We start from the raw sequence: 134,432 nt of genomic DNA, 5'->3' as shown, positions 1-134,432 counted from the left end.
CAAGGGTGTGTGCAGGTCGTATATGCACACATGTGTATACATATACAAACATACAAAAGGTTATGTATACTAACCATTATTGGTATTGACATATACATGCGTGATACTTACGTATATATGTATGTGAACATATATACATATATGTGCAAGCATATGTGTATAGGTTATTCTTCATGTGCCAATCATTGATTACTCCTAGTTTTAGGAAACTATTTTTTCTTTCACGCTTCCTTAGCGCATGCAGGTTATCATCTACAGCTATTTATTATTCATATATAATTATCGAGCATTATTTGTGAACTACACTAATTAAAACATTATTTTACTCATACTAAAAAATTATATTCATAGCTATAACATGATTAAACATTTTTCTATATTTAACAATATTTATGGTATAAACTAAAAGGTTAATTATAACTTACGACAAAATCAACTTAATTTGGAAATAAATTAAAATAGCTCCAATGAACTCCAAAATTTGTGAAATTTTTATGGGCGTGTATATCTTGAATTTAGATGAATTTAGTAGGAAGAATCGTCGAAATCAGAGTTTAAACGGAGGAGAAACGGCTTTATGAAGTTTTGCCAGAGAATTAATTCCAAAAAAAGAAAAAGAGGAGAATATTCTCTGGAAAAATGATCTTCAGATTTTATAAATAATTTTGGAATTTGGAAATATGTATAGTGCTTACATATGGATCCAGTCAATAGTAAATGTTGACTTGGTCATTGGTTGACCGGCTGGCTACTGTTTGATGGACTTGGTCCATGGGTCATGGACTTGGCATAGTGCACTGATTGTGTTGGACCAGGGCTGATGTGACAGAGCTGATCGGACCGAAGGGTGTGCCATGTTAGCAATTATGCTGACATGTCTACCACGTGGTCATCGGAGTGGGAGATGAGCACCGGAACAATGCATGTTCCTCGGCGGATCTTCGCAGGTTTTCTCGTTGGTGATGACGAAACGACGGCGAGGCTGGACTTGCTCTATGTGCCGGTGGCCTACAAGCTATGGTGAAGATGTTGGTGGGTCCCGTATCGATGGTGGATCACCGAAGCAGCGCTGCAGCGGTGGTGGCATGCCAAAGGTGGTCGCAGCGGCTGCTAGATATGGGCTCGCGGGGGTGAGGGCTCGGGAGCCAGATGTGTGCATTGCAGGGCACCTATGTGACTGAGTGAAGGCCTCAGGTGGGGGGGTCTGCTCAGCCGGAGCGGCATCACCAACAGCCGGCACTGAGAGAGAAAGGCGGCGAGAAGAGGGTCTCGACATGACACGTGCGTGTGTACTGGCCCAAGGGACGGAAAAGGAGACTTGGAGGAGGAGGAAGAAGTACTGGGGATGCTCACTGGGGTCTCAAACTGGGAGAAGCACGGCCTGAGGGGAGATCCGCGATGGCAGCGGCTGGAGAGGGGGAAACAGAGGAGGTCGGGAGGAAGAAGGAAATGGTGGAGGGAAAGTGCGGGGCTCGAGCTTAGCGCGCAAGGCATGGCAACAGGGTGGCATGGGCGCGACTGAGCTTGGCGTGACAATGGCAGTGAGGGGATAGAGAGGGATGGAGCGCGCGAGGAAGACGACGGCGTGGGGACATGGCTCGAGCGCGGGAGGGAGAGAGGGAAGTGAGGAGACGAGCTGGGCTCCTGTCAGACCGGAAGGAGGGAGGGAAGGATTCGGCCCGAAGTGGAAAAATGGAGAAAGGGAAAAGGAGGGAGGAGGGCTGAAGATTGGAGAATGGAGATGGGTTATGGCCCGATTAGAAAAGAAGGAAAAGAAAAAGAATGAGGGTGGAGATGGGGCAACTGGCGGGTTGTAAAAAGAGAGGGGGAAGAGTAGATTAAGCTCAAGAAGGTTTTGGAAATTAAGAATTGATATGAGAATTTCATATTAGAAGGAGAGAATCAAATTTGAATTAGATTCAAATTTGAACCGCAATATAAAAAATTTGATTAGATCCAAAAAATGATAAAATGCTATGCGATTTATTTTATGCATGTTTTAAGACAAATAAATTTAAAATTTGTAGTGGACTTGGGATACTTTTCCCTTAATTCAATCTGTCAATTTGAAATTTGTTGTAAATTTTTTAAAAATCAATTTTTTAGTGAATTTTATTGAATGCCCAAAACTTAGGGTGTTATACCTATCGTCCTTGAGATATTACACCGGGAGAGGATAAATCAGGTTTTTGGAAACCTCTCTGTGTGACTGCTTACGATTTATTTCCTCTATATCGTCTTATCGTCTTTAGCATCGACATCACAGCATCCTCAGCATGTTCTCCAAAGGGAGATCAATCTCCTCCTGTTGTTGCTTCCTCTCCAAAAGATTGCATTGTTACATACATGTCTAAAATATGCTCATATTATATGCTTATGCTAATTTATCTATTTGGGATCATGATTTATCGTTAGAATAAATTAAACAGAAAAGTGCAGATTTATCCAACAAAATAATCACCAATTATCATTTAGATAGCATAATTTCTATCACAAAGTTAGACGAAATGATTTTGCCCACTCTTCTTTGAACCTGTGATCTACTGGCAGGTCTTCATGAGACATCTTTCCTCCAGGCTTGCATTGGAATGCTAAAATTGGTTCACAACATTTCATATTTGCATGTGGTTGCGAAGGCCATCATATGCTTTTCAGTTGGTCACTACTGTAAAAAGGTCATTACTGTCAGTTTCAAACTAGCATCACTGCAGGTTTAAAAGCGATAGTGATTAGTCGGCACTGATACAACAGAGTATCACTCCCAATTTTGGAACCAGCAACAATACAACTGTCAATGCTGGTTCGATAATTGGTCTCCAATATGATGTTTTTGGGGCCGAAAAAATTGATTTTTTTTCACCCGACGAACCCTCGCGTTGTAAGTCACCCTAAAGTTAGAAGTCACGTGATTTTTCGTGCGAAATACACGCGTGTGTGATTTGTGGGAATCTCACCCATCGCGTGAAGCTTCTCTATCATCTCACCTCACAATTACAGCTAGTGGCTATAGAATAATTTATTCTTTTGATCTTCTTGCCAAAAATTTGGACGATTGTTTGGGCATTTAGATGACTTCAAATGAAAAAAAATCAACTACGAAGTTGTAGATCTCATTGGGAGCTACAATGTTCGTATATATATATTTTTTCATCTAACTCTATATGAATATATTATAAATTTTTTAATACCACACCACAAATATGCAAACCGACACATATTTTTATGAGTGCACTTTATATGTACAAACATGTTGTTATTTTTTAGGGTTTATATAACCTATATTTTTGTATCATTTCATGTTTATTACTCCTTTATTCATGTTGTTTAGGATGTTGAATTATTTATAAGCCAGATTTGAGTGCTTTAATTACTTTGAATAAAAAAGTTATCAATTACAAAGTTGTAGATCTCATCAAGAGCTACAATTTTTATATAAATTTATCTCCATCTAACTTCATATAAAAAAGTTATGAATTTTTAAAGACAGATTATCCACTATTATTAGTGCCGATTCATAATAAAAATCGATAGTGATACTCCATCCACTGTTACTGCTGGTTCATAATATGAGCCGGCAGTAAAAAAAAAAATCTATTTTTACTGCCGGTTCATATCAAGAACCAGTAGTAATAATATTAGTGTCGGTTCTTGACACAGAATTTTCACTCATTTCGTTCTTGGATGGACTTTTAGGACCGAACCGACTATGATAGGGGGCAAGAATGTTGTTTATGTAGTGGTGCTTGTGGCTTTTACTCCCTCTGTTCACATATATTTGACGTTTAAGCTTTTGGCTCTAGATTAAGAAACTGCTTCAAATGAGCATATTAGCCCTATTAATTGCACCATTTATGATTTGCAGTTAATATATTTTGCCTATTCGGTTCCTCTCAAACACACATGCATGCATGCAGTTAACCTGGCGCCAAACACATACTCCTATTTAACTTGGCATTTACTGTTGGTATAGACAAGGGCATAATAGAAAATGCTATAAAAAATTCACCTTGATATTGTAGAATATCATATATTCTCGAACAACATTAAAAATCTAAAACGTCATATATTTCCGAACGGAGGTAGTAAGTTTTAAGCTTGTACCGTTTGTTATATGTTTTGCAAGTAACGAACTATTTTCCATGACACTATAGTTGACAGAGAATCATTATTGGTGGATATTGAGTAGCTAAGGTTAACACGAGTTTCTAGTTTTTCACCCTACTTAACGAATAGGCACTGTGCTAGGTATGCATGGTACTGTGGCAGCTGTCGGTACAGTCCCAGGTGGCGGCCTGGCAGGCGGATACGCAGCTGCTGCGGATCGCCTGTTGGCTGGGGCTGGGCGTGCTGTGTGGGCTGGCAGGCGAGCAACGGCCCAGCAGCGCGTGGGTCCAGTGCTGGCGGCTCGTCGCACTAGCCCAAGGCGGCGCGGGCCGAGGCGGCTAATCGGCCACGCGGGCGAGGCAGGCCGGCCCAGGCGGAGCCGTGCGCGCGCAAGGGGCAGGAGGCGCTGGGCTGAGGTGTCGGCAGGCTGTGGGCCGCTCGGGTGAGCGGCAGTTCAATTGGCCCATGCGGGCGAACGGAGCAGGCCAGAGACGGTTTGGGAGATCGAGTCGGTTTCGACTGTTACCGTCCGGCGATATAACTAAAAGAAGACCGTGGACGTGAACAATGCCGATCGACAGAAGGAGAACGGTACCGAGCGCTTTAGAAGAAAGAGATTAGAGGAACTAATCTAGGGTTTCTAGGAGAAACTTTTTAGGGATACTTTGATGTGCATTTTGTGGACCTATTCATGCAATGAAGATAAAGAATCTGTAAGTTTTTCTCCATGTTCTTTGTGTTTATTGTTCGCGGTGATTTTCGGTGGATTTAATCGTTCATTGCAATTCGTGTTGTTTTGATCTTTCCAAGAGATCCGATTGACTTGATTTCTATTGGAATAGTTTCACATGATTGTGTAGTTTATACAGTAAAAATTTAAGGGCAATCTAACACAGATGCACAATTTACTCTTAATTGATTGGAAAAGTGCATGCGGACCTGAAGACCTGAATAATATTCCTACTGCTATTATATTTCAGTCATGCTCTTGCTCTATGTTGCTTGATCACAATGATCGCTTGCAGTAAGATTATTTAGCTTGTTTCTGCACGTGAATTCAGTATCACTAGCTTATGTCTTTCGAAAATAGAAGTTGGATAGTGTGAAAGCTAAGAATAGTTTATTGCATGCATGACAGGTGTAGGGAGTTTGGACTTGGACCAAACCAACCAGCAACGGAAATAGGGATTGGTTGGCTCATTGTACGCATTATCGTTGTCTCAGTGGCCTGATCAAAACAAATCAGGCCAGAAGTTGCTGAACCATCTCAAATGTCCTGGACTGCAACAGATATTAATCTGTATTCAATAGTGCCATTTGCTAATTTGTAATGCAAAGTATACAGGATAGGCTGATTTTATGTGTTCATGTGGTTCAGTAGTATTGACAGACATTAGAGACATCTGACATTTTTTCTTTCTTTTAATGTAGGATGGCTCTGTTTTCTAAATCAAATACTACCAGATTTAGGGTGCCTCCGCTCGAGGATCTATCTCAAGACCAGGATCCATATGCGGCTTTTTGCTCACTTTATAGAGTGGTTGCTGAATTTGGATTTGTTTCTACCATCTTTGCTGGAGTCTACATTCAACGAAATGGGATAATCCATCAAACGAGCACTGCAGCTGATGTCACAAAATTAGTAGTGTTGTTTGCAGGAGTTATTGCATTTGGAGTCAACATTGAATGTTTATATGATGATTCGATCTTTGCACCGAGATATAACAATTTAGTAGCGCTACCTCAACCGAGAAGACGGAGAAGGCATCGAGCACAAAGATAAGTGAATGTAGACTAAATGTATAAATGGAAATGGTTGAGAATATGTGGTAACAGCCGTGGAAAGAGTTGCAGGAGGATGTGATAATGAGAGTAGTTATTTATCAGTTATATTGTTAAAGCAGTTGTTGAAATATTTTATTTTATTTTATTGTATTTTAGGGTGATCTTCAGTTGGCACTCTTAAACTTTTGTTTGGCCGGATTATGTGTGGCTTAGTTCAGCCTCTCATTTCCTCTGTCTTGACTGAATGATTGTGATAGTGAATCTAGTATCGTGGCTTTGCTATACTTAGCGAGGGCTGTTCATTGCCTAAGTAGTCGGTGTGTTCTCAACTCAACTCTCAGGTTAAGTGTATGCAAGCAATACAATCGAGCTGCTGCAAGTCGCAGTGATGCTGGCTTTTGCATTGACAAGCTGTTATTTCAGCTGGTAGCGTAATGAGCTGCTTCAGTTGTTGCTTGCTGCTACAATTTCTCTGTTTAAAAGATGCACGTGTACGTTTAAGATTTAAACTCATGGTTAGGGATCGAATTCATACCCAAGATGAGACAAAAGATTGAGCAGTAACAAGCGCAGCGCAGCTGGTATTCAGTTTCTAGTTATTCCAATCCTAGCGACACAATAGTCAAAGTCAGATGATATTACAACGATACTCTTCTCGATCGGTCTCTTCTTTTCACCAAAAGCAACACCAAAAAGCACAAGCTAACTCGAGTGTATGTACCTTTTCTCCATGAACTCATGTCCGTATATAATCACCAATCAAAGCCGACACAAACCTCTTCCACTCTAGAGGTTCAGGAATGCAACATCTCAACAAAGCTAGATCTTAAGCAAAAAAGACACCGCAGTAAGCCTTTGAAACTCCCATTCACCTCAAGAGCTGTTGCAGGCGAACAGCATCACAGTCCCAACCACCTCGACAGCAGATCTGGCGACGCGCATCTCTGGTCCTGCAATGAATATATTATTTAAAATATGAACAAAGTTGGAATATAGAACGCAGGGGACATATTTTTTGTTACCTTTTCAGCTGCCTTGCTTTTGATATTGTCTGAGTTGGTAAAAATGAATACTTTTGCCCCTATGTTCAGAATGCTGCAGGTATGAGCACAATTCAAGATGCGATCTTCATAGAGTCGAACATCATTTTGGGCCCAGACCCAAGGTTCCATCTGCTCAAAAGCTGTGTTGCCAAGCCTCAACAAGTCTTCTATCACTAGCATTGGTGTTCTTGCTATGAGGGAGCCCTTACCACTTGCCACTGTCTCATCAAACTGCACTAGCTCCATGACTGTGGACAGGGAAACAAAGCATTAAACCATAAAAACCATAGCTGCTATGAGTGATAAACAAAAATGAGCCTTGACTCACCACATAGTGGAATAACAGCTTCAACATCAATCCTTTGGATAAGTTTGACCAGAACTCTTCTAGATTTTTCATGAGCCAAAACATCATGTGCCACAATCAGCATGACCCTCCCCTCAATTGTATTGATCCCTTCGATTCATGGTAGATAGGGCGATGATACCCGCAAAGAGAACAATCACACAAAACCTAAGGATTCCAGCTGAGTTTCTCTTCACGTATTTTAACACTGAAACAACCCCGCCTGCAGTTACTATCTTCCATGCTATTGGCTTTCGCCTCCCCATAGATCTGTTCCTTGACGCAGCTACCTTCCCACTTTTTAGTATGTCCCAAACCATCTTTATCTTTTGCATAGGTGCTGGTGACCTTGGAGCCTTACTCAAGACTGGATTAGCTGGAATTACTTGAGATACATGTTCCCCCTATCAGGCCAATTTCAATTAATAGCAATGAGGATGCATGAATGATCATAAATGATCATTGCTATTCAGACTTCAAGTGTACAACACAAGTTCTATGGGCGCTCCCACCCGCTCCCCTCCGCCGTCGCTCACCCCGAGCCCGGCGTCCACCCGATCGCCGCTATCGGACCAGCAACAACCCTCCGCTATCCCCGGGTCCCCGGGAGCTCCACCCCCCTCTCTCCGCTTGCTCGTCCCTACTACCCTTTCGCTGTCTCTTCCGGGAGAACTAAGGCTCAGCGCTGGCTTCACGACTCTCCGCTCTCGTCCTCCCCGGTCGCGCGCTCGTCTGCGGTACAGCCTGTTGTCATGCCGCCTGCTATCGCCGGCGTGCAGTCAACTGCTTCCAAAGGGAAGGCCATAGCCCTTGAAGTCCCTCCGCGCAGGGCACCCCCGTCGGGTCTCATGCTCGATGTCAGGCGTGCACAACCCTTGGCACCTCCTTGTCCAACTCGTGTCACTGCCTCGTTTGTTGACGACGATTGGACGAAGGTTGTCGGTCGTCGCCGTCGTCAGGCTGCGGCGGCTGCTCTGCCCACTGGAGAGCATGCGACCCCAAGCCTTCTCCGCCGCCTAAGCGTAGCTTGCCAGCAGTGTTGGACAGCCATTGTCTCAACTGTCTGTCCACGAAGCACTGAAGGGCGGACTGTCGTCTTCCTCCAAGGTGTTTCTGCTGTAGAAGCTTTCGCCACCACGCCAGGGCTTGCAAACGGCTCCGGTCCGCTTCTTCCTTCCAGAACCAGGGCTTTGTTCACAAGGTGCTGGAAGTCCAGGTAATCGTGAGTGCTTAACTGCTTCTAGAGTCCGTAGATGAGTCCGTCTAAGAAGCGCTCCTGCTTCTTCTCGTCTGTGTCCATGTCTTCAGGGGCATATCGGGACAGCTGGGTGAACCGACTCACATACTCATTCACTGTCACGGCTCCTTGCGTCAAATTACAGAACTCTTTCTTCATCATTGTTATTGTTCGCGTGGGCACATGGTGTCTACAGAAAGCGTCTCTGAACTCTCTCCATGCGATGGTTTCCGGGTTCCGTGGGCGTTGCAGTAGGTATCCTACTTTTTCTCATCCTACTTTTTTTGTGTGTGTGTTATACGTAAGGGGGTTGCAAAGAGGGGGAATAGAGCAATGCCAACACAAGACAAACATATAACAATGCAGCTAAAGAACTTGAGTGATATTTATGGCATTTCAAATTGAAATTACGAAAATTATCCAGTTGTGCCTAATATAGTTCTATGATGAACGTAAAAATTAAATAGAAAATAATTTTAAGTACCTTCAGGTTTTTAGATAATACTAAAAACTAGACATTTTCTGCCACAAAATCATTCTACCATATGTACAATATAGGAATATGTACAATAACCCAAACTCATTCTCATCAGTCCTCGTAATCGATTGATAACAAAACAAGTTTGCGGGTAGCCAAGGTAAAACATGAAGTTATGCTGCAATATGTACGTTATGCACAAACACCTTAACCATGCAAGGAGGGAGAGAGAGAGAGAGAGAGAGAGAGAGAGAGAGAGAGAGAGAGAGAGAGAGAGAGAGAGAGCGAGCTTCACAACATTCATTGCAATAAAAATGAGCGCAAAGGTTCGATCAGATTTGACCTGCTGATATGATGAAACAACAACATAAGAAAATACGAATAAATAATACTTGCCTTCCTGGATTTAGGAAAATCACTTTCAGTCAAAAGTAAGCAACAATATGGCAGACTTTTTCTTCATCGGCAAACCATTCATCATTCAACTTGATGATGTCCCTGCATCATGAATACAGAACACAAATGTATGACCGACGCCGGTGGTGTTACACCATGGGAGGCAGCGGTGGCGGCGAGTTCGCTGCGACTTCCTGTGGGAATAGACGGCCGGAGTTCGTGTGAGACAACGGTCAAGGTTGGGTGGTGGTGGCGGAGGTTGAGCACAAGTTGACGGGCCGGAGGCGATGGAGCACGGGCAGCAGCGAGGGAGGGGGTGGGGGCACGGGAGGACTCGTCGGAGGCCACGGAACACAGCCAGTGGGGGTGGTAGTGCGGAGCGTTGGGCGAGGTGGCGCAGCACGGGCGACAACGGCGAATCTGCGGGGCCTGGCGCGAGCACGGATCGCGGACTAGAGGGTGGGTGTCGGACGGGCTGGTACATTTCCCTTTCTACCCTCTACTAAACCCACCGTCGGACCCACTTCGACCGAACCGCGTGAATCTTAAAGCATTCGGACGGCTATGATAAGACTATGCCCCAGGGATTCCCGTTGGGGGCGAAAATCCCGTCACGAAGGAATTTTTATTCCCTTCAGCGCTCCAACGGTTTTCCTTCACGGTTTCTGTCACGAAGGGATTCTTAGGATCATTCCGTTCAAGACGGAATTATCTCTCATTTTCCTTCGCGATTCCTCTCGAAGGGAAGCTGTTGTAGATGAGAGAAAATAAAGGGAGTGAGAACGGAAAAAAAATGAAATGAAGGAAATATGATGGGAGATGATCTAAGCCTTGTGTCTACAACCCCTTGTGAGTTGCCTTTCCCCGGCTCAGGGTGCAAAATGATTTGGACGCTATGCCACGTGTCACATCCCCACTTGGCCACCCCAAGAATGTCAATTATTCGTTGCTAGGTAGGATCTACTAGTCTGATTAGCGCGTCTACGCCGCGCCTGTTTTTATTTTTCTGTATGGAGCACGACAAAAAGAAGACTAAAAAAAATTAGGTTCACAAATTTTGTATATTTCAATATTTATTTATAAAATTATTAATGTTAAACACATTTAATTAATTATAGAGAAAACAATAGTACTTTTATGCATGCATATAGTTTTAACATGTAGGTGAAAGTAATACTAACCTTAAAAAAATTTGTTTCATATTTTTTTTGAGTTTTAGATATTTTTCTTTGCATTTTAGATTTTTTTTCAGCTGATTTATTAATATAACTAATATTCATTTTGATATTTTCTAGAATTTCTAAAAAAGAAAATTACATATGTATGTATACGTATATGTATATGTATATACATATATATAAATATATGTATATACTTATATATATGTATATACATACGTATACATGCATATACATACCTAGTCCTACTGCTACAGTTGCAGAGGCCCTGAGATCTTGAGAATTCTTCCACACCGTTAGTAGATAGTATTGATTGGCTATTGCTCCTATTTCCCATGTTAGCATAATTTTTTTCGATCACATGGAGGATCTATGCGCGTACTTACACCACGCTAACTGACTAGAGTACATGCTAGTGCTCACACGCCTAAAGAGTCGCATATCATCGCCGACAGTCGTATTTTTATACCGGACACTCGCATGTGTAAATAAGTGACCACTGTTAATTGAACCCTCGTGGATAAACTTGAATCCCTACAAATCAATCACTGCACCAAGAGGTGCATCCCATTCTAAACTTGAAAATGAGCCTTTTTGGTGTTTTATGGCAATTTTAAAAATATTATCACCAAATGAACCAGCAGAGGAAATAGGGATTGTTTGGTTCACTGTACACATCACCGTTGCTCAGTGTCCTGGTTAAACAAATCAATATCCAGGGCTCAATTGGCAATAGATATTAATCTGCACCCAGGAGTGCCATTTGCCTATTTGTAATGCAAAGTATATATAGGATAAGCTGATTTGATCTATCCATGTGGTTTAGAATTACGTCTACACATTAGAGACATCTGTTTTTTTTAAAAAAATCTAAAAGTTGCACGTGCATGCTTTAGTCTTATGCCATGCACACGTATTTGCTCCTGAAAGTATATAAAATTGTTTTTGAGTTTGAACCAATTTACTTTTATGAAATTTGTTTGTAGAAAAACTGTTCACAAATTATTCTCTTTTTTATTGAAATGTAGTAGCTAGATCTAATATTGTATTTGAATGGTTCTAGTTGTTTACAAAATTTGTTGAACACTCAATCTGAATTGTCTTAATCTATTTCTTAAATTGCTCACGAATACATTTTAATTTGCTTATTATTTTTTACAAAATTACTTATATAACTATATTTAAGAGGTAGTCGAACATATGATTTTTTTTATCAAATATTTTCTCTATATTTTGTCACGTATTGAAGTTGGTCACAGATAAATGTTACATGTCCATATTTAAAAAGGTCTAAAATAGAATAAAATGATCATGTTCAGATATTGTTTTTACTAAAAATAAGTGTATATGTTATAAATCTAAAGTATGCACGTAAAATTTTTAGATGAGTTCAATTTTTATTTTTTTTTGTAATATAGGGGCTCTGTTTTGTAACTCAAATCCTACCAGATTTAGGATCTATCTCAAGAGCAGGATCCACATTCAGCGTTTCGCTCACTTGATAGAGTTGTTAATGAATTTGGATTTGTTTGTTCCATCATAGCTGGATTCTGCGTTCAACGAACGGGGATAATCCATGAAACGAGCACCGCAGCTGATTTTGCAAAAAACAGTAGTGTTTCTTGCAGGAGCTTGGACATTTGGCGCCAACATTGCATGCGTACACGATGGCTCGAACTTTGCACCAAGATATAACTATTTAGCACCGCCATCTCGATCGAGAAGGAGAAAGAAAAGGAAAAGTAAGATTTGGAGTACAAAGATAAGCGAGTGTGTCGACTAAATGTATAGACGGAAATGGTTGATTTATGAGTATTTGAGGATGCATGGTAATAGCCGCAGAAAAGTTGCAGGTAGTTGTGATAATTAGAGTAGTTTTTTAGCTATTGTATTGTCAAAGGTAATGTAAATCTCTGAATTTCCGTCATTTAAACACAAGAATTTTAGATTACAGGTGTAATGGGCGTTGATTTGTGGAAGGAGGGTAGCGAAGATCGTAGTCTAAATAGGTCATAGAGCATGGTTTAGGGTCCTTGCGTCCCGTGGTGGCTGTTGTAAGGAGACGGGAAGATAGCGGCCTGTGACAGGAGGGGTAGAGTGTGGTACTGTTTATGTACCTACAAGTGGAGGGTGAGAGAGATAAAAGATGCCATGTTTATTTTCTTTCTTAATTCTAAAGAATACAATACCTCTTATTTTATAGATAGAACTTAACTACCAAATAAATTACAATCTCTTTTTTAATTTAAATTCAAATTATTCTTTATGATGATGATTTGATCTCGACGACACGTGGCGATGGCGGCTAGCCTTAGGGCGCCTACACCTTTCAGTGAAGATCTAAGGAAGTCCTAGCCCTAGCCATCGCCGCCTCTTTGTTGGGTCGGCCGAACAGGCTATGGCCTGACTCATGACACCAGCCGATTTAACATTGTTACATTTTTGGGAGCTTTCTGAAGCTTTGTTTGGTCAGATCGCGGCCGGAGCATACGTCGCCACGGGCTGTCGGAGAGGAACAGGCGGCGAGGGAAGCTGACGGCCGTACAAGGACCTGAACTCAATCCTCGAGAGCTTCTAGTGAGGAGAAGAAAATGGCTGCTCCTCCCCAAATTTTCTGGGCCAAATAGAAGTTTCAGTGCAAGCCTCCTACAGCCCGCTCGCCCGCTCTCGCCGCACCGCTCGACGCGACGAGGACCCCATACCGGACTCTGACCTCCGCGAGATTGATCTCTTCTGCTCTTTCCAGGTCGTAATTTGATCTGCATGACTGCGTAGTCTGTGCAATACTCACAGGATGTTTGTGGGAATGCCTGTACAGTCTTGTCATGAGCTTGTTTTTTTAGGGCATCTTGTCATGGGCCTGTTGATTCCGTGACGGATGCCTCGCAGGTGCTTGTATAAATGCAGTAGTGTAATGAGCTGGATATTCTGACTTTCAGGGACTGTTCAAGCATGAAGGGAAGGAGAGGTACGGTGTTCTGTACCAGCAGTGGCAGAAGAATGTGGCCAATTTCAGCATTGACGGGCATTACCGGTGTGAATGATTCCTTACCTATCAGATCAGTCTTTTAAATTGAGTTGGTATAGGATATTGGTCGTGACTCCAGTTAAACATGTGTGTACAGCAGACTCATTGAGATCTGAGCTAAGGGCGCCGACTCGTGAGTATAACGAGATGAGGTAGACTGCTGCACATCATAACAATTGGTATCCAAACCTAAGGACGGGTCAACCCAAAACGTCTACAGGGTCACACGGTGTGTGTGACGGGGAGATTATTGGGACCCAATGAGTGACAGGAGAGATTGTTAGATTTAGTCTTACATCAAAAATTAATGATAAAAAAGCATGACATAAAAGATGAAGGGTAACTTACCTATTAGGCTAATCTTTTTGATATCGTGGCTTTGGTTGGGCGACCCATTGAGACGCGAGCTGGAAGCGCCAGCTCATAGTTATAGCGAGCTGTGTCAGGCTGCTGCGCACCATAACAGCGGGAGCTGTGGGACTGTGCCCAGAACTGCTGGGAGAGGATTTTGGCGCATGAGGGGAAGTCCGCTTTTAGTTGCACGCAATGCAGTAAACCAGACGCTTGTTGCTACATCATTGGGTGGGTGCTGCTACATTTTGATGTGGATTTTTTAATCCCAAGGGTGATCAAAATTGATGCGTGGTTTCCCGATGTTTATGTTTAGGACTTAGTGCGGAGTACTTGGATTTCACCCCACAGACTGGAGGAGGTCCTCCAGGTGTAATCCTCAATCGCTTAAATCAGGTGCAAGTAATTTTGTATGGATAATTGGCTATGTGCTTTTTATGCGTGTGATATTCTTTTTAAGTGAAACTTGAAATACTTTCCTGTTTCTATTAGTGTGGTTGCTTGTTCGTATCAATTTTAAGATGAAACAATACCCAAGACTCGACATGAAAGAATCAAAGAAATGAAACATGGATTTAATCTTCCTGTCATACTTGTATTTGGTACAGACTCCGAATTCTCCTGTTGCCGTGGGAAGTTCTGGAGGAAGAAAGACGAGCAAGAGGATCATTCTGGCCTGACGAGGAGTTACACAGAACAGTCCTGAGGTATAGGTTTCCTTGTATTGGCATGTGTGTGACTGTGCGTTAATGAATTTGCTTGTGTTCTATGGATCAAAATACTCCAACTGTTCTTTTGGGATCCGAATTTACAATTTCTGAAATTACCTATAAAACTGACTAAACTAATCCAACTTAATGCAACCAATGGCATGAAAAGCCGAAAAGAAAGTACCACGCCACTAAAACTTTGAATTTTGAATAAAGACTAGATACATTTGCTCTTGTTTTATGGATCGAAATACACCAACTATATAGTTTGGTTTTCCTAAGAATTAGTGTATATAGAGCACCATGCAGTAGACAATTTGTAGATTTTAAGGTTTTCATTTTGTAATTAATTTTCATTGCTGAGTTCCAGATTAGTTTAGCTGGAATGGGATATGCACCGCTGAACATTCTTGGCATAATACAGGTATGTCACTTGTTTCTTACATCACCATTTTTATTTCCATAAAAAAAAAAAACTCAGCTCATTTCTTGACAAATACTTTCAGTCCCAGAAGACTGCAGAACTACTTCTAGATCTGAAGGTGAACAGTAATCTCTGTAGCCCGCAAGTTGCAGCTGTTGATACTGCAACTGCTATATGTGAGGTAACTATAATCTGAACTAAACATGAAGTTTAGTTAATTTTGTTCCCTTTTATTTGTACCTAATTTTGGCCTGCTCTATCTGATCCTGTGGAGTCAAGTGCAGGTCCGAGAGGCTGCATATTGCTTAGGTGCTGACTGTGTGCCTCGTTATGTGGAAAGGAAGAACTTGCTAGAACTGGAAATTGACGATGCCTTCCAAACGAAGCAAAAGGTTAGCTCTTCCCCAATTTCTATGATTTCTGCTAAGCGTCACACTATCTTTACTGGCATATGGATGATTCGAAGCTCTTTTATATGTCTTAAAATTCATTCTGAGCTTGTTGCTTGGAAACAGTGCATACTAAACTTGTTGCTTGGAAAACAATGTTTTGTGCATTTCATTAACGAATATTTCTTGGCTTTCTTTCTGCAGAGCTTTGGGGAAATAGTTCAATCTGGTTGGTTGGGCAGCATGGAGTACAGAACACTAGAGCGGTTATGGGCTCAGTCGAAGGATGTTTGGCAAGCCTTGCTAAATGAATTGCCTGATGATAGTACATCGGATAGAGTCCCTGTTGCCGTAGGACATCCTGCCATTCACCTAGCTCTAATCTGCCGGTGTCTCAATTTATCAACAATTGAGTACATGTCATCTTTTCATCTGGACGATGGCAGCATCGGTGTGATTGATTTCCTGGATGGGCCAAAAGGAAGAGGTATCATTCGGAAAATAATCTTACGATCGTACATTTAAAGAGTAGATCCAATTTATGATGTGACATCTTTCTGCCACACCAAGCAACTGGATGTGTCTGTTCGCATGATGCCAAGTGGTTATCAGTTCCAGAGAGTGACATGGGTTCATGTACCGAGATGAGAGATGAGACTGGCAGAAGTTGTTGCCGTCACACGTCAGCAATGTACGTGGAGGATGGTACTCAGATGCATGAGCATGACACATGTCTTCTTCCTGCCACATGTAGCTCTTCCCCCTGGAGCAGAACTGCACTCTACAAGCTACGGCAACCGTCGAGCCTTCGCCGAGTTTGATCCACTCCCTACGGTCCTACAACGGCAAGCTTAATGGATTCGGCACCACACCGGGTGTCCAGATACCAACACGATTCGTTGCCCGCCGCGGCCTCCGGCGACGGCCTCTACACCGGCCGGCCAAGAAGCACAGCCGCCGGGGAGTCCAACGATGCTATCCTCTTTATTGGCGGCCCGGCAGGCTGGCTCATCTGGCTGGCCGCCTTCCTAGGGGAGCTCGTTGCCTCTGCCATCCTCAGCCTCGTCTTCCCCTTCGCCGCCCTCGTCGGCGTGCTGCGCGCCGTTCCCGCGGTGGTCGCCTCCAACATCCGGCGTTGCTGCTGCCTGATTCCTATCACAATCGCGAGGTCGGCATGTTCCAGGTATATATTTGCATGACTATTACTCAATTCCCAATCCAAATCTTTTGGAGCTAGCATGGGAAAAAATTATCATTGAATTTTTTTACAACCCAAATTTTTTGTTTTTTTAATTCCCACCTAGAAGCGTACTAGTACACCACTACCGTTGTATCTTTGAACCATCGTTGTATCTTTGACCAGTGATGCTCTCTCATTTCTATATTATTATGTGTAGTTTTTATGTTAAATGATTTAGAGACAATTGATGTTATTTTCTAAAGAAATTGAGCTGTTTTTTTTTCTTCTGAATTTTTGATCGAAAAATTTGGCTATCGTCGATAAAACTTCAATAAATTCGAAAATCCTATTTATCGATGACTTTGATAAATTTCTGCTATCGGTAAATAAAACCCTGGAGCTAGCGTACCAATTCCTGCTGATTGATTTGCATCTCAAGAAACACTCGTTTTTGTAGATTAAAGCAGAGGCGATCTCTGTAAGTGGAATCACCATGGCATCAGCTACACGGCCATATATGCTAAGGTACAAGAGCGCCCCTGTCCGGCTGGCGCAATCTGCCCTGATGTGTGTGCCAATCACGCTGGGCATACGCAGTGAGAGCCAGAAGGCAACGCTCGAGGTGCTGCGCTATAGGGAAGGCCATGGCCGTCATCAGAGAACAGGGCTCATCAGAGTTCTGCTGCAGCCGAGAGCTGCGACAGTGCAGCTGCCCCAGGTGTACAAATCAGAGATCCTTGCGCAGACGACTCTTCCATGGACGAAGAGCCTGACGCGCGGTTTGCAATGGACAGTATGTGTGTGGGTGTCTTCCTCTGTCTACGCTGTCCTAGTTGTTCTTACCGTTTGTTGGGTCCGGCCCCCCGCGCGATCTGCGAGGAATAGGAGATTATCTGAGCTTCAGGGCAATGGAAAGACAGTTTCTGATTTGGGTAGAGGAGATTTTGGTGAGAGCCCAGGCACAGAATCATCTGAAGGTGTTACAGTGAATTGGAGGGAGAGGAGATGCAAGAGGAAGGCGCAGTTTCAGACTCAACATGGAGGCATTGCGGAGCTCAAGTTTGCTGAGGGTTCAGCTTCTGGTGTTGCAGAGGTGGAAACTTGTGAGGTCATTAATGATCCTTGAGACTACATTCCTGCCTAGTTCTGGATCACTGCTTAGTTTATTTTTCGGTTAAATTAATTAGGTGGAGGTGAATATTTAGTTCAATTAAATGAGTTTTGGGTCGACCCAATGAAAAAAAATTCCAAAACTTGCATCCCTATGCCTAATAGTTGGTATCTTGGACCAATTGATTTGATCAACGGAGTAACTATGAAATATATGTTTACTTAATCATAGTTAAGCCAACCTTTTATATATGATACTTAAATAGCTTCCATACGACATTACATACTATTATCTAAATGATAACAAAAACACGTCTTGATGGACAAACTGCACGGGCTTTATTGGAATTTGTGTTCCTTATTCATGTACCCCCCACATTTTAGTTGTTTAGGCGACTTACTCTGCAGGAAAGCTGTGGAGTGTCTCTTCCTTTGGTTACAGATGTTGCACCAAACAGTATGGAGTAGCATGTTTACAGGCCAGTATTTCTTATGTAAGACCATTCCCTCAGCAATATGTGTATTTTACACCCTTTCTGACCAGGGAATCATCTAGTTAGTATCATTTGCTTTCCTGCAATTATGTATTTTCTAGCCTTGTGTTTCTGTTCTTTTGTTGGGTAGGATGTAGACAGAGAACGACAACTGGTACTAAAAATTGTATAAGATGGGACCACTGTGTGCTTTAGGCAACTGCTATGTTACATAGGCCCTAATCTTATTCCAGGTACTGAAAATTGTATAAGATGGGGCCATTGTGTGCTCTAGGCAATTGATCTGCTAGATATTTCGTAATCTTATTACAGGTACTGAAAATTTTGTATGATGGGGGCTTTAGGCAACTGATCTGTAAGTCCTTGTACATGAATATTCAGTGGATTTCAGAAAGTAGATGACAAAATAGTGTGCTGACCACTATAGAATCATGTTATTATGGAAGCTTCTTCATTGCCCTAAACTAGGACCAAGTGGGCTCATGGTTAGAATCAGAAGATGTTGATCCTATAATGTTTTTGAGAATTCGAAAACAGATATTAATGGATATAAATTGTCAATCGTATAGAAAATATAAATAAACATCGAATCATATGAAGCACTATCTTCTTTCCCTGAATTTTGCTTTGACATAGCCAAATTTTGAGTTGGCAAGTTATAGTACGCATGCCAAACACACCCTAGGCGTGGATGAACAGGAGTAGTCTTTTCAACAGGGGTCAAACTGAATAAATTGATAATTTGCCACCGAAAATATTGATCATTTGATTATGATACCATTCATGTCAATGAAACGTGAGATTATCTGAATCAATGACTATGAGTCATAGAAGCAAATAAGCAAAGCCACTTCTTGATGGTGGCAAAAAATCAATTGGCTAAGATATGCATTAATTTCGAGTTGAGGTAGCATATTTCGATTGAACAAGTGAGTGTGGTGCATTTCTATTTTGGTGACAAATAAATACTCCCTTTTTTTTCCTTTTTATAGAGCATATTAGAATTTGAAAAATCTTCAAAAGTATACATTGATCATTAATTTCTCTTACAATATATTATCAATTGCTATAAAATTAATATCGTATTAAAAGATCTGTGAAATATGAATATATCGATATAACTTTTATTATTTCATACACTAAACATGCATATAATTTGACTTATGAAGTTTGATTTTTTTTTTCCAAATCCTAATACTATATCCTATGAGTTTATCGAGTTTATGAACAGAATTTAGTCTTTGAGTCTCTCAAAAAGAAAATAGAAGCGGCATTAAGAAACTCATAGGGTTTAATTTATTTTACTTTTGAATTTGAGTTTAAGAATGTCGTACTATTAAGAGGGATGCATTTTGATAGTCTTGCTAGTATCTCAGTGCTCAAAGTATCTTGTTAAAACCAAATTTTGAGAGACACAATCGCTCACGGACACTGGGAAAAAGGGTAGAGTTGTCTGAGCCTGGAGTCTCTGGGTTAGCCCAGAAACTCCGGATTCTGTTAGTGTTGCGGAGTCTCCGAGTAAGACTCCGAGAGAAGGTCTCTGTCTGACTTTAAGTCTGAGCTCGGAGTTTCCGGGTTAGCCCGGATACTCCAGACTGTGTAAAGTGTTCCGGAGTCTTCGAGAGAGAGTCTCTATCTCGCTTCAAAGCCTGAGCTCGGAGTCTCCGGGTTAGCCCAGATACTCTGGATGCTATCAGTATCCCGGAGTGGGAGACTCCGAGAAAGAGTCTCTATCTGCCGAGGGTGCTAAAGCCGGAGTCTCCGAGTTGGTCCGGAGTCTCCGAGTCCTAATGCTTTCGGACCCTCCGGGCATCCTCCGAACTAGTTTCTTAGCTGTTTTTCTCAAGTGTTACTCGGAGTCTCCGGGTGAACCCGGATACTCCGAGTTAGTGTAACGGCTAGTTCTGACAAGTTAGGTGCGTGTGTTTTTGTGCTACTCGAAGTCTCCAGGTGAACCCGGATACTCTGGGTCTGTCTGAAAAGCACAATATCGACTAGTTTTTGGGGGAAGGGTATAAATACCTCTTCACCCCCTCCATTCAATGCTGCTGAGCTACATGTGAACCAACCTTTTAAAGAGCATTCAACAGCCCTCCCAAACCCCTCTAGTGCTTGATCTTTGCAAGATTTGAGAGTTAGGGTTTAGGGAGTGAAATCTAGAGCAAGAGAGCAAAAGCAAACCTTTGAGCATTTGAGTTCTTGCCTAGCTGCGATCTGCGTTCTTTACTCTTGAAGCTTGGTGCTTCTAGACGGCAAGAGGTCACCCGTAGAGCACCTAATCTTTGTGGAGTGCCACGGGAAGTTTGTATTACCCGTGATTTGAGTAAGAACCCTAGCTCGATCTTTGTGGTTGCTTGGGTGAGGATAGAGTTTAAAAAGACCCGGCTCTTTGTGAGCTCCTCAACGGAGACGTAAGCACTTCTTTGTGAGGTGACCGAACTTTGAGAACAAATCTTGTCTCCATTTACTTTCTTACACTTTACTCGTTCAAATTGATATTTGAGGATTTGTCTCCATATTGTTGTTTGTGAGTATTTGAGTGCATGTTGTTGTTAAAAGAAGCATATACATCTTATAGAGTATGTGGTAACTTGTAGACAATATTAGACTTGCTTAGATTTACTTTGATTTTGAGTTCCTGTGTAGTTCGGATAATCTGGGTGAACTCGGATACTCCGGAACCTAGAGTATCCGGATTGAGCCGGAGTCTTCGGACACTGTCTGATCCGCTGCAAAGTTTTAATTTTCAGAAATAACTATTCACCCCCCTCTAGTTGATATCAAGTACTTTCAAAAATCGATGCAATTTTTTTTTTCTAAAAAATGGGAATCGCTGCAACTCAATGAGTTATGCTACAATTGTATGATGGAATCGAGGCAACTTGATGAATTATTGCTACTACAATTGTATGGATGTAATTGATCAATCAAAAATTCAAAATTTATCAGAATCAGCATGTCAAAACTGGCTCGAAACTCACCTTGTGTAGGAGCACTGCGGCGGCGAGAGGTGCATGTCATCGCCGTGCTTGCGAGCATCGAGCAGCAACACGTTGGCCCTCGTTAACTCGTGCTCCACTGAGAAGGTCGGCGGTCTCCTTACCCGCCGAGGGTTGGGGCTGGGAGTGGGAAGGGGAAGGGAGGAGAGAGGCGAGGAGAGATTTGACGGAGGCGGATGAGCCCACAGGGGGCTCGTAAAGCACCGCTGCAAGGGAGTCGTGGAGTAGCGAGGCGATGCGAAGGAGAGCTAGTACTACCTAAGAACTGTTGCACAAAGCTAAAACCGAATGGAGCAACATGTTGTGATCTAGTTAGTAGTGGTACCTAGAAGCATCAGAGGCAGCAATAGCGTCCTACATGCCAGGTTCGGTGCTCTGAGGGAAGAACTCCATGGTCTCCTTCCTCCTCTCTACCTCCTCGCCCTCCACTCTAGGCAGCAAGCTCATTGTCATTGACGCCCTCTGTGTCTTGATTTCACCTACAACAAAACTAAAACAGAATCAACGAGTCAAAAATTCCAGGCAAAGACATCAGAAAGTCGTGAAAGTTCACCTCTAAGATCCAAAACCCGTCTCAGATCTCACATGAAATCCCCACAAAACTGAAATCTTTTTGCAGCAACAGAGCCGCAAACAACAAAATTTGCAATTCTTCCCCACAAACCAAAAGAAAAAAAAATCAATCAGTTGTCAACAGTAAAATTCGGATGAAACCGCCAGCGCCGCTGTTCACCTTTGATACCGAGGTCGAGCTCTGCCGTTGCGGCACCGTTTTGCGGACAAAGCAGCTGAGGAGGCTACAAACCACAGCGAAGCTGGTGGTCCTCTCCTCGGGCCTCATGGATGGCCCCATCTCTCCCTCCAGTCGATGTCTCACCTCTCTCCACCTCCTCGAAACAAATGTCAACCCGCCTTCAACTCCATAACCGAATCCACACCCAACTTGTGATGTTCTTGGAGCGTCGGTGGGTAACCTCTCTCTCCCTGGTCTTGTGTGCAAGATGCGAGCGTGACCTCTTTGCGTGAGCATGCCTCGCCCCCACGCGTTTAGAGCGCCGTAGGGAAGCCTCACGGTGGTGACGTGGGACAAGGCAAACTAGAAGGTTTGAGCACATGCCTACGCCCTCCATATCCTGTGAGTGGTCGCGCAAGTGGGAGGGAACAGGAGCGGTTCATGTGGAGAGGTGACGTGGGGACAGGAGGTTGGGTGGAGCGGGAAGACGGGAGCCACCGGGCAGAGCGCTGGCCATGGAGGCGGAGGACTCGTCATTGTCGAGGGCGAGGCCGAGGTTGCGAAGGCGGTGGATGATGCAGTTGATGGAGGTGGTAGGGGCCGGGACTGGGGGAGACTATACTAGGTCAGAGGGTGCCCACTTCTGTTGCTGGGTGCAGGTGGGGCAGTGCGGTTACCGCTGGAGGAGGACGAGGCCAAGGCCGAGGTGGCTCTGAATGGGGAGTGCCGTGGATTAGGAGGGAGCGAGCGAGGAGAAGGCAATGTGGCTTGAGGAGGGGATTAGGGGAGGGGAGATGTGGGGCGGTGATTATGGCATCGGTGCTCATTTAACATGAGGTGGGTCGTTGACAAAGGAGCGAAACGGGAATTGGATCCGAATAAAAAAAATCACAAGTCATTTTTTTAAGTAGGACAGATAGTGCAACAAGGAAAAAAGCACTCATTATACATTTTTTTGACTCATCATACTGTTATGGGTGATTTGTTTAATGTCAGCTAGATGGTTTATATCGGTGACACCGGAACCAGGGGTCCCCGAGTCCCGAGGCCAGATCAGCAGGTTGCCACGTGGCGCCCTCCCGTGGGGATTATCCCCGTGAGGTACGAGAAGACCAAGTCCCGGGAGAGGGTGCTTGGGGCCATGAACAGTGGTCCCCGAGTACCCGAGTTCCCCGATGACCCGAGAAGGCCAAGTCCCAGGAGAGGGTACTTGGGCCATGAACAGTGGTCCCCGAGTACCCGAGTTCCCTGATGACCCGAGAAGACCAAGTACTGGGAAGAGAGTGCTCGGGGCTGCGAATAGTGGCCCCCAAGCACTCAAGTCCCCCGACAATAAGAAAAGCCAAGTACCGGGAAGAGGGTGCTTGGGGCTGCGAACAGTGGCCCTCGAGCACCCGAGTCCCCCGAGGACCCAAGGAAAGTCAGTTCCAGGAGAGAGTGCTCGGGGCCATGAACAGTGTCCCTCGAGCACTCGGTTTCCTGAGGACCCGAACAACCAGTTCCGGGAGAGAGTGCTCGGGGCCGTGAACAGTGGTCCCCGAGCACTCGGTTCCCCAAGGACCAAGAAAGGGCATATCTGGGAGAGAGTGCTTGGGACAGCGAACAGTAGCCTCCGAGCACTCGGTTCCCCGAGGGCCTGAGAAGTCCTTCGTCGGTGGCCCCCACAGAGGTCCAACGGTGAGGTGTCAACCGGTGAGAGGCCTGATGCTGCATTTAAGAGGGCGCGTGGCCTGTCACTTCTAACTGCTCCCTCCATGCTTTCGGTCAGTCCCTGCCACGGCCTGGCAGGGAGGCGTGGGGACATTTAATGCACGGGTCCCATCGCGGGATATCCGGCGCGCCTCGGGATAACATCGCGAAGCCCAAGGCGCCCCGCCTGCTGACCTGCTGTGTCAGGCTTGCTTTGATCGGGCGGGCACGCCGGGCTGCTCGGTGGCTGCCCGGTGGGCCCTCCCTGCGGCGCCCGTTGAAGAACGGCATGATGACGAACAAGACCGGACGAGGGCGCGTTTTCAACCCTCCCCGTCACCTCACGTAGCAACCCATGATGGTTGCTTTCCATTTATGGCGCCTTGGAACTCGCACCAACCCTTTCTGGGCATGCTACCGCCCCGACAGGTATATATGCCGGGCGGGCTCGCCAAAGAACGACACGGGACAGTAGCCAAGTGAAGCACAGAAGAGAGACCAGTTCAGACGAGATCGAATCCTCGGCAACTGGCGACAAGCACAGAAGCTTAAATAGGCTGAAGAACAAGGAGCACGGAGCTCTAGACTAGACAAATATTCTTGTAACCCAGCAAGCACCCCGAGAAACATTCTCAGAACATTTATAGCATACACACAGGAGTAGGGTGTTACGCTCAGTGCGGCCCGAACCTGTCTAAAAATCCCCTGAGCATTTACTACTTCCTGCATCCGATCCTTCCATTCCACCTGCATCTCATTTACGCCCATTTATTTCACCCGCAAAACGGATTCAGAATCACCCCCCGGTCGAATCTCAAAGGGGGTCCCTCCGGATCCCTGCTTGAGGAGTTCACCCTCCGACAGCTTACGTGGGTCTACTTTTGTTACCTCGAGATAGTTCTTATTGAGATGGCTTGAACATGGAACATACTTTTGTGTGAAAATGGAATAAGTTACTAGGTCCTCGGTGTTTTTCTTCTCTTAAGGGTTGTTCAATTTTTTTTAAATAACTAGGGGTTTCCCTATTTCGTGATAAGTAATTGTGCTAGTGGTGGTGGCGACACATTGTAGACATAAAAGAGAGACGGTCCTGAGAGGGGTACTTGCAAGCAAGGAATGAGATACAAGAGGTTTAAATGAGACAAAGATTCATTGAATCGAAGACAAGGTTTCTTAAGGGTACTCGTAGTGTTGCATGATCTGCATTTGAAGTGTTAGCAAGAGCAACAACGGAGCAGCCTCGACTTCCTCTTACTCTTGGTGGATCACTCAGCCATGGTGGTTAGCATCTCCAACACTGGTTCCGCCGGGGTATCAGTTTTTAGAATGACTTTGTATCATCATATGTATGAATACAGATGGTAGCATCAGGTGCATTTTGGTAAATGCTGCTTGCAGTTTATGTGTGCAAGAACAATAGCAGCTGTACGAATGGTGTGCTAGCGAATTGATACGGATGTGTATTGATCGGTGCTAAAGAAAAGTCATTTTTTGTGCGAACCTGTCGTCACTCATTTCAGGGCGGACCTACTGTTCGTGCTAAGGGGCTCTAGCACAGGATTGGTCTAAATGACCCACACCCCTCCCCTCTACCCCATGGTCTAGTACCAAGTGCCCCTCTACCGACCTTGCCCATGCGTGTTCAACATTGATTCCCCGACGGTGGCATCACCCCGCACTGATTCACGGCCTCTCCAAGTCCTCATCGACCCTAGGCGTGTGCTCCCAGCTCCCAGCGACATCACTCGGCAGGGCGGCAGGTGGAAGATCCCATCGCTCCAGCGGCCTGGCCCCTCGGCCTCCCCAACCCCAAAGTCCCTAGAGCTAGAGACCAGACCCCAGTCGGCCAGTCCCCAGCGAGCAGTCCCCAGTCGGCCAGTCCCCAGCGAGCACTCCTGCTCGATGCTCTGCTCTTCTCCATTTCTTTGATTCTAGACTCTGGTGATTGGTGACTGGTGTCTAGTGAGTGGTGAGCACTGAGTGCACTAAGCACTTGAGGCTTGACCTGACTGCTTGAGCTATTCTCTCTTGTCTTAATGTTGAGGCTCGAGGATTGAGGAGTTGAGGTTGAGCAGGGGCTCAGGGCAGCATGCTACAGTAGTGTAGTATGTACTTAGTAACTAGTGTACTATGTAGTTCATGGGGAAAACGAACAATTTACCCCTGAATAGCGACTGATTCTACGATGCGTCATTGAAAATGTCTGATTTCCTTCTATGCCATCAAATAGTGAGTTTTATTTCTTTTATACCATCGCCTCTGTTAGACAGGCTATGAACCTATGTTAAATATTATAAAAGACCATTTTACCTCTATTTCAGTATATGAGTAATTTTCCTTATACCATTGGGAATTACTAACTAAATATCTGTTGCTAGTATGCGGCAAACAAAAGCTACAAGAAATTATCTTTCAACACTTGGTTTAAAATTGAAAAAACAAATTGAATATACACTGTAAATTCAAACATCAAGTCGGTGGATAGACTTTTGAATATATACTGTAAATTCAAACAGCAAGTCGATGGATAGGCTCTCCTTTACGCCTAAAATTTCCCTTCTTTGGTGCGTCGTTCTGGGCGGGAAGCCCCAAAATTCAAAACCCGTCGCCTCCTCCCGCTGCAAGCCTCGCCTCGCTCCCACTGCCACGCGGCCCCTCCACTTTGGGACCCACCAGTCAGCCTGTGAATCATCACCGCTCACCGAGCGGACTCGCGCGTTCCCACTTGCCACCACCCGGGGCCCACCGAGCAACCACCGCATCCAACTTGAATTCCCAAACGCTCCAAAAAGCCACCGAGCAGCACAAGCCCGGAGCAATCCGCCGCGTCGCCACCCCGAAAGCTTCGAGAGGACGAGGTCAGAGTCCGAATCCGTGACGCTGAGATGGCTGGGAGCCGCACCGGGCTGTGGTGATCTCCGGCGGGCTGGGTGCGGGGATGGATTTCGAGCGGATGAAGCGCCGGGAGCTGCAGGCGCTCTGCAAGCGGCACGGCCTCCCCGCCGTTGGCTCCAACGCCGACCTCGCCGCCCGCCTCGCCGCCGCGCTCTCGGTAAGGACGCACGCCCCCATGGCCCCATAACCCTCGCTTGTCTTTCGCTCCGCGCGCCAAGTGCTCGCAGGAATGCTCCGCTGGGTTGTTCGCCCGTCGCGCCGTTTCCCGTTTCTGCGTGTGTGGTTCGCGCGCTCGATTCGTTGTGTTTCGTGGGAATGGTGGGGGTGCTGATCCTGCTGATGTTGTTGGGTTTATTTTTCAGGGGGACGCTGGTGCGGAGGAGGTTGTGGCGAGGAAGGGCTGTTTGAAGCGCTCGGGCGGTGGCTCGAGCAGCGGCGATTTGGACGAGGTGAAGAGGGTGACCTTTGCGTTGGAGGAAGAGGTGGATGTGAGCGGAAGAGGATTAAGGCCCCGGTTGAAGAGGGGGAGCCGCATGACTGGGAAGATGCTTCCTGCTGAACAAGTGAGCGGAAGGGGCCGTCAGCGGAAGCTTGTAGAAGTTCCTGGTGATTGTGCTGATGATGATGGTGTTGCCGGAGTGGTTGGTGCGGATGCTCCAGTGAGGCGGTCAAGTAGGAATGCAGTGAAGTGGGGTGCTGTTGATGGAGTCGAAAGTCACAACAATTCTGCTATGGCTGACGAAGAAGGGGAGGAGGTGGTACGAGAAGCAACTGATAGGAAGCGAAAGCGCAAGACCCAGGAGAATGCTGTCAGTGCGCAAGTTGGAATTTCTTCTAGAGTCACGAGGAGATCAAGCTTGTCGGAGGCCGCTCTTCTGTTGCCTCGTGTTGTTGAGAGGAAGAAAGGGAGGAGGAAGGCTGGAAATGGTAAGGATGAACTTGGTGCTGAGGAGCAGGCCGCCAAAGTTCAAGACCTGGACAGAACGTTTAGATCTGGATTGGTGGCGCTCGCTGGAGTCTCACCTGTTGTTGTTGAAAGTAAGAGAAGTACGAGGAAGGGGGGAGATTATGAACATGCTGCGCAGATGTCTGCTAAGGCGGAAGTATCTGCTAGGACCACAAGATCCCGCTCAGTAGCAGCTGCTGTGATGTCACCCACTGTTGTTGAGAACAAGAGGAGGAAGACAGAAGATGTGCACCTGGATGGAGAGACACCTACAATCTTGGAGGTGCCTAGAAATGATGCTCCTGTTTTCAGGTCGTTGAGGAACAGAGTTGTTCAGGTTAACAACTGTTTGGTGGAGGAAACTCACGTTGGAAAGAAGCTGGAAAACAAGAGGCAGCCCAGCAGACCAGCTACTCGCTGGAATCAACAGCTTTCTGTAGAGGAAGAAGATCAAGAACATGTTGCTGCTCCCAGTAAGTGCCCCCCATTGAGGCGATCAGGGAGAAACAAGGCCAGTAATGCAAATTCAGAAACCAACAAATCGAGTAGTGCACCAGTGGAGGCCAAAGACTCGAACATAGCTCGGCCATTGATATGCCATAATGCTAAGAGTGAAGATGTGGAGAAACAACCAGCAGTTAAAGAACCTGTTAGACGATCAACTCGTAAATCTGTTGTCTCAGCTATGCTTGAGAAAGGGGACAAGGATCTAATTGCAGAAAAGAGACCCGAGGCACATGTTAGGAGATCAATGCGGAAATCTGTTGTGCCGGTTAAAGATATCAAAGGTGTTGGTGAAGAGATCCATAATGCTAATGGTGAAGTTGTGGCGAAGCAACCAGCAGTGAAAGAACCTGTTAGAAGATCCACGCTTAAATCTGTTGTCTCAGCTATGCTTGAGAAAGAGAAGGATCTCAGTGCAGAAAAGAACCCTAGGAGATCAATGCGGAAATCCGTTGTGCCGGTTAAAGATATTAAAGGTGTTAGTGAAGAGATTCAGAATGCTAAGGATGAAGGTGCGGAGAAGCAATTAGTTGTGAAGCAACCTGTCAGACTCTCATCACGTAAATCTGTTCCGTCGGATATGCTTGAGAAGGAGATTGGGTTTCTAGTTGCTGAAACGGATGCTAAGGCACATGTTAGGAGATCAATGCAGAAATCTATTCTTCCTAATATGCTTAATAAGGAGAACCAGGCTCACAACAAAATGGACAGAAAGGACTTTCAAAGTGGTAAGGGTGGAGATGAGGAGAAGCAACTAAAAGTAAAGGAACCTGTTAGGCGATCTGTTGCCACAGTGGTGCTTGAGAAAGAGAATAAGGGTCTTCATGAGGAAAAGAAGTCAGAAATTCCTATGGGGAGATCAACACGTAAATCTGTTGCTCTTAATGTGGTTGAAAAGGGGAACATGGATCACACTGAAATGGTTGGATGGGAACAGTCAAGAGTTGGAACAAGGAACCTGAAAGCAAGAGTTCAACTTACAGATTGTGCTCTGGCTGTGGCTACATCCGAAAACAATTTGCAGGTAGAAGTGGCTGTCCAGAACAATCAAGGCCTACAGCGGTCAACACGCAAATCTTCAAATCATAATTTATCTGATGATAACAAAGCACATCCTGGACCAAACAAGTATGTGTCATGTGAAAGAGTGGGTGAAGAGGGCATGAAATTGAGAAAACGCAGAAGGTCTTCAATGGAAATATCATCTCCAGCCAATGATTCCTGGAATACAGAGGGTTTTGGTGGGCAGAAATTCAGGAAGGAGCAGAGCGCACAAACTCCAAATGGAAAAGATAACACAGGGACTAACCATGAGAAGCCACTGAAATCACAGAAGGAATCAAATTCCACAACTTCAAAGGGAAGGCCTGCAAAGAGGAGAAAAACAACTGCTCCAGAAGAAGTTATGTCTGTGGAGGAGGCAAAATCTGATGACATGGTTATCAGTGAAGCAACACAGGATGGAGATAAAGTTGCTCGTGAATATAGTAAGGAGTCTAGTAGCAAAATTCAAGAAATTTGTCAGGTTAATGCCACAGGAGAAGAGTTCTCTTCAGGTCCATTGCTTGTAACACTCCCTGAAGAGACTTGCATAGTTCAGAGCGTACATAAGGTGATACCTGGGTCAGAATCTGGTGATGTGGACAAATGGTGTCAAAATCCAGAAATTTACCACTCGTGTGCAATGGAAAGTTCAGATAAGTGTAAACAAGCTCAGGAATACTCTGACATTGAAACTGACGATAGCCATTTATTTGAAACAAGATTTGGGGAGTTGGATCAATCATCAAGCATCTCAGAACTAGTCCCGCACACTGGTATTGTCTCAGAGAACAAAACATTGACGGATGAAGGTGAGGTTAACTTGGGTGCTAAGCGCATTCAAATTGTGAAAGCTGGTTCCTATGAAGTTGGTTTGGAGGCTTTAAATAAATCTGTTGGTATTGCACAAGAAATTAGATCGAGCACTGCTGTACTCATTTTGGAGGCTGAAGCTACTGTAGATGACAGTTATACTGTTAATGCTGAGACAAAAAAACAATTGGATGAAGGTACCTTTTCGCTCTTCTTCTTGACTTATTTTAGCACAGATGGTTTGTATGTAGGAAATTCTAATGAGGCTCCTGTTTCAGTGCCTGTTGGTGCTGCAGAAGTTGCTTCACCAATTTTATCTTACTGTGATGACACCACTGTAACAGTTACGGAACCTCAATTTGCTTGGCAAAAGGATAGTCACGATGTGAGCACAGATGGTAATTCACGCATCTTCAAAAATTTTAAATTTATATAATGTAGCTATTGCTATCCCTGTTAACTGTGAATTTATTACCTGTGTTGCCAAATTTATAGGCTTTTGCAAGGTTCATTTTATCTGTTGTAGCCAAGCATAATCACAATTGTAATTTATCGATCGTCTTTGGATGCTTGAAAGCTGGCATATAATTACTTCACTGATCATGTAAAATTATAAATAGCTTTGGCCATTACCATCTTGTCAATATGCTGAAGGCGGCCTCGATCCTTGCAAAATCTCCAGATGTTTTGCCAATTTATTTCACTGTTGGAAATCGTGAAGAGCAAAGCCCTGTAGCTGAGCAAGGGAGAGTTGGTGGGAAAACAAATACAAGTGAGTCCGGAGAAAAGAACTTAGCTGATGTCATGTCTACTGGTCTCCACACCAAAGGTCTGCAACATGATGTTGATATACTACCTTCGTTCTCAAATAGATGCCGTTTTCTAATGCGTGCAATCGAATTTAAATTTTTTTAACCATTAATAAACACAAAATTACTAGGATTCAACACATGCAAACAATATGAGTTGATTCTCCATGAAAAATACTTTCATATGATTATATGTTTAATAGTTTCACTAAGAAATAATTATAAAAAGTTATGTTGAAACATGTATATCGGAAACCATGTTGATGTCCTAAATGACAATTAAAAAAGAACGGAGGTAGTACTAGCTAAAGAGACTGGAAAAGGTACAATGGCATCAATCTTGTATCTATAACTAGTTACTAATTTGGAAGATAATATGTTTAATTATCAGTCTGTTAAACATCCTAGTTCACCGATGTCAATGGTTCGGATTTTTTATTTTGTTGGAAGCTAAAAAACTGGCATATAATTTGTTCACTAATTTTTTAAATTTGTACTTAGCTTTGGTCATTACAATTGTTGCGTGATTTTCACTAAAGCAAGCTTGCAAAATCTCCAGATGTTGTTCCAATTGATTTCACTATTGAGGAGCATGAAGAACAATATTCAGTGAGCCCTGTAGCTGTCGAAAAGAGAGTTAGTAGGGAAGCAAGTGCAAGTGAATCTGCAGGAATTGCCCTAGTTGGCATCTTGTCGACTGGTCTCCAGACCAAAAATCTGCAACATGTTTGTGATGTACTAACTAAAGAGACTGGTGAAGGTAAGATAGCCTCAATCCTGTGTCCACAGCTTGTTAGTGATCTGGGAGATGATGATGGGAAGTTGCAGCATCCACACTGTGCTTTATTTACCAATTTGTTAAACAAACCGAGTTCACCTATGTCAAAGCGTGGCTACTTGTATTTTCAATCATTTGTTTTTAGTAGGCTTTCCATTTGTTCGCAACCTCTAGTCCTATGGCCCATTATCATTTGTTCTCCAATAATTATTTTGTTTTCTAGAATATGCATAAGAACTGTGTATCTTTGTATTAAGAAGAAAATATTTCTTCGAAGACCATTACAACGTGATTCATACTTGATGTTCGCAGGACCTGTACTACATAGTTGATTGATTATACAAGAAAGTATGCAACCAAATAGCTAGAGCTAGAAATAGAACTGTTGATTGATTATACAATAATTATTCTGACCTATTTAGCTCTCCTGCTGGTTTGAGAAAAAAAATTCTAACCTATTTATTTTTTTATTCCGAACACAACCCTTGGTTTTCATGTAAATCCTCACTAAAGCATTTGCCCTACTGACCATGACAAATTTGGCTAGTGACCTTGCCTTTTTCTAATACTATCATACTGTCGAATAGCTTCTGAACCTGCTCTACCTATATCAGGCAGTAAACCAGAAGTTCACTGTGATGCAATTGCTGAAGAAAGCATTCTAGTTGCTGATCTGGGGAAATGTCTCAGCAAGGGTAGCAAAGGGAACCCTCTTTCGACAAATCTGTACTCAGAAGGTGATACCGACGACAGTATTCTTCCAGTACTGAATGCTGCTAAGGGATGTTCATCAGATGGAACACATTCGTCATTTGGTCTTAAGCTTCTATTTGCAGAAGAGTGCAAAGAAAACTATTCCAGTAATGAATTTGTTGGTCTTTATATGGAAGCAGATTGTAGCCTTGCTGGCAAGGACATGAGGCTTGTTGCAGATAATCCTGATGATGAACAAGCTATAGTTCAGGTCCAGCAGGGCGATGTACAAGAAGGTAAGCATCCATTTTATGATATTTGGATAGTGGGTGATTCAGTTTTAATAGTAACTTAAATGTTGTTTGAGAGTAACACGTAAATATGTGTCAGGTACCCTTGAGAAGCCTTCACTAAGTTCAGCGACACCAGAATGTAAACATGAATATGGTTTGCCTGAGGAAGCAGTATTGCACTCAATGAAGAACAAGGTGTGTTTACCGAGTGCAGAACAATCACCATTTGGTCTACAGTCCCTGTTCTCGCAGGAAAGTATTGAAAAATCTGTGGAATATGGTTCCCTTGCTTCTGCAACAGCTCATACCGAAAACGGAGTTGGTGAATTAAAAGATTGCCATGTGAAGTGTGCACTCGAAAAATCTCCTTTGTCAGGACCTGTTTCACGCTATGACACTCAAGAAGGTAGTTGTTTGATGTCTAAAAATGATAATGGTATGTATACATCCTGTTAGGAATAGCAACATGTATTCTATGGACGTTCTAGACTAATATATATACACATGTACATGTGATAATATGTAAGAAATCCCTTATAGACCGGGGATATTACACAGAGATACATATATATATATATATATATCTAACACCTCTCCTTAAACTCATGGGGGATCAATCACACTGAGTTTAGTGGGATCGAACCTGTGCTAAGCTGTACTCTGTGACTTCGTGAAGAAATTAGCCAATTGAAGCTCTAAAGGAACATATTGAAGAGTAATCACCTTATTATGTACCTGTGTTCGTGTGTAAGAAGCATCAACACCAATATGCTTGGTGAGCTCATGCTTCAATGGATTCTGAGCAATACCAATAGCATTTGTACTGTTTGAGTAAAGAGGAGTAGGTACAGGAGAAAAAACACCAAAATCCTCAAGTAACCACCGTAACCAACTGTGCTACGCTGTCAACAATGTCATAGCTCGTAACTCAGCCTCTCCACTAGAATGAGAAGCTGCGTTCTGGTGTTTAACCTCCTAACCAATGAGAGAACCATCGAGGAAAACACAGTAGATAGAAATAGACCGGTGATCAAAATGATCACTAGTTCAAGTAGCATCAGAATAAGCATAAAGCTGTAAAGAGCTTGAGCATGGAAATAAGAAACGACGAGAGATAGTCCCATGAAGATAGCGCAAAATGCGCAGGAGATGACTATATTGGAGCTAAGTGAGAGCAAAAACTAACTGACTGAGGATGTGCACTGTATGAAAAATATCAGGATGAGTGACACCAAGGTAAATAAGAGTCCCAACTAGAGGATAGTAGCGAGTGTGATCTGCAAAATGCTCACCATCAGTGGAACAAAACTGAAGATTAAGCTCCATGAGAGTATCAACAGTGCGCTCATCAGTGAGAGAAGCACGATGAAGAAGATTCTAAATATATTTCTCTTGGGACAGAAAGAAGCCCTTAGAAGTAGAAGAAATCTCAATTCTAAATAAGTAGCGAAGAGGACCGAGATCGGACATAAGAAACTGATCATTGAGGCGAGCCTTCACAAAGTTGATATACTCAAAATCATCTCCTGTAATAATTATGCCATCAACATACAAGAAAAAAGTGTCTGACCACGAGAGGAAGTGTGAACAAAGAAATGATCATGAGCACTAGCAAAAAACCAGCGGCAATGAGCACAGAAGAAAATCACTCAAATCAGGTTTGAGGGCCTTGCTTAAGGCCATAGAGAGAGCGACGGAGATGACAAACTATGCCCTTAGGAACAGAATACCCTGACGATAGGTGCATATAGATCTCTTCACACAACTTACCATTTAGAAAGATATTCTTGACATCAAGCTGGGAGATAATTGTTGGGGAACGGATAGGCTATACTAGCACAAATCAAAATTTCTCTATCGCGTTCAATCAGAAAACTATACGAGTAGAGAATCATAGATTGTTATCATTAGACGCGTAGTGCAGCGGAAGAAAAGTTGGAGTAGATCGATCCAACGTTGTGCGCGTCAATGCAGAGGAGAGCTCTCCGACCAGCTCTGAGTAGGTGCGTCATGCTCCTTGACCAGCTCCGAGCAGTGCCGCGTGTTCCTCAACTAGCTTTGCAACCATGAAGAGGAAACCTCGACCATGTCCTTGACCACAAAGAGAAAGTAGCTGATCACCTTTACCACCTCATCGATCAGGTGCTCATGCTCTTCGACCACAGAGCACGACCAACGTTGTGACCAGAGAGCACAATCAGCACCGCGGTCTTCACGTCGAGAAGATCAGCACTGTAATAGCAGCAACGCCTCTACGATATCCACACATATAAGGATGGAATGCCGTACGCTAGTGTGCTAGCACCGCGTGTCCGACTAGGGTTTCGCAGGGAGTTCGGGAAGAGGTGGCGGCCAGGGTTTTGGTGGCGGAAGCCACTGCTGCGCCCACGACTCCTGCCTTATCTTATATAGAGTACGCTAATGGATTTTTAATCACATTAAAACCCATCATGACTCTAAATCCTAATAGACCTTTAATCATATTAAATCTCATTTGTAGATCCAATCTGCATACACGATCACCTCTAGATCATATCACCAACAGTAGTGTAACACCCCGGGGACCAAAACAAGCCCGGAAGGTCATTTAGACCAACCTACAAATCTGCCGAAAGCTAAGGAAAAATTTCGGCAGTACCTCCCCTGAAAGTGGAGGTATAACAGGCAACAACAAACCAGACAGAACAGATATAGAATATCACACTAGCAAAAAAAAAAAAATCCTAGCAAACGAGGTACAAGCCTCGACCAAACCACTGAACCACCATCAAACTCACTATATATACATTACAGGGCAAAGACAATATCTGACAGGGCATCAATTTTAGCCTAAAAAAAAAGGGAACGCGCAGGCGACGTGTAGCTACCCATCCCGCAAGCGTTTGACACCTCAAAAGGAACCTGGAAAGAAAGCACGGGTGAGATTCGAAAATCTCAGCAAGTGAAAGGCACTTTAACAAAAAGCTACTTAGCCACAGTTGAATGTGCTAACAATTCTAAATAGAAACTAGTAATGAAACAGACCGCCAACACTAGGAGAAACAATTATGACTAAGCAAGTCCAACGATAACATTAAACATTTTAACATTCGGTTGGTATAAGCCTTCAGAGCCGCATATATATCTATATACAAGCTAACTAAAGGAAATAAGATTTGATGCGAATGATTCATTGAATTTCATAAGAATACATAACCATGCCCATGACATGCTCTCCTCACCCTTACCCCTCCTCGGGTAACGTAAGGGTGTGCACCGTACCCCTCCTCGGGTGACATACGGTACTGTACCGGTACGGTCGCGGCCAGAAGACGACGACAAACTTCCAATGCATGAGATGTATATGTATGACGTGCTTCAAGCATAACCAACATAACTCCCGAAAAATACTTGAGACTTAAAAAACATTGCATAAAACAATAATGAACAACTGCAGAATGGCATATCGTACTTACTGCACGTCATAAATCAATCATCGAGTAAACTTCTGGAAAAGTAAACAACATAGTAACTAGCTCATAATCAGTTATTCGGATCAGATGAATGCATTGTAATTAAAGAATGTAGGCAGCCCAATAATAGGTTAAAGCGTAGTCATACAATACATTCATTTGCCTTTACCGACGATGAAGCCGGGCGCTAGTCGTGACGTGAGGTCACACCACTTGAACAAACACACCATTAGCACAACGACGCCGCAACGACGAAATAAAAGAGGATGCACGCTAATACGCCAAAACCCAGCGTTCGACAACTGAAGGCTTCAAAGATATTTACCAACTAGCTTGCTAGACGCCGAGTAATACCCCCCCTCTAGTTTAGACAAAGAGCGAAGAATAAGCCACAACGTACGGCTAAACCTCGGCGGACACCGACTCCAAATAGCCAAATCACCTAAACCAATTACCGAAAAAGAATAACGTCCACGCCATCGGTACACCTATATTTCGGAAAACTAAACAGAAAACTGTATCACATGAAATGATACACTATTTCCAATTCAAAGTCGAACCAAAGTTCTCACTAATTAGACTTCGCTCCGATGAACGAAAAGAATACTTCGACTCGGATGTCGTATCTTCGAATCAATAATGATTATCGAAACGAATCAAACTATTGATCACATGAAATGATACGACACGAATTGCTTGATTTGATTTAACCATAAACGTCCAAGAATTACCGAGGAATCACCTTCGAAGGGTTGATGACGAATCCGACGAAATTTTGAAATTTCCAACTTTTCTCTCTTTTTTTCTCTTTTTCCTTTTTCTTCTCTTTTCTTTTGTTCTTTTCTTCTCTTTTCTTTTCTCTTTCTTCCTTCTTCTTCCTGGCTTCCTTCTCCCGGCGCAGTTTGTTTCGGCCGGCTGGGCTGCCTCGGCGGAACACAGAGAGAGAGAGAGAGGCAGCCGGCGGCAGCCGGCTGCGGCGCGCAGCAACCGGCTGCGGCGCGGCTCGGCAACGCCCGGCGCGTGCACGGCGGTAGCTGCGGCGGCGAGAGCTGCGGCGGCGCCCGGCGGCAAGGGCTCGGCGGCGACCGGCAGGCCGGCGACGACGGCGCGACGCAGCAGCGGCAAGGCAGCAGGAGAGAGAGAGAGAGTCGAGCGAGAGAGAGAAACGCGAGCGCAGTAGAGACGTCTGGATGGATCGGGTTGAGGGCCGATCCATCCAGTACTTATCCCCCTTTTTTATTTTTTATTTTTCAAAACAACGAACAGTCTAAATATGTTGGGCTCGCTACGGGTCTCAAAGTGCCCGGAACGGACGTATGAATAGCAAAATGGGTTCGTCTCGACGAGATGAACGCAACCATGGTCTCCGATCGTCGATACGAGCCACGGATCAAAAAGTCAAATTTTGGTCAACATCTTCTCTTTTTTTTTTCTCAAAAATTCAGTATTACAAGTAGACCATTGATACACTGAAGCAACATTAAGAAGAGTGCGCACTGTGGTCATGTGGGCCACCAGAGCAAAAGTCTCATTATAGTCGTGACCATGCTCCTGCTGAAAACCACGGGCGACAAGATGAGCCTTGTAGCGCTCAAGAGAACTATCAGAGCAGGTCTTAACCTTATAAACCCACTTACACGTGATAAGACGAACATGTGGGGGAAAAGTAAGAAGATCCCACATGTCTGTGCGTTGAAGAGCAGCAAGCTCCTTTGCCATCGCATGCTGCCATTCCTGATGAACAACAATATCACTTTAAGAATACGGCTCGGCAGGAATAGCATCATCAAAGCCAAATCGATCAGGAGGTTGAATCGAATAGCAATCATGAAGAGAATAGCGGGGAGATGAAGGAGGAACTGAATCATTAGAAGAAGGTTCATTAGAAAGTGGCACAACAAAATGTAAGGTAGCATGAGAATGACGAGTGTAGTGGAAAATAAAAGCTCAATAAGATCAGAAGGAGGAGTATGTGAGGTGGAAGCCACAGGCGTGGAAGGCACCAAAGAAGTCAGTAGGAGGCGCCAACGGTGCCTGGGGAAGAGAAGAAGAAACAGTGGTGGGTGTAGTAGGAAAAGTGGGAGAAGATAGTGGATCGGCCAAGAAAGCTGAAGAAGTGGAAGGAGACGACCGATGAAAGGGACAAGACTTATTAAAAGCAACATCTCGAGAAATACGCATCCGATGAGCAACAGGATCCCAACACCTATAATCCTTATGCTCAACATTATAATCAAGAAAGACACTCAACGGATTGAGCAGTTAATTTGGTATGTTCATGGGAGGGAGAGAAGAACGGAGCAAATACAGCCAAAAAGACAAAGAGGAGTCGTCAGGAAGACGTCGATATAGACGCTTAAAAGGAATCCACCCTTGAGAGTAGAGAAGGTTGGATATTGATCAAGTATGTGGTAATGGAGATCGACTCAACCCAAAAATGAGGTGGACATAAAAGACAATCATAAGCGCACGAGCTATCTTAAGAAGATGATGATGCTTGCGCTTAGCAACACTATTCTGAGCATGAGCTCCAGGATAGAAGAGCTGAAACAACGTATCATATTTAGCAAGAAAGTAATGAAGATACCTAGAAAAAAATTCGCCAGTAGAGTTAGCATAAAAAACACGAATATGAGTGTCAAACTAAGTGTGAATCATAGTAGCAAAGCACTCGATAACATCTCACTATGAGAAGACATGAAAGAAATTCAAGTGTGGTGAGAGAAATCATCTATAAAGATAATATAGTATCTATGACTCCTTTCAAAATGAATGAAGCCGGACCCCATACATCTGAGTGAACAATATAAAAAAAAACGTTGAGACACTGACTCACTATGAGGATAAGAAAGCTGAATCTATTTACTAAGCTTACAACCTTGACAATCTAATGGCGCATCTCCTGGGACAGACCCAAAAAGACTACGATGAACTAATGAAGACAGACGAGACCCATAAACATGATCTAGATGATGTCACTACTGGAAGGAGCCAGTAGTCGAGGAAGCAGAAAGACGGGCAGCGGCAGCGAAAGGAAGACGAAGGCAGTCGAGCTCCTATAGACGTTGGGAATCATAGCGCCAGGGGCTAGTATCAACTAGAGCACCCATGCAACGATCCTGAATACAACAAGAATCAGAATCTAGGATAACACGACAACCATAGTCAGTAAGTTGACCAACTGACATAAGTTGCATGGTGAGTTAGGGAACATGAGCAACATAAGAGATGCTAAAAGAAAAAGTGCTAAGAGTGTTCCGATCAGCAACAAAAAGAGAAGTACTATCAGCGGTAACGACATGAATATGAGAAATAAGAGGATGAAGCGAAGATAGACTGGAAGAATCAGAAGTCATATGAAAAGATGCTTCTGAGTCAAGAATTCAAGGTGAAGTAATTGACTACATAGAATGTGGTCCCTTAGTGATAGAAGAGAGAGTAGCGAAATATGTCAGTGCAGAGCCAGAGGTAGCAACCAGACGACGAAGCAGTTTCACAATCTCCTCCTGAGTGTCAGTCTTAGAGGTAGTTGGGAAGGTAACCGAGGTAGAAACACTAGAGGAATATCGAAGATGCTTCTTCTTCCGGTAGCAGTTCGTTTTGACATGGCCCTCCCTGATGCAGTAGGTGCAACGAGGGCGACACACCATCACTTGAAGAGGGCGCATGTGTAAAAGGAGTAGACGACGATGTAGTTGAAGATGTAGGCGCAACAGGTGGATGGGCAGTCAGTACTGAAGGAAGTGGCAACAATTCAGAATCACGCAGACGGGTCTCCTCTAAGCGCAGCTCTGTAATGGCCTCCACAAGCGTGACACAATGATGTCGAGCAAGCAGCTGAGTCCGATGCTGCTCAAACTCCGGACAAAGGCGAGTCAGGAACTCGTAGAGGCGTCGAAAGTCATGCTCGGCATGCAGATCCAAGCAACATTGACAAGAATGGCAACCAGTAATAGAAAGAGAGTCTAATTGACACCACACATCTGACATCTGGGCATAGAAAATATTAACAATAGACAGATAGAGAGCATCCCCAGACAGCTCATAGATCTGACGAAGATGAGTTCACATCTGAAAAACAGTAGAGAACTCAACAATCTCAGAAGAAAACTTGTGTTACACATTAGCAATTAGAATAGACGCCGTATGAGCATCATCATACATCCCAAACATGGCCAAATGGGCCATTCGGGCCGGTCCGGCAAGGGCCCGGCTCTGCACGACCCGGCTACGGCACGGCCAGAACGGCCCATCTACTGTAACGGGCCGTGCCGTGCCGGCCCGCGTGCCTCCCCCTCGGCCCACGGCACGGCCCGTCGGTGACCGTGCCGTGCTGGGCCGGCTCGGGCACGATTTCGGTCCGACGGCCCGGTCGGCCCGACGGCCCGACGGGCGAAATAGATAAAAAATATATAAAAAATGAATATATATAATATAAAATATATATAAAAAATAGATAAAAATATTAAAAATAGATAAAAAATAGCTACAAAATTAAAAATATATATAAAAAATAGAAAATAACCGGGCATTTACGTGCTGGGTCGGATCGTGCCGGCCTGGGCTGGGCCGTGCCCGTGCCGACCCGACTCGGCCGGGCCGTGCCGTGCCGGCCCGTCGTGCCGCGCGCTCAGCCCAGGCACGGCCTGTGGCCTCGTGCCGTGCCGTGCCTTGGGCCGGCCCAGTAGGCACGGGCCATTTGGACGTCTTTAATACATCCATTGAGCACAGTTAGACAGCCAATCATGGTACAACTCCAAAGTTTTTTGATAGACGGAGACGGCCTTCTCATAAGTAGTTGTGGCGATGTCAATAGTTGCCTTGTTTACTTTGTCAACAGTCAGCTGCATAGGCTCCGTCAGAAGCTCCAGGGAAGACGGACAAGGAACGTCGCCACAAAGAACACCTCAAAGACGAAAGCCGCGTATGTGAACATGCATATGCTGCGCGAAGTCTCAGTAGTTGGCACCATCAAAGATCACCGAGGAATCGAAACGGTGCTCGACGACATCTTGAAGAGGTGACGTACGACGGCGAGAGCTCAAAGGAGAGCGTCAGTTGACGACAAGAGCACAAAGGTAGCGGCGAGTAACAACGAGAGCACGACGGCTAGAGCACAAAAAAAACGGCAAGTTGTTGCAATTTTTTTTTCTTTGGCTGTGTTACAAGGGACGGTTCTACTACAGAAACAAGCTGCACAATACGAACAACAGGAGGAGTCAGTCGGTAGGAGGGAGCCAGAGGAGGAGGATGGTGCGGGGCTGGCCGGCGGAGGAGGCTAGCGGACGGGCGGACGGTCATGGCAGATCGACCTGCTTGGACTGACAACAATTGGTGCTCAAGCGGGTGCAACGGACCACGAGGTTTAAAAGAGATCTAGCTCTGATACCATATTAGAAATAGTAACATGTATTTTCTGGAGGCTCTAGGCTAATATATATATACATGTACATGTGATAATATAAAAAAACCATTTATAGACCGGGGATATTACGTGGAAAGATATTACACATCCCAGCAAGGTAATGGGCTAGAAGGTATATAATATCACATTCCTTTTCTCCTTCTATTGATTTTTTTTCTCCTTATAATTTCCTTGCATTCCTGCAAGCTATACATTGTGAGGTATATTCTGTCATTTGAATGGTACCATAATAATTGTACAATTTTTTTTAGGATTACCAAAGAGTGGCCATGATGAAGAACGGGGTTCATCAAGTCTGTCAGATTTTTTGGTGGATGCAAAGCACAGAGAGGAGTAAGCATATTTTTTTGTTGTACTACTAAAAGTTCCTATGTTATGGAAATGTTATGTGTTTGATCATTTTAAGATGGGAAATTCAATTTGTAGGTTAATTAATTCCGAGGAAGTGGCCTGTAAGAGTGAAGGAAGTAGGAAGCTTGTCCATTCTGAAGGACATAGTGCTTCATGTGAAAAATCAGATGTCAATTGGCCGGGTACATCCTTTCTTGATTCAACGGTTCAATTACTCTTAATTAGGAAAACAGATATTTTTTTTTCAGATTTTTTTCTTTCAACAGTAATTTACTGGTTTCTGTTTAGACTAAAAGCAAGCTCAGATAAGTCTTTTTTTTTTCCGTAACCTACTACAGCTGATAATGCTTATGGAATTAGCGACGCTGTACCGAGCAGCTCTTTGCATGCTCCTGCCAATGACAATGATGATGTTTGTTTGGGTTCTACCCTGGCCCAGTTAGAATCAACTGATTTCTTGGATAAAATGATTGGGTGTTCCAATACTGAAGTGCTGCATCGGGGTCATAAAGACCGATGCAATGAGGATAGGGAAGAGCAAGTTGCTTCCGGACCCTGCACAAATGATATTATGGAGGCTGCTACTGCCAAATACATAGAAAATGGAGTGGTGCTTCTCCCAGCGGAAGAAAGATCAAATTTGAAAGATGGGCAGCTTAACTCCATGCTGGAGGGCACAAAAGTTATGGAATCTGGCCTTAACAGTAATAACGATGTTAGTAACACTTCGGACAATGGATCTGTTGTGGGCATTGTTGGTAAAAAAACTCCATCTGGTTCCATTTTACCAAAAGATTCTCCTACCGATCATTATCTGCGACAGGAGCTTTTTGATGGCTTCTCAGTGGAAACATCTCTTGAAGGGTCCGCTATCTTGGGGGAGAAAATTGCTCCTAGTGTGGGAGGTCAGTAACTCAGTATGATTTATAAACTCTGGAGTTGCCTTCCTGTACTATTGCTTTCAAATTTCAATTAATGCGCATTTGTTCAACTGATGTGCCAGCTACTATTGGGAACCCCTCATTTAGTTTAGCAACTCCTGGTTATAAACATGAAGGTGCTTTGTCTGAGGAAGCAGTGCGCAGAATGAAGAACTATGCTGGAACATGCTCATCAGATACCAGACAATTACTCATGGAGCTGCAGTCTCTGTTCTCAAAGGAAAGCACCGAAGAATACGATCCGCTCGATGGCCTTGCATTTCCAAGCGCTGAAAGCGGAGGAGATGGATCCACCGTTCGCCATGTTGAAAAACTGGTTGGCACACTTGTTTCTTCAGAACCTGATACATACCAAGGCCCTCGTCAAGATCTCAGCAGAGCTGAAGAAAAAGAGGGTCGCGTGACTGTTTCCCTGGAAGATAATGAACAAGAGGGTATATCTTTATTTATATGCAATTAACTTATCATTTTGTTTGAAAGTCTTCTGTGTACAATATCATTTTGTTTAATCTTCCCACATAGAAAGAACTGAACGATACTGTATTACTTAGGATTCTTGAAGTCCAGACAGATGAAAGATTGGGATTTATCATCCCAGTTTGATTTGACAGAGGATGCACATCATATTGAAAGGTAATTTTGTTTTGGATAACTACAACTACATATGTAATGAACAATACGTGGTCACTTATTTAGTCGTTTAATCATGCAACCACTAAACCACAGGGATATTATTGCTGAGGAAGTACTTTGCGAGGAGAAAGAGAAAAGAAAGTCTATGCCTACTACAGATAGTGATATTCTCCATGAAAAATCGCACTCCAACGGATATGGTAAGCCTCAACTTGATTGCTCTTGATTTTTCATATTTAGTTATGCTCAGTGAAGAAAAGATGCTTTGTTGATATCTGTATTGTTTGATTCAGATGAAATTTGTGTCTTTAGCTTTGCATACCGTTGTAGCATGTTTCTGTTTCAATCTGTCCTTAGACTAATCCATACATCTCTTATTGCAGCTGAGCATGCTTCTTGTGCTAGTGAAACTCAATTTTGCAGTTCACAGAAAACATCTATTTGTGATGGACTGCATTTGTGTCCTATAGAATCAGTGGATGCTTTGGATAATGATATCCCCTATTTCAACACAGGAGTTCTCCATCAGCATCATAAAGAGGAATACTATGAACACAATGAAGATCAAGTTACTTCAGGCATCCATGCTATGTCTGAAGCTGCTCCAATCAAAGTATTAGATAATGGGATAGCACTGGTCCAAGCTGTAGAAACGTCAGGACTGCCAGATGAGCAGCTTAATCCTGAGCTGGAGGGCAATAAAGGTGAGAAAAACAGCTTTAACTGTAAGAAAGACACCAGTAATATTCTAGGTACTGGATCTGTGATGAACAAGATATCGCTTTTGCTCAGAGACAGTCATACCATTTGTTGCCAGAAACAGGAGCTACCAAATGACTTGTCTGCATTTAAATCTGCAATTTGTCAGGATGGGGGTGTCTTCGGATCCGCTTAGTATTTCTCGTGACATGTTTGGATATTTTCTGACACATTTTTTTAATTCCTTGGACATCGATATTGTCCCCAAAATGCAAATTTGACTACTAATTTCTATTGTAATATACTTTATTGAGCATGCAAAATTATAAATTTCAAATGTTCAAACCCAATATATTGAAAGACATTGATGACTAAAGTTTGGATTGGTTGATTGCACGCAACCCAAAACTACACTTATTTGTGACCTGAGGGAGTAATATATTTCATTTGTGTATTGCTCACGATTCATTCTCTTATGTTAGGAATTTGTCAATCTCGTGGCTTGAAGCATAAAGATGAAATCAACTCCAAGCTGTCGAGTTGTGATACTGAGGTGCTCCATCAGGATCATAAAGAGGAATGCAATGAACTTAATGAAGATAAAGTCACTCCTGAAGTCCTTGAAAACGACATGTCTGAAGCTGCCTTAGTTGAAGAAATGGAAAGTGCAATAATGCTGCTCCCAGTTGCTGTAATGTCAGAGTTGCTTGATGAGCAGCTTAACCCCAAGCTGGAGAGTGATGAAGGTGAGGAACACAGCTTTAGCTGTGATAAAGACACAATTGAAACTTTCTGTACTGGATCAGTGAAGAACGAGCTGTCCCATTTGCCCAAAGATTGCCATATAGACTCTTGCCAGAAACAGGAGGTCCCAGATAACCTTTCTGTACCTAAATCTCCTGAAGAATCTGCAAATTGTCAGGATGAGAATGTTTTGCGATCAGGTCAGTATTTCTGATGACTTGCTTATATTTTCTTGACACACAAACTTTCAGAGATTCCTTTGTGTATTGTCTCATGACTCTTTTACGTCAGGACCTTGTCAAACTAGTGGGAAAAAGTGTATTGATGAAAGCAGCAGTATGCAGTTGACTTCTAATATTGAAGCGGTCAATCAGGATCACGAGGAGTGCAATGAAAATAATGAAGACCAAATCACTCTTGGTATCCCTGCTATCAACATGTCTGAAGCTGCACAGATTGAAAGACTTGAAAGGGAATTAGGTCTGAACCCTTCTGCAGGAACATCGGCATTACCAGATGAGCAGCTTTACACTAAGCTGGAGGGCAACGAAGTTGATGAACACAGCTGTAGCTACGATAAAGACACTTGCAGCTTATTTTATACTGAATCGGTGGGGAACAACAAAGCATCCAACTTGCCCAAAGACACTCACGGGGATCCTTCCAATGATCATGATCTTCCAAATGACCTATCTGCTCCAAGATGTCCCAAGAAATCTACAATTTTTCAGAATGACACTCTTTTGGGATCAGTAGGTGATACATCGTTACTGACTTGTTCATGTTTTCTGTACATAATGTCTTGTTCAATTTCTTACTGAAGTATTTTTCAGTGCCTCCTGACACTTGTTTTTTTATTTGTTTTAATAAATCAGGAATTTCTCAAAGCAGCAGGCGAAGGGCTGTAGACAAAATCAGTACTAAGCTGCAAAGTTTTAAAGTTTCCAGTACAGTAAAAGGAAGCTACATTGCTATGAGCGCCCCTCGTACGAAGCAAGGGGACAACTTGAGTCAATCTGCAATTGCGTTGCTCAGGAACAAGGAGAATACACCTGCTGTCAAAGCGGACCGTCCCGTTAAGCTGAACCCTGATTGCTCGGCTGCGAAGGACTCATCAAGACGAACGTTGCAGCCCATCAGTGGAAGACCAAGGGATCACTGATAGATGGTTGGTTGTAGTATCTTGTTGGTATTTTGCGTTTCTGTTACACCTTTGGTTGTTATTTTTGTTGTCTTTCAATCTTTGGTTGAAGGTCACCTGTGCATCTGACGGAAAACGATCCGTGTATTTGTGTAGCGAGTAGTGGTGAAGCTGCTCTGCATTTGTTATCTGGAGTACTTAACTTAGTGCGTCCGTGGTAGTAGTGTTATGAAACTGATACAATTGTGCAGATGGTTAACCAGGTGTTGTGTTATGGAACATTTCAAAATGTTAATTACGTAATTAAGTATGTATGATCATCATTGTATGTAATTATACGTATTTATTTATCGAGTTGAGTTGAGATATATTTCAAGTATTTTAGAGATGTTTAGAGCACTTTGGAGAAACCTCAAATACTTAAAAAAGATGGAGAGTAAAGATAACGGGACACTTAGAAAAATTTAGCAAAAACCACTCTCACTATCTGACCGGGCTTATTCGTGGTTTGATCGCTAAGTGTGTAGCCATATGGACTTACTGCGGTTTGATCGGTAGAATTGGCGGTTTGACTGTCAGAACTCAGTAGAGGCGCCACTTAGGCAACCGATATCTCTCTCACTCTTTCATTCTCTCATTTACTCTCACTCTTTCTCTTTTCACCAAACCTTAGAAAGAGTGCAGTGATCCGTTCGTCGTGTTCGAAGGCCAGAGATTAGAGGAGGGGACTCCTACGCATCCCCGAGGCACATCGATCCAATACAAAGTTCACCCACGCCAAGGTGAACCTCCGTATACCCTTCTGTCGTTTCCTAGCTCGTGGCGGTCGCCATTTTGATTTTCACCATGAAAACCTTAGCTTCACCTAATCCAATCCATGAGGTATTTTGAGTTTAGCTCGGCGAATGTTGTTCAAATCACTTTAGAAGCACTTCACTAGCCATATGGAGCACTTTGGTACCCTTCACCGTCGAAGGTTTCGCCGACGACCCAACAAGGGCGCTGTTGGCAAGGTCTGATGGTTTAAACGCCGATAGGTCTGGTCTGATCGTCAGTTAGGGCTGGAGAATCTGAGTTGAAAACCCTATACAGAGGTTAGAGCACCACTAGGGCCGGTCTGACCGCCATACAACGGTCTGACCGCCAACATGCCTGGTTAACCATCTTCACATATAATGGTGGTAAATTTCGGGGGCTCAACTAGTGCGAGGCAGGGACCTGGCGTGTCCCGTATGATGGTGGTACGGAAAGTGAATACGTTAGCAATAACGTATGAACATCCACCATGCGATGATAGATATGATTGTTTACCCATGTGGCGATTACATGAGGTATCCCGTATGTCACACCCCTAAATTCCTATTTTAGGTTGTGAGCATTTTAAAATAATAAAATAATATATATTTTTTCTTGAAATTTGAAAACTTTCTCAAAAATTTTAGAGTTTAAAAAGAATTTGTTTTGGGTGATGAAAAATGTATTTTTAAAATATTAGAATATGTTGAGGAATTTCAAGGTTGGACAAATCTTTGTTCCATTTTTCCCAATATTATCCAAAATCCCTATATCAATTTCTTTCATTTTATATCTTGTTATTATTTCTCAAAAGCTCCGAAGTTCCTTATCTTTATTTCTCCCTAATTCCTTCCCATACCAAAGATGGTGCAAGCTGCCCTGTCCCTTCTTCTTTCTCCAGATTGAGAGGAGGACATGAACAACACCATTCACCTTCCCGACTCCATGACTGCTCATTGGAGCTCCCAAAATAGATGAATTCATTGAGCACACATGTCGTTTAATTGCCAAAATTGAATATGCTATTGTCCTCATTCAATCTCCTCATCAATTTCCTCTTTATTTCCCTCAATTCAAGGTCATAACCGACGCTTTAATTGTCTCTAATAGCCATTACTCCGGCTGCCAGTTACACCTCGTCGCCCAACCTCATCTTCACCTGTAGTTTCGGAGTTCAACACTGCCTCAAATGCAAATCTTGACAATACCAAAGTGGTAGATCTAGTCGAGAGCTTTGATTTGCACCTATGGAAGTCCCCATTTAGATAATGAATCTAAGAGTTATTGCCCCCGAGATCAGTGCTGCGCAGATAAGGCTGAATTCCAACAGTTTATATTGTGACACATTTTTGGAAATCAATATGACGTTTCCAGAAGTTCCAATGAATACAAAAGTTGTAGATATTTTTGAGTACTACAAGATAGAATCAAACAACGTTCAATTTGGAGTTCAGACGGTGAAGATATCATCCTCTAACCGAGTTGTCTCTTTCATCTTCCTGCACCAGTTCGCTTCATCTTCCAACTCCGGACTCTTCCTCTCACCATTCGTGTCCAGCAGCACCCAACCACATAAATAGGAGCTTCACAGCCTCCCTGCCCCTTCCCCTTCCCCCAAAACCATAGAAGCACCACCTCCTCCCACCGATCTCTCTCTCCCAGCGCCATATCTCTTTCTTCCTCTCTGTTATTCTCATCAAAGCAGATCAACGAAGCCCTGCTAGCCGCCGCTGTTGTGCCGGTCGCTGTCGCCACTCGTGTGCCGCCGCCATCCTGTTGCTGCACATCGACATCCTGCTGCCGCCTCCGGTGTTTGGAGCAGTCGTGTCAAGCTCGCCGTCGTCGTCAACCCCAAGCGGCAGCCACGCACTGACCTCTGCCTCGTGCGCTGTGTGTTGCGCGCCATGCCCTCGGATGCCGCCCTTTAGAGGAGCTCACTGAGGAGGCTACTGCCGAGCTCCCGTCCTCTTCACCGGCCGGCTGAAGCACCATTGGCCAGAGCTCTTCGATGCAACCATGGCTTCTTCGTCATGCTGCCGGTGCCATCGTCGTCTCTGCGGATCCTCTTTTCGCCGATCGTCACAGCAAGATGACTACGTTCTGAAGCAGTACGAGGATCTCCAGGAGCAACAATTTGAGATAATTTAGCAACATCATGAAGGCAAGTGTCCTTGAATATTTTGCGCCAACTTTTATAAAGTTTTGCTTTACAAATTGCATGTTCGTCAAACATGATATCCCATGAATAGGGTTTACTAGTTTTCCCCCATTTTCCTTGTAGCCGTAGAATGGAGATCATGGTTTGGGTAGAAAATGCTTAGTGTCGCTTACTCATGGGTAGAATAGGCAAATGATGGGGTAGAATAGGCAAATGATGTTTTGTTTAATAATGCATGATGATAACCTTTGTAAAGATGCTTAGACTCATGGAAGTTAGGGTCTGGGCAAGTGTGGCATGATGGATGGCCTATGGATGTGTTCCAGGCAGATTGTGGGCTTTGTCGGATATTAGTTATCTCCCTGTGTTGGTTGAAGGCGGTCTTGCCCAAACCATATTAAGGATCGATTCGTGGAGCGACCACCCATGAAAACAGTATAACCACAAAACTGGTATGGGACGGGCCTAGCCGAGTAATTTGCTATCCTCTCAGTATGGTAAAGATCATTTGGTAGTACGGGGATGGAAGGGTGTACTTCCTGGAACCGCAAGGCGCAAGACGGGGCTTCTAGGGTGGAGGGTGTACTCCACTTATGTACGGCGATGAAACCTCAGTGGATCGATACGTGCTGAGAGAGGCATTGGAAAGGCTTTGCAGTGGATTCCTAGTGCACACCTCAGAAGTGTGTAAGAGTCATCCGTCGGCCAACAGGTACTCGGTAAAATAGGAAGACACGTCTTGTGGGTAAAGTGTACAACCTCTGCAGAGTGTCAAACTGAATATTTAGCCGTGCTCACAGTTATAAGCGGTATGGACCCTCACATGATTAGTCGGGTGGTTTCTGATGGTTTGGATGGTCTTTGGTCGGTTCGGGTGGATCACAGTGGTGGGAACTGTGAATCGACCTTAGGTTTTTGGATAGAGGTGGATGGAACCTCAGTTGAAGAGCAAGGTGGTTGGAACCTTGGCTCAAGTTTTAAAAGATCTTTCACATAGTAAATATGTTGCTTTTATAACTGTTTTACTACTAAAATGGCATTTATGCAAACAAACCCCTGAGTTAAGCCATTCTTGATATTGGCCTCATATCATACTTTTCCACACTTGCGGAGTACGATATGTACTAACACTTGCTATTTCTAATAATAAATATTGCTCAGTTGGAGAAGACTACAAAGAGATCAAGCATTCCAGGTCACGTTGCCCCCAGCCGATTGCCTGTGGTGTGCCGAGAAAATCCATAGAATCCGTCTTTTGTTCTTCCGCTGTGTCTTGTAAACTCAGGTATTTATTTCAATAAAGTTGTTTTGTTTGATATAGAACTGTATATCACTTATATGTTACCGCATGTATGATGAAACTGATCCTGGTATATATGTGGAATGCACCTGGTTATTCTTTTGAAAAACCGAGCATGACACCGCAAGGCGACGATACAGGAAGTGAATACGTTGGCAACAACGTATGAAATGTCTCTGGTGTGACAAGATGCGCAAGCACTGTTTGCGCAAGAAATAATAGATAGTGCGAAGGGTGATGATTGGTAATTATTGTATATATGAATGCCTGTGATCTTGATGTTTGTTGTGGAGAGACACGTTTGAGAAAGAAACGTGTAGATAGGAATCGAGCATGCCTTCACTTTTCTATCGCTCATATGCATGCGTTTTCCAAATATACGATATTATAGGATCCAATCAAATGATATTCGACTAATGCTGCTATGCTATATTGGAGTTTGACCTTTCAATCTTTCATCATCATCACAACAGGATGATGACTCGCTAGAATCTCGGGAATGATCTTCTTGAGGGTTCCAATAAGAATAACCCTCCATCGCCGAGTATGGCGAATGTGCTTAAGCAAATTGTACAGAACCGTCAAGCTCAAAATGCGCTCCTTGAAGCCTTCGTGCATAACACGGCCCCCCATAGAGGAGGTGGGGCCGGACACCGTGATGACTTCTCAGATTTTTCTTCGAACTCAGCTGCCCACCTTCACGCATGCTGAGGATCCACTTGATGCCGATCATTGGCTACGGACTATTGAGTAGAAGGTCTCTATCCTTCGGTGCTAGGATCACGAGAAGGTGCTCTTCGTCACCCATAACTCTAAGGTGTGGTCGGTGCATGGTGGACCTACTATTTGGCCATGCACGCCACCAATCACCACGTCTTTTGGGCGGAGTTTCGTCAAGTCTTCCATGATTTTCACTCCCACAAGGGGATCATGCAGATCAAGAGACGGGAGGTTCTAGACCTCAAGCAAAGAGGTAGATCAATGATGGAGTATGTGCAGGTGTTTAATCACCTTGTATAGTATACTTAGGATGAGGTCAAAACCGATGAGCGGAAGCAATACCGCTTTGTAAACAATCTCAATTACAAGATGTAAGATCGGCTGTCTGCTCATGAGTTCACCGACTTCAACAAGATAGTGATCACATCTCTCAGGATGGAGGTAAAGCTGAAGAACCACCAGGAGGAGAAGAAGCGCAAGAGGGTTCCGTCGCCTTCCATGGGCGGGAGCTCTCAACGTGCATGGACCAATGTGCATGGTGCGACGCCTGACTTTCTCCGCTCTGCAAGGACAAACTCCAAGACCTATCGGTTCTTAGAGGAGTGTGATAGGTGGCCCTGACGACTCGTGTTACATCTGTGGGCATGTCGGCCACTTTGCACGGGATTACCCTTATCCGAAGCTAGGAGCCGTGATGATTGCTCCAAGGTCACCACCCGCTCAACCCACTTCTCAAGCCTCCCAGGCTATGCACGTCCCCAAATGAAGAGGCTTGAGAGGACGACAACATGCTCGTTGGTACTCTACTTGTGAACTCTCATCCCGCAGTTGTTCTTTTCAATTCGGGAGCATCTCATTCTTTTATCAAGGGTAGTTATGTTTTTAGTCAAAATTTGGTTACCGAGACCTTATCCTCTGCCTAATGCACCCAATACTAAGTTGACAACCAACTAAGTTGTCCCTAAGGCTAAAATCTTAATTGAGGGAGTTCAGTTTTCTGCAAATTTGATCATGCTGGATACTAGAGGAATGGATATCATATTAGGAATGAATTGGTTGGCTAAGTATAGGCTCAGCTTGATTGTGCTAGGAGAGTCGTTTCTCTCAAGAATCCCAAGGGTGATCGGGATTCTCTGTCTTGGGGAGGGTGGTCTCCACTTGTACACTATGAAGGTTTCACAACCACGAATATCTTGGATATTCCTGTGGTCTGTGAATTTTCTGATATCTTTCTAGAAGAATTACCAGGAATACCACCCGTCCGAGCAGTGGAATTCTCTATTGATCTCTTGCCTGATACGGCCCCAATTTCGAAGAAGTTTTATAAGATGCCGCCAAATGAGTTGGCGGAGTTGAAGAAGCAGATTCAGGAGTTGCTATCGAAGGTTTGATTCATCCGAGCTCCTCACCCTGGGGATGCCCAGCGCTCTTTGTGAAGAAGAAGGATGATAATCTGGGGATGTGTGTTGATTGCCGTATGTTGAATTAGGTCACGGTGAAGGATAAGTATCCGCTTAATAGCGTCGATATTCTATTTGATCAGCTGACTGGTGCCCATGTTTTCTCAAAGATTGACTTAAGATTGGGCTACCACTAAATAAAAGTCCGATCGGAGGATATTCCAAAGACGCATTTCTCAACCCATTATGGGCTTTATGAGTTCACCGTCATGTCCTTTGGCTTGACGAATGCTCTGGCGTTCTTCATGTATTGATGAACACAGTGTTCATGTAGGACCTCGACAAGTTTGTCGTGGTTTTTATCGATGACATTCTTATATACTCCAAGACTGAAGAAGATCATTTTGAGCATCTTCGAGTTGTTCTTGGCTGACTTCGAGATCACCAACTCTATACCAAGTTCATCAGTGTGAGTTCTGGATCAAGTAAGTCACTTTTCTTGGTCACGTGTTGTCTGAGAACGGAGTTGCCGTTGACCCAAGCAAAGTGCAAGAGGTTCTCAATTGGGTTTAGCCCAATAATATCACTGACGTCCAGAGTTTTCTCGGACTTGCGAGTTATTACCACCGGTTCATCGAGAACTTCTCCAAGATTGCTAAGCCCATGGCCTTGATGTTGAAGCAAAAAAATGTGTTCGAGTGGTCAAGACAATGTGAGTTATCTTTCTAGATTTTGAAGAAACTGCTCACGACCGCTCCCGTTCTGATTCAGCCTGAGGTGGACAATGGGTTCGACGTCTATTGCGATGCTTCTCGTATAGGCCTCGAATGTGTCCTTATGTAAGAGAGCAGAGTTGTGGCTTATGCCTTGCGCCAATTGAAGCAACACAAAGAGAACTACCTAACCCACAATTTACAGCTTGCGGCAGTTGTGCATGCCTTGAAGATTTGACACCATTATTTGCGAGAAAATTTGTGTCGTATCTATATGGAATACAAAAGTCTCAAATACATTTTCACTCAAGCCAATCTGAACATGAGACAGAGAAGATGACTCGAGTTGATCAAAGATTATGAACTGGAAGTCCATTACCATCTCAGCAAGATAAATGTTATTCCCGATGCACTGAGTAGGAAGGCTCGATGTAATTGTCTTATGGTCGAGCACGGAAATACCACACTTTGTGATGAATTTCAAAGACTTTAGATCAAAATGGTCCCGGAGGGATTTCTGGCAAATTTGGAGATCAAATCCACCCTCCTGGATGAAATTAAGGTAGCTTAGAAGGATGATAAGGACATGACCCGAATCCGGGATAAAATGAAGGATGACAAGGCTATCTGTTTTTCTGAGGATGGCCAATGTGTCTTGTGGTTAAGGAACCGACTAGTGGTTCCAAAAGTCGAGGCATTGAGGAAGAAAATTCTGGATAAAGCTCATGATTCTTTGCTATCCATCTATCCCGGTAGCACAAATATGTACCAAGACCTCAAGCCCAGATTTTGGTAGACTCGCATGAAGTGAGATATCGCTCGATATGTTGTTGAGTATGATGTTTGCTGAAGAATGAAGGCCGAACACCTCAAATTGGTCGGTACACTCCAACTTTTACCCATTCCCTCCTGAAAGTGGGAGGAAATCGGTATGGATTTCATCACCGGGTTGCCGAAGACCAAACATGAATATGACTCGATTTGGGTCATTGTAGACCGATTGACAAAGTCTGCTCATTTCCTTCCTGTCAAGACCACGTATTCGGTCAAGCAATATACAGAGTTGTACCTCACTCGAATTGTTTGCCTTCGTGGGATTCCAAAGAAGATCGTTTCTGATCGAGATACTCAGTTCATTTCTCATTTCTCGAGAAGCCTGCATGAGGCCATGGGAACTGAGCTCTTCTACATCATCACATACCACCCGTAGACTGATGGCCAAACTAAGAGGGTGAATCAGATTCTAGAGGACATGCTTCGAGCTCATGCTCTCACATATGGGAAGAAGTGGGAGATATGCTTGTCATTCGTCGAGTTCTCTTACAACAACAGCTACTAAGTGACTATTGAAATATCATCGTTTGAAGCTTTTTATGGCCGTAGATGCCGAACGCTGTTAAATTTCTCTGAATCCCTCTGAATCCAGTGAAAGGGCTTTTTTAGGTTCAGATTTGGTCAAAGAGGCAGATGGGCATGTTTTGACTATTCGGAAGTGTCTTCACACGGCTCAATCACGACAGAAGAGCTATGCGAATCGTCACCAGAGAGAACTTGTGTTCGAGATTGGAGACTTTATGTATCTCAAGGTTTCTCCACTCAAAGGAGTTCGACGCTTTCAAGTCAGAGGAAAGCTAGCACCTCGATACGTGGGACCATTCTAAAAAAAATTTCTCGACGTAGAGAGGTGGCCTATCTATTGGACTTGCTTTTGTCCCTCTCCGCTATCCACAACGTGTTCCACGTGTCACAACTAAAGAAATGCATCCGAGTTCCAACTGAAGTGATCGAAGTTGTAAACCAATAGTTACAGCCGGATCTTTCACATTGTGAGCGACCAATCCGAATCTTGGACGAATCGGAACGCAAGACTTGACGACATTCCATAAAGTTCATTAAAGTACAATGGAGCAATCACACCAAAGGCGAGGCGACATGAGAGCATGAGAATAAAATCGGCTCTGAGTATCCTGAGCTTTTTGAGAACTTGTAAATGTAGTTGTAATTTTGCACAATTTGGACAATTCTCATGTCTCTATTCATCACCGTGTTGAATGGAAATTTTGTTCCAAAGAGTGCACTTAGAAACCTGCTCTGGCTGTCTGACCGCTATTGATATATCGGTCTGACCGCCAGAGGCGTTAAGACTTCCAAAACCCTATGTTGGCTTGCGGTCTGACCGATGCCTCTGCCGGTCTGACCATTGGTAGGCGGTCTGACCGTTGGTAGGCAGTCTTACCGCCACAAGACTTGCGGTCTGACCGCTAGAGCCCAAAAATCTATGTATAGATTTTGGTCTAACCATTATTTTCACGGTCCAACTGAGCCGCGATCTGACCAAGCCTAGCTGCGGTTTGACCGCTAGTTCGTAGGGAGGCCCAATGATTATCTTTTCTTTCCATCGATGAAAGTCAACGTGATTCTTTCTAATTGAGGAGAAATCTTTCCTATTCCTCCACCGTCACCTTCTCCCTAAGTCTACCGAATCTCGGGATGGGATTCTTCTTAAGGGGGGAGGTTTGTCACGTCCCAAAATGCTAATTACTTAATTAAGCATGCATGATCATCATCGCATGTAATTATACGTATTTGTTTATCGACTTGAGTCGAAATATGTTTTAAGTAAGTTAGAGATGGTTTAGAGCACTTTGGAGAAGCCCCAAATACTTAGAAAAAGGTGGAGAGTGAAGATAAGGGGGACACTTAGGAAAATTCAACAAAAATCGCCCTCGCTATCTGAATGAGCTTACCCGTGGTCTAGCCGCCAAGTGTGTAGCCACGTGGGCTTGCCACATGGACTTACCATGGTCTGACCAGGAGAATTGGCGATCTGATCGCCAGAACTCAGCTGAGGCACCACTCTTCCCCCTCTTTTTCATACCGGATTTGCCTCCCATGTCGTTTTCTCCCACTGCGAGCTCTGTCACCCTCCAAAAGACAAATCGGTGGATCGAAGCGTACCTGAGGCAAACCGATCCAATACAAATTTCACCCACACCAAGGTGAACCTCCTTATACCCTTCTTCTGTTGTTTCCTAGCTCGTGGCGGTCGTCATTTTGATTTTCGCCGTGAAAACCTTAGCTTCACTTAGATCCAATCCATGATGTATTTTGAGTTTAGCTCGGTAAATGTTGTTCAAATCACTTTATAAGCACTCCACTAGTCCTATGGAACACTTTGGTATCCTTTGTCGTCGAAGGTTTCACCGAAGTTCTCGTCGGTGACCCCACAAGGACGCTGCCGGCAAGGTCTGGCGGTCTGACTGTCGATAGGTCATGTATGACTGCCAGTTAGGGCTGGAGAATCCAAGATGAAAACCCTATACAAGGGTCAGAACGCCACTAGGGTTGGTCTGACCGTCATACAGCGCTCTGACCGCCAGCATGCCTGTAGTCTGGCCGCCATATGCCGAAACTCTCTGCAAGCCAGCGGTCTGACCGCCACCTCTACGTCGGTTTGACCGCCAGCCATAAAAGGCTATGTACTTAGGTTAGCTTGTCCGGGGTTTCAAACTTCAAAACTCTAATCACTTAGCGATTTTTTACAAATATTTTTAAAGCATGACGCTCGAGTATTATTCAAGTATACATCATGTGCGCACTTTTTCATTGTTTATTATTTATGCAATACATTCTTATTCCGTTTATATAGTGTTGCACCGATAATCCAACCGAGTGAAGGCGACGCCAACCTACCGGAGTTTTGCCAGTGTTGTGCAGGAAGTATCAGGCAAACCCTAAAGCAGCAATGCAAGCATATAAGCATATTACACTATTTGATTGAATGTGGAGTCTAAATTGATAAGTTATACTTTATGTAACTTTACATGTTCAGTGAGTAGATATCAGGCGTCTATGGGTAGAACCTATGTTGATGCATTACCCTTACCTTGAGTTGTTGATTATCCATATCCTTGTAGCCTTGATAACATTGTCGATGTCTAACTTAAGAGTCATTCGAAATGCTTAGAGATGCATAGGTCATCGGTGGAAGTTGAGCAATGGTTCATCTGTTGTTCGCGAGCTTAGGGATTACTTATTGTTCACAAACATTGATTATGATATTGATGATTGGATGAGTGGTGAGGTTGAGACGAGATGTGGATGGTGCTAGGAGTGTCTTCTACCCCGGAGGAGTTCCTCGGGATAGTTCGGCAGGGGAGTCTGAGCACCATAGACCACTTGCATCGTTTAAGCATCGTCCGTCGGTTCAGTTGGCTTTAGCACTTTCTGTACTAACCACATGCTGATCTAATCGTAAGGTATGCCGAATATCATACGTCGTGCCGACACTTTCCTTGTGGCCCTATGATGCGTAAGAGAAAAAGAAAATGAGAAGCAAGTGACGGGGAGCCGGAGGGGTTCGGGACACGCTCGTGGTAACCCCGGTACCATATGAGAATTGCAAGTGGGTGGTTCCGGGTATGAGAAAGGTTGACACGGGTACTCCTTGGGTGGGCCTGTTTGGTCACTCAAGCCGTATGGTCTTCGTGTCGTGTGTTAAAGTTATACCCCTGCAGGGTGTAAAAATAATTTGAATTGTCACGCTCTCGGTCATGAGCATGCTCATGTCTATCTGCATCGGTCGTAGAGTCACGAATGTGGGATGGTTGATATGATTTTATTGGGTATGGTTGTCGATGATCATTGATTACATGGGATGGTTCCTTTTACATTTATGTTCGTGTTGTTTACAGGTTTGGAAAGGTTTGTTTGGTTAAGTATAGGTGCTCACACATATGTCTCTAAGTTGTTTACGCATATGAATTTACATAATCTTGTAGCCTTCTCCTTACTAATGGCTTAATGCATAATTTTTGGAATCAGTTATCTATATGTACCCTATATGGATTAAGTCTTGCAAGTACTTTCACACTCACGCTGCTCTTTCAGGTACTTCTGGTATGAAGGAGCTCATTTTTAGCTACTTCACGCCCGTCGATGTTGGTGACGGGCCTGAGTAGTCATCTACTCTCGAGTGGCGAAGCTTTTGAGGTAGAGCCTAAGGGCATATGACTCCACTCTTCTTTTATTCTCTATAGTTTTGTTTTCGCTGCGTAGTTGATCTAATCTTTTGTGTAAATTATTATAAATGGTTGAATGCTTAAGAACTTATAATCTGATGTTAATTACTCGCTCTTTCTTAAGCTTTGTTGTGATGTTATATGTTGGAAAGATATGTGTTCTAATCTTATATACAAAACACGTGTCGAGACTATCAGGATAGTATTTTGATTAATCAGTGAGATTATAATTACTAATAATGATCTTTTTAATAATTAATTAAAATATTATTTGAACGGTTCCTCCTATGTTAGCTCTAGTTTGTAATTCAGGTTGCATGAACAGATCGTTCTGCTGTCTGCTGTCAAGAAAACCTGCATTTGTTGAAAGACCAAAATCTCTCGCAAGGCTCAGGAAATGCGTGTTGTCAGGATTGCAGTTGCACTATTTCATTTGTATTGCCGAGTTCTGCATCTGTTATTTTGCGACAAATCTGTTTGATTAGAAAATGTTCCATGTCCTATTGCCGAGTTGATCTAATTTTTTGTGTAAATTATTGCAATACAAGTGAAAATGTTCCATGCCAATGCAAGATGCTGCTGCTGATGCACAAGGTTTCTGCGTGATAAACCAACTGCTGGTATTTTCACTTGTGTACACTAACTAGTTCTTCACTACATAGCAGTCCATGATTATCCAGTTGGGTGAAGGAGGAATCTTGACTCGTTGAACAATTCAATGATGATCTAGAAGTGGATAGATTTCATGAAGCTTTTGATTGCTCGAGTGATGCGCTGAATTGAACGTTGATGTCCTCAGAAAAAAAAAGGGGTAAAAAGAAAAGAAAAATATCAGAAAAGGGCGAAAAAACAGCATACATTGAAGGGCTCAGGGCAGCTCATCAATGGTGTTCGAAAATATAGCCCGCGACCATGACGATACAGTGAGATGACATATAACACTAAAGATATAATGTTTGTTAACGAGGTTTATTTGAAACTTATATCATTAGGGTATGACAGATACTCTTTCCCACAGTTATAACACTAGTTGTTCCTGAGTCTCGATAGAATCATCGTCTTTCCTTGAGCCTGTCGTTATATCGTCATGATTACAATAACAACCCTTCTCTTTTATTTATAAGGATACCAGATCACATGAGTTCGACATCAACTCTATCCTATTGTTAATACAATTCCAAAAGCAAATATGTAATCTGTTTTGTATAATATTCGACACATGTTCAACAAATGGATGGATGAGGAGTATGCCTGACGATAGCAATAAGTGCCGGTAAACAACACTAATCCATAACCAGTAACCATGCACGCCGCCCATTTACGATCAACAGGCAACCATACTCAGCACTAGTGTTAATCCATTGGCGTTTCCATGATCGACGAACGCACTTATTCACGCCGCCAACCTTCGATTCGATTGCCGCGCACGTTACCAATTCCATGGATCGCACTACTTCACACCGGCCGGCTTCGATATAAAGCTCGCGGTTGCAAACTCTCAGTTCGATCAACGATCACGTACACACACACACACACACACAATCTTGCTACGCAACGCATCGAAGCGACGGCAATGGCGGTGCCACCATTGCTGCAGCTTGCCGTCGCCACGCTCCTCCTCATCGTCCTCGCCGTCGCCCCTCCCGCTGCCTCCATAGCCCCTGGCTCCCCCGTCCCGCCGCTGGTGGCGCGCCTCCACGCCTTCCCCGTCACCCTCGACGGTGAGCCTGATTAGATTGTTATTACCGGAACCGATGGTATAAAATGCTCTGCTTAATTACTTATTGTCGTGATTGACAACCTGCGTACGTACGTACGTACGCTCGTGCAGGTGGAGATGGCGGCCAGGACGGCGGCGGCGGCGGTTTTATGGAGTGCTGGGACGCGCTGGTGGAGCTGCGGTCGTGCACGAACGAGATCGTGCTCTTCTTCGTCAACGGCGAGTCCTACATCGGCCCCGAGTGCTGCCTCGCCATCCGCGGCGCCACGCGCCACTGCTGGCCCGCCATGCTCGCCTCCGTCGGCTTCACCGCCCAGGAGGCCGACGTCCTGCGCGGCTTCTGCGACGCCGAGGCCGGCGCCGGCGCTCAGGCCCCCCCGCCCGCAGTGCCGGCGCCGGCGCCGGCGCCCGGGAAGGCGTAGGGGACCGCTATGCCAGTCAGTGCGTGTACGTGCACGTTTGTGAACGCAGCCGCGCGCTGCATGCATGCATGCATGCGTATGCGTGGGTATCTGTAATTACGTGTCAGGTTAATAAAACTGTGCGATCGACTGAGTTTAGTCTCCGCTCATGAACGTTTATATAAGGTTAAATCCGAAATGTTTCCCTTTTTTTTTTTTTGAGAGGATCAGTATTTCCATGCACTAGTGGTAGCAGTTGCAGCAGCCCACACGAATGATTGGATCGAACCTTTAGACTGCTCATGTTGGGCTAAGCACTCTAATTACTTGCTATAGTGTATTTTTGGGTCTTCTTTTCTAATATGGGCTCGTCCTATTTGGGCTAATCACGCTCTGTTCATGTTTAATTGTTTCAAGAAATTCCTCCTTTCCTCACAAATGTTTCAAAGAAATATTCCTCTAAAAAATTGTTACAAAAAGGCACGGTCGAATCAACCGAAAACGAGAAAACATTTTATTTTCAGTAGTCATCTATACTCCTTTGCATCACAGACAAAAACAAACATTGTTGATTCGATGCAAAGCCATCACGTACGGGTCGACGATATCAGAACTGGAGATGCAGGCAGGTGCATTATTGATGCTTTCGAATACCATCCTTAAGTGCTTTGGATCGATCGGTGCTAAAGTCACCCACGCACCAAGCACAAATCATGTTTAGCCCGGTTCTATCATAAGTTTTCCCCCTTCTTCTTAGAAAAATGACTAATTTTGAAACCTTGTGGAGGCGTGAGGATACGATTTCACCGTTAATGTTCAAATGTTGGTGTCTACAATTTACACACATACTAATGCTTTTAACAATATTATCTATAAGCGTTTGATATGAGTGTGCTCACGTGTGTGAGTATGATGTATGTATAGTGATGTGTATGTGTGTATGTCACCATGTAATAAAAAAAAAGATTGATTTTGGCAACTGAACTGAGGTGCCAAGTGTTGATGTATGGCTGTGTGCATCCCCAGAGGTGGCCAAATGAGCGGCCCGTTCGGCACGGTACGGGTCTATTGAGGCACGGCTCATTTAAGCCTGTTAGCTAAACAAGCTGTGTTGTGCTGGCCTACGTGCCGCAACTCCAACTCAGGCACGATCCACTTAAGATCGGATCGTGTCATGTCGATCCGCGGTATGGTAGGTTCGATGACCTTTTTTGGCTCGCCAGTCTGTGAAAAATTAGGAAAAAAAATCATAAAAACTTGCTTTCTCCCGAAATCGAACACACGACCTTCTGCTTGGAGTCAAACACACTACCATTGCACCATATATCCTATATGGTATTAGATCTAAATAAATTATATAAGATATTAAAAATAAAAACAGTTAAACAGGTCATGCCGTACCGGCCCGTCGTGCCACGGCTTCGACCTAGGCACGGCCCAAACCGTCGTGCCGACCCGGTCCGTTAGCCGCCGTGCCATGTTAGGCCTGGGTCGGACTGAAATGGTCATACCTCGTGCCGATCCATTTGATCCGGCCCACTTAGCCACCTTTGTGCATCCCATCACCGCCTAGTGCAGGTTTGAGTTTTCTTCAAAATTCAAAACTAGGTGCCATTTTCCTCTCGAATGAAGAAACCATCTATTTCTTCCTAAGCTTAGAATCAAATGAAAGGTTCACTTTTTTTATTGGAACTGAAAGTGTTAGCATGTAGATTCATCCTCGCTGCCCGTGTTCGAGTCATCTTTGACTCGCATTTAGGTTTTCACTTTGACAATGGAACAACTGTTGCTTCAGTGGTTGATACACCTTAGAAGAATACCGTCTGCTTGCTAAATACACGGAGAAGGAGAAAAGAGAAAAAAAGAGGGCAGCTGAAATATTGGACAAGCTCTCGTAATTAGGAAACGGCATCCTTTTCATTATTGATTGATTAGTTAGCTCTACCCCACACATTGTCTAATTGGCGTTTATTTATGAACAAAGGAATAAATATTTTTTTATGTGTGGTCACAGTGGGTGGATTTTGCCCAAATTTTCAAATCAACCTTTCGTTAGTTATAATTTGCATTTTTTTTCTGAATAAGCATAGAAGAATATCTTTCTTTTTTTATAAGATCCTAGAAGAATATCTTTCTCATATATATGTTCCTTGTCGATCACAACTAACTGCTAGTTGCTCAGATGCTTGTGCGTTTCGTTTTCAGGAGGGAACAGCCGATCTGTGGCATAATAATGACAACATGGTGCGCAATAGTAACAGCACTTGAGATACATGCGGACGCGCATGGAGCTTGATGGTAAGGCTAGCTGAGTCGACGGGAGTTCCAACTCCCATTCTGCACCCCTAAGTCTCGGATGAAAACTACTTAGTTGGAGGAGTGCTGTTTAAAAAAAACAGCACCTCAAGATACCAATACAACAATCCATGATTTATATCTTTGGAAAATCTATATATTACTGATCAAATGTGTATTCTACTAAAAAATATGAATATGTATACTGTCACAAAAGAAAAATGCCACTATTTCGTGGAGAATTTATTCATGATTGACATGGTCGAACAAAGTTGGTTAAATGTTAGTTTCTGTCTCGCAAATTGGGCATAGCTCAGTTAGTTAGGGTCCTTGTGGTAGATTTGCTCATCCAAGTTTAAGTCTTAGACTCGGCACGGGTGCTCATATTTTTCTTGAGATTAATTTCTATTGTTAGAGTATATAGTAAAGGATCCGTAAGGATCTAGTTGTTATGGTAGGGTAGGATTAGTTTTCATTTTATCTCTAGGATTGCTTGAGATTCAAACCACCATGTACTCTATATGAAGAGCCCACAAGGCTCAATACAATCCATCCACAATTATCGCGGTATATTTATCTTTCTACATGATATAGAGCCGGCGTCGCTCCTGAGCCGGCGCCTCCATAGCTTCCGTCGCACTACCCCTGGGAGATGATATGATCTCCATGATCTCTCCCAGAGGCTGCACAACCCGTAGTTTAGTCGTGTCGCTAATATATAGATCGGCCACCAATTAGAGTTTTTCCTGATTATCTTTAGATTGAGTTTTCTCTATATCTTTCCAATCATAGATCTGTTTGCATCGCCCTACCGACCCGTCGACGTTCCTCGCCTGCATACTTCACCGCCTCGGCTTGGACCTCTCTGGTGCCTCCTCTCCTCAGATGGCACCGCGGCTGGACGCGACGCGATGCGACGCGCATGTTGACATGGCCCTCATTCACGGCCTTCCGAGTGCCCTATCTATCGTCGTCATCACGTTAGATCATCATCGTCGCCCTGTTTTCTGCGAGCACAAGCCTATCACACCATTGAGAACGAGGCTGTCGCTGCATCGCACATCATTGCTGCAGCACTGGTGCTCGTGGTCACGCCATCATCGTCGAGGTCACCGCCTCTCCAAGGAGTGACTCCACCTTGTGCTGCTCGTCCTCATCACCATGCTGAATATCGCTTCGAGTTAGCATCTTCCTCGGACACCTCCATGCCGTCATCGCTGCCCCATCGAGGTCGCCACCGTCGCCCCATCGAGGCCGCCGCCACCACCGCCAGTTGAGGTCCTCAGGTGGATCAACCTGACTGTGTGTATGTGTGTGCTTGTGTTGGTGCTTTAGACTTGTATCCTCCTCAACGGTTACGACCATGATCACCTCGCTCTCGGTTACCTAGGCAACAAAAGGGCTATCATCATCTTGAGCAAATCATTGGCTTCCACTCCAGTCTGAGCGTCCGTATTGCTCACGCTACCACTGTGGAGGGGTGTTAGAGTAAATGACGCGCAAGGATCCGACTGTTATGATAGGGTAGAATTAGTTTCCATTGTATCTCTAGGATTGCTTTAGATCCAAGCCACTATGTACTCTATATAAATATACCACAAGGCTTAATACAATCCATCCATAATTATCGCAGTATATTTATCTTACTGCAGAAAGGAATAGTACATGCACATGTAGGTACATTTAGTTGTCAAAGCACATGCTTGCGTTGCATGATGTTATACCTCTAATCTTGTTTAGATATATTCTATGACGCACTCACATGGATGGATGTGGATGTAAGTGTGATGTGTGTGTACGTCCGACCTTGTCCTTAAAAAAATTCCATCTCAATCAATCGATAAGACTTAGAGAAAGTCTATTCGAATCCGGACCCCAAATCAAAGAGGAATAAATATCTTGATTTTGGGTCGCCATCGTTGTGTGTGTGATACAAAGGGAGGCTCTATCTATCTTTTTGGTTTTTCAAACGGCCGACACCTTCTCCCTCTGGTGATCTAATTGCATTATATTGCGTCGTGATCGTGCCTTTGCGCAAAGGTAATATTAAAGGAGAAAAGGATTGAGGAGGAATGCTTAAGGCACTAACAAGATCATCATAAGAATGTGTATATTTGGGGAGTTGGGGATCGATCACATTCTGATCCCATAGGGCCTACTTACTTTTTCTGAAGACTTATAAGGCCTAATTACTTTGATTTGCCTTGAAAATTTTGCAATGGAGAATCAATTTTCAGTTAGGTCCCTTGGACAAACATCTTGTACTGCTAGTGCATTAGTGAAGTGCATGAACAACTATGGGACCTCCCTTCAGTGCTTTAGGGTCCATATTATGTATTTTAATATTCGAACTTTGAAGTTTTGTCGAACAAGTTGTCCAATAATGCATAGGTACGTTTTGTCGATACAAATAAGTTTGTATTTTCTTAATTTTATACTTTTTCAGAAATTGATTTTTGAAGTTCAATCTTAGAGACCGATAGAGCAGGTCAAACCGTGCCTTATAGAAAGAAGACTTTTACAATACACTTAAATAAGTGTATGTTGTTTATTTTCTTTATTCGGTGGTTTAAATTGCTCTAATGATACTCTATTGTCTATCAGTATCATAGGTATTATTAAGGAGTATCATGGGTATCATAAGGGTATGATTGGAAATAAAAAAAACTATAACAAACTTATAAATTATATGTTTAATTAGGGAAGGTCAAAATGTTAGTTTATTCTTCAGATAAGTTTTCACTGGTTCTGTTCATTTCATTTATTATGGTTTTCACACTCCGTCGGTCAGTCGATGATGGGTGATGTTGATCTAAAGTCCGGTGAGCTAATGACGTAATTGCCCCAAAGGTACCGAGATAATTACAATAATACCTATTCAAATGGACAGTTGAATCACAACAATAATACTCTCAACTATTTAGTATCATAATATACTGTAAAGGGCCTTCATAGAAATAGACAAATGAATAACAACATAATGGGCGTTGTGTCGCAACCAAGGTCATAATTCACAAACCAAGAAAAAGAAAGACAATTCACAAGCATACGTGCGATTGTGGTCACGACCTGCCTAGTCAGTGACAGTTACAGGGACCATTGGCCGGTGAGACGATCACAGGTTCTTCCGTACCGGAGCTTGTAACATTAATTTCACCAAATTCGATGCGCATCTTATATCATATTTACATTACACTACTTTTACGTAGCAGTAATAAACTTAATTCATCAGGGAAAAGAGATATTTGTTAGTGTTTCATAGTAAGGATTATTATCGGCCGGATACCATTGCAAATAGGGGTGCAAATGAGTGAACAGAAGGTAACTATGCTCTTTAATTTAATTAATTATACTAGTTTTTTAAAAAAAATACTCATTTTGAAAAAAATTAATGTTATTTGTTGAACTAAAGAGGATCGGTAAGTACACTCAGAGGAAATGCAACTCGATCCGCAATTTGTGCACAATTACTTTCTTTTGATCATCTATCTCTCTTATCTATCCGTTGATTCTCTTATATACTCTATATTTTTTCACCTAACCTTTCAGTACGAATCTCAATACAAATGAACGACCTAGATAGAGGATGTGTACGCACTATGTTATGAAATTTTTTCCTTCTATACACTTAGGTTCACCAATTTGCACCCTAATTACAAACTTTTCACGTGTTCGTGGTGGTTTGCTACCCTTAGCAGCTCGTGCTAGCTACAATACGTCAATCGTACAACATTAGAAGTCCTATGAAAATAATAAAATGTCTAATGTTAACCCTTTGCTTTACCAAAATTTCATTAAACCATTTTCCTTTCTTACGTAGGCTTCAGTATACACGTACGGCTTGAGAAATTAAACTCTGGAATATGATAGGGATTATCCAAACTTATATCTACTGTGGGGGTCAGTTGTTGTGATTGCTTGAATTAGAGTCAGGCAATCGCTAATTCAAGAGGCAACAATATTTTTTTGAAACAAATTGGAAGGAGAACCGCTTATTGTATTAATTAAGAAAAAAGTCCGATGAGCTGGATTGTTAAGTTAATTGAGGAAAAATCGAGCAAAAATCACAAGACATAGCGGTCAAACTACTTAGCTAAATTAAACCTAGAAAACCACAGAGACAACCTCGACTCTTGACCATCTATCTCAATAGACTAGATTTGGAATGGTCGACAACTTCCCAAGACACAAGACATAAGAGGTGATTTATGGTCAAGGCGAGCTAACAAACTCGTTTTGGCTATATGTCAGCGTCGAGGATGGGCAGAGAGGGCTAGCGACGACGCGAAGCGGCTATGGTGCTCTGAGCTCGATGCTAGCGAGTTTATATGGTGCTCTCGCCTCGGTTCTGTGGGGGAAAAGATGCAGTACATCGAGAGGAGGGTCTGGGCGAACATATATAGGCATGGGACGCAGTACATCGAGAGGAGGGTTTGGGCGAACATATATAGGCCCGGGGAACATAGAGAGCGAGTTTGGCATGTGATAGGGTTCAATGGCTCATGGTGGCGGCTTCGAGCTCATCTAGAGTTCTAACCGGCCTCGAGAAGAGATAAAACGGGCTAAAGATGTTGTGAAGCTTGAGGAATCTATGGGTTAAGGTTGTAGAGCGGATTCATGTCTATCTCTTTCCAATTTTGCCAGATTTGAAATTGACCAGTGGTGGATCCCTATTCCGATCTTGTCAACACGTCGGGCTCTGGGCGAACTTGCACAGGCTCTGTCTTCCTTGTGGTCTCTTGAACTCTTCTAGAGGGTGGATGTTGGTGTATGGCTCGACTTCCTCCCGTTGTGAGAAGGAGGGAGAAGAAGAAGATGAGTCGAACTGGCTAACCGACAGGCCAAAAGAGAGAGAAGAGAGATGGTGGCCTAATGGTCCTCATACCTTTACACACACAATATATACACACACACAGTAGTGCTATTCTATACCTAGAGTGTAGAATAATTATTCTACACCGTATCTGGCCTAACCCACCCACACCACAATAGCAAACCCGCCCGAGGCACACCAGAACGCGCCACGTGTCCCGCGTCGCGCCCGCTCTCGCTCGTCCACACCGGCACGCCTGTGAGCGTGCGTCGCCTTGTGCGCTAGCCACGCCACGCGCCCACGCTCGCACCAGTTTGCGCCACATTGCGAGCTAGCCGTGCCTCGCACGCCTACCCGCCTAGTAGGTGTCGATAGTTTTCAGTACTAATGACACTAGTAAACAAACTATTGAACACTACTGAGCACTACTGACACTAGCGAATTACTGAGCACTACAAAAAGCTATTCTACACCCCTGGGTGTAGGATAGTAATTCTAGTACCCTTAGTAGTTTAATATTCAGTAGTCTTAAGTCCACAGTACTGACACTACTGAATAAACTACTGATATTATTGGTAACTACTGACAACTACTAACACCACTGACATAACTACTGAACAATTTTACTATGACTTGAAACTACTAACAAATACTAGCACTACTGAACAAAAACTACTGACACTACTGAATAAACTACTGATACTACTGGTAACTAGTGACAACTAGTGACACTACTGACACAAACTACTAAACAAATGTGTTATGACATGGAACTGCTGAACAATTTTACTATTACTTGAAACTACTTAATACTGAACTACTGATGACTACCGACACTAATAAATAATTTTTCTATGACTTGAAACTACTAAGGAGTTGCTGACATAACTACTGAAAAAACTACTAACAACTACTAAATCATTCGAATCATAGTAAATTTTGACACTTAACATCTAAACTATAGTAAATTTTAAACCTATAGTAAATTTCACTCTTGTACTTGAAAGTATCTAACCTGTAGTAAAATTACTGAAGAATCCAAGTTATAGTAAATTATCACACTTATCAACTACTGAAGACATACTAAATGCTACAATAACGGGCGGGGAGTGAGTTATGCTCGCTGCTATAGTAACCAGCAAGGGAGTGGTTTGCCTCGTGCCACATTAACCATCGGGAGGTGGGCTAGGTTCATGCTACAGTAACTGCTAGGAGGTGAGTTGATCTTGATGCTACAATACCAAGGGGAAGTGGGCTGAGTTGGCTGATTGAGTTAGATCAGATTGTTAGTTAGGTTGTGTGTTAGGCTCTAGGGTAGAATATTATTATCTCTATATATATATTCTCATTAAAAAGAAAAGAATACCCATTTACATGTATATATATACAAATATATGTATGCATGATACACATATACACTTAGAGTTTATTTAATTTTGCAAAGATTTTTATTCTCATTATAAAAATAATTTTTTATTTCTTTTGGTTTTAGAAAATGGAATGTTACCCCGTGCGGCTTGAGAAACTGTGGAATACGCTAGGGATTATCCGTCTGCCGACAGTGTAGTCATGCTTTGATTGCTTGGATCAGAATCAGGCAATCGCTAATTCAAAGAGGTCGCAATATCCGGCTAGGTTCACAGCTCGCAATCATCTGTCGCTAACTCACTGTGCATGCGCGTCCTTTTCCACCGCGCCGTCCACTACTGTCATGGGCCCCACTGCCCATCAGATTTTCTGTGACGCGGATGCCACCCCCACACCAATACAATACTGCCGGATAATCTTGGTTATCTATCCCCTCTGTTCTTAGTACTGAATAAAATTAGATGAATATTATCGTAAAAATATTTATATTAAAAAATATCACCGGTTTGAGATAATATGTAGGTCATAGATCCATATGTTATCCGTATAACCGATAATAATTTTTAACTTTTACAAATTTTATGATAATACTTAGTAAATTACCTCATACAATAATGCCCCAGGATGGCGGTAGCCAAACTTCTAAAATCCGAGCTTCAATATATTATAAGTTATCGAGATAGGGCAGCTGTAAAAAAAGACATCATGACATTAAAATTATGTTCAGGAAACTATGACATGTTACTTATTTATATAAAAGTAATAGCAAAAGCGGCATCTCAATTATTTAAAACAAAATCAATAACATCGAATTGAAAAAAAAAACAAATGGAGCACTACTTTTTACACTTCAAAATTGTTGTCCAACTAAGTATAATATTCATGGATATAAGCTAACACGATACCTAATGTAAACGCAATTAACGAGCAGTATCAGGCGGTGGTAACAGACATGGGTGTCTAAATGATGGGAACATGATGAATAGCCATATCTGCTGAATATACAAATTCAGAACTCCTGGCATCGACTTAAGTGAATACTCGTTTACTAGTTCCATGCCCCAATATCCTTCTGTTTGATTTGCACACGCAAGTATTCATCAGTTAATTAGAACCGTCACCTCCACCGTCCATTTCACCAACCTCCTCCTTAAACGGAAGCTAGAAATAATATAATTTTAAGAAAAAAACATATCAAGTAATCTATTACATATATTAAAAGACCAAGAATCGGAGAATTTCAATCGCACGTCCTTTTTCTTCTTCGAGAGATAATACTATTTATTTGCTTGAGATTCGTATTAAAAAGATAGATAAAAAAATTATAAAGTAAATAAAAGAATTAAGATATAGATAGATATCATGTGAGAAAGATAAACTTATGAGACAATCCGTGTTTCCTTTCCCCCTTTTCCACCGTCCAATTTGCATCCGCCTCCGGCTATATACGACGACCAAGTGCCAACTCAAGCAGCAGCAGCAGCAGATTGTGCAACTAAACCACCACCCACCACACCCATCCTATTGTCACTCAGGTTTCATCCAATCGATCCCATGGCGGAGGAGAAACACCACCACTTGTTCAGCCGCCACAAGAAGGACGAGGAGCAGCCCGCCGGCGAGTACGGCACCGCCGCGACCGAGTACTCAGAGACCACGGTGACGGAGGTGGTGTCCAACGACGAGGAGTACGACAAGTACAACAAGGAGGAGAAGGAGCACAAGAACAAGCAGCGCCTCGGCGAGGCCGGCGCCATCGCCGCCGGCGCCTTCTCACTCGTACGTCGTCGTCTTTCATTCATGCATCCTACAAGAGATCATACGTGCATGCATGCTCGATCTGTGCTTTTAGTGGAGCTATTGAACTTCACAATGAACCAATTAATGAGCTGATGGTGTGTGTATCTGTCCATGCAGTACGAGAAGCACGAGGCGAAGAAGGACCCGGAGCACGCGCGCCGGCACAAGATCGAGGAGGAGGTCGCGGCGGCGGCCGCCGTGGGCTCCGGCGGGTTCGCCTTCCACCAGCACCACGAGAAGAAGGAGAACCACAAGGAGGCGGAGGAGGCCTCCGGCGAGAAGAAGCACCACCACCTCTTCGGCTGATCGTCCGTCGAGCTTGCACGGCCCGCCTGAGCGTGTGTGAGAGAGTATATATACATGATAGACTGACAGGTGGGGCCGTGCGTCTGGTGTCGGATTTTCTGCGCACGTGTATATGTTTGCATGTTGAATAAGGGAGCCGGCTGGTGTGTTACGTGGCTCCATCGGTGCGATTACATCATGTGTGTATATGTACTGCGTATGTATACAGGGATTTCAATTTTATTTTACAATTTTTTGTTCTCTGCTCTGTGAGTCCTATATGTCACTGAAAGAAAATTTTGAAAATAGATATGTCGTTTCTCTTCAAAATTTTCAAATTTCGTGAAATTTTGGACATATGTTCTACCCGTGTGTTAATTGGAAAAAAGCGTGTAAATCTGGTTTGCTTGTTTGGACTGCTAAGCTTAATTGTAATCTTCTTACTTATGTGATCGACCGATTTATTCTTCCTTTTTCAGTTGTTCAGACAAGGGAGATTATAAATCACTTCAGTCGTACTGTAAAACCAGTGTTGTAATTACTGTCATATTTTAATAGGATCCATGACCTGTTGGCTTAAAGAAATCACCTTGATGGAACCTTTAACCAATTGTTCGCAAAAAAAAAATGGAACCTTTAACCAACAGGACGCTGGATTGGCCGATTGATCGATCGAGATTTAATCAAGCTCCACAGAAAAAAGAAGAATAAATATCTTGGTTGATTTAGGGCCGCCATCGTAATGCAATATGCGAGAGAAGCTCAACCAATTTGGGTTGCAAGTGGCTCTCACACCTTCTCCATCTCGTGATCTATTCACATCGCATCACGATCGTCCCTTAGCTTTGCCCAAAGTAAACGGAACGAGAAAACATGGCGAGAGAATGCTTATATTAAGCCGCAAAAAAGATTACCGTCACTTGCATTGGTAACGTGTATATGGCCGTCGAATTAGGGATACACAAATCGATCCGGACTACAAAAGTGTCCATGCCCCTCCATTGTTATTGGATCATCCATCACTCTCCACATCCATGTAGTGGTGGAGGCAGGAGAAGCGAGTAGAGGGCTACTCTTCTCTTTCTTCTCTCCTATATTGGAGATCTTAAATAGATGTGCACGTCCGAGGATCGAACTCTGGACCGACAAGATTGTGCCCGTGCGCGTCAGTGAGCTGTTCGCTCGCATGCAAAAAAATGAAGAGAAGAGGCTTGCGGGACTCCCGGTGCGCCGTTGAGGTAAGGGGGGCTTGAGCCCCCAGCGGGTAGATCCGCCTTGCATCCATGCCTCTTCCAAGCCGGTGCATACCGGTGGTAGTCGAGGTAGATAATGGTAGCCATCCGCTCCTTTCAATTTCACCTGTGTTAATTGGTCATGGAAGGGAAGTTGCCAGAAGCGAAATATTCACATGACATGACAACGACACAATCGGCATTTTTACGGCTCTTTAGATGTCATTTCACAACTGGTGACTGCCTTAGTCCGATGAATCTAAGAGATCCAGGCTTTAGGTGTCTAACATCTTAAGTAGCTCGTAATCATATAAGGAGAAGGATCGAACTTGAATTCGAGCAGCTTTCGTAGCTCAGTTGGTTAGAGCACCCGTTTAGTAAGCGGGAGGTCTTGAGTTCGACTCTCAACGAAAGCATTTAGTTTTGTCCCTTCAACATTTTTTTTCCTAAAATAAATATGGCCCTTCAGGCAGTCACTTTTTTTTTTAGGGCGCAGGCATCGGTCACTTGATTGCGCAACCTTTTCACCCTTGAGGCCTTGACCTAGAAAATTTACTCCTACTTCACATTCTGTATTACTCTCACAACCACAGAAAAATGCCAAAAAGAAAATCCAAAAACAAATAGCTCTGAACTTCATCCACAAATATAAGCTCCTGAAGACCTATACCTTCTTTTTCAAACAGAAACACACAAAAGTCCCAGGTGCTCAGATATTGGGACAGGGGTTTGCATGTCAAATCATGACTTCCCACTTCAGAAGATCTTAAGATAATTATGCTCCTTATCTTCATGTCACTACAGGCAAATGCACTGTTTCTATCTCAGCATCTGCTCGTACTTGAATCAAACTGACACATACTTTGGCACATCATGTTAATATTTCCACTGCAATAACCGTGCCAGTAAAAATGGAGGAATCGGGTAATAAAATTACATTGATATATATAAGCTTTCCTGTACTCATAATCAAAATTTGGATACAGACTTTAGAGCCTTGTTTTATCAGTTGTCTCTAAACACAATACATCACTATGACTTCCTGACTACGTTGCTACAGTGCCCTGGACTCTTATTTCTGTCTCTTGCCAGTGGAAGAACATCGGTTAGAACTCAAGTTATTGCGCAAAAAAACATACAAGGCTTTCTCACGCATCAGCAAATTTGGCGGGATCTTCACAGAATAGTTTACTGAAGCTTTGGCGCTTTGATGAGATATACACCCCTCACCAAACCTTTACCAACATCTCCGACCTCCTTAAGGATACATGTTGGCTCCCGGATGCTTTCATCAGCCTCATCTCTTCCACGCTTCTGTGCCACGCAAAAATTCATTCAACTTAAGTATGTCTGCATATGGAAGAAACAAAAAAGCTCTACACGACAAAATGCTAATTGGCAACCTAGAACACAATGCAGAACGCAAGCCTGCGTAGTAGTGTTGGAGTAAAACAGATCTTTTCTTTCTGAAGAGATAAAAGAGAAGAACTGATCTTCTACGACCCAAGCTGTTAGACTAATACCTTTGGGTTCTCCCACGTAAGACCAACTGCGTCTCCTCCAACTGAACCATACCACAGCTTGAAGGTCTTGGGGAATGCACACTGTAAACCAATGTTATCTTTTTATTCTGAATAGACAAACATATTTTCAAGAAGCCAAGAACTTCAATTTTACCTTCAAGTCTCGCAGGAAGTATGTGATTGGGTCGAAATTTACCAAAAGTTTGTCTCTTGCATCATGCCAGTTTTTCACAGCCCCTTTATTGAGTGGCATATAAGGGTGGAAATCTTTACTTGGTTTGCCCCAGGTTACCAACTTACCTGTTAGGTTATCACGAAAAGTTGTTTGCATTAGAACAAATAAAATGGACGTAGGTTGAGTTCTGGTCGGCAACAAATACTCAGCTAAGTTCTAATAATAGCAGAAGTGCAGAAGCGAATTCAAATTTGCTTTCACTTAAAAGTACAACTGCATGGAAAGAATACTTATGTAACAAGTAACTGATGGAACTGGGGAGGCAGCTGCAATTCATATAAGTGAACTGACCATTAGGAACCTCAGCTGGGAAAAGTACATGGTGAGGACGACAAAGCTTCTCTTGATGGAGGATAACAACAGCATCATAATTGCTCATAGGTGTTTGGAACAGGCACTATAGCAAACGAAATCCATAAGGATTGAGAAAAATTAGAAGAGCTAGAATCGATGAAGCGATGGAGGAATAATATTACCTCCCATGTATATTGCCCTGATTGACCATGAAGTATAAGATTTGTTAAAAGTTCTGCACTGCTTTTAGCATAAGTAGCCATCCGCTTAAGAACCTATATTTATAAATGAATAAAATGTGAACAAATGGAATAAATAAACTCCATCTGAAACTGAAACTGTATACAGGCACGTGTATGCTTTTACTGGTTGCAGTCTTGATAATGAGTGTAATTCTAACATGTTGCAAGACAGAATGCAATACTACAACACGAGAAATAAGTCAATGATGCACAAGAAAAGGAGATATACTGCATTTTCAACATTTCTACTCCCTAGCTTGAGTACTGCATTCTGTATTTGATGTACACTTGAGCTTGAAAGCAGTAATTATCTTTTCGGCTGTAGATAAAATAAAATCACCTACCGACTTGCTTGGTGAATGTTTTGTCCATGCTTCAGATGCTTTATCGTATGATGTAGCGAGAAACATTGCAGGCTCTATATCATGAGGATTTTGCTCATAAGATTTTCTGCTCAGCATAAAGTTGTCCTGTTGTATCAATCAATATGTTAGCAGTTAGGGAGCTAATTGAAAATATCAAAACAGAAAGAGAGAACTAACGTTGATCTCCTTCTCATCCTTCAGGTTGAAGTCATTATTTATGTCAATAACCATGGGTGAAAAGGTCCAGTCAAAACTGGATAACAACCGTAAGAACCTGTCATTTTGTAGTAATTGGTCAGAAGAGTTCAACACCTTCATGGACTTGTGAGACTGGTAAAATGTATAACCAACTAGTGAAACAGGAGAAATGGAGGGAGCTGGTGGTACCAAAGCTATGGACTCTACTTTTCGTGAATGTTCTCTTTCATAATTATTAAGAAGCGCAAACTAAACTTTTTCCAGCAATCAAGATATGGCTAGGATAGCCGGTAGGATTGCTGGTGCCTGTCAATTCTTACATGACAAAAAAGAATGAAGCTGATAAAATGAACAAGTTACAGCATTGCAGTTAGTAAATAGGATATTGTACGAAAGGTTCCAGAAGTGTACCTAAGAAATCCAGCAACCCGTGAAGATGGGGCATTAAATGGGTACGGCTTCAAAAATAGATAGGCAACCACCAACTCGACTGCCTCCTCTGAGATAAATGAAGAAAACAGATGTGCCGAAATCCATCTTTTTGCTATTCTTTGAAACAGAAAAAACATACACAAGAATAGAGTAAATATAAATTATATATCGAGGTAAGAGACATTTAACTAATAACCTTCAGAACCTTGACAGTTACCTGACTATCGGTCCATACATCTGGAAACGACCATGCAGGCCATTGATCATACTTGAGTGCTGGCTCCGCAGAAAGAGCTCCTCGTCTTCTGATGGAACACTTTGTTTGTTACCATCTCCAGCTGAGATGATTAAATAAGACAAATAGCATTATGGAACTTCATGATCTTTCTACGGAAGGTAATTAGCAAATGTAATAAATTATTTGCATGCAGAATAAGAAGCTAACCTTGCTTTTGTAACAGCAAACCTCTTTCGTGAATTATTTTTAGCAAGAACGAATACCCAGATGTAAGAATATTAACCTCATCTTCACTGGCTGATACAAACATTCCTCGATCCTCCAGGCTGTAATTATACAAGATTGAGTCACTGGAGTGGAAACAGAATTTAAGCAATCAATTTCTTTCTTAAATGCTCTCACATACCTTTCACCAATTTTTAAAAGAAATGCAGATTTTGTCTTCTCCATGGCAACAGGATCCAATGGCCAATTACCAGATCCCTCTAGCTGTTATTAAAATGAAGTGGAAAGGTAAGAAATCTGTGAAAAAGCAAATCCCACAATGAAGCCTGGCTAAATAACATGTACAAAACAAGAAATGCAAGTTACTGAGCACTCAAGCACCATAAAGGAAACTAGGAAAGAAAGAGTAATATTATCCCATTGTCATATAACAAAAGTAAAGAGAGGTAATACCTGAATCATAACTTCCAAAGATCGAATGCAAGTTGTTGTAAAATTCGGCAGCCTCTGAGAATTCTTTCCATATGCCAACGGATGAGGTTCCGGAGGAAACACAGAAGTGTGTCTAAAAGCTAGCATAAGAAATAATGAAAGGAAATGAATGTCACATGCAAGGAGGAAAATAGTAAAAACAAAATAAGTATCATGCATAATGAATAAAAAATGCTGTGTCAAAACCTGAGTCTAGAGGTTGTACGGTGGATATTTTAAGAGGAACATCATCCAATAGGCGCAACTGCTTAGCTAAAGTATCAAAGGCTTCGAGCAAAGCTCCAGAGGATGAGACTGGATCTGCATAATTCCAGTTAAGCTCACAACCATGGACATGTAAAGTAACACAGAGAAAGATCTGAAACTTACCTTGGCCACCAACTAGGAGGCAAAAATCAAGCTGATCAACAACATGAACCATATCTTCTTGCCGCAACGACAAATGCTTCGTAAGCACATAATCAGCAATTCTTCTGATAATTGTGTGCTTCTCCCAAGATTCAGATTCCCACACTGCAGTTTAGAGAGTAGGATCCATTAAGAAGTATGATTCTTAAATTTATGTATGCACTTTACAGGCAACTATGCAATAGTTACCTGTGCTTTCAGCAATAGTTCCATCCTTAAACCTCCTAAGTTCAGCTTTCTCTCCCCAAAATTTCCTAAATTTAACAGCCTTGGGATTTACGAGAGCAATGCATATTAGTGTGGTAGATCACAATAATAGCAGTTGATCATTGGTTCATAATCTAAAAAAGGGGAAATACCTCATCATGATTCTCAGGGTTTGGACCAATATCGACGAGACGAAAACTCTTTTCCAGTGAGCTAAGCATTATGCCAACAAGCAGTGGACTGCTACCAAATTCTGAGAAACCCTACAAAAGTTTGCTTGTCACTGGATTGAAATGCAGAGAAAAGGCGGTCAATTATACGGATGATACATACATCCATTATATTCCATTCAGAAGGTGTGCTTCTCCACAAGACTCTGATCATCTTTGTTCTATCTGTAAGGCCTTGTTGTAGCAAGGACTGAACATCTTTTTCAAGTATTCTCCAAGATTCATCATCCAAGCAAAAGCTTAATGAAGTAACTTTAGAGTTCCCTTTCAAGTTTATCCTGACAGAGAGGAATATAAGTGAGAACTTGATCAGCTTCTTAGCTTTCATCTTTATATAGGACTGGATAGTTAATTGAAATTTTACAACTCGCGAGCTGATGGAAAAGTTTCCAATCTGGGCATTATACTAGAAAGGAAAAATTAGCTCAAATGACACTCTAAAGTTGTGCAAATTGGAAAACAATATCCAAATTGAGGCCGTCCAACGTCGGTTGAGATGGTTTGGACATATCCAACGAAGGCCTCCAGAGTCCAATCTGGGCATTATACTAGGAAACACAGACACGCCAATGAATTGCCGCACCCGCTCTGCTACCGTGTCCGATGCCGATACGTATAGGTCGAGTATCGAAGTATTTCTGATTTAAAATAAAACTGTTGAATTTTCAACAAGCGTGGGACATGCGAGCAACGTGGCCTGGACACGGCCTGGCCCATATTGGCCCGTACACGGTGTATGTATGGCCTTGGCTTGTACACGAGCGATGCAACCCTAGAGCAGCTGTGCTTGCGCCGCACCCGAGCTGCGCCCGCATCTGCAGCTCTACGCCGCCGACCATCTCGAGTGCTCGACTCCGGCATCCATGTGACACATCTCGACGCCAGCAGGTGAGTTAGGCCTCCGTGCTTGACTGCTTGTTCATTTTTCTTCTTGTTTGATGCATCTCGACGTGGTCCAATTATTGACTACTTCTTGTTATTGTTCCGTTTTTCTTGTTAAGAATAGCATCTGGTGGCGGAAGTAATCAACCCGCAAGTATTGATTGCCACACTGCGGTATCAGTCATTTTAGAAGATTGCCGCACCGCTATGTCTGATACGTGTCGTGTCCGAATCGATGTAACATAGCCCGTTGATATGGCTGGGATTATGGAACGCACTCGCCCTCGCTAGAGGCTCTGAGCGGCGGTTTAGATGGAACTTTCTTGTTTTTTTTATTGCTTAATGAAACAGATGCACGGTTGCCCCTTAAATAGGCAAACCCTCCCCCCCCCCCCCCCCCCCAAAAAAAACAAAAACAAACTCTATCTCTAAGCAACTAAAGGATAACAATGCAACTAACACAATCTCCATGCATGCTAACGATGCTAACAACTCAAATCTCCTCATGTATGCATGTAGCTAACTAATGCATCCCGGTAACTAACTAAACTAATTGACTTAATCTGTTGGACGTGCTGCTGCCTAGCCACACATGAATCGTCACCACGCCACACGACCGTTGGACTGGCCCAAGGCCCAGCCCATAACACCCGTACATAGCGGGATACTAAGGCGCGTTGATAATGTGAAGAGAGGCAAGGATCGACCAAACCTAACATGGGAGAAGTCTGTAAATAGAGACTTGAAAAAATGGAATATCCCCATATAGAAGTTAGTAATCCACGTGTCAGAACCATAACTTATGTATCAGTCTCCTTGTACCGTTATTACTTTTTACTATTACTAGTACATTTATTTATTAATTTATTTATTATTGTTTTATCATCATCTTTTTAGTTAGATCTTGTAGGTTTTATCTCTAGCCTACCCCAACTTGCTTGGGATAAAAGCTTTGTTGTTGTTGTTGTCACACACACAACACACACACACGCAAACAGAATGTAACTAGATAATCATCATAGTGTCAGGAGAAGGTATGTGCTGCACTGCTCTCTCAGATAGTGGTTCCAGTAAAAGTGCATAGCATAGCACAATGTGCAAAAATGTGATGTGTCATAATTCGATGTACCTCAAGCATGAATCAAATTTAGCACCAAAGTCAACCTTGGTCATAAAAAGCTCTTCAAATCCACCATCTCTGCATTTATCAAGGCAATTAAGCGTGCAAGCTGCCTCATCCTGAAGCTGAATATAAAAGGATATCGGTGTAAGCCGGAGACCATACCAGTTACACTCAAAGAAATTTGCAAGCTTGATTACAGATGCAGGTGCATGATTCTGAAACATGAAGAGTCAAGCCCAGTAAACCAAACATCTACCAGGGATTGTTGGATCATACCACAAAGTTGTGGATTCGAGTAGATATACATGAGATGTGAATACAAAGAGAAAATCTGAGTGGAAAAAAGGAATCGGGGCCATAGACAGAGTACTTTCATAATGGCACGTACCTCTAGAAAAGCTGACTTCCTCATCCGAAATGTCAGATTTACGTGGCCAGATACATCACATATGACAATATCAAATGTCTTCAGGAAATTAGCAATGTCCTGAACATTTCACTTGATCAGAATAGCATAACAATGAAAGATTGAATTATTAAATATTACTGCACTAATTAATAGCACTGTGTGCATATGCATCATGTGCACAAAGAAACTCTACTAGGTATTGTCCTTGCTCAACTCCAGGAATGTTCACAATAAGGCAAAGAACCTATCTGGAGACATTATTATTTTGTATCGAAAAGATTATTCCATTTACTCTACAGAAACTGCTATGGGCACTACAGAAACTGCTATGGGCATTAATGTATTTATGAATAATGATGGCATCCAGCTATGCATTACGTGCAGCAGGTTGACAAACCTCTTTGGTGCCCGTACGCTTCTTTATTGGCTGAATCACCAAGCCCTTGGCCCACACTTTCGAAGTTGCTACAAGAACACAGAGATGCTTCAATATAGTAAACATTGACAAATGTTCAAAGAAAATCGACTTTATGTTGCTTGGACGTACCCAAAAAATTCATTATGACACGGAAAATTTGTCTTGTGGTCATTGATCTATTAATTATGCTTCCTCCAGAGTCCACAGCAAGGTACACGAGGATGGCCGATATTAAGTATCCATTGAGGCAATCATGTGTATATATTGAAGTTCTTTGACGTGCCCAAACCTGCATTTGTAGTAAATATTACACTGTCTTCCAGGGGAAAAAGAATACATATAACAGCCCTGCTGACTGACAAATATAGAAGTACCCTTTATCAGGTATTTCTTAAAGGTAATCCTGCTCATGTCGAGAACTACTGCTTAACAGCAACTGATAACTAAACACAAGAAATCCATTATAAATGGGTGGACATTTTTAAATCCTTACATTTGATAAGTATAAAAGAACTAGAGTTTACGATGAAATGCATACTTTTAGTAAAACCAATGCCTCTTGCAAGGCTTTCCAATCTGCAAAGGTGCTGCTAATAAATTCTGCATTTTCCTCCAAAAACATATCCTCCAATATGCTACTATTGTACTTCAGTGTGGGTAGGTTTATGCCATCTGCAATGCAAATCTGATCAGCAAAATTAAAAAGAAAAAACATATTCCTACAGTGATGGCCAAAACTATGGTAAACTGGTACTGATTTCAAAGAATGAGCATTCTTATTAATATCAGAATGTAACCGAACAAATCTAAAGCCACCTTTTGCATATGCACGGACATTGATTCTTGTTGACAAATTCAGCTTTGAAACATTAAACAAAGAGCTTGCGGTTGGGATTATCCTGACATAGAACCCAGGAAGTTCCGTGATTTCTTTTGCTGCACCAATGAAAATTTTGAGAAATGAGGGGAGAAAAGACGACAACAAAAAAGCCATATCAACTTTGGATGCACATTGAGGTGAAAAAAGTAAGTAACATGATAAAAGAATAACCTGGATATACATGGAGGACGGGCTTTCGTGCCTCATCTTGGAAGGTAGACCATGAAACTTTGCAGACTAATCGAGAAGATCTCAAGCTTCTCTCAATGACACAGAGGTAAAGGCACCTCTTTGCATGGTATCGGTGATTTAGGAAATCCTTCTCATGGAAACATTCCTATATCAAATCAGTACAAAATAAATCACCAAAGAGGTATTCCAGCTCCATGATCACTAAAATAATAATCCGAAACCCCAATAGTAGCTTAAACATTTGAATACGTGCATAAAAGATTAAAAGTGACAGGTAAAGGTACCAACAAGAAATTGTTGACAGGATTGAGCGAACAATCTAGAATTGCTGAGAAGCCTCTATCGCAGTTGTATCAATCAAATATTGTGAAATGCTTTTGAAGGAAGAAAATTGGTGCGTCTAAAGCAACATAACTAGAATCCATACTACCCCACAACACATTCCCTATAATTCATCTAACTACAAAAACCATACTCCAATATAAGCACCAAAGATGCAACCTTTTCCAGCTAACATCCATCAGAATCACATAACAACATTATCTTTCTATATTTTTAAAGGCAAGGCGCGTCGAACAACAGCCACAGCAGCAAAACCACGCCAATGACTGGTGAAAATCCAAACCTTTCCTCGACTCACCGCAATACCCAACTTCTTTTAGTAAATCGAGCAACTACACTAGCAACACCGCGCATACCTTGGGCAAGCGGACGAGAAGGTCCGCGGCGACGTCGGGCCTCGCGACCGCGCCGGCCGCGTGGCTCCCGGCGACCGTTACCACCTCCGGCGGCCGGAAGACGAACGCCAGCTTCTCGTCGCCGAGCCCGAGGTCCCTCACGAACCCCGCCGCGGCCTCCGGCGTCGCCTGCTGCTGCGGCACCCTCTTGATGAGCTCCGCGACGGCGTCCGCGGCCTCGGCGGCGGCGCGGAGGGCCGCGGTGCGCGGCCGCGCTTCCTCCACGAGCGCGGAGAGCTTGCGGTCGATGGAGTCCTCCGCGGCGGCGGTGGCCATGGTGGTGCGGTGGTCGCCGGCGGCGGGAAGGTTAGGAGGATGGGGGGTTTAGGGTTTAGTAACGCTAGCTTTTTGTCCTGTCATGCTAGCCGTGTGATGCTCAGTCGTATGCTGCAGTCGTACACTGCTATCACATATATAGCATTACTCATAATAAAATGATAAATTTATTTCATATCATTGTGAATTCCTCTGTTTAGAAAACGGTAATGCTCCTGTTAGGTCGTCCGATGCTAGAAAAATATCGGACAGGGCGTAAATGACGTGTAGACGACACATTCTATGAGAAAAATATTCGTCGCATCACCTCTCCAATAAAAATGGTGTTGGTGCCTCCCGAAGGAAACGGTGGCCGATCTTGACGAATCTGGATTAATTAAAGATACCAAATGTACAATTCTAAGTGGTGGTAATACAAATTATCATGATGAGATTGGATCAAACAGTAATGAGAAGTATGATACTGTACTCTCAGGTTTAGCTGATACTTCAGTTGCATGTAAGGAGAAGTTGCTCTCAAAGAAGAGCATCTTTTCTTACCCTGATGCAGTGAAGGAGAGATTCAACAGGATTCTCAAGTATTATATTAGAACTCACAATTTACAAAAATTTACCATAAAAATTAAGGCAGAGAGTCTTATAGCCAACAGGTTTCTCGTTTCCTTTGGTGTTGATCGGGTTGTGAGCTTAGATGGGATTGATTTTGTCATGTGTGAAGTTGTTGGTCAAAGTTTCATACTCCACTTACTGCAACAATGATAATAAACTATGCACCCGAATCAATCTATGAAGCTACGTCTCGCAAGGATATCAATCTTCATGTGCCAACATTGAATCAAAATGTTGCAACGTAAATCCGAAATGTTGAAGTTACTTTCATTTGTTCTTTGATGTTATTTGCATGATTCAGGTCAAGACCGATTAGAATGTTTGCAGTATAAAATTTATGTTGCAACATTTTGATTCAATGTGTGAAACAATCGAAACAATTTTTGCAACATGAAGTATTGGGATGTTGCAATTGATGACTTTTGGAATGCAACCGGTGATTAAGGATGTTGCAGCACATATTTTGAAAGGTTACTGCATATGATTCAGTTGGATTAGCTTCTTTCAATGTTGTATAAGGTGATTTGGAATGTTGCAATATTTATTTTGAGATGTTGCAGTAGTAATTTTTAATATTGCAATTGTTTAGGGTGGTTGATATATTTAGGGTAAGAAAATCGATTTATAGTATTTAAGACTATTTTCATGTCATTTTTTAGTGCAATTGTGTAAGGAGTCGAGTTCACTTAAGATCTCTAGCCCGAGCTTAAGGTTGAGTGATGATATGTGGTTTTGCTTGAAAATATTGTGTTCAACATGATGAATGTTACGATGAAAATTTCTCTCAGAATCAAATACATACAGTGAGTTATTTTGATGTAATTTTTTTATATTATGAATGTTGATTTTAAATATTACAAACGTTACTTTTTAATGTTATAACGGATCGTTGGAACTTCCGATCCATCTAATGTCAGGAGCTAGCAGCTCCGTTTAAACAAATATCACTACAAAGTCAAATCTGATGCCATTATAAATTCAGTGGCTTCGAAATTCATGTACAGCTCCGATGCTGTTGGGCCCATCTGCAGCGGCTGTATTTCGATATATACCAAAATACCCCCGCCTCTTTCTTGCTCCCCGCGAGGCCAGCCGCCGTGGCCTCCGAGGCGAGGAGGTCGTCGCGCTCGCCGTCAAGGCCCCCGCCATGCTGGTTAAGACCGATGCCGCCGCCAGAGGAGCAGCAGCATGGGACCTTTGCTGCGCCGTTCGTCGGGAAGAGGCGGCCGGCAGCCCGCTCCAGTGGTTCGCTTCAGATCTCACGGCTATTCCCGAATGCAACGTGACTGAGCGAGTAGCTGCCGGAATGGGACAAACTGGATTGCCAAACTGGAATTCCTCGAGCAATCTGGAATCGATCAAATAAAAAGGGGACTGGACGGTGGAGTGGTCGGCGTTGCGCACTCGCTACTCCCCAGGAATGGAGTTTGATCATGAGCTAGGAGTGCGGCGAGGACAAGGGCGACGACCTCCCCGCCGCCCCGATCGGGCGCCCGCACACTGGGAAGAGGAGTGGGAGGAGGCGGCCCTCTCCGAGGCCCCGTGCACTGCATGGCGGCGGTCCTCGGTGAACATGGCAGAGAGCGTGGTGACCGGGGACGGGGATGGTGATGCGGGTGCGGAGGTGTTGATCGCCATGTCGCGTTGGGAGCGAGAGGTGGACGCGGTGCTTTGGCGTTGGTGTGGTGCGGCGCGAATAAGGAGGCGACGAGATCAAGGCGCGGCGATGAGGCCGAGGAGGGTGACGGGGAGCCCAACGCGACGCCAGCAACTGCGACCAACGGCACGCGCTGGAGAACAGGGCAGCGGTGAGGGAAGCTGGGAAGAGGAACATGCCTGCAGGTGGGCCCAACGGCATTAGAGTCCAACCGAGTTGAGCCCGGGTGTGGGATACAACCGCTGAAGGTGGGCCCAACAACGTCGGAGCTGTACATAATGATATATTTCAAAGGCACTAAATTTATAATGGCACCAGCCGAGTATAGATCTTTGCAATGACATTTTTCTAAATAGAGGAATTCATAACGGTATGGAACAAATTTTATACCCATAATAAAACATGAGTTGGTCACCTCTTCCTCTACTCTCCACCCGTCTAATAAAATCCTAAAATTTTGAATAATTTACTTACTTTTAACATCCATTTTCGTCATACAGCCTTCCCACCTATTATCGGTTAAGGATATGAGAGCTATTTTAATAATAAAAATAAATAAAAAAATTAGGAGAAAAATTAGCGGATAATCTCATACTTATTTTTTAGACCTCATATAAAATCAAACTACAACATCGCTCTTGACGTGTTCGTTCAGCAGTGCTTCCATGACGCATCCACATCCTATATCTTAAATTTTTGCTTGATGTTACCTCATCTAATATTTATATTTTCGTTGTAACACACTAATACTTAACTAATTCCTTATTAGACTGCAGCTGAGGGGCCATGAGGTAGCCCACGGTTTGTTGACGCTACAATATTATTACCGCAAGTGCACAAGTCATTATAGCTTTTTCACCTGGAGTATTTCAAGGAATCAGCAATCAAGAGCCTAAGGTTTTCTAGTTGATCAACAGATTAAACATGTAACATAGATAGCAACTATATATTATGAGAGAGTTATCGCTTAAGCAATAATAAGCAATGATATACTCCCTCCAATAAAAAATATATATCGTTTTGGATTGCGAGCAGTCATCCATTGCAAACTTATAATATAAATTACTTTTTATGTGTTGAGTTTCGACATTTGAAAATGAAATAAATAGATTTATCTTGAAAAGTACATTTCATAATAATATATTATTGTTATGTTTTATAAATATATATTACATAAAAAATTAGTATTCAAAGTTATATCTTGAGGACTGTGTTGATATCAAAAATGATATTTATTTATGACCGGAAGGAGTACAAAGGTAGTCCTAAGCATTAACCAGATAAATGCAAGCAAAAAGTTATAGTTCCAGCATTAAAGATGATTCATATCTTAGTTAAACTTAGCATCTTAAATTTATAATCTTCAATAGTTCATCGCCTACAACCTCTTCTTTTTGCTAGGATCCTGCCACGACAGTGGCTAATAGGGCAAAGCTATTGGCAACTTCGATAAGCATCTATTCGAAGTTGTGTCGCTCTCAATTTTTTGCTCCAATCTAATTAGACAAGGGCTAATAGGATTGATCACTAAATAGCAATAGATAAATAACACACCTAAGTATTGCAAGGATCACTAAATAGATTTAATCACTATGATTACATCTATTTGCTATTCAGATCTGGTTTAGCAGAGCTTCAATTTTTCAGCTTAATGTCAAGGTTGTAGGCTATATTAAAGTCCTTTAAACTGCTATTTTGAGTTTAAACAAATACACTTGGTGTAACCGTAGCTTCACGAATTTTTAGAGCTAAGTAATACCCAGCTTTAAATTTTTTTGAAGCTGGAGCTCTGTCAAATAAACCCTCTATTTAGTCATGACTAGAACGATGGAATAAGCATATTTACAGTAAGAAGGAAAACATAGAAGAGAAATAAGATAGCAAACAAGCATGAAAAAAAGAAAGATTCGGCCTGGCCCAACTCGATTTTTTTTCCTGGAAATGTAGGTCCGAAACAAGCCGGCCTTTTGTCAGTCCAACCCACAAAATGTCCGGGTTTGGATTCCTCCTTTTTAGCATCAAAGATAAAATTGTTCAAGAAAAAAAGTGTCAAAAACAATACAAATGTCTTTACATGAATATCTCAATGTTGACGCTGCTCCCTAGCAAAGCCGTCACCATGTAGTTGGATGACCCCTTTGACTAGAGGGTTACTTTGCTATGCAAGAAGCAGGCACAATATTCTTTGCTCTATGCACGGTGAAACTTGAAAGCTGCGTATCACTATATCTTTAATATTTTTTTTATCACTTACAATTATTCTGCAATGTTTCATGCATATTTCATCCGGTCATAAATACTTCTCGCTTTTGATTTTTTAGGTATTGGATGTACAACTTTGATCATAATTTTTTATTAAAATATAGTTATAATATCTAATTAAAAAATAATATTATAAAAGTATTTTTCAAGATAAATCTACATGTGTGATTTTTATGTTTTCAAGTTAAATATTTTGAAAATCATCGATAGTTAAAAATTTAAAAGTTTAATCGAATTTTAATTAAAACGATAAGTATTTATATCCTTAAGTAAAGTAATTACCTTGCCTGTTGATAGAGCGAGTCCGGTGCCTTTACTGCGATTGCATGGGGATTAAGATCGTGCATCCGATTGGGGTAGACTTCCATGGGTACAAGCGGGAGTTTGAGAAGATTGTCTGCGGAAAAGACCCCTGCAATAAGAATTTCGATCCTGCAGTGATGCAGCCTTATTACACCAACACGAACATAATCGATCATAGCCGTATCACGACAGAGAGGGTTAATGGTGGGGTGAAAGACGATCGCCTCTACGATGATTGCTTTGGGCATAGTAGCGATGAAAATGATTCTGATATAACTTTGATGAGCGTTGAGTATGATGGTGTTTAGATTGAACTTGTCTTATGTGTGAGAGATGTGTGACTTGTGTCTTCGAAAAAAAAAAGATGTGTGATTTGTGCGAGTCAATCTTTTGCATATGAATTATCGATTCCCAGTCAATATATATTAGCATCTTTCCGCCCTGACAGCTCCATTTTTGACTTTTCGATAGTTCTAATGCCATATTTATTTCTGGTATTATCATTTTCGGTTCTGATTTCGAGAAAAGAAAAGGTGAAACTGAAAATGGTTTGGGCATTTTCTGAATATTTCGACTGTTTTTACCCTGAGATCAAGCATCTTTGTGCTGCATCTTCAGGCAAATTACATATCAGAGCTTAACTCCAGTTTGAACGAATTCAGAAGAGAAGTGCGGCCACTTCCTAGAAGTACGGATGTGGAACTTTTTCGAAAATGCAAAATCTCCATACCTAAACGTGAAACTTTCTCATCATATGTTCGTTGCCCTCCCGGTTTCCTTTTCTCAGATCTTGCAAAGCCTGCAGATCACCCTTAAGACAAGGCAACAAGCGTGGTCACAAATCATATAGGCTGATTAATGGTTGGAAGAATGATCAAGAAATACATAGCTTGAGTAGGACTTTGGATACCAAGAAGATTTCCATGAGGTCACTTTAACCTGACATAGTCACCAGTGGCGACGCTACATTGTAGTTTGGTGGTACACATACACCAGGATGAATCTAAATTTTACTACTAACGAACACATATTTATCATATAATGCTTTGAAATTACATGTGTTGATCAATGCACGATGAATTAGTGTACCACCATTGCTTTGTCACTAGCTTCTCCACTGATAGTCACCAAGCTGTTGCCCCTCTTGCCGGATATCTCAAGCAATTGGGGCGGCTTCCTCCATATGGACAACATGTGTGTTTCAACGGCCTCATAGAGTCCATGAGGATCAAAGTTGGGATTGGTGCAGTCTGGAGGAATACGGTGGTGCGATGTCGGCTACATTTACAGTAGTAGGATATGCAATTCCCCAACCTGAAGAACAAGGGCCGCATGCAGCCGAACCTGTTGTCCACGACAACGTGCAGACGCCTCGTGTGGGCCGTCAGAAGTGGATAACCATGGTGCTTTCGAACCTATACTAGCAGCGCCGAGCTCTCCTCCACCATTGCCGTCAGTGACATCACTAGTAGCGGCATCACCAGTAGCACCGACGCCGAAGATAACTGCTTCCTCGTCACCACTTGACACTCCGTAGGCTGCTCAAACCAGTCCGACGAAGGGAGGTACGCCGGATTCATCCACATATGATGATACACCAGTTAGAGGGTCTGGATCTCTGGCAGAAATCTATGCGGAGACACAAGAAATCCATCTCGATCCTGAGCAGCTAATACTACTTGCCGATGAGCCGAGCAATTACCATGAAGCTGCAGGTGACCGAAACTGGGAGAGGACGATGGAGCAAGAACCCAATGCAATCGAACAGAATGAGACATGGCAATTGTCAGAGCTACCAGTCGGCCACAAATCGATCAGGCTTAAATGGGTTTACAAATTGGAGAAAGATCCTGCAGTCAATATTATTGTCAAGCACTAGGTAAGATTGGACGCCAAAGGCATGCGCAGAAAATGTTGAAAAAGAAAAAATATTGAATGTTTCCTGGGCCTTTTTTTGGTTGGGCCTGCTAGCCCATTGGCTTTGGCGAGGTCCGAGCTCATTTAGTTGTGTATATATGGATGGGGCAGCGGTCCGGCTAGGGTAGGCGATGAAAATGAGAGAGCAAGGAGGAGAGAGCGGGTGGTGGTCGTTTTGGTGGTGGCGGTGGTGTAACCACATCCCCGATCCCTTCAGGAATTCGTGGGGTGCTGGAGGGTACTGTTGTGGCTATTAGTAGGTCGGCTCCTTCTTCCTTGTGTACAAGATTGAAAACCCCTCCATCCTCTTGGTTTCTCACTGGTTTTCTCTTTCGATTTTAGGAATTGCCTCTTGTGCTGGAGCCGAGTGGAGCTCAGGCTTTGGTTTGGTGATTCAGAGCTGCAAGGGATTGGGTGGAGGAGCCCTTGTATTGGTACTAGTCGGAGCTATGTATGCCGAGGCTTGCCCGCACTTGCAGTGGTGGTGCGGTTGATGCTTTGTATCTCGGTTCTCCTACTCGCCGGTGGCAACGATGCGTGATTGGATTTTTGGGACAGCGGCTAGAGAGTCGTGCCTTGCCTCAGTCATCAGTGCTTTTCAACAAATCTCTTTATGACTATTTCCCCTCTTATGTTCTAGACAGTACTGATACATATTCTCTTTGATCGATGATGAATTGATACACTGAGACTGGATAATTTACTAAGTACAATAGTTTAGACCTGTGATTCTCTAGTTATCTGATATTTGTAGTAGCCCCTGGTGATACGTGTTGGTGGTTCTTGCTGGTCTATATTTGAATACCAAGGAATATTTCTTGTGTCATCTCTCCAATGGGCTACCAGTTATAATTTGATCCCTAGATTGTGTGTTGCTATTAGTTCTGAGATTGTTTAGCATATCAGATTCTGGATAAGAAAGTTGATTCATCTCTTTTTGCTTTTGTCATTACTTGTTTGATTTATGCTATTCAGTCTTTTTTTCTGTCTCGACAGTAGATTGCTAGTCTTGTTCATAATCTGTGCTCTTTGATTTGGTACAACAATACTGTCCATAATGATATTGTGTGATTTTTGAAAATTCTATCTAGGTTCTGATAACTAGCTGAGAACTTAGTAAATTGTACAGTCGTTGATGTACTCAATAGAACAATTAGAGGGTAGGACCTTGATTGTCCTGGGGCCAATTGTTATTCATTTTCTGAGAGCATTTTTATACACCTACTGTCCAGTCCTTACGGTACACATGTCATCGAAAATTCTTGGTTATGAATTGTTGTCATTTCTTTACAAGGTCATGTGCAATGTTTTATTACTGTTATGCTTTTGTATTTTTATATGCGGGGGTGATATTCATTCTCTTATTATCGCATAATTATTTACACCAATCCAGAAATCCAACTCCTTCTGAGACTAGTTCTAGCTCCCCTGCCCTGCCACCGCCGTCCTCATACGCGATTAAACTTGAAAGTTTTGATGAGACTAGCTTTAAGCGCTGGCAGGTCCGGACGAGGCTATGGTTGATAGATCTTGGATCATTCTAGGTACTCACCGAAAAGTTGTCTGTCCCTCCGAGAGAAGCCGTGCAAGACGAGATCGAAAGAACACGTCTTAACACGTTAAGGGGTTGTTGAAAGAAGGCTAATGTCTTAGCCCTAGCATGTCTCCTGACTATCCTATCGAACAGGCTATTCGACATCTACATGGGGTTCAGGGAAGCACATAAGGTATGGTCGGAGCTGAATGAAAAGTATGTTGAAAGCGACAATAGCAATGAGTCCTTCATGGCAGCAAGCTACATGAATTTTTGTATGAGAGATGACAGATCAGTCACGGAACAGATTCATGAGTTGCAGCTGATCGTGTGAGACTTAAGCTAACATGGTTGTGTCCTCCCTGAGAGTTTTCATGTTAATGCCATCCTAGCCAAGCTGCCCACTTTTTTGGTGTGACTTTGTCACTGCATGTCGGTATTTAAAGTAGCGGTTGACTTTTAATGAGATCATCACTGCTATAAATATCGATGAGAAGTCCAAGGCAGGCTATGGTGGGGGTGAAGGCACCCGCTCAAGCTAACCTTGTCGAGCACAAGAACAATCCTAGGAGGAATGTGAAGAAAGAGAAGACTAATCCTAGATATTCAGGACTGAAGGCTAATGCTATGAAGAAGAAGAAGAAACCTGAGATTGTTTGCTACGTCTGCGGCGGGTTGGACCACAAGACCAATACCAACAGATACCGCAATCGTAAGGATAAGGGGATGACACCTGAGCAGCAAAAGGTAGCCAAAGCTCAAGTGCATGTAGCGGTTGTAACAATCAAAGATACCGGCAAAGACGACTTCACTAGTGGGTACGTATATGAGACCTTTATGATAAATTCATTAGTAAGTTGGTCGATTGATTTATGACTCAGTATACGATAAGAGATGAATCGTTTATCCGATCACGACAGCTTTCAAAGCACATGAAGGAACGCATGTAAGTGTAAAGCAAATTAATAGGCACACATAAATGTCATGTACTATCCTGCTGGTTTGGCACCACTCTGGAGAAGGCAAGCAAAGAGTACAAAAGGATGGAAACGGGAGTGAACAAACTAATGAATAGAACATAAAAGATCAGACCAAACCGAACTGATTCCTTCTTTCTCCTGTGGCCTCTTCTTCCCTTCTAGAGCTCCTCTTTGAGTCCCTCACCCTCTGATGTTTGCCTCTCGTCTCCACCCCTTTCCCTTGTACCCGGACTGGAGTCTTCCCTTTCTCTGTGCTTCACTCTCCTCACTGTTCCCAGATATTGTATTGGATTGAGTTGGTAGTAGAACTTTCGATTTGGATACAAATTGGTGTGCTTGTGTGTTGATTCGGTTGCTTGATCCACTTAGGTTTGTGACAATAAAGCTATGTGGATTGCCCATAAGACGGGACAGGGTTGATCTATTTACATGCCAAATTCAACTGACAGGCACCCGGATGCATATGCACTAGATGCCTCTCTAATACAAGTTACGATTCGCGTGATTGATATAGCTAGGCTAGGCTAGGCCGGCATCAGAAGCCCGTCGCTGTTTAATGTTGTTACACCTCCTCCTTACTCGCAAATCAATAGTCTTCCTTCGATTTAGAGTTCGAAAAAGGAAACAACTGCATAAGGCAGGCCATGTACAATGCGGACGTTTGGTCAAACGTTTATGGGTGATCGATATTTTTTCTGCCATGGTGGATGTTAATGGGAGCGCTTGTCGTGGCGTCGTTGCTTGCTTAAGCGATCGAACCTTAAACCGTTTCAATGTGGAAACCAGCAATTTCAACCTAGATAACATGAGATTAGCATGGAAAACTAGTTGATCTCATTATAGCTTAAGACTCTTATGCAATAATGTAATTATTCTCTCTTTAAGTGTCTATTTAACTAAGAGACAAGTGGACCGTACTAAATATATATTCTTGGGCCGGGCCGGGCCGGGCTGCTTCATCGTCTTCTGGAGTCGTCTTCTTTCTGGCCTGAACAACAGACACGAAGCGACGAGCACTGCAGAGGAGGAGTGGAGAGAAGAAGACCAGGGGAGATGGCGCCGCCGTCCCGGTTGCTGCCGCCGACGTTTCAGATTCTCCACCGCTGCCGCGCCTCCCGCTTCCGCTTCTCCACCGCCTCGTCGCTTGCCTCCCCGCCGTCCAAGGCAGTCATCTACGACGAGCACGGTGCACCCGACCAGGTGCTGAGGGTGGCGGATGTGCCGCCGGTGGAGCTCGGGGACCGCGACGTCTGCGTCCGGATGCTGGCCGCCCCCATAAACCCCTCCGACATCAACCGCATCGAGGGCGTCTACCCCGTCAGGCCCCCGCTCCCAGGCGCCGTGGGAGGTTACGAGGGCGTCGGCCAGGTCCATGCCCTCGGCCCGGCCGTCACCGCCCCACTCTCTCCCGGCGATTGGGTCATACCCTCTCCGCCATCATTCGGTATCTCCCTTTCTCCATCCTGTCTCGCTTCAGGAATGTTTCAAGGCTCAATTTTGGAATGGAATTTATGAGGCAATTTGGTTGGCCTTTGATTTCTGCAGGGACATGGCAGACGTACATCGTCAAGCATGAGAGCGTGTGGCACAAAGTCCACAGCGATGTGCCCATGGAATACGCTGCCACCGTCACAGTCAACCCCTTGACTGCGCTCAGGATGCTCCACGACTTTGTAAAACTCAATCCTGGTGCTCTTCTTCTCTCCACTAAATGATAGTCGCCCTTCCTTTATTTACCAAAAAATGAGTGCCTAGCATGTCCCCTCATCTCATGGCCTTTAATCTCTTGCGTTAGGTGATGCCATTGTCCAGAATGGTGCTACCAGCATTGTCGGCCAGTGTGTCATTCAGCTTGCCAAAGTACATGGAATTCACACCATCAACATCATAAGGGATAGGTATAATACAATTCAAAATTCACATCATCAACATCATAAGGATCTATCAGTGATTCTGTCAAGAGCTGTCTTGGCTTTCTACATGACTGATAATTCTCTTAGTACTACGCTTCATTTTCAAATTATTTACCTTTCTTATTATCCTACTTTGTTGCTTTAGTAATCTTTAGCTAAATTGATGTAGGACTGGGTCAGAAGAAGCAAAAGATAAACTCAAACAACTTGGTGCAGATGAGGTGTTCACAGAATCTCAGCTAGACATAAAGAATATCAAGAGCTTGCTGGTAATCGTCAACTACCTGCTTTTCCAATCACTGCTCATCCTTGACAGCTATTATTTTGTGTACTTGCCACTTTTTTTCACATGTATTGTATGCAGTCTCGTGAAAATGTATATCTTCTGCTTTGGACTACTTAAAGCGATCTTTTTTCTCAGATAGGTTATGATCCAAGGTTAACAAATGTAATTATTAATTATACGGAAGTAGGAAAGCCGAAGCTCCTATCTGGTACTGAGTGAGTTTTACTGGAAGCTGGCTGCTGTCAGGACCGGATATTGGAATGCGATCTCCAGTTTATTTACCTATAAGAAGTAAGATCGCTTCAATGAACCCTCATCTAGACTCTATTTTGTTTTCTGTGATGTTAGGGTGCTTTGCCAGAACCTTCATTAGGATTTAACTGCGTTGGAGGAAATGCTGCTTCTCTGATACTCAAGTTTTTGAGGTAACATGTTGAATTTGGTAGAATTAGAATAATCTCTTATTTTTTCATGCATATCCATAACCCTTGTTCTTTAGGCAAGGAGGCACCATGCTGACATATGGTGGAATGTCCAAGAAACCTGTCACTGTTCCTACTTCATATTTCATTTTTAAGGTCAGTACATCAAATTCTGAAAGTCAGGCTTTCTAGTATTGCACTACTTAATATCGTTAGGACACTTTAAATGTTTTAAATGGGTAAAATAAAGTGCCTAGTTTATGCGAGCATTAGTTTCTGCATCAAAATTGTCACCCCTGGATTGTGCCACTATCTCACAATAGATGACAATCAAAGAACTTAATGCTGAATTATCAGCTACTTAATAAAATCATACTTTAAAGTATTCGTTAGATTATCTCAATTTAAAGGTTGTTATATTATTTCAATTTGAAGGAGTTTCTTAGTGATCATTTCATGATGCGGATCAGGGATGGTTGATATCCCCCTTTTTTTGGTACGGTATTGCCACTTCAGTCGCTTAATTTCCTAACATGGTGTATTGCTGTGAAAGGATGTTTCCCTGCGAGGATTTTGGCTACAGAAGTGGATGAACTCAGATAAGGCAGAAGATTGTAGAAGAATGATAGACTACCTCTTGGGCCTGGTGCAGGAAGGCAAACTGAAGTACGAGTAAGTAAAATTCTAGCTACGCTCTTATCGAATTGCTGCATGTTAGATGTTGGCATACTCTCATCTTGATATGATTTTGCCGTACGTATAAAGAAGAAGATTAAAGAGAGAAGTGAAAATCCTACTCTTGAAACATTTGGGTGCAGGATGGAGATGAGTCCCTTTGGTGAATTCAGTTTGGCTCTGGAGAAGGCCCTCGGCAAACATGGAAGCCAGCCAAAGCAAGTTCTCCGGTTCTGAGATGAGGGCAGTGTATAAGATGTGGCTAGTGGATCGTCAGAGTATATGTGCCATTGCTCTCTCTGTATGAATAATCCTATATCTTTCTGATGCGAAATTATCCATCGACAAGCTATGTCTTCATTTGGGTTTGACACAAGACTCACTGACTTGGGCTTCAAAAAAATACTAGAAAAAGGCAGCACAGCAGTATACAGTTAACATTCGTTCGTGATCCATCCATCCATGAGCATGAAATGAATCAGGAGATGGATGGTATTGGTGGCGGAACGGAAGCTGCTGCTCGCCTCGCCCCGCCTCATCTAAATCTCAGCCCCCTGATCGACGTGCAGGCCAGGAACGTCGGCACCGTCAGTTGCCCGGAACAGAACATCAAAGCTGCACATCGTGGATATTCTATTCCCCAGCGTAGGCTTTAGACTGTCTCTAACGGTTTCTCTTTAGGGGCTAAAATCCTTTGACGACGGGATTTTCGTTCTCTTCAGCGCTCTAACGGATTTCCTTCACGGTTCCCGTCGCGAAGAGATTCCTAAGGTCATTCCTTTCAGTCCGGGATTCTCTCTCTTTTCCCTTCACGATTTCCCTCGAACGAAAGTTGTTGAAGATAAGAGGAAATAAAGGGAATGAAAATGGGAAAGAGAATTGAAAAGAGAACGAAAATAAAAGAAATATTGTTGGGGACAGTCTTAGTGCCCGCCCGGTTTACCAGATGGATCATGTAACCTCTCTTACTCTTTAAGAAAACACCATATGCATGACCATGTATACTGTTGCGAATAGACGTTCTCTTCGTATAAACCTGGGATCAATTAGTCATTTAATTGTCATTAGCAGTTAGTAATTGAAAAGACACAGGCACCTAAATTAGTACATCACATTAGAGAAATATTAGTGATTTTTTTCAGATTTTTGGGAATTGTTGTGAGACCTTAAAAATTACTAAAACTTACAAAAATAGCGTCTTTTAAAGAATTTTAATTTGAATTTTACATAAGATTTTTAGACGAATCTAATTAAAATAGATGGTTTATAAATTACAGAGCACGTATAAAAATTGACATATTTTTTTCTTTTTTCAAATCTCTCGGATACTGTTTATAACAGAACCTTTGCGTGTAGGGTGGGTGGCAAACGGGTGAGAGCATCCGGTACTATGGTGTTTTGCCGTGGGGATCCTCTGCAGTTACTGCAGATGCATTAACAGTCACTGACACGTGGGCTCGGATCCACATGTCAGTGACTGTTAATGTATCAGAGGATATCTGTCCGGTGTTTTGGCATGCGCCACCCGGTAGGTGGTAAAAAAGTAAATTCCCCCTCGTGTTGTGTTCGTCTTCGATATCCTCTCGACAGTGAGAGAGAGAAGCTGCCTGCTCCGCCACCCCCAGACCAGAGGGGCAACTTCCAGAAGCTTCGAGAAGGGCCTCTCCTCCCCTCCCTCCCTTTGGGGCACAAGTACCAAGGGGGCATGCAGTAGAGCAGAGGAGAGATGGACGACTATGCGCGGGAGATGATGGAGCTCAAGACGCTCGTCACCCGCACCCTCGAGAAGAAGGGCGTCCTCGCCAAGATCAGGGTGAGTTCTTCCCCACTTGCTGCTTTCGTTGATGCACCTCCCCACTACAATAGGCTTTCCTTCCGAACAGTTGCCACGACCGCGCCCCGCCCCGCGGATCTAGCTTTCCTTCCCCTCTGGTTTTGGGGATCTGGACGTCCGGCTCCGCGATCCCCTTCTCAAATTTGCGAATTATTTTGCAATCTAAACGTGTTAGCAGCTCCCCCCCCCCCCCCCCTTTTTGTAAGAAAGAATGGATCCTGGGGGAGGGGCCTATTCCGTTAGATTTACTCTCCATTTCAAATTGTAATGTGCACATTTTAGCGTCTTGGTGCTGTTGATTCGTATTTAGGATATGAGAATGCTCACTCCTTGCTGAAGAAAAACTTCGCCTTGCATAATTTTGTTGTTCTAGTTGCAATTGCATTATGAATTAGTGGGCACATTGTGACGAGTAGTGCGCCTACATTACTTGATGGTGGTTTTGATCCCAGTGGTACGATCTGAGCGAATCTTTGTTTGGACTGTAAGCAAAAAACTATTTCTCAAGTTTTTTGTGAAAGAATGCTCCTTTGGTTGTCTTGCGAAAACCTCAGTTACTTGGTGTTTATTCAGTTAAATCTATGCCAAACTTCGAGAAATATTTTGACAAAAAGTATGTTTCTACCTTTTAGTTCTTCCTTATCTGTTGAACCCGGGTTATGCTCGATCAAATCTACATGCTTATATTTGTTTCCTCATGATGTGTCTCATTGCATGACTAGGCTGAGCTGAGAGCAAGTGTGTTTGAGGCCATAGAAGAGGAGGATCGTGTGGTAGAGAATGACGATGGTGGGAATCCAGCTTTGCTTGGTAGCTGCAATGACAGAGCTAAGCAATTGCATGCTTCACCTTCAGGTTTGCACTTTTAATGGGTAGTCAGTTAATCATTTCAAATTTCTCTGTTAATCAGAACTTGTATCGGTTGCTGCTACATATGTGCATCTTTCTGTCTGATGTACAGCTGTGTAGAATCTTTTCATGCTACTTTTCTCATATATTCCTGAACTATTGAAGGTTGCTATTATGTTCCATGATAGTTTCTATGCTGCTGGAAATTTTGGCATTTTTTAAACTTTTTTTAGCTTGCAATACTATATCTGAAAGGTATTTCTTTGTTCCTCCTGATTGATAACTAGTGTGAGTAATTGGCTTTGTTTGCTTGTGCGCTGATGTTAGTTGAAAAAAAAAACATTACAGATATCTCGTTTGTTTAAGGTGTCCATGCTAGGCTAAAATGATTTTTAGTACTTAATGGTTCTGTTTAGCTGTATGTTTTTCAAGCTGCATGTAATATCAAATGGTTTACATTCTAGAATTTCTGTTGCTTGCAGGTAGGTTATTAACAGCGCTTGTATGCGAATACTTGGAGTGGGCCCAGCTAAGTCATACAATGAAAGTTTACTTGCCAGAATGTAATCTGGTAACCATTCTTTATATTTGATGTATCTTAGTTGTACATTTCCAAAATCAACATTGACTAATGTGTCTGTTGCTTTGCAAATCAGCCCAAGGACTTTTGGAAGAATGAACTGAAGGATTTTTCTAACAAAAGTGGAGCTGAAGGGATCAGGAGTGCTGAAAGTGGTCCCATGCTTTTAGATGTTCTCGAAGGATATCTGAAATATGAGGTTTATCTCTTGCGGACTCGAAATCATTAAAATAGGTGTATATGGAGTTGATGAACGGCCACTTCTTTATTTTTGTGTTATCTGAATTAGTCAAGCTGACAAAAAAGTTGGGTGTAGTTGCATTTACAGCATAAGAAAACTAAAGTCACCAAAATCAAGCGCATCTTCTCTATTTATAAGTTCACAATATTTAATTAGTTATTTTACAGTGCAATGGCTCCAGTGGCATTTATATCAGTTATTTTACAGTGCACTACATTACTAATCTCTGTTTACATGAGATTTGTCAAACCTCAATATATTTATGTAAAGATATCTAGTTGAGGTGTACTTTTGACGGACATGTGGTGCTTGGGATGTGAGCCGCAAGGTTGCTTTCTGCCTATGAATTCATTGCATATAACCAATTTACTCTTTTTCACGTTGCCTTTCACTGTTCTTGAGCATGTATAGTAGCATTGCACTTTTTTTCTCCTTGTTAATAAGGTTTTTGTTATTAGCCTCCTAAAATAGTCAACTAACTGTTGTCTCCTTAGACATTTAGCTTAAAAGTTGTCTGTTTCCATTGCGCACTTTGGTTTTCTAATTTTGTTCCGTTGATTAGAATTTGTCCCAAACAAGGATGGGCGGTAGGAGAATGATCTCTTCTGAGTCTGATCCAGCACTAAATGTTGAACATCGGAACATGAGGAGGCCGCCGTCATCTTCAGTTGGGAGCCTGCCTCCAATGGGGAGGTAATTGTGATGCCATATTGTTCTGCCATTGCAATTGTGCGTCAGCTATTTGTTTTTGCCATTATATGTGAGGGTAACATTTTACTTTGAATTTTCCAGGCCAATCTCATCATCACAGACATCAGGTGCATGCCGTGCTATGTAATTCCTTCAGTTTTGTCATATGTAGTTGTGTTGTTCTAAATTCTTAAACAAGCTCTTTGTATGTTCAGACCGAAGAGGGGGTTCTTCAGCTTCCAATACGAGGAAAGATGAGTACAACTGGAGATATGATGCCGATGATATATCTGAAGAGGTACTACAGGCATCAGCTGCTCTAGAAAATGTCCAATTAGACCGGAAATCTCGCAATCTGCCAACATCTTGGAGGTGGGATTGATTGCTCTTCATAATGCCTGTGATAATGTCTGTGATAATCTGCCATGTAAGCTGTGTACTTTTGCAGGCATTCAGGGGATGGTAGCACGTAACAAGAATGTTATACTGCAGTCCATCGTAACAAGTGTGGCTTTGAGTTGGTTGTAGGCTTGGTTGGTTGACCTCCTGACCTTGTATTCTCTGTACCGTTTGCAGTGCTACGATGCCACGCTTTGAGTGCGAGAGCTTTTAGACAGAGATGCTAGGTAAATTATGCATGGTTTGTAAGAAAGAAAGAAACAAATATTGCTGTTTAAGGCCAGGATATTCGATTTGATAAGATTATGGTTTGATAACAATCAAATAGTCCGAGTTCCAGTTCGAATCCGAGTTGCTGCCTTGCCAGGATCTGTATGATATCTTGCTGATCTGCCCATGTAAGACGAAGAAGGTGGCCAGCTCCAAACCCGGCTCCGACGAAGAGAAGGTACCTGCTGCAATCTAAAAAGTTTGGGGATTGGTGCTGCTGAATCATCTTGGAGTGGAATGGAAATGGAGGGAGGCGGCGGGGAGAATCCCGTCGAGATGGAGGACAAAGTGGAGTGTTTCGTGGCGAGGCTGGAGATAACATTGTTCACCCCGACAACCTCCTGATCGAGGCATCAACCTCCGGACGGAGAAAGAACGCACCAAGGGAAGGGAAGGGAAGGGAAGGGAAGAACCCTCGACACCAAGGGATGAACCTGTCAAGGGATGACCAGGTTCATCCCCGCCATCGAAGAACACCAAGAGAAAGAATATGTGCTTGATCTTGTGTCTGCATTCATAGTGAACACATTAGCTCACTCCGCCGCAACATGCATGTTTTGGGCTCTCCCTGCGCTGTGGGTAGATCGATTACAATTGTCCTGCCCTATCTACTGGTAACAACTCAGACTCAATTAGGCTGGTCGGTTGGTTACACAATCTGAGAGAATTATTATAGAGTAAGAGTTCATTTCCCCAAGAACACAACCATTCTACATCACAAACATATAAGTACTAGCTAGGAACACCACCATTCTTTCACTCTTGACAACTCTAACCAGTTTCTTCTCTGAGGAATTATACGTACTTTGTTACCTCCTTCACCCTTGAAGAAGCCTGCCAGAACCCGAGGGAATAATGTCGTGATTGTGCCTTCCCTGATAGGTGGTGGTCACAGAAGATGACCTCCCCGATGAATCATGGTTATGGGGTGCACGCTCCACGTACTTGCGTGCGTTGCATCTCGGTGCACTGCACCTGTAGTAACTCCTGCAAGCCACATGAAAACGGTACCATTTACTCGTTCAGGTACAGAGCACTTGTCCAAAACCAAATCAAGCTACGCACCAACTGTCGTCTCACAAAATAGTAAGGTTTCGGGTTGCTTTATGCTTCAGAATTATTTACGCTCATATTGGAACACTGCCTCATGTCTCAATTTCTACTTTGTTTCAGCCCTATTAAGTGAGCCATTAGTTTCCAGTACCGTACCCATCGGGCCAATCTGCTCAGTTCTATGTGCTAGAATAGAAACAAGCCAAAAAAAGATATGACACCTGCCGATAATAGGATTATAAAGTTGTGGACTTGGTTGAATCCAAAAGGAGTAGCAACTAGGTTCAGGGTTTCAGACGCATACACTTTTCCCTGACCATTAGTTATGGCACAGTAGCGAATCTTCAGAGAAATATTACCTCGGAAGTGAATTTCCCTTCACAACCTTCTGACCATACTTGCGCCAACCGAATGCATCCCCAGATAACTCGCAGTCTGTCCAAGTTTGGGAAGCAGGAGTAGGCTCAGTATAAGCTGTCAGGCTGCTTGCGTTACTTGATTGCTTCTCCCTTGTGCTGAAACGGCAAGTATTCATGAACCGTGAGATGTATGCATATGTTCTTTGGCATATGGAATTTTCAATGCCCACATCTATGCAGATCTGCATTTTCTTTCTTTCTTCCTTTCTTTAAGGAATCAGGAAATTACTCATCAGGATGATTTCTCTGGTAGTTTGTAGTTGTGGTAATACCTCAACCTTGCAACTTATTGGATGAGGCACTATGCTACAGGGCAGCCAACATTCTATGCCACCACTTGCACATGCTCCGTAAAGCAATTATAGTAAGTTCTGAATAGCAGAATGTGTTAGCAACAAAAACATACCTCTTCTTGTTGTCAGTGAGCTCACTCATTTTTCTAACTTCGTCAAAGCAATTATAATTGCCTCTAGATGCTGTAACAGCAGTACCAGGAGCCCGATTGCGTCCTCCTATCTGGCTTTCTAGTCCTGCATCATTCGTACCATGCAGGTCCACGACCACAACCTCTGTACTTGGCAATGACAACGTATTCCTGGGAGGATGAGGCTTGGGGTGGTTGTGCTCACCGCTGTATACAATTTCAGCAATCTGCCCATCTATTGTCTTCTCCACCTTTCTCTTGACAAGGCAGCTTGGATGAGTGCACTTGTAGTAGCTCCGCGGGAATTCGCTCCCTTTCACTTGCTTCTGTCCATACTTCCTCCAGCTGTAGCCATCATATGACAAACGGTTCTTCACACTGCTCATAGGCTTCCTGATAGTGTGGCATGCTGTCAGATGGTCAAAAGAGACAAACTGTTCTGTATCTACTTCCATGTCTTCAAGTGTGGTACCTGAACCAGCATCCTGCAGCTTAAGTTTAAAACATAGTTGAAAGATGGTCATATAATTATGTCCTGAATAAGTTCAAAATAATCTATCGGGTGACAGATGGATGCTTGGATTATTTATTTTATTTTATTTGTGGGGGGAGATGGATGCTTGAATTTGAAGTATCACTTACAGAAAACCGCAAAAACAAACGTCGTTATCGGAAGCATGAAGTTTCTTTCACCAGAAAAATAAGAACTGAATTCCAGTGAGACTTACTGTGGTTGCAGTTATTTCTGTCGGAAGATCACTCGGTACCGATGTGAACCGCGTTGTCTTTGGCCTAATTAGATTCGTTTCCTCCAGGACGGTGATTGGTGCAGAACCAATGGCGGTGAAGTCTTTTAGGAGCTGTGAGTAGGTCTGGAAGCTTGAGAAAGGCCTGGAGGCCACAGGCTTCAGAGCAGCAATCTTCTCGTGACCTTGCATCTTCCGCTGACAAAAAAACAGGGGATGATTCATAATCGCAATCATCGCAGCAAACGGTTTGTTTGTTTCTAGAGAAGGACGATAGAAAAGCTAATACAGAGGGAACAATTGGGGAACATAGAAAAGTACTCGACCATATATTTCAGCTAGTAACTGTACGTTTTTGTGCTGAAAATTGCAGAACATACTAATGGTACGAAGGTCATTCACATAGGTGACAAATTGAACAAGGGAAAAAAAGTATGGAAACAGAAGCGTTTTCATAGGTGATACCTTAGTCTTGTGCTCTGTTGCAGCTGCAGATTGGTAGAAACAATGCAAGGGCGAGAAGGGAGTTGAGGAGAGGAGAAATAAACGGTGGTTACGGTGCATGCAAGACTGTTAGGTATGGACACAAGGGGGGATAGACAGATGCCAGATCTGCCTTCCTCACTGTACGCCAGTTTCAGTACAACAAATAGCATGGTCCATTATCACAGAATGTCATATAGCACATTTGATACCAAACCAACCCAACCCAACAGAAAGGCATAGAACAATGATGGTAGGCATAGAACAATGATGGTAGAAGTAGAACTGTTGACATTAAAAGAAAAACAACAACAGGAATGTGTAAACTACAGTTTGAGAACATAATGGATCCCAATTCGAAAAGGTTTGAATTTATCTTGTCCGCAGCCTGCATTTCTTGGAGGAACCGACAGACTGCATTTTGTGGCGAAACAGTCAAGTGGACAGATGATAGACTAGACACTTGCATGTTTTGTTGGTAGGGCGGATCCAGACAAGCAAAGAAGGTAGGGCGAACTTTAAGAAGAAATTTAAAAAAATACCTTATAATTAGTAGGCGAGGTGAAAAGACCCTCAACATAAATTGATAAAACCATATGAACCTGCAAAATGAAAAAGAACCGAAGATAAACATATATGCAATTATGCAATTATACTAAATGTAACCAAAGACAATAGAAGTAATTAAGTATAGAAACTTACGGAAACACAACCACTAATTATGTCTAGAACTAGAAGGCTTAGGCAAATTCATCTTCCTTGTTTTCATGTCTTGAAACCGGTTTTTAATGGCATTAGAATCTAGTCTTCTGAATAAATCCCGCTCAATATAACACAACATCAAGTCATTGAGCCAATCATCGCATATCCTGTTGCGCAAATCAGTCTTGATGATGTTCATAGCCGAGAAGACTCTTTCAACAGATGCTGTTGCAACTGGTAGTACCAATGCTAACTCAATAAGTTGGTACACCAATGGAAACATAATATGTCTTTGGGTTTCTACCATTTTCATTGCTAGACTTGCAAGATCATGACAACCAATAAAATCTTCAACTCTTCGAACATGAAGAATGAATGTTTCAAGTTGATCTTTTATAACTGCACGATCGCTGATGGAGAAATCTATGTCATATATCTCCGTAAGTCTAGCAATCTTGTGCACATCAAACTTTGAGAAACTATCTCTTGGATCAAGACAAGAAAAACATATAAGCAACTCTGAAGATAGCTCACTGAAACGATGAGTCATCTCTGTGTTTATAGCATCAAGAGCTACATAAAAGGTGTCAATACGATAATGATGGTCTTGAGTGACACCGATCTTACTTCGCCTTGATTGGCCCCATCTTGGTACTATTTCATCCATATTTGGAATTTGTATCTCATTTTGTTTACAAAATGTTTTGACTTCCGCAAACAATAGCTCCCAACCATGATTCCTCAAGTTAAGCAAACGTGCTTTCACATCAATCAGTAATGACATAGCCTCAACAATATTTTGATCCTTTCTTTGCAAGAGTAGAGATAACTCACTTGTAATATGAGAAAATTTCAACATCATCTTCATAATGAACACAAAGTTGAAGCTCTCCATTATTCTCATCAAACCACCCGCTGATGTTGGATTTTGGGCATCTTCCTGCATAAGCCCTAGCACCTCTATCACTGCAACCCACATGGATTCAATACGGATTAAAGTTTTGTAATGAGAACCCCATCTAGTATCCCCGGGTCTGGCCAAGTTAGTTTCTTGATGTTTCCCTCTTCCAGAAAAAATATCACCGCTATCTAACTTGGCCAATAAGTTCTCACGGTGCTTGCTAGATAATAAATCCTTCCTCTTGCAAGATACACTAGTTGTGGTCACAATCATATTAACATATTCAAAGAACTCATGAATAGATGTGCAACTACCTACGACAGAAACGACTATCAATTGCAATTGATGTGCAAAACAATGGACATAGAAAGCATATGGGTTCTCATCTCTAATGAGTTTCTGAAGACCATTGAATTCACCTCTCATATTCGAAGCTCCATCATACCCTTGCCCTCGAACTCTTGCAATGTCCAAACCGTGTGTAGAAAGTAACTCAAATAAAGCTCCTTTCAATGCATCTGATGTTGTCTCTGTGACATGCGTAAGACCCAAAAATCTTTCCATAACCTTTCCTTCCTTATTTACGAACCTGTGCACCATCACAAATAATTATTACAACATCAGTACATCACACGCCCAACAATATCACAATTTAACAAGTAAATAAGATCACTAACCTCACAATCACGGCCATCTGCTCCTTGATTGATATATCACGAGATTCATCGATAAGAATAGAGAAATAACCATCACCAATCTCTTTCTTTATTTCTTTAGTTATCTCCTGTGCACAACTCTTTGCAAGATCCTTTTGAACTGATGGTGCAAGCATACGAACATTTTTAGGACATAACTCCTCAAATGCAATCCTCACTTCCTCATTTCTTTTTTTGTACCAATCAATCATCTCTAGAAAATTGCCCTTGTTCGATGAAGAAGAAGATTCATCGTGTCCACGAAATGCATGACCTTGCATTAGGAGATAGCTTGCACAATCTAAAGATGCAGTCAAACGGATTTCATATTTGGCTTCTGATTCCTTACTATGAGTCATCACCTTATATGACACACTAGCCTTTTGATTTTTGAAATCTTCGCATGCTGTTCTAGCTTTATTGTGGGCACTATTAGGCCCACCAACATGTTCAGGTAATGATTTATATGCATTCTTCCAATTTCTAAATCCTACTTTTGAGAATACATCATACCCAAAATGAGACTCTGAGGGATCATATCTAAAAAGATAGCAATAGAAACAATAAGCTGCATCCTTCTCCACACTATATTCTAGCCAATCATATTTAGTAAACCATGCTGCACAAAAAGTCCTTAAATCTTTACTAAACCTTTTTTTGGGGAAAGTATGTCCAATTGGTTGAGTCGGACCCTTCAACACATAAGCTCTTCTAACTTCATCTCTAATATCATGATCAAATTCATCTATTGCAATACGAAGTCCCGGATCGGCAATAATAAACTCTTGCCTAAATTCTTTAATACATTTGTATTCTATCCGAGAAGTTGCAGGAGCAGGAGTGACAACTACTATATCATTTTCTGCATCACAGTTTTCACTAACTCTACTCTCCCTCGTACTTTGGGTATTCAAAGATGTTGGTTTGAAAAATCTCTTCATTATTTATATCTTGATATTCTGCGAAAGAAATGCTAATGTTATAAAAGAAAAATACAAAATAGAATTCACCTTTATAGCTCAATTAACCTAAACGGCTCAATATAAAAATCTCAATAACTCAATTCATCAATTTACTTCAGCACTGCACAGCACAGAGCACAGGCGCACAGCACTGCACTCAGTGCACTGCACACACAGCACAGCATGCACTTCGGCACTTCGCAGTCCACCGCGCGCGTGCTCGCCCGGCGCCTGTCGCGCTCACGCCCGCCGCGCGCCCGCACTCATAGCCGCCTGCCCGCCCGCCCGCCGCGCTCCCACCGCGCTCCCGGCTGCCGACGCCACGCCCTCCCGAGCTCCCACCGCGCTCCCGGCTGCCGACGCCACGCCCGCCCGCGCTCCCGGCTCCCGCCGTGCTCCCGGCTGCCGACGCCGCCCTGCCCAGCTCCCGCTGGCCGCTGCGCGACTGGCTGCCGCGCCGCCCGCCGCGCTCCCGCCTCCCAGTCCCGGGCTCCCGGCCGCCCACGCCCGCCCGCGCTCCCGGCCGCGGGCCGCCACGCCCGCCCGCCGCGCGACCGCTTGCCGCGCCGCCCGCAGCACTCCTGCCTCCCAGTCCCGCCCGCTCGCCTGTCTCCGCCCGCCGTGCTCTCGGCTGCCGACGCCGCCCTGCCCGGCTCCCGCTGGCTGCTGCGCGACTGGCTGCCGCGCCGCCCGCCGCGCTCCCGCCTCCCAGTCCCGGCCGCCCACGCCCGCCCGCGCTCCCGGCCGCGGGCCGCCACGCCCGCCCGCCGCGCGACCGCCTGCCGCGCGTGCGCGACCGCCGCGCTGGCGCGCTCCCGCCTCCCAGTCGCAGTGCTGGCCGCCACGCCGCGCCACGCTCCCGGCCGCCACGCCCGCCCGCTGCTGCCCGCCGCAACACGCACACACCAGTACACAGGAACACTACAGCAGCCAGCACAGCAGTGAGAATGTGAGATTAGGGTTCCATTCATTTACATTTGTGGGCTGCGAATTGTGTTGTTCTGGGCCACTCAACCAATGGGCCTCAGTGTCTCACGGGCCAGGAGCTCGGGCGGCCGCCCAGGCTCGCCCTGGCGGTGGATCCGCCCTTGTAGCATTGCATTGCAGCATTAATCATACACTAGAATTAACAACTCACCACGGGGTTTTGCCCAAAACTTTGCTTACTCAAGTGTGTTTTGCCAAAGATTTACTTACACAAGTGTGTATGCTCTACATGTTCTTCGTCTTCCTAAACCAGTTGTTCAAAAATGAAAACAGAGCAAGCAACCCCGTCATTAAGCTCAACAAGAGCCGCCCTCGGGGAGGGAGCATGGGGGTTGTCGTTGACGGGGAGCAGCACGAGGCGGCGGGAGGCCAGGCGGAGCGGCTCGGCGACGGCGGCCGGATCAGGGAGGTTGGATAGGAGGTAGGGGATGGAGGGCAGGAGCATGAGGAGGTCGTCGGTGTCCTCGACGGCGAAGGAGGAGGAGGAGGAGAGGTGGGCGAAGTAGAAGGCAATGACGCGGTCGTTGATGAAGTGGGGCCCGCGGAGGATGGCGAGGTGCCGAGGTCGTTGATGAAGTGGAGCCCATCGCCGCTGCGCCGAAGAGTCGAGGGAGTCGGCTTGGCGCCGCATCGGTTGCAGGGGCGGGGGGTGTCTTTGCAAATTAGTCCTTGAGAAAACGTACAAATCTCTTCGAAGGGTGTGTTTGTAGTTCACAAACAGCTGCGGGCGTGAAAGGGAAAAACTCTCAGGAGCGGTGGGGTGATGCACGCACAGTTTGGCTTGTTTGTGGGGTCTAGTAGTCGTGCACAGTTTGGCTTGTTTGTGGGGTCTAGTAGTCGGTGAGGCACTTCACACTTGACTTAGGCCGTGTTTGTTTGAGTTTCTGCTTTTGAGCTTCTCTGAAAAGCAGTGCTTTTGGCTTTTCTGAAAAGCTGTTTTTGGAAATAGGTTGTTGGCTTCTACAATAAATTTTTGGCTTCTCAGCACATAGCTTCTCAGAGAAGCACATCTCAGCAAGCTTCTCAGTTTTAGTTCATTTTCCTCAGAAACAGGCTTTTGGCTTCTCCAGAAGCCACTTCTCCAGAACCTCGTTTGTTCTGGCTTCTGGCTTCTGGCTTCTGCCAGTAGCAGAAGCAGTTTCAGAAGCAGCAAACAAACACAGCTTTAGCACCTGGTGACACAAGAGCAAGGTTCATAAAACCGTTTGACCCCGAAAGTCGGTTCCTAGTGGTAGCCGGAAATTCGTGGTTAATGTAAAAATTGTGTAAAATTTATTTGGTTAAAATTGAAATTCAGAGAAAAAATCGACCGAATTGGCATTCGGTAGCCGATTGAAATACACCGGTTACCAAGCGCATTCGACGATTTATTGACCGATTTTTCCGCATTATCGGTAACCGTTCAAATTTTTCAGTAATCATTCGGTTGTAGCGATTTATCGAGCGGTTTTCTCGAATTTCAGTAAAGTTAAAAAAACAAAAAATGGTTTATTCTTGTAAAATCAATAACTAATTCATATGAGCTTCAATTAAGTGAAACAAATTTTGTTGGTTTTTCTGTAACATGATCCACATGGTAAAAGTATTTATACTCATAAATTTTTTTAAATATTTTCTATGAGAAAATGTATTTAAAACTAAGTTAAATGCATAATTTACTCTTTGCCAATCCAAAAATTATGAAACCAGTTTTGTTAGTCTTCTTACATGATCCTATATCTTTTAAAAACACATAAACTCATAAAACAGTTATTGTAACATGCAGGATTGTGTAAATGTGTTACAACTAAATTAATTCATAACTAACCCATCACACCTTCAAAATTAGTGAAACTACTTATATTATTATTTATGTAGAAAAAATAATGTTAGATATAAAAAAATTAATTACAGTACTGTTTCTTAACGTATTCACTTTCTGTTTCTTAACATATTCACTTTATGCTTATGAACTTTATAAAGATTATGGAGAAAATAATAAAATTCTAAATAAAGTGAGATCAATTTTAAAGATCCTCTTAATATACACCTATATAATAAAAATATGTGTTTATATATTAAGTTTTTCCTTAACATAATTTAATAAATGAGTTGCACGCTTCAACTACTTTTTTTAAAACTTCCTCCTTATAGAATATGATGCAAATGATATTATTTTTAATTTTTTTTTACATAAAGTCTTAGTATGGTCTCTAGTTTTTAAAGATTTTTTTGATTTTTTAATTCAATTTCGAAAACCATTTATTTTACAGATAATCACGAGGGATAACTGTCCATAAGTTGAAAGCTGCACAAGAGTAGGTAACTGCAAAGCAACTTTGGACTACAATGCATTTTTGAACTGCTAAAAAATGACAATCAAATCTTCTGTGGCTATGCAATCCTGGTGTCCAAGCTATGGCAGCAAAATGCCCCTTGTCAATGACATCATTCCTACTTGATTAAATAAAAAACATTCTAGAACTTCTAGAATCACACCTACAAGTGTATGTTGTATATTAAATAGCATAACTAACCATGGAAACATATAATTCTTTAAGCGGATATATACATTTTGGATCTACAGAGAAAAAGTGTAAATAGCAAGAGTATATCTTTTGAATTGTATTTTATTAAGTACATGGTTACTACAAGTAGACATCAACTCACCATTAGATTTAGTAGAAACATAATGTGATGTTTTAATCCCCAACAAAACACGTGTAGTCCTACATCAACTTTTCTGTGCTCACCGAACCATCTCCCTGTCTCTTGGTTCTCATGCAAGCTATGTAACATCCATTATTGTTATTATCTTAGCTCATAAAATCAAAGACTACAATCCTCCATTATCTTTAGTCCAATCGCAGCAGACCTTGCTTCTAAGCGAGGTTTTGGTGTATGTCACCATATTATCGGTGATATGATTATGATCGAGAGCTCTCAGAAGTGGTATGCCATTGCTATTACACGCCGCTGGAGGGGGAAAGCTGAGAGAAAGGAAGGGAATGGGCCACATGGAAGGGCACAGGAGGACACACTTGATCCGACTGCGCTTTGGTGTGGTGTGAGCTTCTCTCTCCTGCCTGTGCCTCCCCTCCTCTCCCTTCTTCTTCGACAGCGGAAGGAACCCACCCCATCGATACAGACCAGACGGAGAGCTCTGCTGCCTCGCCTGCCCACCCAAACGCCAAAGGGAAGTCCACGCCATCCATCCCTCCTCCTTCGATTGGTTCGTCCCCTGCATCTCAATCGCCGGCCCCTCCCTCTCCGTCTAGGGTTTGGTAAGTCCCGCAACCGGAGACCACCCATCCGCCTCCAATGTGAGTTCCTCCGATCCCTCCATGTACACGCTCTTCCCTTTCTTTTTGTGCGATTCCACTGCCTTCCTTCACTGGCGATTTGGTAGAACCCGATCGGAATTTCGGGTTTTTTCTTTCTCCTGGTGCGTCCGCCCGTAGTAATCCGATGCAATCCTCTTTGAAAGATGGGATTTTTTTCTCTATACGTTTCTACCGATTAATTGAGATAGAATGGTTGACTCGGTTGAATCCATGCTCTCTGTTTCTTTGTCACTTCAGTCTTTTGATGTATTTCTTCGTGTGCTCAAATATTTGGGATCTCAAGTTTCTGATAGCTTAGGGATTGATTACTTTATGCCTTATCTGCTCCTGTCTAAGTCATGTTCTTCATATTTGGATTACTGACAACTGTTGTCTTTCCTCAGAACGGCCATGAGCGACGACGGAGACCGCACCTGTCCGCTCTGTGCCGAGGAGATGGACATCACTGACCAGCAGCTCAAGCCATGCAAATGCGGCTACGATGTAATCATCCTATCATATCGATCAGACTTCCCCTCTTTCATGTGTGCGAACTACGACCTCTATGTCATTCACAGACTGCTATTTACTTAATCCTCTTTGTATGCAACGCTGCAGATTTGTGTCTGGTGCTGGCACCACATCATAGATATGGCTGAGAAGGAGGAAACAGAGGGTCGCTGCCCTGCATGCCGTACGCGCTATGACAAGGATAGGATTGTCAAGATGTCTGCCACTTGTGAGAGGTCTGTCGCAACATTTAGCATTCATGCATTCGTTGACCCTCCAAATGCTTCCGTGCTTAGCAGTCAATTTGTGTTATACTACTACAGCATTTGGGGCTATCATTTTAGCTTAGAAAACATGCATATATCTTTTCAGCTTTTCATTCAATTTGGTTAACTTGACCGGTGTGTGGAAGTTGACCAATATGTAAAAGGCGTATTTTAATAACAAGTTCAACATAATGTTTATTTTGATGGAAACAGGACGGTGGCAGAGAAAAATGCAGAGAAGAAGCAGAAGACCCAAAAGGTCAAGCCAAAGGCTGCAGCAACAGCAACTGTGGAAGCTAAGAAGCATCTGGCTAGTGTCAGGGTTATCCAGAGAAACCTGGTGTACATAATTGGGCTACCTGCAAATTTATGCAATGAGAGTGTGAGCACCATATCATTGTTCACAACTAGATTCGTCCAAGTTGAGTTCTCATACCAACACTACTGCTATTTTTTGTTTTAGGTACTTGAGCGCAGGGAATACTTTGGTCAGTACGGGAAAGTTCTGAAGGTTTCAGTTTCCCGTCTGACTGGGTCTCTTTCCCAGCAGGCATCAGCAAACAACAATATCAGTGTGTATGTCCCTTTGAACCTAATGCCACACATGCATTCTTTGAACCTAATGCCACACATGCATGATCTGGTCATGTGCAGACATTATTTAGCTTTGTTTCGGTACTGATCCTGCAATCACTTGGATCAGATAATTATCTTTGGCCTTTTTTGCAATTGTATGTTCCAAGGTTTTATGCATTCTTGTTGGTAGGGTAAACATCTACCGGAGGATAGGCAGGCGGTGTTGGCTGCTATGGGAGAGATTAGATCATAGATGAGGGAGACAACATATTGGGGGAGACTAGAGAAGGGGATTGAGAACTAGATCTATTCTTCTTGCTTGATTACAATAGTGTTGCGCCCTCCTTTATATAGGAGCCGGTCCTAATAATCTAAACTAACAAATCTTATCTCTAAGATTAACCAATATATCTTATCTCTAACCGGAGCTACAGTAACGCACGGGTATAGTAACACATGACTATAGTATCCGCCGGTAAACAGTAATTCCAGCATTGTACTGCTTATTCTTTCCTAGCACTAGAGCATTGATACTTAGGTGTTATAGGAAAGTAAAGTGAGGCTTCAAATGTGTTTAGTTAAGGTGGTTATCCATCAAACTAGGTGAAAAGAATGAACAATTATGTCCATGTTCCTGCAAGTAGCATATTCACTTTCAGCAGGTTAATCTGACCTAGTTAGCTGTGTGATTTGCCTCAGGGCCACTTGATTTACGTAGCCATGCATGATATCCTCATAGCAGATGTAGCTTTCTATTGCCGTGAAATTCTGGAAGTTTCAGATAGATGCAAGGTTACATTTAGTGACCTAGATGCAATGAGAGCGTCAAGAAGCAATTATGGAAAGACCTAGATGACATGGTTAGTAGTGTGCCTATTAGCGAGAAGCTCTTTATAGGAGGAGACCTGAATGGACATGTAGGTACATCTAATGTAGGGTTTGAGGGGGTGCACGAGGGCTTTGGGTTTGGCGGTAGGAACCAAGAGGGAGAGGATGTCTTGAACTTTGCTGTGGCCTACGACCTGATAATAGCTAACACTTTCTTTAGAAAGAGATAATCCCAGTTAGTGACCTTTAGTAGTGGCCACCACTCTAGCCAAATTGATTTTGTCCTTGCAAGAAGAGAGGATAGACATGCTTGCTTAGATTGTAAGGTGATACTTGGAGAGTGTGTTGTCTCTCAACATAAGCTTGTGGTGGCTAACTTTCGCTTCCGCATACGTGTTCAATGGGACAAGGGCGCCAAAATCGTAAGAACGAAGTGGTGGAAGCTCAAAGGAGAGGCGACACAGAATTTTAAGGAGAGGGTTATTAGTGAGGGCTCTTGGAAGGAAGAAGAGAATGCAAATGACATGTGGATGAAGATGGCAACTTGCATTAGGAAGGTGGCTTCAGGGGTGTTTGGGGTGACCAAAGGAAGCAGGTGCGAAGCTAAAGACACTTGGTGGTGGAACGAGGATGTTTAGAAGGCTATCAAGGAGAAGAAAAAATGTTTCAGATGCTTACACCTTGACATGAGTGCGGACAACATAGAGAAGTACAAAGTGGCAAAGAAGACCGAAAAACGAGCTGTGTGCAAAGCAAGGGGTCGGGCTTATGAGGACCTTTATCAGCGGTTGGGCACAAAGGGAGGAGAAAAGGACATCTATAAGATGGTCAAGATCCGTGAAAGGAAGAAGAGGAACGTCAACCAAGTCAAATGCATCAAGGATGGGACCAGTCGACTTCTAGTGAGAGATGATGAGATCAAGACTAGATGTCGAGAGTATTTCGACGAACGGTTCAACGGGGAGAGCGAGAGCTCTACTATTGAGTTGGATGAATCTTTTGATGATACCAACATGCGATTTGTACGAAGGATTCATGAAGTTGAGGTCAAGGAAGCTTTAAAAAGGATGAAAGGAGGCAAGGCGATAAGCCCTAATAGTATCCCCATTGAGGCGTGGAGATGTCTTGGAGACATAGCGATAGCATGGCTAACTAAGCTCTTCAACCAATTTTTTCGGTCAAACAAGATGTCCGAAGAATGGAGAAGTATATTAGTACCAATTTTCAAGAATAAGGGAGATATTCAAAGTTGTGCTAATCACCGTGGAATTAAGTTGATGAGACATACAATGAAGCAATGGAAGAGAGTTATTGAGCAATGGAAGAGAGTTCAAGAATAAGGGAGATATTCAAAGAAGAATGATGGGCATTACCAAAAACCAGTTTGCTTACATGCCTGGGAGGTCGACCATGGAAGCGATTTTCTTGATAAGGCAACCTATGGAAAGATAGGGAACAAAAGGACCTGCACATGGTATTCATTGACTTGGACAAGGCTTGTGACAAAATACCAAGAAATATCATGTGGTGGGTCTTGGAGAAACACAAAGTCCCAACAAAGCGCATTACCCTCATCAAGGATATATACAATAATGTTGTGATAAATGTTCGTACAAGTGAAGGTGTCACCGATGATCTCCCGTTTAAAATAGGACTACTTCAAGGGTCAGCTCTGAGCCCTTATTTATTTGCTTTAGTGATGGATGAGGTCACAAGGGACATTCAGGGAGATATCCCTTGGTGTATGCTCTTTGCTGACGATGTGGTGCTAGTTGACGAGAGTAAGATATGTGTTAATAGGAAATTGGAGTTGTTAAAACCTGAAAGGTAAGTTCTATAGGACGACGATTCCACCCGTCATGTTGTATGGCGCGGAATGTTGGTCAACTAAATGGCGACATGCCCAACAATTAAGTGTAACAGAGATGCGTATGTTTCAATGGATTTGTGGCTATACAAGAAAGGATCGGATCCGAAATAATAATATACGAGATAGGGTAGGGGTAGCATCAATCGAAGAGAAGCTTGTCTAACATCAGTTGAGATGGTTTGGACATATCCAACGTAAGCCTCCAGAGTCACTTGTGCATAGTGGGATACTGAAGTGCGGTGATAATGTGAAGAGAGGCAGGGGTCGACAAAACCTATCATGGGTGGAGTTTGTAAAGAGAAACTTGAAGGAATGGAATATCCCCAAAGAACTATCCATAGATAGAAGCGCGTGGGAGTTAGCAATCCACGTGCCAGAACCATAACTTATGATGCATCATTTCTTTTTATTTTTTACTATTATTAGTACCTTTATTATCATTATTGTTTTCTCATCATCTTTTTATTTGGATCTTGTGGGTTTCATCTCTAGCTTACCCCAACTTGCTTGGGACAAAGGTTTTGTTGTTATTGTTGTTGTTGTTGTCAGATAGATGCAAGGTGTCTATTTCAGTCATGGCATTATTTCTGCATCATCTGTGATAAACTTATCTGATTCTTATGGATGGGACATTCCCATTTTTCTGGGCTGAGCTCAGAACCTGTAATCCTGCATGTATAGCTATTGGATTTTTCTTATAATTTATCTCTTTATAAATTACCATATTTTCTTGGTTTGAGTGCTTTGTAGTTCTCCCAGGAAATATAATATTTGTTTTTTTATTTCTGGGCCATTTCTCTTGGGAATCCCAAGACACTGGCTGGATATATTTGGAAACTGTGTTATGCTAGAAATATGAAAGCATGGATTATAGAATGACTTGGGAAATACAAAGTGAGGCCCTAGTTTCTGTGCTTTGTAGTTCTCGATATATTTGTTAAGGATCTTGAGAATCATGGTTCTCATGTTTTACATGATCAAGGATTGCAACCTTTCATTAGCCCGTCAATGACTTACAACAACAATAACAAAGCCTTTGTTCCAAGCAAGTTAGGGTAGGCTAGAGATGAAACCCACAAGATCCAACTAAAAAGACGATGAGAAAATAATAATGATAATAAGGTACTAGTAATAGTAAAAAATAAAGTAATAACGGTACAATGAGGCTGAAGCATAAGTTATGGTTTTGGCACGTGGATTGCTAACTTCCACGTGCTTCTATCCGTGGATAGTTCTTTAGGGATATTTCATTCCTTCAAGTCTCTCTTTCCGATGTTGAACAAGTTTTTCTTCAATTAGCGCTACCCCTACCCTATCACGTATATCATCATTTTGGATCCGATCCATATGTGAAAAGTGCTTGTCTTCTGATTTTGGTCTGCTAAACTGTTTAAAAACCATTGGTTATTGATTTTCTTAGGCATTGTTGCAACAAATTATTCTCTCCTGTCACAAATATAAGTGATGGTTTGGGTTGCGTGCAGTCAAAGTATCTAAATTTTGATCACCAATACCTCTTTACATTTTGAGATTGAATATTTAAAAATGATATGAGCAGGTTTATCTTGAACAGTAGTTCCATAATATTAAATATTATATTTTTCTGTACTATGTACATATATTACAATAGAGACTAGCAGTCAAAAGTATGCATTGGTGACTGTGTCGATGTCCAAAACGCCATTTATTTGTGACTCTAGGGAGTATTCTGTTTGTATAGGATTGAGATACAGAAGTTCAGCTCTTGTTTGAACAATGGCTGATTACTGTCAAATTTGTACAGGTATATTACTTATGCCAAAGAAGAAGAGGCCATCCGGTGTATTCAAGCTATACACAATTTTGTCTTGGAAGGAAAAGTTTTAAGGTGAGCTTCTATACTTTGTTCTCTTCTAGACGCTTTACACAACATAGTTAGTCTAATGGTTGTTGACTGTTGCAGAGCATGCTTTGGTACCACGAAGTATTGCCATGCATGGCTGCGGAACATGGTACAATTGTTGCTTCGTTCTGATAGCTTCATCTACCAGTACTCTACCCAGTGCTCTCATTCTGAGCGTTTCTTGTTTTTTCTCAGACATGTGGAAATCCAGATTGTCTCTATTTGCATGACGTAGGAAGTCAGGAAGATAGTTTCACTAAAGATGAGATCATCTCAGCATATACGAGGTAGTACTGAGCTATTTTTTAACTGGTGTTGTGGAATCGCTGTCTCTTTTTCTGCTAGCTTCGTCTCTTTGAGCTCTAAGTCACTGTGCCAGTCCTGGCTATAGATTTCCTTTTCTTCATAGGCTACTTGTACTCATATTGTGGCTCTGTTTGGCATTGCCGTTACTTTTGAAAATCACCTTTTATTTTTCTACTTCTGGATATTGTAGTTAGTTGAAAGCATATTCCTTGGAGCCACACCAGCAAAATCTTCCTATATATAAGCTGTTGGCGTTCCATATTAGTTGATTTAGAAAATGGTATGCCTGCTTTACTGTGGATGTTTAATATCGTAATACTGCTTTGATGAACTCTTGTCCCTGTGTGCTAAAACAACACTTTTATAGTTTCAGTTGATACTTTCCATTCACTCTTTTATATTCCTATCAGGACTAGGGTGCCTCAGATGGCATCCAGTGTTTCGCAAAGACGTTCAGGGATTGTATTGCCTCCTCCAGCAGATGATTTCTCTTATAGTGCGGTGGTTTCAGCCAGGCACACAGTCAAGAATGGAACACTTGTATGTTCTTTATACTGAAAAGTGCAAATGCATTGGAAGTCATGTCCTTTTTTTGTTTCATGCTGCTTTCTGGTCTAAGTTAAATTGTTGATCTTTTCCGTATTTGTTAGTTTACATTATGTTCCTGCATTTACTGGCGTTCTTCTGTACAGAATACCACCAATCAGCCCAGACTTTCACCTCCAAACAGTAGTTCTGGGAGGTCCACGCTTCCACCAGCTGCTTCGTGGTATGGTACTTCTAGGAGTCTTTTATTATATTTTCATACTTTGAAAATGCAAACTGCGGTGCTGATTCTTTTTGTATGTGCAGGGGGCATCGTGACTTGAATGCCAGGACAACAGCTACTGGGGTGACATCATCACAGTCTCTTACAAAATCAAAATCAGAGCCACAAAGTAATTCATTTTCAAGTACAAGAATACCTTCTTCATGGAATGATGAAACAAGTACATTACCAAACATGTCTGAAGGACGTCATGTGTCGGAACAAGATAGTGCATCTAAAACCGTAAAGCCATATAGGCCTGGTATTGCAAAGGAAACACAAGCTCTATCATCACTGGAGTCGTCGCTGGACATTGACTTCTCCACAATACCTTCAGCTTGGAATGATGATGACATTGTAGTATCAGATGGGATGTCAAAAGGAAGCGAGGAAAATCAAGTTGTGAGTGGAAATGGAAAGTTAACCCATCTAGTGACTAATTCACCAATATCACCTAAGAAAGACACAACAGTAAACAGTACCAGCAAAAGTCCTTCAGATTTTGTATCAAGTCTAGCAATATCTAAATCAGACAAAAAGACTGGTGATGGTGACCACCCAGTTGCCAGTGTTGCTCCTAAAAGCCCTATTTCAAAAGATGTAAACTGCCAATCTAATCATGCTGCCAGCAAGAAAATATTGGAGGATATTGGACCTAGGGACACTGATGTTGAGAAGCTATCTGTTTGGATATCTTCAGCAGCATTAGATGGCAAAGATGAGGTTCAGAGTATGGCAGGAAATCAACAACCAGATGCAGTGCCATGCACTTCTGTTGCAGTGTCCGAAGATCAGAATTTTGACAAGGACCAATCTCATTTGAAGCTTTCTGAGCTCCTGCCTTCAGAAAATAAGGATACTGTTCTTTCTTGTCTATCTAGTTCTGATAAGCATCTTGATTGGACTTCAGAGCTGCAAAGTTGTAGTGTGACTCCTTTAAATGATATAGTAAATACTCCAATGAACACTGACAAACATCATATTACGCTGCTGGATGGTTCAGAGCAACCATCATATTCATCATTTGCCCGTTTTTCTAATACATCACATACTTCATTGTGGAATGATAAAGAAAGTAACCCTACAGTGACGATTGGCAGTAGAACTTCATCAATGATGCAGACTGGGTTGTTGTCTTCAACCGACAACACTTATGCCTTGTTAAATGGAGATCAAGATGGGCTAGGAACTATATGTACACTTGGTAATGTTTCTGGACATCCTGGAATGGAAAGTCATCAGCCTGGAGCAATGGGTTCAGTAAGAACTGATAGCTTAGGAAGTTTTGACAAAACCATAAGCATAAATAAGGATGAGAGCAGAATAATTTCTGATATCTTGTCATCAGAGTTTAATCCGTGGGATGATTCGTACTCGACTGCTAACAATTTTGTTAGGATGCTTAGAGAATCTGAAAGTAATGATGCACCCTTCACTGCGCCTTCATGGAAATCAGGAACCAGCAGCAAAGAATCTAGATTTTCATTTGCTAGACAGGATAACCAAGGAAACTTCTTAGATCCATCTTTCAGAAACTGTGGTAGTGAGCAGAATTTCAGTTTGCTATCCCAGAATTCTTGTGGAAATGTTCATCAGAATGGCCTTGCACTCCAATCCCTAGAAAACGATTTTTCAAACAGCAGCTCTCTTGCTATGTCGGATATGGCAACTACTGGTGAGTACAATGATACTTGTGACTTCTGTGCCTGACTGAGCAGAATGATGTGTTTTACTATTGTAATTGAATGTTTTTGATAGGATTCATAATTTATCTCTTTGATCTTATTCTGTATTCTGCACTTTGTTTCATTGAGCATGGTAAATATTCTAACTCATGCAAATGGATTGTTGATCTATTGGTGATAATTCTGTGATTTGATATTTTCATCAGTGATAGTTTGTGTGCTTATGAAGAATTTGCTTTCTCAGGCACATCAAGGTCTAAAATATCTGCACCTCCTGGATTTTCAGCGCCAGCTAGAGCACCCCCTCCTGGATTTTCTTCTGGATTTCCATCCCAGGATGGTTTGAATCCCCCTCCTGGGTTTTCTTCTGGAATTTCATCTCTGGATGGGTCTATTCCCGCTCCTAGATTCCCTTCTGCATTTTCTTCTGGAATTTCATCTCAGGAAGGGTCTAATCCCCCACCTAGATTCCCTTCTGCATTTTCTTCTGGAATTTCATCTCAGGAAGGGTCTAATCCCCCTTCTAGATTCCCTCCTGCATTTTCTTCAGGATTTTCATCTCAGGATGGGCCTAATACCCCTTTTAGATTCCCTCCTGCATTTTCTTCTGGATTTTCGTCACAGGACAGGCCTAACACCCCTTCTAGATACACTCGTACATTTTCTTCTGGATTTTCATCACAAGACGGGTCTAATCAGGTGTATGGCTCAACATTCCCAGGTTTGTTTATTGTCTCAATATTTTTTTGCTTCTCCTAAAACAAGTTCAATTTCTTAATTTTGCGGTGCTTTGCAGAAAGTCGTTTCCATGATAATCTTTTGGGTGGCAACACTAATCATTATCAACCTCAGTTAGCCAGACACACAAGTGACATGGAATTTATTGATCCTGCTATATTGGCTGTGGGCAAAGGGCGGATGCCTGGAATTGGTGAGTCCGGGTTGGAGATGAAAAATACCCCTGCTTTTCCAGCACACTTTCAAGCATCAAATAATGATCCAAGGATTCAGTTACTTATGCAACAGAACATGCAGTCTCATCAAAATGCGAGATTCACAGACCACAGTCAAGATGCCTTCAACCCTATGAATGATAATTATCTGGCATCCCGACTTTTACCACTGAACCATGGTTCTGTGTCCCCTTATGCACAGATGGCGCCCCAACAAGCTAGAAACTCACAGCTTACAAATGGTCACTGGGATGGCTGGAGTGATTTGAGACAAGGGAATAACGCCCCCATGTCAGACATGTCGAGGATGCTATATCCAAGTGAAGCGAACAAGTTGCACATGCTGGGTTCAAATGATCTTTATAACAGAGCCTTTGGAATCTGATTGTCCTAGGAGATGCGACTTTGACCTGTCCTCATCTAACTTGGGTGTTTCTCTAGTTCTGAAAGTAACAGATTGCACAGTGCGTATGAGCTTGTGCATGAGTGTTTATTGGGACGAGTGGATTCAAACTTGACCAGCATGAACTTGAGTTTTTGTCCAGACCTTCCAAATACCAGGTATGCATGTGTCTGTACTATTCAGTTGGTGGGTAGTATGTGTAGGTTTGTTGCTACATCCTGTTCTTAAATGTCTAATGTCAGTTTTATTTCATGTAACATTGATTAGTTTTAGTTTGGAAGAACCTTTTCCTATGTCTTTTTGAGTTTTGTTCCATTTAGTTGTTGCTTTGTGGGGTTGTGAAAGTTGCTCTATGCGCAAACACTTTAGTGACATCTTTCTTGCTTGATCATCAGGTTCCCTTTTATGTGAAGTCATAGAAAAGGATGCGTCCAGAACAGAACAGGTGGGCGTTGAAGTGCATATGTACATGTGGTTTGTGGCTGCAGGTGTTTTGTGAGGAGAGGAGGCTGCCTTGACAAGATTGAATCAAATGTGTAATATCTGGGTTTCTTTTGTGGTCCATAACCTACCTAGCTGGGGCCATACATGGTGCTGTTGTCGTGGGTTGAGAAACCAAGAAAAGTCCTCCCTTGTTTGTACATGGTGATGCGTCTCAGTCTGTAACTTGCTGGTGATTGCTTCTTTTGTTTGTTGGTGCACAGAAGCATGTTAAACAAATGGTTGGCTAGTGTATGCGTGTTGTGTTGAGTACTACACCAAAGAAGGTTAATAATGAGACTAGACGAAATGAGTCACATTTCGGATGCTATGCTACATGGTTGACCGGCCGGACTGCTGCATGGCCTGCACGTTGGTAAGCAAGGCGGTCAGTCGGGCAGCACCATCTGACGGCTTGCATGATACTACGATTTTGGGCTAAGGATTTCTTTGCCCACCATTAGCAAGGCAATGCTACAAAAGCTGCTAGATCAAGGACCAGACATGCCCGGTAACATCTGCTCGAGACCTCGCTTCATGATGTTCCAATCAAACTCCAACAGATGATCCATCACCATTCTTTCGCCTCTTCTTGTCAGGCTTCACATAGATGGATATGCATCCACTCACCCAACTGACTTGCCGAAACTCAAATTTCCCCTTACTTGCTAGCTACAAATTACTGAGACAACACATACATGCATACATACAACTCATCTGAGACCCGGCCGCATGAGCAGCTCGTCGAAGGATGATCCGTTCTGCTCCAAGTCCACCGCCACACTGCTGCTGTCCCCGGTGTTGCTCACCGACGACGAACCCCCCATGGACCTGTTGGACATGAGCTGCCGTCGGATAGTGCGATGCATCTGGGGTCCCCGCTCGATGGCGATGGCGTCCTGGATCGCCTCGAGCACCTCCGAGATGGCTGGCCTCTGTGCGCCTTTGGGCTTCACGCACATTATGGCCACCTCCGCGATCTTCCACACCGACTGCAGGTCGTAGCCGCTGTCCAACGATTCATCAACGATGGCGTGGATGTTCCCGCTCCCGATGTGCGATCTAGCCTGCAAGTTCCATCCATTTTTTTCACTCGTTGTTCAGCAGTAATTCATTGTCAGAACAGGAAACAAGATGCATGGAAGTCTCTTGTCTTACCCACGCAACAATGTTACGGCAGTTGAGCCCAAAGTTGTTATTTGAGATTGGCTCGTGCCCTGAGATGAGTTCAAGTAAAATGACGCCAAAGCTGTAGATGTCGCTCTTCTCTGTCAGCTGCTGCGAGATATAGTACCTATCCACACCAAAAGATTAAAGTTTTCAGAAAGAGTGCATCGGAACCAGATGTTGCCATGATACGAAGAACCCTCAGATTGCTTGGCCTTACTCTGGGTCCAGATACCCAACTGTTCCTCGAACTATACTTGATACATGAGACCCGTCGACTGCAGGTTTTGATAGACCAAAGTCTGCAACTTTTGCTCTCATGTTCTTGTCGAGGAGAATGTTACTGCTCTTGAGGTCTCTATGAATGATTGTTGGGGAGCATCCTGTATGGAGATACTCTATACCTGATATTTGACATTATACATTCAGAATGGCAAATGCCAAGTTGCCCATATTGGTGTACAAGTAGGGAATTGCAAAGGTAGAAAGAGCGCATACCTTTTGCAGCATCTTCTGCAATCTCAAGACGCTTGAGCCAGCTAGTTATTTTTTCATCAGCAGCTCCTGTAAACACCAGCAATAGTTAACAATCACTTGTATATGTTTTTCTATGGGGTGCAGTCATCTAACAGTCGAAGGGTAGCACTGAGGTTGATCGTTGAATAATCAATCTCAAACTGGAGATATTCCTTTTTGGGAGGTAAACTCCCGATATCTGACGCATGGACAACAGTACATCTCAATCTGTGGGTAATACTGAAATTTCTTAATGTTTTGTATTAACTATTATGTTTCAGTTCAAGGGTATAAATTGGTCAAAATCTACATAGAACAAAAGCTTGTCTATCATTAAGGAGAATCTGATTGAATTCCATGTTTGAGCTCAGTTAATTAAGCACGCGATCTGCAATCCTAAAGATGTAAAATCAACAGTCCATGAATCATTTTTAATCAAAGTACTAAATGCATTTAGCTTCAAAAAGAATATCTATCCACTTACTGACAGTGTACTGTTAATCCTACAAAGTAGATTTACCATCAGTTGGAAGGGTACTTACCACGAAGGTGCTCTTTTAGTGTCCCATTATGCATGAACTCATACACAAGTATGCTTTTTCCATCTTGCTGACTGTAACCAAGGAAGGTCACCAGGTGTCTATGATGTATTCTGGAAAGCAATGTTACCTGAAACAAGAACTCATCCAAGTAACTTATTAATTCATCACAATAACCATGCTGAAGAAAAATCATGCATGAAAAAAATGGTGCAAGCAACTCTATCGTGATACAGCTGTTCAGTAGACCTAGACACACAAGACAATAATGGGCACGAATAGTGATAAAAATACAAGAACACTTCAAATGCCATCCTTCAGCCAGCTACTCATTATGAATCGCAGGAAGATAAGCAGAAGGGTTACATCTGACTATTTTTTAAAAGGAAGAAATTCATTTTATTCCTCCAAAGAATTAGCGTAGTCCGGATAACCCACTAAAGTATAAAACCGTTCAGTTTACTCCCCCAAAGTTTCAATACCGGATCACTACCCCCTCAACCGGTTTCAACAGCAGTTTTCTGATTTTTAATTAGGTAATTTTGCATTAGGTCCCTAAACTTTTCAGTTTTCACAAAAAGCCCTTGTTTTTACATTTACCTCCTTATAGTTTTATTTATTAACATATAAGTCTCTAAAATTTTACAAATAAGCTCCTAGACCTTTCTATTTTTTATTAAATAGCCCCTGCCTTTTTACAGAAAGACCCCTGTAACTTCAAACCTTTATAACTTTTTCACATGAGCTCTGTTTTAGGCAATTCTTGTGCTCACACGATCGTAGCAACGAGTACTTTCTGTTAGTATGCTTTTTATAGCACTTTGCTACTGTTTGGTGCACTGTTCTTAGTTCTTTATGTTTTCTCTTTTATCGGTTGGTCCTACGAGTAGACGATTACGTTCAGAAGTAGTACGAAAATCTCCAAGAGTAGGAGTTCAAGATAATTGTGCAGCATCCAGACAAGTGTCGTTGATCATATTGATCTCATTGTAGGAAAGTGTCTTTTATTTTTATTGCATGCTTATCAATATGAATCCAAGGTTTAGAGTTATGGGTACGACCTGACCAATTAATTAGGTGTCCTCCTTACTCTGTAAGCACCTGTTGACTGTTTAGCAGGCGAAACAATCCCATGGCATGCCAGGTTCTAGTTTCACCTCAGAGTTTCATTCTTCCAAATTCCAAGCAGTACTAAATAAGCTATCTTTATTTCTTCAACACTTGTAGGAGAAACTAAATAAGGCTAGAACAGCAACAGACCTCATTCAAGAATTCTCGGATGCCCTGATAGGAGTCATTTGTGAGAAGCTTGACTGCAATCTCTCTCCCATCTGTCAGCTTTCCATAGTATACTATGCCAAACCCTCCAGAGCCAATTCTTCTTTTGAATTTGTCAGTAGCATCTTCAATTTCAGATAAAGAAAATCTGTGCGCTGATTCTGTAGCTACTTCACTGAAATACGAGCCTAGCTTTTTTGCTGGTGCTGCAATAACAACAGTGTCTGCAGATGGCAAAAGAATCACTGCTGCCCTTACATAATACCAGATATGTCAATTGAGCTAAAGAACACATACCGTTTGAAGGTTTCTTGTTTCTCCTACATGTAAACAAATAACATCCAATAGCACCTAATAATATAATGACCCCAATCACCACACATATAATAATTATTACAGTGTGGCTAATGCCATTGTTTACGACGTGAAGGCCACTGTTGCCTGTGAAGCTGCAGGCGTGTAACAAATCAGAACAAATGGGACCATCCTAAGAACAACATAGCTATTTGATCTACATATGGAAACATTTTAGTGTCGCTGAAGAATGAAGCATGTCAAGATACTGTAATGCTCAAAAGTACGATCTGAAATTAATAATATGCTTGAAGGAAAGTGATACTAACTTAAAAATTATGCTTCTCCTCAAAAGTGCTTTTGGAACCTGTCCGGACAGTTTGTTGTTCTGAACATACCTGAAAAGGTTTAGTTCATAAGAGCTGCCCGTTTGTTTCCATAAAGACCCTTGAACAGTTGTACTTGTATGAAAAAAACTAAACCACTAGCATCAATGGCCATTTGAGTTTCTTGAGCAGAAAAACAACATAAATGAATACAAATAGAGAAAAACCAGCTTTTTTTTAAGAAATACTATACTTCCTCCAAACTATGGAATGACAAAGTGCACACAAGGATGTTGAACTTACAACTCTTTCAAGTTAGGTAGGTCTCCCAAAGAAGGTGGCAATTCACCAGTTAATTGATTGTTCTCAAGGTGACTGGAATGACGAAAAGCACCCTATATTAGTAGAATAAATGCGGAACAATGTATTATCAAAATAACTGGAAACTCACATATACTGTAAATTGTGGCAATCTCTGAAATCAGGAATTTGCCCAGAAAATGAATTACCATCGAGCCTCCTGCATTAACAAAAACAAGTAGATCAAACAACAGAAGCCAAATATTTAGACAAGGAAAATATAAACTATTCAGTCCTTACAGCTCAATCAGCCCTGATAACTTTGTCAGTTCCGCCGGGATACTTCCTGTAATGTTCTTCCCAGACAATGTGCTGCAAGAAAAATTCTTCGGTCTCAAATACTATTACATTAAGCAAGAAAAAAAATTTGAAGGCAGAATAATATGACTATCATACATTGAGAATACCCTTGGAGCAGCTTCTGAACTGCATTGCACCCAGGACCATGACGCTGGTAAACATGGATCACCACCCTCTTGTGCCCAACCTGCTTGTGAATATCGTGATACCAAGCTAGCCATGGTATTTGCTGTCAATTTTACATTCACCAATTTAGTACCAGAGTGGATTTCTTGTTTATTGTACAATGCTGAAACATAAGATTGTTCTAGCCAGGAAAAAGAAACAGTAGCAAAATGTGCACAATTGCTTACCATCTTGAGATCCCATAGTAATTTGGACATATTTGTAAATCTCCATGGCATTCAAAATAGGCCCCTTTGAAGAATCATTTGTCTTCTTGAACCCAAAGGAAAAAACAAAAGGAAGTGACATATTTGTATAGCCTGGTTCATACAGACGATATTTCCCCTGAGCATTCTCCTCCACATCAACAGTCGGTTTACTGAATGCTGGCATGCCTGGGATCACTAACTTAAATTTTCTAGTTTCATTTGGTGTTAAATCTTCAATTTCTGCAAAATATGAGACACCCCATGCATTTCCTGGGAATCCTTCCAAATCGAGGCGATAGTTTAAGGACCCATCCTGGCCAACTACTGCTGTTTGCATGACCTTTTCAGGTGGTTCTTCATTGGTACCGACGAATATGGGTTTTGTAGTTGATATTCTTTCAGTCCCCGGAGCAACATCAACAAGGTAATTTGCTCTCCTCACAGAATCGGATTCCCATATTCTATCAAATGGATCATCAGGGTACCTGTGTAACAAGAAACAGTACCCTTCAGTTATCTGTTTGCACGAAACAAAACATAATTCTGGTTATAACTTTTGACTCATGGCAGTAAAGTGAAGTATGATTAGAACTTTGTTATGTGTCAGCATAGCACACAGTCACAAACCACAGTAGATCTTTGACCTCATCAGGAAGGAGGATCATAACAAAAATTACACACTGCCATAGTTTTACTCACAGGATATTCTGTAAACTGTTAGTGTTAAGTTTATAAGTGGAGTGAATCTACATTTGGACATAGAATTCTAGCCTTGAACTCTGATTTGAAGCTATCGACAATGTAAAGGCGCGGGTATGGTGTTGTGCAGAAGTAGTACCTGACAGACTCATTGCTTGCTGCTCCAAAATTTATCCTTGCAGACAGTGTAAGAAAGAAGCGAGTCTCATCGGTGGTGTAGTAGAGTGAGCCGTTAAACTGGCGAAGCTCCAGAGCAGAAATGAAAGGCTGCCCTGTTCTGGCATTAGAGAGGCAGACGCTCAGTGTCGGTGCAGCGGCTAAGATGATTGCCTCCTCGACTACCGGGGTGGTCGCATCATCGATTACAATGGTGGACCAGGGAGTTGCTCCGAGGGAGAGGTCGAACTTTGGATAAACGTTGCTGTTGTCGAAGTTGCCATAGAGGAAACTGGCTCTGACGAGGTAGCGCGTCCTGTTCCTGACGTTCATGGTGTAGCAATACTTCCTATTGTCTGCGGGGAAATAGCGCACGCTGGTGAATTGCTGCTTCTGCTGGTCGTTTTTTACCAACAATTGTGCTCTCTGGCCACCAGAGACAAAGTTGGTATCAGAAGTCCACTGGATTCCGATGCCATCTGTGTGATCATCAGCTCCCCCACAGTCCAAGCTAATGAAACCTGCAGGATGGAAAGGGGCAAGGTGGAAAGGTTTACTATACAACAGTGTCGTTTGGGAACCTGAGCACCTAGTTGCTTAGTTAGCGTAGATGTATGGAGTGCAAGCTCAAGCTGTGGGGTAAATCAAACAGCAAGGAATTGCAATTGTGGTCATGCACATGCTGCCCGCAATTTCGCAAATCTCCTAGGAATGTTGTAATATTTGCCCATCTATGGCTATGAGTACGAAATGTGTAAGGAGAAAAAAGGGCGGCGCCGTCCTAAACAAAATCTGGTCTTTGGAGATGAGAATGGATGGAAGGGCTCACCAGGCTGGGCAGCGGACGGTGAAAGGCGGAGCAGCAACTGCAACAGGAAGTGGAGGAGGAGAGCAGCGGCGGCGAAGGCGGAAGCCATGGAACCTCGCTCTCTCTCGCAGCCGCAGGGAGGGGAGGGGAGGGGAGGAGCAAGAAGCCAAAGCTCCTCCCTCTTACTTAGTTGATAGCAATGGCCTGAATCTTAGGACATGATTCGGTGAGAAACGAAGGCTGTCATTAGGAATGGACGTACATCATCAATAAATATTTATAATTTATTTGAGTATAATTTAATTAGTTAAATTAAAATAATTAGTTAGTTACGTGAGTTGAACCAGTGTGGATCGCTTCGCACCCATCGCTAACCGTGTTTGATAAAAAATTTGTTTGATAGGGAGAAATATTAGATATAAATACTCTTTATATAAGACCATCTTCAGTAGATACTTTAAAAATTTATCATCTATAACACTATTACAGTATCTCCTAACACTATTATAATATCCATTATTTTTTTCATCTCCCGCAGCTACCCTATTTCCTACCTTCTATTATTTTCCTCCCTCTCGAACCCACATCATACTCTGTGCATAGTGATACAGATCCTCTAAACTGGCGACAAATTTGCCGATTCCCAGCTGCTACAGTATTGCGACCGCAACACTGTAGCACTAGAAACCGATCTTGTAGGAGAAGAAAACGGACGAACGGATCGGTAAAATCAATACCAACAGAGATATGGCTGACCAATACGACCTCTCTTAGAGATAGCCTAATGGTATAAACAATTAACTCCACTATCGGATCAGGATCTAAAGACCCTTCTATCTTCCACATCTAGAACTACCTCCTTGAAGAAACCCCTTAGATCTCGATTCTCACCCTTCCTTCTCTAGGACTATCAAGAAGTCCATTGAGCTAAAAAGGGTTATGATTTGGAGGGGCGACACGCCACCGCCGCTCGGCCTCGCTCCCTAGTTCCTCCGCCCCTCTGTCCTTGTGCCACCGTCGGTTATTCCGACCTCACTTCCCTCCTCGTCCACTCCTCTTACCCTTTACCCGTTGCGCTGGTCTTAAGCCCCATTTCCTCTGCCCCTTGACTATCCCTAACTACAGCGGCACAAGCTTGCCAAAGACTCTTAGTGGCACGATCAATGTGGAGTTGCCATGGCCTTGTGAGGAAGTTTGCAATTCAAGCGATATGGTTAACTCTTGAGTTTTTTTACAGTTCTAAATCGGTGAATTGAATGTTTGGCAACTGATGGGAATGGGCATGGGAATTGATTGTGTTGTTGCTAACTGTTCTCATCTTCTGCTTGCTTACAAATAGCTCTGCCGGCATATAAGACAACATAATATTTTTTGGTTCATTGGAAAGTGAAATCTACGCTACTTAAAAAAACACCTAAAGGTTTCTGCTCATTCGACGTTTCGCTCTGGAAATCCCGCTCCCAAGCTTCGTCTCTAGCTCGCGCGCCCGCTTGACCCAACGCGCTGCGCGCCATACACGTGGGCTGTCTCCCGCACCTCCTGGTTGACACCTGCACATAGGTCAGCTCCATGACGGCTCGCACGCCTGCCTGGCCTAGCGCATTGCGTGCCATACATGTCGACTGCCTCCCGTAGCTCCTGGATGACACCGCACATGGGCACATGGGCGGGCCTCAGTAGTATTTTGTCAGTGTCTCGCGTGGTTCGTTCAGTGGCTAGCAATTTATCTGGTTTTTTGTTTTTTGGCTAAAAAACGATTCAGCTGCTCACAAAAGTTACGGAGATATGACCTATACTCTCTTTACATGTGTTCGTTTCTGGTATTTCCAGCTTTTGCGTTCCGCTCCGCTCCTCCGCGTGAGCCCACGTCCCGCGCTCCCGTGCACTACCGCATGCTCTTGCGTGGGTCCGCCTACCGCGCACGCTCTCGTGCCCGCGTGGACCTGTCTGCCGCGTGCGCTCCCACCCGCACTCCCGGGCCTACTTCCCACGCGCGACTGTGTTACCTGCGAAACATATGCACGTAACTAGTTACGGTAAATTGTCAAGTAAAATTTTTCAGTACAAATTTCTGTGATGTGCACACTAGGCCAATTAACAAATTTCTTTGGGCCAATGTTGTGTCGTTCTCTGCTGGTGCTACAATGTCCAAGACCGGAGCAATATAATAAGGGACTCTATGAATTCTTTCTCTATTGTAGCGAGAACAGCATGGACATGCCGTGGTTGCAGACAAACATGGCCGCGGATGATGCGGAAGTTGGGTGCGGAGGTCGGCGCGTACGGCGAGAAGTCGATCGGGGCGGAGGTTGGTGCCGGCAGCGGCGGCAATCCAATCCTAAAACCGGCGTGGGCTATCGACAAGATACCCGTTCCATGAATTCATGGCATATCCTCGAGGCTCGAGGGCTCTATCAACGGTTCCTTGAATTCGTATCGTGGTCAGGGTTTTAAAATGTATCAGTAACCGCTCGATATTCACGGTTACTAATCAATTTGCTACGGTTCGTATTCAGAAATCGATCGGTTTTCGGTTAAGGTTAAATTCAAAATTAAATTTTTTTTAATGAAATTTGACCGATTTCTACTGAATTCTACCGAATTACTATCAAAAACCGCGAATATCGAAGAAATCGCTGGGACTTGATATTCGGTCTTGAATCGAATTTTGAAATCTTGATCCCGATCCGTCAAGAGGAATAGGTTGTTTGCACTATTCCACCGAATCATCTATTTGCACCCAATATTTCCTACTTTCTTTGATGCGTAGCTGGACATAAAAAGTTAGCCCAAAAAAAGAAAGATGCATCAGGCCAGCCTACAGCATCCATGATTCCAAGGTATAGATCCATCATGGGTGCATGCATCATGCAGCGTGTCGTGTGTCTGTAGATGCATCTGTGCTGTCAAAAAGTGAAGCGAGGGATCAGATGAAAAACTAGCTAGTAAGATTATCTTCAATCATAATTTTTTTATTTCGTTCCTTTTCTAATTTCCTTCTCCGTTCTTATTTCTTTTATTTTCTCTCATCTCCAACAGTTTTCTTTCGAGCGAAATCGTGAAGGAAAAGGAGAGAGAATCCAGTTCTGAAGTGAATGATTTTAAGAATCCCTTCGTAACGAGAATAGTGAAGAAAAATTGTTATAGTGCTGAAGGAAAAAAAATCTATTCACAACGAGAATTTGAACCCTGAAGAAAAACGCTTGGTGACTCATGTTTCCTCGTGCGCTTGAAAGCAGAGAGAAAGTGTACGTGCATATTGTAGCTAATGTGCTCTATGCTGTCATGGTCAAGTATGGCTGGATGAGGGCGGCATATCAGAAGAATAAGCTGAAGCACATCAAGTCTTGAGCTTTAAGCATTCTTTGGGACAAGCAGCTGGTATTACATGTATGCACATGACAGTGAGATGGATGCGTTGCCATTGCACGGCTTTACAAATTACAATAATTGCAAGTGTGTTGCAGCCATCCACCATGCACATGCAGAGCAGCCTTCCAAGCTAAGCTAGCTAAAATCCAAATATCCTTTTGTAAAATCCAAATATCCCAATGAAGCAAAATTTCATGTACTTGTACATTTGTAACACAAAACCACATAATAACTCAAAATTCTTTGCCCAAAACCACATGTACTTGGACGATGTAACGCATGCAAAACCACGTATCTTATAATTCTTTGCCCGAAATCATGAACAACATGTTCCCTAAGAACTGCATCCGCGAAAAACAAGCAGCTTTGATGACGATCACTTACATGACGTACGGAACTTAAACGTACACCTGTAACCATTTCATCGTACGTACCTAACTTGCATGCATTCGTTTAAGCGTTAATCAAAAAAAAAAAAAAGCTACCAAACCCAGCCATGCTGGTCATGATTTTAATTGTGAATTTCACATGGAGTGCCCACATCATCCGGGTAGGGGGGCCAAATGAGTGGGACCGGGGCGTCTAGATGATGAGGAGATGTTGTAACATTTCGTGTTACCTAGTCCAACTGTAAGTGGTTCTGTGTACCTAATTTGTTTGGTTTATGTTATAAGTGCAAAAAAACATGATGTTTGTAGAAATTTGCTCAAGGAAAATATATACGAGGCAATAACTGCTTTTTGTCCGGAGTTGCAACATAGTCTTCTCATAAATATAAGAGGTCTTCTCATAAATATAAGGGGATAGATTTATTATCGGCATAATGATGTAATGACATGCTCGTAAAGGGGTGCCGGCAGTTCTATTGGGATTCTAGGTGATCTGTGTTGCAATTGTAGGAAAGAGTGTATGTAGTTATGTTCTGACGATGTAGATTTCACTACATAAGAAATCATCAAATGAGACATATTATTAGTGTCGACTCCTCAATATACGTCACTAATGCATTATTAGTGACAGGTATAGTATCGACCCGTCACTAATATGTGGTTTGGACTGGGATCTAGCCAAAACCCATCACTAATAAGAGTTCATTAGTGACGACGAGAGAACGGCTTGTCATTAAAGATAGTAGTGACAGGTAACATTAAAGACCGTTACTAATAATATAGTCATTAGTGACAAGTAGATAAAACACATATCACTAAATATAGCCTACTCATTAGTGACGTCTTGTTATTAGACCAGTCACTAATATTAAAGTAATTAGTGACAGGTTGTAGTTCTTACCCGTCACTAATTACTAACTCATTAGTGACGGTTGTCTTTATCAACCGTCACTTATTTCTGAGCTAACCATCTACTGCACGACCACTCTCATCTCCGCTCACATCTGCTCACCTCCTCCTACCGCCGTCGCCGCCGTTAGCAACACGCCGCCCGCCATCGCCGCCATCCCCCGCCTCTACCATAGCCCGACGCTGCCGCCCCATTCTACCTGCTAAGGTTAGGGCGATGGATCAAGGTAGCGAGCAGGGGTTGTGGTTGTGGCGATCTTTGATGGATCCCGACGACTACTCCATCGGCTTGCGCACCAGGCGTCCACTACCCTCCAGGAGTTTGCCCACCGGCTGCGTCCCCGGTGACGACCTCATGGCCGCTAGGGTTGAGCCCGAGCATAATACGTAACCTCTTTTTTTTTCTCCCTCATTGTTAGGCTCGTAGTAACACTCATTAGAACACAACCATTTAATTGAGTTTATAGTACATTAGATTCAATTCATATCATACTATCATGTAGGTGTTGAAACTGATCGTATGGCTCAAAGAGGTAATCCCTGCGATAGGTGGTATTGTACCCTTGGTGCAATACACGGTACAAGGAAGGAATTTTATAGAGTTATCTATCTCTTTTGACATACGTTCAAGGGGAGAAAGTAGTGGGATTATCACTATTAGGGCATGTGGAAACGTATCACCGATTGCATTGCATGCCAAAAAACCACCGTGAAAAGGTGTCTGAAAGCGCTTGATGAGCATGCGTTCTTTTTGCCTGACTACAACTATTTTTGAATAAAAGCGCTTGAAGAGGGCGAAGAGGATTTGGCTTCAATCGATGGGAGGCTTGCTTAGTTCAATGAATATGATATGGTACAATAATATATAATCTGGTTGTTTTGATACAGATGAATGTTAGCGTGTATTATTTTTATAATTTTATTTTTTTGCGTGTAGGATATTTTTGGTGACACCTTTGCGTCAATTAGCTTTTATGATATCTTAGATCAAACCATGGAGCATCTTGGGTTAAGATTTTGTGGCCCTAGAGTGGACTTCACTGCTGAAGGCAACTTTCAGGCTGATATAAGATTTTATTTAAGAGGAAACGAACCAGCTAATAAGATACTGTTTATTGTCTATGGTAAAACATTGGGTCATTCATGTCAAGCGAAAGAGAGTGCACTAATTCATGCGCTAATGTATATTGATGAAGTACCAGAATACAATATTATAAATTTCAACTATATTAAATATCTCAGGTTACATGCTCCAGCAAATGCTCCAGTGTAATGATGTATAGATATTTGGATAAGTACGTAATGTATGTATAAATATATTGTATGACTGACTTGAGCTAAATTGAAGTTTCTGGATGTATATATGTGTTCTTGAATGTGAAGACGGCTGCCAAATCCTGATATTGCTTCAGGATGTCGTCTATCGAAGTTCTGTTCTGTTGAATGAGATCTGTTGAAGTACTCTCTATTTGCATACATGCCTCTGTTCTAAAAGTTGATCTCTTCTTGTAGAAGTCATTAGTGACGGATCTTAGTTTTCACCAGTCACTAATGTATCATTAGTGATGAATATCCTTCTAACCACTCACTAATTATTGATGTTTACTATTATTTTCTGCGATGAGCAGCACAACCATACATTGTATGTCTGCCGGCTACTCAGCAAAGGGCAATTTTTTTTTGGTGATTTTGTTGAGGCCAAATCAAATCTCAGTGATTTAAAGTTGGGATTGTCCCTGGACTTTGAAGGTTTGCCTCCCCCTCTCCTCCTCCTCTTGCTCATATATGCATGGTGGATTCTAGGGTTTGAGTACTTGGAATCATCAATTTTTCTCCTTCTCCCTGATCTTGATATATGTGGATTGTCCCCCCTAGTGTACATGTGTAACCTACATCTCCCATTCGGGAGTGTTTGATTATAAATATGACTTGATAACTCGTCATATTTATAAGAAGATGGTCCTGAATTGTCCATGTATTTTGGACAGTTCAAGGATATGTGACCCGAGTAGTAGGTTTATGCGCTCTTGTATGGTTCTAGAGAGAATTTCGGTGGCATCTCCCTGTTACTCTCCAGATACACACCCTCTCAGATCGTTGTCGAGACGTGTATTTGGAGAACAGCGGGGATGTGCTGCCGAAATTTCTCTAGAATCATACAAGAGTATGCAAACCTACTCGGGCCACATATACTCGAATGTGATTATGACCTATCTTTGCCTATTAGAAATTAGCTAGGATCCTTCGCTTTAGATAAGAAATACATCATATTTTCATAAATTCATATAAAAGTGAATATAGTTACTAATCGTGGATCAATTATATTTGCATATTTGTATCTAGTAGATGTCTGCCAACCAGTCTTCATGGGGACCCTTTGACGAAGCACAAGCTATCAGTCAGATGTCTGTGTAAACAGGCCCT

The 134,432-nt window shown here is 42.9% G+C and overlaps 10 protein-coding genes, 1 non-coding gene and 1 pseudogene across 19 annotated transcripts; 8 read left to right on the top strand and 4 right to left on the bottom strand.

Annotated features, from left to right (window-relative positions):
* Positions 1 to 14,029: 14,029 nt before the first annotated feature.
* On the top strand, positions 14,030 to 17,795 carry LOC133905669 (uncharacterized; annotated as a pseudogene).
* Positions 17,796 to 26,156: 8,361 nt separating this feature from the next.
* On the top strand, positions 26,157 to 46,196 carry LOC133906156 (uncharacterized). 6 transcript variants are annotated; one of them, XM_062347958.1, is made up of 17 exons: positions 26,157 to 26,726; positions 26,932 to 30,070; positions 30,218 to 30,271; positions 30,556 to 30,702; positions 31,242 to 31,442; positions 32,075 to 32,449; positions 32,544 to 32,882; positions 41,575 to 41,656; positions 41,750 to 41,856; positions 42,013 to 42,579; positions 42,678 to 43,049; positions 43,167 to 43,248; positions 43,342 to 43,448; positions 43,632 to 43,952; positions 44,430 to 44,891; positions 44,983 to 45,447; positions 45,567 to 46,196. In XM_062347958.1, the coding sequence occupies exons 1-17, from the start codon at positions 26,613 to 26,615 to the stop codon at positions 45,851 to 45,853; spliced, it is 7,221 nt and encodes a 2,406-aa protein (XP_062203942.1). In that variant the 5' UTR covers positions 26,157 to 26,612; the 3' UTR covers positions 45,854 to 46,196. The 6 variants fall into 6 exon arrangements, with proteins under 6 accessions (XP_062203942.1, XP_062203939.1, XP_062203941.1 ...); XM_062347955.1 differs by having other exon boundaries at positions 30,170 to 30,271; XM_062347957.1 differs by having other exon boundaries at positions 30,152 to 30,271; positions 32,544 to 32,852.
* A 13,316-nt stretch (positions 46,197 to 59,512) lies between these two features.
* Positions 59,513 to 60,081, top strand: LOC133905668 (egg cell-secreted protein 1.2-like). Its single transcript, XM_062347434.1, has 2 exons — positions 59,513 to 59,660; positions 59,771 to 60,081. The coding sequence occupies exons 1-2, from the start codon at positions 59,513 to 59,515 to the stop codon at positions 60,079 to 60,081; spliced, it is 459 nt and encodes a 152-aa protein (XP_062203418.1).
* A 9,911-nt stretch (positions 60,082 to 69,992) lies between these two features.
* Positions 69,993 to 70,887, top strand: LOC133906755 (abscisic stress-ripening protein 5-like). Its single transcript, XM_062348745.1, has 2 exons — positions 69,993 to 70,315; positions 70,454 to 70,887. The coding sequence occupies exons 1-2, from the start codon at positions 70,091 to 70,093 to the stop codon at positions 70,640 to 70,642; spliced, it is 414 nt and encodes a 137-aa protein (XP_062204729.1). The 5' UTR covers positions 69,993 to 70,090; the 3' UTR covers positions 70,643 to 70,887.
* Positions 70,888 to 72,195: 1,308 nt separating this feature from the next.
* Positions 72,196 to 72,269, top strand: TRNAT-AGU (transfer RNA threonine (anticodon AGU)). The gene has a single exon. It is a non-coding gene; the product is annotated as a tRNA-Thr (tRNA).
* A 509-nt stretch (positions 72,270 to 72,778) lies between these two features.
* Positions 72,779 to 81,949, bottom strand: LOC133906481 (uncharacterized). Its single transcript, XM_062348406.1, has 25 exons — positions 81,545 to 81,949; positions 80,826 to 80,991; positions 80,591 to 80,710; positions 80,313 to 80,446; positions 79,904 to 80,063; positions 79,754 to 79,821; positions 79,336 to 79,434; positions 78,954 to 79,069; positions 77,046 to 77,220; positions 76,865 to 76,975; positions 76,695 to 76,773; positions 76,467 to 76,610; positions 76,284 to 76,397; positions 76,059 to 76,177; positions 75,787 to 75,869; positions 75,588 to 75,706; positions 75,360 to 75,480; positions 75,122 to 75,259; positions 74,690 to 74,786; positions 74,492 to 74,617; positions 74,088 to 74,180; positions 73,903 to 74,008; positions 73,531 to 73,676; positions 73,377 to 73,457; positions 72,779 to 73,167 (listed from the first exon to the last, which is right to left on the bottom strand). The coding sequence occupies exons 1-25, from the start codon at positions 81,857 to 81,859 to the stop codon at positions 73,042 to 73,044; spliced, it is 3,156 nt and encodes a 1,051-aa protein (XP_062204390.1). The 5' UTR covers positions 81,860 to 81,949; the 3' UTR covers positions 72,779 to 73,041.
* A 10,119-nt stretch (positions 81,950 to 92,068) lies between these two features.
* Positions 92,069 to 94,855, top strand: LOC133906699 (enoyl-[acyl-carrier-protein] reductase, mitochondrial). The gene is made up of 8 exons (XM_062348672.1): positions 92,069 to 92,565; positions 92,667 to 92,810; positions 92,917 to 93,019; positions 93,204 to 93,303; positions 93,669 to 93,745; positions 93,820 to 93,898; positions 94,296 to 94,414; positions 94,561 to 94,855. Exons 1-8 carry the CDS (start codon positions 92,175 to 92,177, stop codon positions 94,652 to 94,654), a joined length of 1,107 nt encoding a protein of 368 aa, XP_062204656.1. The 5' UTR covers positions 92,069 to 92,174; the 3' UTR covers positions 94,655 to 94,855.
* Positions 94,856 to 95,953: 1,098 nt separating this feature from the next.
* On the top strand, positions 95,954 to 99,356 carry LOC133906195 (protein TONNEAU 1a-like). Its single transcript, XM_062348013.1, has 8 exons — positions 95,954 to 96,230; positions 96,974 to 97,106; positions 97,583 to 97,671; positions 97,757 to 97,879; positions 98,484 to 98,614; positions 98,714 to 98,739; positions 98,827 to 98,983; positions 99,060 to 99,356. Exons 1-8 carry the CDS (start codon positions 96,144 to 96,146, stop codon positions 99,082 to 99,084), a joined length of 771 nt encoding a protein of 256 aa, XP_062203997.1. The 5' UTR covers positions 95,954 to 96,143; the 3' UTR covers positions 99,085 to 99,356.
* A 59-nt stretch (positions 99,357 to 99,415) lies between these two features.
* On the bottom strand, positions 99,416 to 107,289 carry LOC133906194 (WRKY transcription factor 44-like). 4 transcript variants are annotated; one of them, XM_062348012.1, is made up of 6 exons: positions 106,804 to 107,289; positions 102,388 to 102,410; positions 101,905 to 102,120; positions 101,159 to 101,667; positions 100,693 to 100,848; positions 99,418 to 100,267 (listed from the first exon to the last, which is right to left on the bottom strand). In XM_062348012.1, the coding sequence occupies exons 3-6, from the start codon at positions 102,112 to 102,114 to the stop codon at positions 100,099 to 100,101; spliced, it is 1,044 nt and encodes a 347-aa protein (XP_062203996.1). In that variant the 5' UTR covers positions 102,115 to 102,120; positions 102,388 to 102,410; positions 106,804 to 107,289; the 3' UTR covers positions 99,418 to 100,098. The 4 variants fall into 4 exon arrangements, with proteins under 4 accessions (XP_062203994.1, XP_062203996.1, XP_062203995.1 ...); XM_062348010.1 differs by lacking the exon at positions 106,804 to 107,289 and having other exon boundaries at positions 99,416 to 100,267; positions 101,159 to 101,661; positions 102,388 to 102,875; XM_062348011.1 differs by lacking the exon at positions 102,388 to 102,410.
* On the bottom strand, positions 103,121 to 105,766 carry LOC133905667 (uncharacterized). Its single transcript, XM_062347433.1, has 4 exons — positions 104,686 to 105,766; positions 104,428 to 104,597; positions 104,191 to 104,322; positions 103,121 to 104,073 (listed from the first exon to the last, which is right to left on the bottom strand). Exons 1-4 carry the CDS (start codon positions 105,642 to 105,644, stop codon positions 103,121 to 103,123), a joined length of 2,214 nt encoding a protein of 737 aa, XP_062203417.1. The 5' UTR covers positions 105,645 to 105,766.
* A 2,386-nt stretch (positions 107,290 to 109,675) lies between the features above and the next one.
* On the top strand, positions 109,676 to 120,853 carry LOC133905908 (uncharacterized). The gene is made up of 14 exons (XM_062347710.1): positions 109,676 to 109,954; positions 110,359 to 110,458; positions 110,573 to 110,700; positions 110,944 to 111,112; positions 111,194 to 111,306; positions 115,788 to 115,871; positions 115,947 to 115,995; positions 116,082 to 116,173; positions 116,603 to 116,732; positions 116,885 to 116,961; positions 117,045 to 118,675; positions 118,930 to 119,406; positions 119,482 to 120,199; positions 120,437 to 120,853. Exons 2-13 carry the CDS (start codon positions 110,366 to 110,368, stop codon positions 120,021 to 120,023), a joined length of 3,585 nt encoding a protein of 1,194 aa, XP_062203694.1. The 5' UTR covers positions 109,676 to 109,954; positions 110,359 to 110,365; the 3' UTR covers positions 120,024 to 120,199; positions 120,437 to 120,853.
* A 173-nt stretch (positions 120,854 to 121,026) lies between these two features.
* Positions 121,027 to 127,560, bottom strand: LOC133905909 (probable LRR receptor-like serine/threonine-protein kinase At1g67720). Its single transcript, XM_062347711.1, has 15 exons — positions 127,360 to 127,560; positions 126,514 to 127,051; positions 125,655 to 126,160; positions 125,398 to 125,530; positions 125,242 to 125,313; positions 125,093 to 125,161; positions 124,945 to 125,016; positions 124,645 to 124,713; positions 124,319 to 124,470; positions 124,004 to 124,245; positions 122,747 to 122,873; positions 122,187 to 122,252; positions 121,909 to 122,092; positions 121,680 to 121,815; positions 121,027 to 121,588 (listed from the first exon to the last, which is right to left on the bottom strand). Exons 1-15 carry the CDS (start codon positions 127,445 to 127,447, stop codon positions 121,235 to 121,237), a joined length of 2,808 nt encoding a protein of 935 aa, XP_062203695.1. The 5' UTR covers positions 127,448 to 127,560; the 3' UTR covers positions 121,027 to 121,234.
* Positions 127,561 to 134,432: the final 6,872 nt, after the last annotated feature.

Source organism: Phragmites australis, chromosome 23 (assembly GCF_958298935.1).
Source record: "Phragmites australis chromosome 23, lpPhrAust1.1, whole genome shotgun sequence".
Classification (NCBI taxonomy): domain Eukaryota; kingdom Viridiplantae; phylum Streptophyta; class Magnoliopsida; order Poales; family Poaceae; genus Phragmites; species Phragmites australis.
The sequence above is the reverse complement of the archived record's forward strand: the minus strand, read 5'-3'. Positions and strand labels throughout refer to the sequence as shown.

What these genes read in the sequence shown, in the direction of transcription:
- LOC133905908 (XM_062347710.1), top strand. Translation starts at nt 110,366, where the DNA reads ATGAGCGACGACGGAGACCGCACCTGTCCGCTCTGTGCCGAGGAGATG. An exon ending in CTTCCACCAGCTGCTTCGTG is followed by an intron (nt 116,962 to 117,044) that starts GTATGGTACTTC and finishes TTGTATGTGCAG; the next exon opens with GGGGCATCGTGACTTGAATG. An exon ending in GTATGGCTCAACATTCCCAG is followed by an intron (nt 119,407 to 119,481) that starts GTTTGTTTATTG and finishes GGTGCTTTGCAG; the next exon opens with AAAGTCGTTTCCATGATAAT.
- LOC133905667 (XM_062347433.1), bottom strand. Translation starts at nt 105,644, where the DNA reads ATGAAGAGATTTTTCAAACCAACATCTTTGAATACCCAAAGTACGAGG. An exon ending in CAGATGGCCGTGATTGTGAG is followed by an intron (nt 104,598 to 104,685) that starts GTTAGTGATCTT and finishes GATGGTGCACAG; the next exon opens with GTTCGTAAATAAGGAAGGAA. An exon ending in TGGAGCTTCGAATATGAGAG is followed by an intron (nt 104,323 to 104,427) that starts GTGAATTCAATG and finishes TTTCTGTCGTAG; the next exon opens with GTAGTTGCACATCTATTCAT.
- LOC133906699 (XM_062348672.1), top strand. Translation starts at nt 92,175, where the DNA reads ATGGCGCCGCCGTCCCGGTTGCTGCCGCCGACGTTTCAGATTCTCCAC. An exon ending in CTGATACTCAAGTTTTTGAG is followed by an intron (nt 93,746 to 93,819) that starts GTAACATGTTGA and finishes CTTGTTCTTTAG; the next exon opens with GCAAGGAGGCACCATGCTGA. An exon ending in CTTCATATTTCATTTTTAAG is followed by an intron (nt 93,899 to 94,295) that starts GTCAGTACATCA and finishes TTGCTGTGAAAG; the next exon opens with GATGTTTCCCTGCGAGGATT.
- LOC133906755 (XM_062348745.1), top strand. Translation starts at nt 70,091, where the DNA reads ATGGCGGAGGAGAAACACCACCACTTGTTCAGCCGCCACAAGAAGGAC. An exon ending in CCGCCGGCGCCTTCTCACTC is followed by an intron (nt 70,316 to 70,453) that starts GTACGTCGTCGT and finishes CTGTCCATGCAG; the next exon opens with TACGAGAAGCACGAGGCGAA.
- LOC133906481 (XM_062348406.1), bottom strand. Translation starts at nt 81,859, where the DNA reads ATGGCCACCGCCGCCGCGGAGGACTCCATCGACCGCAAGCTCTCCGCG. An exon ending in AACATTCACCAAGCAAGTCG is followed by an intron (nt 74,181 to 74,491) that starts GTAGGTGATTTT and finishes TTATAAATATAG; the next exon opens with GTTCTTAAGCGGATGGCTAC. An exon ending in CAGGGCAATATACATGGGAG is followed by an intron (nt 74,009 to 74,087) that starts GTAATATTATTC and finishes CGTTTGCTATAG; the next exon opens with TGCCTGTTCCAAACACCTAT.
- LOC133906195 (XM_062348013.1), top strand. Translation starts at nt 96,144, where the DNA reads ATGGACGACTATGCGCGGGAGATGATGGAGCTCAAGACGCTCGTCACC. An exon ending in ACTTGCCAGAATGTAATCTG is followed by an intron (nt 97,672 to 97,756) that starts GTAACCATTCTT and finishes TTTGCAAATCAG; the next exon opens with CCCAAGGACTTTTGGAAGAA. An exon ending in AAGGATATCTGAAATATGAG is followed by an intron (nt 97,880 to 98,483) that starts GTTTATCTCTTG and finishes TCCGTTGATTAG; the next exon opens with AATTTGTCCCAAACAAGGAT.
- LOC133906194 (XM_062348008.1), bottom strand. Translation starts at nt 102,486, where the DNA reads ATGCACCGTAACCACCGTTTATTTCTCCTCTCCTCAACTCCCTTCTCG. An exon ending in CAACAGAGCACAAGACTAAG is followed by an intron (nt 102,121 to 102,387) that starts GTATCACCTATG and finishes TTTTTTTGTCAG; the next exon opens with CGGAAGATGCAAGGTCACGA. An exon ending in CAGAAATAACTGCAACCACA is followed by an intron (nt 101,668 to 101,904) that starts GTAAGTCTCACT and finishes TTTAAACTTAAG; the next exon opens with CTGCAGGATGCTGGTTCAGG.
- LOC133906156 (XM_062347954.1), top strand. Translation starts at nt 26,613, where the DNA reads ATGGATTTCGAGCGGATGAAGCGCCGGGAGCTGCAGGCGCTCTGCAAG. An exon ending in TACTGGTCTCCACACCAAAG is followed by an intron (nt 30,703 to 31,241) that starts GTCTGCAACATG and finishes CAAAATCTCCAG; the next exon opens with ATGTTGTTCCAATTGATTTC. An exon ending in TGAGCTGGAGGGCAATAAAG is followed by an intron (nt 43,953 to 44,429) that starts GTGAGAAAAACA and finishes CTCTTATGTTAG; the next exon opens with GAATTTGTCAATCTCGTGGC.
- LOC133905668 (XM_062347434.1), top strand. Translation starts at nt 59,513, where the DNA reads ATGGCGGTGCCACCATTGCTGCAGCTTGCCGTCGCCACGCTCCTCCTC. An exon ending in CTTCCCCGTCACCCTCGACG is followed by an intron (nt 59,661 to 59,770) that starts GTGAGCCTGATT and finishes ACGCTCGTGCAG; the next exon opens with GTGGAGATGGCGGCCAGGAC.
- LOC133905909 (XM_062347711.1), bottom strand. Translation starts at nt 127,447, where the DNA reads ATGGCTTCCGCCTTCGCCGCCGCTGCTCTCCTCCTCCACTTCCTGTTG. An exon ending in AAACAAGAAACCTTCAAACG is followed by an intron (nt 124,246 to 124,318) that starts GTATGTGTTCTT and finishes TGCCATCTGCAG; the next exon opens with ACACTGTTGTTATTGCAGCA. An exon ending in GTTGGGTATCTGGACCCAGA is followed by an intron (nt 121,816 to 121,908) that starts GTAAGGCCAAGC and finishes TGGTGTGGATAG; the next exon opens with GTACTATATCTCGCAGCAGC.